This window comes from Etheostoma cragini, chromosome 12 (assembly GCF_013103735.1).
Source record: "Etheostoma cragini isolate CJK2018 chromosome 12, CSU_Ecrag_1.0, whole genome shotgun sequence".
NCBI classification, from domain to species: Eukaryota; Metazoa; Chordata; class Actinopteri; order Perciformes; family Percidae; genus Etheostoma; species Etheostoma cragini.
Window position 1 is genome coordinate 13,320,103 of NC_048418.1, and position 144,179 is coordinate 13,464,281.

Below are 144,179 nucleotides of genomic sequence, written 5' to 3' on the forward strand. Positions count from 1 at the left end.
TGTAATTGAATATTTATTTTGTTTAGACGTAGATCCATGCAGTATATAAATCAACATTGATAACTAATTAATAAATACATACCAACTTATATATAGAAACGATTTTACTCATGGCAAATGCATGTTGGTTTATTATTGATCATAATCAACAACTAGCTAAGTTGATGTTTTGTAATTTTTTCAGTGACACATCAAAACCCCACACAAATAGACAGATAGGATGCAGAAGCATTACTTAATGATGACTGTTTAAGTCCACTAATAAATACTCTAGGGATGTTACAATGCTTTAAGGCATGTTCCAGCCAGTCCATCCAAAGTCCAGAAGATGAGATAAACAAGGCAACTCCTCAAATCTGTAACATTTTATTAATCTTTTCCTCACAAAGCAGATGTTAACTTAATTTCACAGTTCCCTTAACAGACTCACCAATACTGCACACGATTTAATCTGTAAATACCAAAACAGGTTTATGGTAGACTACTTTTCAAATCAAACTACACAATCCTCTGGTGGGCTTGATTGTAATAGTCCAATATAAGGGCCCAGTAGTAAAAATGTGGGCTCCCATTGACTTTGTTTTTCCACTCTTTGTATTGTGTAAGTATTACGCAGAAATGTACCAGACCAGTTAAAATGCACAATATAAGCTCAATATGAATTAAAAAGGCCTTAATTATAGATTTTAACTCAGGGCCCTTCTCTACAAAATGGGGCTCCATGAAAATACAAGTATTGCCTTATGGCATATCATTTCAGTTTAAAATGTGCAAACCGGTGCATACAGTAATGAAGCATTAATTACTGTACTGTATTAAAGCAGTAATGAAGCTTGCGCGGCTGTAGTTCCAATGAGACAACCTGTAGATAGATAGATAGATAGATAGATAGATATTTATTGATCCCAAGAAAAATGGGAAATTACGTTGTTACAGCAGCACACGTACATCAGTCACACAACACAGAATATAAATATAAATGACATAGGCCTACTAGGAAAAATATACATACAAACAATTTACATGAAATAATATTAATAGAAATAAAATAAAATAACACATATTTGAAATGTGGTCCCTGTAGGAGGACCAAAGAGGGAAAGGCTACATAGTGTTGCTTGAACAAACACATTATCAGTTAATTAAATTACCACACATAATTGCCACATGGTTAACTTGAGTCCCCTCGGGCCTCTTGTGTGTCTAGCCCCCCGGGACAAATTCTGCTGTAAATCCGTGATCATTTTTCTTAAAGTAAAAGGGGTTTAATGATGCTCATGCTGTCTTTGCAAATATCTCTTTGATTGTCTTTTGGCTGAGTTATATCACACTGAAGGGAAGACCTCCAGGCTCATGCTGAATCTGCAGCCCCGCATGGTGCACATCCCCTCCTCTGGCTGCAGGGGGCTATTGACTGACTGGCTGGCTGCCTGACTGTGAGCGGCTCTTTTGAAAGCTGGTCAAAGAGCGCCCCCGCTCGCTGATATATATATATATATATTATATATGTAAGTTAAATCTCCTCTACATCAGGTCCCCTTGACTGTCTCCTTCACTGTGAGCTCGCAGGCAGACACAGCTGACTCCACCCGAGCTGGCCGCTGTCCTTGCAGTACGGGGGAAAACAGGGACCTTGCAATGATCTCGCTGGACTTCAATTTCAACATTTTGACAAGGGACCTGTGCGACCTGTCACATTATCTGGAAAATCAAGTCAAAGTCGGGCTGTTCGGGTCAGGAGTAGGACTGTCTCTGGTACTGGGCTTTAGCGCAGCGTACACTTGCTACTATTTGCTCTCAGTAGCGAAGGTAAGTAACGTTTACTTGTAGTTTATACTGACTGCTTTGCATGAGCCGTGTATCTTTTATTTAAAACTGACATGTGTGCTTTTCATGGTTGAGCATCACCACTTGCCAGGCGAGACGATGATACGGGAAAGAGAAAGGTTACATCTGTCCACCGGTGGGCTAACATTACATGCCTGCATATGTGGGATTGTTCTCAGCCATATAAAACACACGTTAATCATCATATTTACCGGGAATTATATCATTTACATCCATGTTCAGCGCTGCGACAAAGGAATCCTCGGCAAGACAATCCTGTTATGTCAGCACTAACTAAGCTAGGTTAACGGTACTGTAACGTTATGTTAGCTAGAAATGCCGGTTGAAGTTTTTTTTTTTTTTGCTTTCGTAATGCATTGTAACTTTCCATCATTCATTTGATGGTGGGCTCCGAGTGTTGACTTAATACAAAAACCTATTTTCAACAAATGTATCGTGTATGAGTTTAATAGAGTAGAACAAATATATACTTCTTCTTATCATTATTAGTATTGGTTTATGTTACACATGCTGCCTTTTAAAATTGTTTTCTTTTGTATATTTTTAGTATATCTTGTAGATTTTACATTGTTCGGCATTCTGTGGACAGCAAAGAAAGAATTTAATTGTACAGGGAAACATGTTCCCTTACTGTGCATAAATGACAATAAAACTGAACTTGAACTTGAGCTTAGAGCTAAAACATGTTTTATCACAGTGGTGGATCTGGTGCCAGGTTCAATAACATACCATTAATTCATACCTGAGACAAAAACAAAGAAGTCATTTTTTTCTTCTTCTAACTCTAACCTGTGCCACATATTCACCTGTCTTTTGCAGAAGCCCCAGCTCATCTCAGGGGGTAAGAAGTTCTACCACTTTCTGAGGGAGCAATGTCCGGTAGTGTCAGAGACCTACTACCCCACCTTTTGGTGCTGGGAGAGTCGCATCCAGACTCTACTAAGACCCTTTGTCACAGCAAAACCTGGGGTCGTCTACAAAAAGTAAGTCTTCACTGTGACAGATATAGCCTTCTAATTATCAATCACACTTTTTTTTTTATTTCCCCATAATGGGAATATGTTTCTCCTTGCATGTAGACACACTTTGACCTGGTTAATAGTTAACATGTGCATTTAAATTGCTAGAAAGTTCCCCCTTTGACACAGTACAGTACCGCACATGTCCATTTATAATGACAAGTTACTTGTTCTGGCATTCAAAAGTAGCCTAAGTAAATGCCATTGCAGAATTTTCCATGCCTACATTGGACAACTTTATTAAGAACTAGCTTGGTTGCTGAGAAACTGCCATTGTGTATTTATTTAGTTTTTTATTTGTTCTTACCAATTTCACAACTGGAAACAAATCCCAGTCTTGTTCTTAGCCAAGACTCAAAGGCTCAGAGTAGAGACAGAGATCTTTTGTGCCACAACACTGGCTCGGGCCACCCTGCCTGCCACTGTGTAATGTACATTCTGTTGAAGCTTAAATGCATTCCTTGCCCCCTGCGCACAAAAAGGAGATTAGAATTAATTAAGAGAGACTTATTTTTTCGTTATTCCTATGTATTATATCAGCTTTGATGTCTTTGTTTTTTGTCTAATTCTGTGTATGTACTTTGAGGACAACAAAAAGCCGGAGTCAAATTCCTTGTATGTGTTCACACTTACTTGGCCATCTGATATTACTTACATTGTGTAATGTATTTAGACATTCCCTAGGTTTATGTTTGTGTATACATTGCACAAATATTAGGTGATATGATCACAAGTTGTTTGTCAGCCCTTCACTAAGGTTTTTATTACATTTCCTCTGGGGACAATGGGGCATCCCCTTGATAATGACATTACCAAAACCTGACCCAAGGACGGACACAGTGAAAACTTTCCTATTTGTTATTGGCTGTCAGGGTAAAATTCCACTCATGTCACTGTCCCAGCGAAGGATCAGTCCCAGGTCCCATCCCACTTTGTGCGCTGGTCACTCTGAAATGCCTCCCCTCATTGACTTTAAAGTCTAGCTTCAGGTGCATATTTAATGGCGGTTCTGTAATTTCATGCTGATGTCTTTCCCCCTGGCCAACCAAGCTGGCTTTTGAGCTGCTGCTGTGTGTTTGCAGGATTTCATATGCGCTAGCACTGGGCATGAATGACCTCATCTGCCAGGTTGGGGTTGTATAGCCTTAAATTGATTGACCAAAAGAACCCACTGGTGCAATGCCCTCCTCCTTATCTTAACCTTGCTGTGTGGGTTGCAAAGTATACTGACAAGATAATCACAAGGGGAATGAGGCAGCTGTAAGTGAGTGTTCTAATCACATATCCAATTGCCCTTTGGGAGTGCTTGTGATGGACACAATGAAATAGTCATTTCACAAGGAACTAAAATGACTATTCAGTTCAATGTTGTCCTGTGCGTGTGCTTTAGTGTTTGCATGTGTTTTAATGTGACTTATTATAAGTTACACAGTGATTTGGTACATGAAGATTGATACATGGAAAATAATATGCAAAAAGATTGTCATTGCTGAGTTGCCTTTCCCACTTGTCTTTGGAGTGAGCTTATTAAGGCAGCAGATGGAGGACAGATCTCTTTGGATTGGTTTGACAACGATGACAGCCTCTCTCATCCTGACCCTGCCACCAGGCCCACAGTCCTCCTTCTCCCTGGTCTGACCGGCACCAGCCGAGAGTCCTACATCCTGCACATGGTCCAACAGAGCAGGGATCTGGGCTATAGGTGGGTGGTCTTGGCTGGACACCCTGGCTGAGGTCCAGCGCTGAGCACACATTCACTGCAATAAATCACACAACTGACACTCTCTGTGCCTCATGCATATTTTCATACAGATATGTTGTCCAATCACAATCAGAATACTTCAGCAGTCATACTAATATTGAATTAAAAGGTCTGGCACCCACTTTTGTGATGATTCCGTAACTTTTATATAATGTGTGCACAAGTGCCAGGGGCTTGGGGTTATTTCAGGTAAAGTGTACCAATAAAGCAGACAGCTAAGCTCTTTGTCAAGAGCTGCTTTTGTAAATAGCCAAACGTAGCACAAACTTGAAGAGTTGCAGAGGGAAGCAGGTTTTCCCCTTTTTTTCACTCTTCAATAGGCCGGAATCAGGTTTGGGAATGCATGGCAGACTCAGCATCTTCCACCCCTCACCCCTTTCTGTGTAGCTTAATGAATTACAGCTTATCCCAGTACAAGCTTTGCGGCTTAGCCCAGACCAGCTTCTGAGTCTATGCTGTAATGTGTGTTTACACACATACACACACGCACACACACACGCACACAAAAACAGCAGGTCTGATTCCAGATAATAAGTGAGAGGAGGGATGCTGATGCCTCTGCTCTACAGAAAGACTGCTCTTCACACAGCTGTGCCTCTCTGCACATCTCATCATTTTCCCAGCTGAGTTTTTTTGAAAGTAAGGAACATTTGTTCAAAGAAATTTGGGCCACTGTGTTCCTTTAAACATGGAAGAGGGTAACTTATAGTGACAACTGAAAAAAACAAGCATAAGCTTACTAGAGCTTTTGTTTTTCTTCCTAGGTACACATGATTTTGAGCAATCAATTGACCAATCCCTATATTTTCATCATTAATTAACCTGCCAATTATTTCCTTGATAAACTGATACTTATTTTTTTCGTCTATAAAATGAAAGACAATTGTGATAAATTCCCAACACAATTTCCCAAAGCCCCAAAGTGATATATTTAAATGTCTGACCATGAGTTGAAAACCTAAAGCTATTCAGTTTACATATAAACTTACATAACAACGCAAAGCAGAAAAATACTCACATTTAATTAGCTGGTACCAGAAAATAGTTGCTGATTAATTTTCTGTTGATTGACCAATTAATTAATGGACTAATCGTTTCAGTTTTACTTAAACTTGTTTCAGCTATAATCCATAGATATAGTTATACAATGAGTAATTAGGGAGCCTATCATAATTGCTAAGAGTATATGTTTGTGTATTTCAGATGTGTGGTATTCAACAACAGAGGGGTTTCAGGTGAAACGCTGCTGGTAAGAATCTAACATCTCTCTTAGTTTTCAACCTCTCGTTCTTTTTTATTTAATTTCATCATTTAACTTGACAAGATTCAGAAAGACAGACATGTATACTGGATAAAAAGGACTGTTAAGGACAATTTCATTTGTCAGTATGACAGCTTCCCAGTGGAGTTGTCCATTTTATCGCTTCAGCCAGCACAGAGCTTGTCTAGTCCACACGTGTCACAGAGCCCTCAGGGAGCCCTAAGCGGATGCTGCACAGACAATGTTGTTGCACAGCTGGGATTAAGTTGCAGGCAGATACTGTATTTTAATGCCGATTCACAGGAATACGACCTTGTCGTGCACGTGCTGTTCTGACACCTGGCCTAATCTGTCCTCATACATCCGAGTATATTTAGCCAACAAGATGGGGCCCGAGCTATGAAAGCTCATAGGATGCCCACTGTGTTTTATGTCTCCCCCTCTCTGTCTGTACATCTTTGGAACAGAGGCACATTCTTTATGGTCGACTGTATCACCCTGATCTAATCATATCATCACTACCATACAGAGATCTCATTCATAGCACATATAATAGTCTTTCATTACAGGCAGGGATTGCCTACAATCAATCTAATGTTCCTCTTAGTGGGTGTAAATCAGAATCAGTAGCTGATCTGTTGCCTGCTGTATTTGTCATATTCTGTCTCAACTGCAAATAAAGGGTAAAAGTGACACTAAAGCAATGTTTTTAGTGTCAGTTTAATGTAAACAAGTTTTTCAGGGCTTATCCAGAATTTAGTTGGCTCAGCTGTCCTTAGATTTAAAAAAAATAAAAGGTAATTTTTTTTAACTCTGTCACTTAGGACTGTACCAAGTGGTGATGGTAAGGTGTACTTTTCCCCCCTTATTTCAATGTGGGATTGTGCTATATTCTATACAAATGGTGTAGCATATGTATGCTCATGTTATTGTTTCCTCTGTGTCCAGTTAGTGTGTGTATTGTCCATTGTTTAAATAGGCCAGCGCTTTAGTTAACAATGACCCGCTGTGTAAAAGATGCCCCCTGCCTCAACTCTTCTGAGTAATAATGCCCAATTTCTAGGACTCGAAAAAGCCTATTACAACTTTCCTACTACTGGTAATATATTTTTCTATTAAATACCTTTTGTTAGAATTCAATTTGTAAGTTTAGCTGTTTCACTGCAGAGTTCAAAACTTGTGCAGGCCTACATGAGGAACCGTAAGAGAGTAGCCAAACAGGAATTTATTTTGCCTGTGTTTGTGCTTGAATCTTAATGAAGGGCCTTGTAGAGCCAAAGACTCAACAGCATCCAGAGAAATTTGCCTTGTTACATAGGCTCCTTCAAGTTCCAGCTTTTTTTTTTGTAACGTTAAATAACCTGCTCTGTCTGCCATCTTTTTCAAGTTGAAAATGATGTTACCCTTTTGCCCCAAAATCATAGAACAGTGTCCAGTGTTCAATTGTATCATACCCTAAAAAAATCATAACAACATAGTATTTTTCAAGATAAGTTATAGCTTTGCAACATTAACAAAGATTTCACCTTTTCTCGGCCTGCAAAAAAAAGAATTATATATAAAAATGAATCTGCTGTTCACAACTTTACTCATTTACAGTGAACTCACTAAACTCACTGGTGGACTCACTTCGCACCTATGGCCTATACAACAACTTGGAGAAAAACACAGCATAGGCATGATAACCGAAATGACCACTTACCTAACTACTGTTTGCATTTTAAAGGTGGTATAGGGAATTGTGTTGGCTGTTTAGGTCTTAGGACTGCAACTAACTATTATTTTTGTTATCCTAAGGGGAAGTCTTCAAATGTCTTGTTTTGTCCAACTAACAGTCCAAAGATATTTAGTTTCTTTGTAAAACTGCTGACATATCAGAGGATGGACACTCCTGATGGGATCTAAACCCACAATTCCTGGTTTAAGAGGCCACGGTTGCAGTTGCTGGGGAGCCAATCTGCACTAGGCGGTGTTCAGTGGTAGTAACATTCATGCGGTAATCCTTTTAAATGTCCTTTTCTGTGGACAGGGTTTGGCAACCTTTGAGGAAAGTAAAATCAGGGAATCGTTAAAAGAGGTTAGTCCCTGCCTGATGTTGTCCTTTGTTGCATACACTACAGACTAATTGCTTAATCTATAAAACATCTGTTAAAAATTGTCCATTACCGAAGAGCCCCAAACCCAAAGATAATCAGTTTACTATTGCAGAAGACAGAAAAACATCTGTCATTAATACAACTAATCATTTCAGCTTTAGTTTGATTTGCCTTATATAGCATATTGATTAACTTAAAGGAGAATCTTGCGTTACTGTACAGTACCTGCACATAAAAATAGAGAGCCAAAGTCAATGATGTGGAGCAGAGCTAAGCTAGCTAGCTAGCGAACAAGTTGAGCATCAAGTGTGAGACGAGAGATGTAGTTCACCGATCGGTTTCACACAAAACGTGGTACTATGACAAACCTACGGCTAACTGAGACTTCCTTTGGTTGAAAAATTATCTTTTTAAATTGATAAACATTATAAGTGCAATCCACGGCAACGGGATCAAAAAATAATTTGCCTCTTCCCGAATTAAGGTTCCATGAGGTCCACCGGAACTTTAAATCTCTATAATTGATTTTCCCTTAAAAAAGGAAATATATTATATAAATTATTCAGAACAGGTACCGATCCTAACACATGACCTCATACCGATTCCAAAATGATACTTTTTTCAATACCAATTTTATAAACTTTATTTTTCACCTCCCACTATGTGAGCCCAGTCTCTTTGCGTAACTTAGAGTTTTTCATGCCTGCCTCTAATACCTGTAAAGTTAAACAGCCAATCTCAAGCATTATTAGTGCTTGGTAGAAGCATGCTGAATGCTTATTGGCTCGCTGACACTGATGAGATTTACTCCTTGGGTAGTGAAATTGGGTTTTGAATGACGAGGCATTTATCAATACTTTATAGTCAATTCGGTCAGTGCCTTAAAGGTATTGAATGTGGTACCCTGCCCTAACTGTGAGCTGCAGCAGCCTAGCACTGAGGTCCACTTCCATTTGCTCCTATCTCTCCCTGTAAATAACAAAAGTCCTGATGTTGCCCTGAGAAATTGTGTCTGCTACATATGAATCTGTAAGCTCTATGTGTGCATGTCTGTCTTTACTGTATGTGTCATGTCTATGTCCCACACATGTCTACTGTATATTATGTGGTATCTGCAAAAGATTTTTTTTACCGCAGCAGAAGTATACTGCTGCAGATTATTTCAAAATCAGCATTTGTAACTATTAACAGCTTAGATGAAGAAGAGAAACAGTAAAGGCTGACTCTATTGTCTCACCCAGACCCCCAGGACCTACTGTGCAGCCAACACAGAGGATCTGGAGACTGTTATTGAACACATCCAGAAGACTAATGAAGCTGCTCCAATCATGGCTGCTGGAGTATCAATGGGCGGGTAATGAAGCCACTCACTACCAGCTGGCTGGAAATTTCAGTACTGGCGGCACTGCTAACAAACCTGAGAATATGACTTAAAATTGTACAAGACAACTTGGTTGGTGACTTGGTGGAAACTCGCAACTAAATAAAATAAACTGCAATACCCATAAATCACCAGACATAATGTAATCCATAATTAATGAACTACACAGAGCCCATTCTCAATTACTGATTCAGTTAGTCTGTGACTGGTTTGTGCCAAATGTTACCAGTAGACCAAAAGAAGAGGAATAAGATGTCCTGCTAGTAAGTCTAAATTTCTCTCTGTGCAGCAGACTGTGTTTTGCTTTAAATATTGAGCTCTTACAGTTATTAGCGGTTAATAAAAAGGAAAATACCTGGGATTATAATTTACACTATCGGACTCAAAAATCCAGTATCAGTCAGGCTAAAGTCATTGCTTTATTATGGTCCCAGTGGTTCAGTGCAGCCAGCATGCCCAAGAAGGTGTTTTTTTCATGGCACAGCACTCATCTCATGAAGTGATGGATTGGTCAGAAATGGAACATGTTCCCCAATATTTGTTTTTTGACCCTTCTGAACCTTCCTCTCACCCTCTCTCCATATTCAGAATGATGCTGGCCAACTACTTAGGGCGCAAGGGGCGGGAAACCTGTCTGAAAGGGGTTGTCGTCTTCTCAGCAGGCTGGGATGTATTTAAGTGCACCGCTTCCCTGGAAAAACCACTGGACCGCTTCCTCTTCAACTCTTACCTCACCAGCTGCCTACAAGCCTCTGTCCACAGGTCAGCTGGGCCCAAAGCGGGATTACTGCAGCTGCTAACTCACTGCTAGTGCTAAGGGCTGGATTTTCACTACAGCTCATTACTGTCACATAGAAATAAATTAGCAGCATTTTTATGCGTTACAGTTACAGCCAAAACACTTTATGAACAAATCATATTACAACATATGTTTTTATACTGCTTATTATAATACCTACAATAAATTTTAATTTGTGTATTGGCATGGGCATGATATAGTTATTTATACTTTTGTAATACTATTTTAAGAGTGGAGCTTGATTCTTGTTTCATTATGCTGTTACAACCATGTCAGCATTTCTGAAGGATTTTCCAGCTGCAAATCATTTTATCTAACAGTTTTAATCTCCCCTGTAGACACAGACCAGTGCTCGAAAAGTGTTACGACATCGATCATATCATGAAGGTCAGAATTATTTTTAGTGACAATTAGTCATAAATGCTATTATATTTAAGTGAAGTAGCCAACATTTTACCAATTGACCTGTTCTCTACAGGCAAAGACCCTTCGAGAGTTTGATGAGCGGTTCACCTCCATAATGTTTGGTTATCCTACGAATGATGACTACTACCATGATGCCAGTCCTGTCCACAAGCTGAAATCTGTGCAGGTGCCAATGCTGTGCCTCAATGCTGCTGATGATGTCTTTTCCCCGTCTCATGGTGTGTCCCAGATTTTCTGTACAATGCTACTATACCAACACTACTAATATGGTGTCATGGGGAAGAAGAATCTAGTCAACGGACAAGAAAAAATGACCTGAATCCCTTGTTTCTTTGCAGCCATTCCAGTGGAGGCAGTGAAGCAGAATCCCAACCTGGCGCTTCTCATAACCTGTCACGGCGGCCATATTGGTTTCCTTGAAGGCCTGTGGCCTCGAAGGAGCACTTACATGGACCGAGTCTTCAAGCAGTTTGCTAAGGCGGTCATCGAACAAGGCAGCGTACTCCAAGACCTCTCCCAATAAGAGAACTTAACAAAATGTTCTTCTAGAATCCCTTTCTTCTTCTTTAGTTCCTTCCTTTAATCTTTTCGTTCATCTTTGCCATCCTTCTTTCATTGCTGTATTCCATCCACGTTATTTTTTAGTTTTCAGTCCATTTTTATTCTATTCTTTCTTTCTTTCTTTCTTTCTTTGTTCTTTCCTTTGACCCTTTTCCCTCTTTCACCCTTGATGTTCATCCCTATTTTCTGCTTTCTATTCATTCTTTATACCTTTGCTCTCTACCTAAACCTATTCTACCTATTTCCTTTTTTTCATTGGCTTACCTTTGTCCTTGGCCTCTATCCTTTTTTCCCATTCTTCCTCCTGCCGCAAGCAAAACAAAAAATTTCTCATTTGAAGGGCACATCTTATTGAATGTCGCCATTGTGTTGCATTCAACATTCATTTATTTATTCCATACAGTTAACAATGCATTGTGTGTAATCACACTCTTAGTGGTATGGTCCTTTAAAAAAACAACAATAGCTGTTCATGTCCCTGTTGTCGTTCTTTTGCAATAGCTAGCTAACAAATTCTGAGATTACATTGTGTAATCATTTGCTCTTGAAAGTAACACAAGTACTGTACATGGAAATCCAATCATCGTGGTTCATGAACCTTTAATACTTACATCAGTAGGATTTTAGCCCTCAGGGATTTTATTTATTTATTCATACTTCCTGTGTAAATTTGTTTTGTTAATCATTATCATTGAATCTGTATTTTCCTTGTTTAAAGGTAGATGTAATTTACCAGTTGACATACTTCTTTTGGTTAAAGTAATAGTTCTATATTTTGCAAAATAATATTACTTGCTTTCTTGCAAAGTTAAATGAGAAGACTGACACCACCTTCATGCCAGTTCCTTAAATACAAAGCTAAAGCTAACAGCTAATTAGCTTAGCTTAGCATAAAGACTGTAAGCAAGGAGCAAGATTCAGGATTCAAGATTCCTTTTATTGTCATTTAGGAAAATACAGAAATGTAAAGCATGAACAAAATAAAGAGCATGTCTCCTTTTTTAAAACATAGGTATAAAGAGGTTAATAAAACTATAAAATATCCGCCTAAGAGCACTGGCAGGCAGATTTCTTTTTACCTTTTAACCTAGCCAAGCTAGCTATTTCCCACTGCTACCCGTCTTTATGCCAAGCTTAGTTAAACTTGAGAGTACTATCAATATCCTCATCTTCCTCTTAGCAAGAAAGTGAATAAGCGTATTGCCACAAATGTCAATCTTTTCCTTTCATTAATCTTCTGCATGCACTTTTATTTTCACACATTCTACCTTTATGCACACCAAATCATTCTACAACTGTATAAAATGAGGAATAAGTCATTAATGAAAAGGAATGTGAAATTGCACTATTTTAGTTGATATTACCATGCCTCTAATTCCTTAATGCAAGGCACTTAATACATGAAAGTATGGGCGAACAGAGCAGTATATGAATTCCATGAGGCTTTCTTTGTGAAAATGTTGGTGGTTAGTTCCGTAAGCAAGTCTGAGGGGACTAGATGCAGTGAAGTGAATGACGTTAGGCACATAAGAAGACTGAGAGTGTACGTATTGGCTCATTGAAGTGATGGCTGTTCCTTTATAAGATGCATAGTATCGTTAATGGAACCTGGTTGTCAGTCATTTATTGGTTTCCTTTCGCCAACAATGATCAAAGGGCTGGCTCCGTGTATGAGTTGGCATCGCTGAAACAATCAGATCTGACTGGCGGCCAGACGCTCAGCAATGCACTGCATGAGGGAGTTTGACTTTTCTGTTCCTGTGGAATTTTGATGTCCATTGAGTAGCATGTCTTATCAGTGTCAGCATGTCCTGAACCTTAACATCACTTCTGTAGCACAAAGGACATGTTTTTTTCATAGGACGCTGCAATTAATTTGCACACATAGTACATAAAAAGAAGAAAAAAAACATTCTGTCTATAGTATAATTACCAGTATATGCACATGTTCACCATGATTGTAATATGCTGTATTTAATAAATTATTAAACAGTCTATAGGTCCATGTGTCTGCTGTCTCAAGTGATTCTGCTTGTAAGGCATTTTCTACAACAAGTATATTGGACTGCTACACTGACCGTGTACCGCAGGTTAGAATAATTGAATGCAATTGCCTTTTGAAGAAAGAAAGAAAAGTATATTTATTTATTTCTCTGTCTGCTTATAACAATGGGGCTTAATACTGATAATAGCCAGACTGCTCTGTTAGAAGCTCATCAGTCACCTGAGGTGTAATGTTCACACAGGACTTCACCTCCGGTCACAGACTCGTCCCCTGAAGTCAAAGTATTTGACAGTCTACCACATGAGCCGGCTTACTGGATGACACTACAGCGTCACACTCTCTTACCTTCTTGCATCCCAGTATAGGGTTTTGCTTCCTGGAATTGACTCACTCTTCACTCACATGCTTAGCTGCTAGTAGGATATGCACAGCTGCAGTAGTGGATGTGATCCACTAAAGGCAAACTGTAATCCTCGGCACACCACTCACCTTCACAGCAACCCCCCAATAAGCCCACAGACAGATGAGCTTTGACTTTAGCTAGATGGTTCATGGAAACCTGAAAGTAATTAGAGTAGACTGCCAAGAGGGATGAGCAATTTACTGTTGGTAACCATCTAAACAGCTATGTGGCAGAAATCTGTTTATCATAAATGTTGATATTGCTGCTCATGTGAGAATGTACCCTGCAGGATTCTGTGGTGATATAACAATAAACAAGCAATGTTTTTTTATGTTACAAGGGAATAAAAGGACAATTCACAGTAGAATGGTGCAGTGATATTTTAAATCAGGGTCAGTGTTTGAAAGTAGTTTAATAATAATTACTGTGTTGGCTGAGGACTCAATAATTGAAAGAATAATTGTCAGAATTATCAAGAGACATTTTCTCTTTTTCCTTCAAAGGATGTATTTAAATATCAGCTAAAACACAAAATCAACCTTAACATAATCAAGAGAAGGTGAAGAAAGCTAATATTAATGTATATATCTGTAGTAAAAAAAAAAAATTACCCTTTGCCTTCTCTTTAGGCATGGGCATTTTCCAGTTTGCCTCTTATGCATCACTTTGGGACATCAAACATGTCTTTGGCTTTCTTAAGAGAAAAATTATGAGGTTCAAAAATCTGCATGCCAGCAACTCTTTCTTACCCACTCTTCCTTATCCTACACTGACTGCAGCTGGCTGAAAATAGCCCTGTGTTATATCACACAGGGGTTGTAGGTTGATGGAGAATGTGCTCTAATATTACTTCACATGAGCTGAAATAGAACTGTCCCCGGACCAACAATGCCCCTGTGCCCTTAAACTGAAGTCAGAGAAGATTCTGTAGCATCCATGACAAAGCCATTTCTGCTCTTGGACAGAATATAATATATTCTGGGATTGAATGGATGTAGAGAAGTGTGGGAGGATTATTAATCACAGGCTAAAAACAGGGCTGCAAATGGACTTCAACAACAACACTGTTTACGATTTCTAGTCATGCACTTGCAGAACACTTTAGAATACTCAGCAGTTACATGGGAGGCACACCAATATAACACGGAAATCAACAAAATAAATGGAAATCAGAGCTTAACAGGGACACCCGACAATTTTACACATGCTTTTCAGTTTCGTAATCACAAGGAGTATTATTCAGTCCGTAAAAACAGTTGAATAATAGCATATATGGCTATGGAGAGAAATTTCCAAAGTAAAACATAACCCTGATGAGGTTATTGGGGTCATAGCCATATCCATTTTTCCTGGAGTTGTACCTAAAGACATTACGGGATATGCCTTAAAAAATCGCAAATTATTTTAGAAGTCATTTTTAATACATTAATAATTTTTCAACAACAATAACATGGCTCTAATGTCATTATGTTCACTGCCCACAAGCACAAAAATGAGGTAGATCACGCAGACACAAGGCTACCACTGGCTGCACATGGTTAACAAACACATTTCAGTAAAGATTGTGAGAGCAAGTTGCATATTAAGTGTAAAACACATTCTGTGGACCACTGGAGTTTAAGTTAAAGTTTTGGTGCCCAGTTTTATATTTGGACTCATTTTGGAATTAATTCAATAATGGGAAACATTTCTTATCGATCTTAACTTGTATAGTGCAAGTTCATATTTTCTACCCTTAATGACATTCAGTAGATCTAATAATCATTCGTTTAGGTCTGGTGCAAAGCCTTCATGGATGGTTGTGAAGAGGAGACAACACACTCCCTTGGTTTAGGCAAGCTTAGAATGCAATCGAATATCACGCTTCAATATGATTATCAGTCCAAAACGCGTGTCAAATAAATAACAATCCCTTATGGACCTGATTTTCCTTTTCAATAAAAATCCAACACAAGAACAGGTAGGGATACAGACATGTGGTTAAGGACACATCTAGGTAGATTTTTTTCTAGCCTTTGCAATGTAACATAGAATGCTATAAGACATCATGACCAAAATATACTGGCAAAAGTTACACAAGACTAAAAAAAACATCAGTAACCCTCAGTGGTTAAGGGGATGATATAATATATTAATAATGTAAACAACGTTTTAAACAGCACAGTAGTCCGAAATCCAATTATTTCATTTTGCTTCACTCAGACAAACAACATTTCTTGGCCTCACAGTTAATGGTTTCTTCATTCTCATTGGTCCAAAAAACATTTGTGACTTGAGCAGTGACTCTATGAAACGTCACTTAAGGCATATTCTTTGGACAACCCTGTGCAGAAACATATAAAAAAATTCCACTTTCAAGTATAGGGAATAAGCTGGTCAGCTGCTTTGACAGTGTGTTACCTTTTCTTTGATTATCCTTTTGGTTTGGGGGCAAGAGATGGCAGATTGAGTGAGTTTAATGTGTGGAGGGTAGCCAATACCATCAATGTAGTGTACATTCAGCCTCAGAACATTGAACCAGGAGGTGAAAGCCCAGGCACAGTCAGCGGCAGGATTTGCAGTGAAGAGGCTTTCTTATTACACAGCATTTAGTGACGTATGTGATTATGCTTAAAATACCCAGTATTCAAGTCTGTATATGCCTAAATACTAAACATAAGTAATTAATGTTGCTCTGTCTGATTGGCATTAAACATTAACAGGTGAGTTGAACAATGAAACCCTGTGGCAAGTCACATAGGTGTGTTCTGGATAACAGACCTGCTTCATAGTTATATATTTCAGACATCATAGAACATCCTTTCAAGAACTACATTCTTGAAAGGACAGCTTGTACTTTTCTTTAGTTGTGAATAAAGTCTTTGGATAAATTAATGGGTCAGTCATTTAGAGACTAAAACCATACTCATACAGCTCCCAATCAGAAGGATTATCAATGCCACATAAATATCTTCAGAGGCACAACAGAGAGAGAGAGGGAGAGAGAGAGTCCCCATTTGCAGTTGAAATCATCGATGATGAAAATCCAATACAGGCCAACCTCTTTGTTAATATTTCTTCTATGTAGAGAGTTGTCTTGTCAATGAGCTTTGTGGAGTTTGAGAGGCATAGCAGGCAATGAGGGACAAGGAAAGGGAAAGGAAAAGGCAAGGGGCAGCTGAGCATGCCTTTGGTGGCAACATAAGTTAATGCCAAAAATACACGGTGAACTTGGAGAATAGCTTTGTCCCTTCAAGCAACCTTTAAAACCCTGAGATAAACCTGTATGTCCAGAATGGGACATACTATAGTCAAAGTACATATGTATGAATAGCTACAATCTTCAAATGGTCACATCCTTGATCTGAGAGCGTCCATTTCGGTGAACATCAAAACTAATAAAGTTTCAGCTAGGCTTTTTTTTTCCACAGCAAATACTTTTTCAGTAGAACATAAGTTGAAGTGGAGAGAAGCCCAGCTACAATCAAGCGTTAAAACAAGCATTGACCCAGGCGTAGTGCACTGTGGCTGTACAAATCAAAGGAAAGCCATATTAGGTGGCCATGTGTCCACTCGTGGGGCACTTTGGATCTTGTGCTCCAGCATATCCATTCTGACCTTCCATTGGAATGAATTGTAAATGCTGGTTGGTTTGGAATTAAATCTATCCTCATTTTGGATTTTGTTTCTGCAGAAGAGCAGTTAATCCATGTTATGTCAGGTTCAAACATGGCGGCCAGTCAGGAAGTAGAGGGGCCGGTCCTCACTGCAGTTGGCCGTCTGAAACTCGTCCCGCAGGCGGAACTGCCACTCGTCCTCCAGCTCTAATCTGATGACGGTCTGACGCAGGGAACTTCGGTCCTGGCAGATTACGCAGAGAGTGGCACCTGTGGAAACAATCAGGGTAAAAAACAAAATCTGAAAGCCCCCGCTAGTATCCCTTAGAGGCTGTACTGCTTTCTAAATCTACACAGACTAATGATTGTTTCTAATTGACTAATATATCTGGTCATATGCAATAACTCATTGGTATAAGAAGAATGTGTTAACATGCACAGAAAGACACAGGAATGTATATTGACGTGCCCCAGACAGTAGTGTCACATACCCCGTGAATCAATCTGGTGTAAAATCACTTGAGGCACAGTACATGATATAACAACAGAGACAATAACAGAAGCAGTGGCAATAACTAGGACTGCATTGACGTGTCACCTTTCAGGAAGCGGAATTTCTTGAGGAGTCCAGATACGACGAAAGAGTCACAAAGGTAAAGCAGGAGGCCGCTGAACAGCAGGCCCTGATGGTTCAAGTTGGTGGAGTGTGGACGAGAGTTGATGTAGCACACAGAAATCTGGGACAGAAGATATGACAAGATACACCTCATTAATTCCACCTAAGTGGACTAAAGGAAACAAGCTAAGCCAATTTATAAGTTGCATTTTGTGCATCATAATTTATTTTCCATGTCAGGAGAAAACACCAGAAATGTGTCTAGGCATGCAAAGAATTGAAGCTGTGCATAGTGTGTCCTCTCATATGCACAAATGTACGGTACAAATATACACAGTTAGCATTCAGTGTATGCACATGTGCGTGTATGCAGGTCAGAACAGATGGTGGAATTGTGCAACATGTTTCTTTGGCAAGTTCTACAAACTTTAGGCTTATAAAAACAATTGAGATAAACTAAGTCAGCAGGTGTTTGTTAGTTTGTTCATGGTCAATACATTAAGATTCCCCTGAAACAGTTGCACGGTATTTACAATGGTTTTCACATAATTTGTCCCTTAGGTCTTCTTCTAGGGTTAAGTTAAAGGAATGATGCTAATAGCCTTCTCTCTTGCTTTCAACTGCAACCCCCTGGGAGCGCTCACCTCCGGGCTGATGTTGAGGTAGCTGTCGATGGCCAAAACTGGGTTGTTCCTGTTCTGAACCGCTTTCGGAAACAGTCTGTGGCTACAGCTTTGCAGGAACCTTTCAAGCAAGTACTGGGCCGGCGCGTCAAGCAGGGTCTGCTCACTGTCTGGGGCGCAAACATACTGCGACGGACTGATTGCGGCGGCGTTTTCTATTTCCTGGGGATAGAAGAAAATAGTTTAATGTTAGATGGTGTCTCATACTAATGCATTCACTAGAAACCAACTGAAAACTAGGCATACACCCACCATGAGTTTAGGTTTGACCACGAAGTCATGGTTTCCCCCAACTGGAATGTGTTTCTTCAATAGGCTAAAGCAGTTAAAGCGACACAGCAGCAGCCCACTGCTGTTCACCCTTAGATTAAAGTCCACTTCCTCACAGCTATACCTACACATAAGACCAAAGTAGAAAGATCAGGAGATTGAGACACAGCACAAATCACCAAATGTGTGACTAATTCACACAATCCTCTACAAACGTACCGATTGAGGTCATATTGAACATTCTGTGTCAGGTCCACATTAAGCATGACAAAGTCATGGAGGTGACACCGGCTGAAGGGTTGGCTGGGAGATTTGCCAGCCAGGCTGCTGCTCCACCTGCGTGTGCCGCACATTGCATACAGGGAGATCTTCGGTGTGTTTTCCATATGCTGCAGCACTGTCTTCAGGGACACATTAGTTCCATCTGATGTCTCACTAAGAAAGAAAAAGGAGGACAGGGCACACATGAGAAGCTTTTTTTGGGGCAACACAATTTAAAAGTCACATCTTTTTTGCCCTTTCCTTCAGGGTCTCTAGACATATAATAACATGTTTTAATCGCGGTTATAGCAAAAACTAAAAGTTTGCTTGAAGGGGGAAAAAATAATAATAGAATAATAATAACTCTTAAAACTCCTCTCTCTGCAAATTTTACAAATCAAAAAGAAAAACAATTCAACCTGCTGTCTGCTGTCTGGTGGGTGTTCCACAGCACGCAGGAGTCGTCCATCATGACAATGAAAGGCCAGACATCTTGCCTATGGACACCTTGCTCCTCGAGTCTATTTCTCTCCAACTCCAGGTTATGATATGACAGCTCTTTGATCATGAAGCGAGCAGCACCTTGAACAGACAGGAGCACATGTGTCAATATTTTGCGTTTATACTTTATCAAAACTACAGTGCACGTCATCACAGTACTGCAGGAGGTAATAAGTGCAAATAAGAGTGCAAAAAAACACTTGCAGTTCAGAAAATTCATGTTCTATAAAAAGCAAAGAGTTCCGTGTTGTATCAGTTTATCCTGAACAGAACAGTTGGCATGCAGGCATTGGGACATGGCTTTGACTTCAGTTAAGTTACACCCATTTCAGACAGGCCACGCACCTGATTGGCTGATTTACAAATCAGATTATTGTGCTGCAGAAAAAACTCGACTGCCTGTAATAAATATGTGACCAGGGTGGCTCTCTCACTGAAATAAAACCCCTAATTATCAGCAGGGAGATAAGTTGAAAGGTGACGTAGACTTAAAGGTACCCTGTAAAGTCTTTGAGCACTAGTAGTGCTATAAAGCAATGTTTTTATGAGTGGATGTTTGGTTTGTATCGTGCACACACAAGGATGTGTGGTCCTGCATTTTGGTGGGAAACACCTGAACAAAACTCCACAGGGCACATTTAAACTTATTTATGTTTTTTTCTTGTTTGGTGTTTTGAATCAGTGACACATTGGGGGAAATTTTATAAAGTTAATGCATCCATATATTGAAAAATGACATTCTTAAAAATACATTTTAGTTTAGTTAGGCCAGTAAGCTGCTCACCAACTCCTGCGCTGTTGAACATAGCTGGCAGGACAAGCAGGATGTGGTTGGGCCAGTACTTTCTGTATTGGGGCATCTCAAATTGCTTGACCACCAGAATATGCAGATGAACGGCGCCCTCCATGGCATGGAAAATGTTGAGCAGGCCGTGCTCTTGGCGTCCTGTAGTCGGGGTGAAGATTGGACTCTTGAACACATCAGGGTTCTAGAGACAAACACAGAGAGAAGAAAGTAGAGCAAAAACAAAAGCGTAGTTGTGTAGTAGAAGTTGTGAGCAAAATACAAATATTTAATACATTGATTTGTGAAGCCTCATTTCAAGCTTTAGCGGAAATAACTAAACATCCCCCCCCCCCACCTCCCCTCTCCAGACATATAGGTGTACCAACACACAGACACACATAATCCTACATGTATCTAGTAAACTAACCTTGGTGGAGACCAGAGGTAGGCGCATGCTCTCCAAGTGGCTGCCCTGCTGACTGAAGACAAAGTGCTGCTCCTTGGCTTTGGGAATGACAAACTGGAGCTGGACTTCCTCCCCCAGCATGGACGAGCAGAAGGTGAAGGCATGGAAGGTGCACTCCGACAGCTATGACACACACATGCAGTATTAAGACCGAGAGATCACCTTTAAGCATGGCTACAGATGGCAAAAAAGCTCTCAAGCTTTCAAGTGTCAATGTATTGAGACATGTTAGGATATTTATATGTGCATCTACTGTATAAGTCAGCAATGTTTGGAGTTAGTCAAGTCCAAAGAAGGCAGCAGACAAGTGCATTAGATGTGTGATGTGAGCCTGTGCACTCACCTGTGTGGCAGGGCCTGCTTCACAGTAGTGGTGACACTGTTCACAGTGATGAAAGGCATTGTGGGCCGCAAACCTGCTTAGACGTATGGACTTGGTCACTCGTTTGGCTGGTGTTTGGCTCTCGCCTTCTTGCTTAAAATCTGCACACAAAAAAAAACATGTTCACATTCCTACTTTGAGATAAGCTTGTTTAACTTAATATGAAAGTAACACCCATGTTATATTTACACTGGCAGATTAAATGTGACTGACGCTGCTGAGTGTTTGCATATTTCTGCTGACCTTTTAAGCATGTTGGCATCTTGTCAGTGTAAACAGGGCTTGCCATCCTGAATTTAGGGTCCCGGGGGTAGGGGTCAAAGGGCAGCTTTTGCACTTCCTCAATGTCAGGCAACTGGGTATAAACTAGAGTTGTGACCTCTGATGTTTCTGGGGATGAAAAGAACATGAAAAGATGAGGAAAAAGACAATCTGACATTTGGTTCCTTATTATGTCTATGGTGTGTTTAAAACCATGAGCTCAGAATAAATTAGTCAGTAAAGTCCCAATGAGCTTTACCTTGTTCCTCCTCTTCTTCCTCATCATACACATCTACCTCCAACAATCTGATGAGCATTCGAAACAGGATACGAAGAAACTGCAGATAGGCACCAGTTTTTCCCACCTAACAAAGAACATGAAATAAATCCCTGAATTGTTACAAAGACCCTTAAACGCACATGCATAATTAATATAATACACATATTAGTATTTATAGGCACCTGTGGGGGTCCACTGAGTAGCAGGCGTCGTGGATGTGGCACAGATGGAGCTTCATAATCGGCGTGATGTTGCCTGGCGATGGTCCACTGGCGGTAGTAGATGCTCTGCTCCGCCCCCTGCAGGTTGTGAGTGATGAGGGGCCTCAAGGGGCTACTCCAGGCTACATCTGCATGAGGCAGCAGGGAGAAGGAGCTCAGCTGACTCCCAGACTCCCCCGCCAGCAGGTTGTAAGCTGCCCGTGACAAAATAACTGTCCGCGGTGACACCCGAGCAGGCTTAGAGTCTCGACTACACTGTGTGGACTGGCTGGGTCTCTGGGTGGAGGAGGAAGATGGGGAGGGCGAGGAAGAGGAGGAACTAGAGTAAAGAGATGGAGGGGCTTTGGAGGGATTGGAGGAGAGTTGGCTTGCAGGGGAATCGCACTCCTGCTTGAAGCCTTGTGTTAATGTTACTGTGCTTATGTCGGAGGTGATGGCACCTTCGGGTGGGCAGGTGGAGGTGGAGGGCTTCTGGCAAGAGTCGGCAACGTCAGATGAACTGACACCATTCTCTGGGAAAGAGCCTGAGTGGAGACATGAAGAGAGCACAAGGATACCTTTTGAAGAAAATTACTTAAAGTCAAATTCTGGAGTTTGCAACTTGAATCCTACGACTCAGTATGTCAATGAGGTCAGGGGCTCACCAGAGGTTCTGGTCGCAGCGCTGCCGTTGCTCTGAGGCCTTTCAAGCTCTTCTCCATCATTCAAGCTGGTAGTGGTCTTTTCTCCTTCGGATTCCCGAGGGGCCATGGCATTTTTGGGCTCCTGGACCACGCCCATGGAAACGTAGGTGCAGGCCAGCCCCACCTCCTGCTCCAGAGCTGTCCGACTCAGGTAGCTGGAGTCTATCAGACGCAGGTCGCAGTATTTCAGAGACCTAGAAAGGTAAAAGTGCAAAAGATTGTTTCATAGAAGGATTATAGCCTATATCTATATTCTCATCTACATTTCTTTAATTTAGAAAAAAACACATTTTAGGCCAAAATGTACTTATTTGTTAATTGTACATAATCAAGGAACTAATATAAATGGGCCTCTCTTGTAGAGAAGACAACCCACACAATGTGAATGTAGACGTGTAAGCTAACACTTGGAGGGTAAAAAAAAGGTCACAGTAACTGCAAACCAAGAGGAATTATAGATGAGCTTAAAGGCAACATACTCCACTGGGGGAGCTTACCTGGGAAAGGTTTCTCCAAGAGGGTCCTTTCCTGTGAGGATGACGATGCAGGGCAGCCCTTCCAGATCCTCATAAGTGTGCGGTACCCAGTCCCCATTCTCACAGCCTCTCCAGGTCTACAGCATAACACAAGTATTGCATAATGTTTATTGTTCAGTTACTTAAGCATCATTTAGAACTAGACCAATACAGCCTTCCAGGCTGACGCAGGACAAATTTAATTTAAAAATGAATTAAAAGTGAATTCTGAGAATTGAGTCACATCCCAGATGATCACTCCAGATTTCTCTGTAAAAGTGAATTTCATTTAAATCCTGATACCTTTTCAAACAATACTGAACTTGAATGTTTCACTCATGGATCTGATTTCCTTAACACATCTTGCTTGAATAAACCACAGTCACTTTATATAAATATTTAAAACGTTTGGTAAAATTACACAATAAAAAGACTCATGTGACTCTGGTTGCATGGCATTCTCACCTTGAGGCGGCTGGTGAAGTTTCTGTGCAGGTTGAGTTCCGAGGCCGGGCTTCCTAGCAGCACGGCAAAGCACAACTGGAGGCCCAGTTTGTCCCTAACATCCTCTAGTCGTTCCCGGGCCAGCATTGCCAGCTGTAGTGAGGGGACTCGAACCAACAGCATGTGGCCACGGCCCTGGGAGCCCTCTCTGCTTGGTGCGTTGATTAGGTCCTCCACCATGGCCAGGGTCTCTGGGGTTATGTGGTCTCTAAGCGACGGAGAGGAGGTCAGGGCCATCATGGCCTCAGTGTACTGCTGAATCAGCAGGTAACTGCGGATCACCATGCTGTGAAGGTGAGGATGTCTGGGACACAAATCGGGACTTTGTAAGTTCGAGCTTTATAGCTGAATATGATGTATTTTTTCAACAGGCAAAATATGTATACAGGTTTGTTATCTTTAACTACTCACTGCCTGTAATTGCCATTTGAAAATACACATCTGTAAGATTTGGATTGACAATATTTCTCACAATTATTAGTAACACCATAATCACCTTTCCAGCAGTGTGTGGACCATCTTCTCAAAGGCGTCATCGCAACGCAGAATGGGGCTGGCAACACCCCACTGCAGGGAGCTGCTGTAGTCCCTCAGGCCAAAGTAGAGCAACTCATTAGGAGACTGTTCCCCCTGCTGGATGAAAGTTACAATATAGTGAAAAAATGGCATTATTTTTTAAATGTCAATACTTTTCGATTTTTTCCAATTTATACAATGACTATACTGCATCTAATTTAGTGATGAAAAGCAGAACTAGTCTACTAAGCATATAACTAGTCTCTTCTCATTGCATTATGCTTAATCTGAAAGCTTAGTGAGTGCTTTCACTTCATTGTTATATTACACGGCTCTCTTGAATGACCACTTCATATCTTTTTTCACATGTATCGCCTTCAAATGAAGTAATGTCTACCTGCCATCTATCATCAACAGTTGCATGTGTCTATGGAACAAAAAGTAAGGATTTGAGTAAACTTTTTTACGCTGCCTGAATATTATGCAGTGATTCAAATTAAATTATTCAAGGAATGTCCAAAAGAATTTACCTAGTTTTGTGGAGCTCTTTTTTCTCCTGTTCGACCTGTCTCAGTTTATCTATCTCAGTTATCGGTTTGTTTGTCTGTAAATAATACCATCCAGCTGATACTTCAATATTATGTGCTATTCAAATTCACCTCAAATAATAATGAGAATAACTAGCACAACATGACTTAATACCCTTCTGGTCTGAGACTCTAAATTCTGTTCATGTATTTAAATAATAATATGATACAAGCTTAAATGTAATTAGGAGGGACCTAAACCCCAATTATGAAATACGTGTTAACAGAATTAGAACAAAACACACAATGACCTGAAACCAGAATAAATATTTGAAGATATTTGAACAGCACCATACTGGTATAGTGTAGCATTAGCAAAAATCAGTTTGTTTAATTTTAAACATTATATCTTGGGGTGCCCCAGTAACCATGAACTACTATAAATACTATTTCTAGGCATAGTTCTATTATCTTTACTGTGACTATTATTGCCATTGCTCATCACACCACATCAGACACCCCCTACCATGAGCCTGGGTCTGTCTGAGGTTTCATCCTAAAAGGAGTTTTTCTTCACCATTGTCGCACTAAATGCTTGCTCTTTGGGGAATTACTGGAATTGTTAGGTCTTGGTAAATTATCGACCTACTCTATCTGTAAAGTAAAATCTGTCTTGAGATAACTCTTGTTATTTGATACTATAAATAAAAAGAAATTGAAGATATCTCATTTATTATCTCAAAAGTCATCATTGAGTTGCCTCTTTTTTTAGTGTAAGTGCACTTTATGTCCACCAGGTAGAGTAGCTACCCCACAGCTGTTACACACTCGCCTCTGCATGCTGCCATAACAAAATTCAGACATGAAATAGCTTTAATGCTACAATATCAATAATATGTGTGACTTTCACTGAACTATGCCCCTTTACAAGAATAAAGTATTAGACAGCCGTTAATAACGACTTGCTGAGGACGTTTGGGATGTTAAAATAATACTCACCAGACTTTCATTGGAGGGCCAGTGAACTTCGTTGTGGATGCTGATGCGGGACTGGCGGGTCTGCAGCGTGTGCGGGAAGCAGCTGACCTGCAGGACCAGGAGATTCATGGCATCCAGGACTTCCTGGCAGTTCACCACCCGGTCAGCCAAACCCTGCAGCTCGCCGTGGCACACGGAGCCTGACAGAGCACTGGAGAAGAAGTGTTTAAAACATGTGAGGGGCATTCAAGATTCCAGTTCAAATCATGCCATAGCTATTAATAACATTAAACATTTATGCAAGTAACAACTCCATTGGTGACTTGGATAGTGAAGGTTTTAATATTTGCTTTGCAAACAGTGTGTAATTTCCAAGAAAAACTCTCTGGAAAACAGGAAGTGATGTCTGTTATGTTTCAGGCGGTAACAGCAGTTTGCTTGGAATAAGATCTTGGAGGCTGGCAGCAGTAGCAACCATATCTGAACAGAAAATTAAAATACCTAAAAATGTCAAACTGCATCAACACCAAATCCAGCAAACACTGTGGACCAAATATCCATTTGAACCACATACTGAATGTCTAAAAAAGACTAGAAAACAAACAAACAAACATAGATCTCAAATTATGTATATTTAACCCAAATAAAAAGGTTGGAGATACATGGTGTTTGTTTTCACTTGCTTGCAGCTGTTCTCCTCTCTCCACTTTAATCAGTGCATGAAAAGGCTAGATTTGCAGCCATAACAACAGCCTGAATCACACAGCTTTAGATTATACACAGAACAAAATAACGTCAGTGGAGTTGTCTTACCTTGTGAGGTCGACGTGCGAGTTGTCGTGAATGAGGACATACAGGGTGTAGGGGTTCTGCTTGACTTTTCTCATGAAAGCTTCCATCTTGGCGTGAACTTCCCCATCCAGACGCACCACATACTTGTCTGATTTCTGGTGGGCTGTGCAGACGTCCTCGATTCCCAGGTCGACAAGAACTCCTGAGCAAAACAAACGAACCCCTAGTCTTTAATAGATCTTGTTGTAATAACTTAGTGAAATCCCATTGCTAGAACATTAAGTCTCTTGCATGGGAAGTTTTGTTGAAGTTTCGAGATCTAAGTAGGTGGAAAAGTCATCCTTGAATCTTTATTATGTTGTTATTTATGACGTTGCCTCTGGCCACAGACCTGATTGTCGGATGCGCTGTGCTGTCTGGTGTACCAGAATGTGAGATGGAGGGACCAGAACAAGAAAGTCCACTTTACAAAAACGCCCCAAGTCCAGGTTCTGGGTTCCTGAGTCAGCGATGGAGCAGACTTGAGAGAGGAGACTCCGGGCCACGCTGAGCTGCGTCGGATAGATCTGGAAGACCTTACATAACAGCTCGGCTACAGGAAAACGCAGGAGAGTGTGTCAATATAGTATAAAATCATGTGGAACAAAATAATAATTACCTTGTTTTACCTTACCTTTTACCTTACCTAAAACAGACATTTGCGGAGAATATTGCTACTAATGGAAAAATGTTATTTGCTGCAGATATACATATATATTTCTCACTATGTATATGAGTCTATGTGAAAAATGTGTTGATTGTTTTGTCTGGTAAAAAAAAACAGCCAAGCATTTGAGTGAGTGAGTACGATAGAGAGCAGGCTAACCTCTGTCTGAGGGCGGTGACATGCTGGCAGCCTCCTGGGAGTGGATGTGGTAAGTGACATCGCTGTGGAAGGGCTGGATGACCTGTCCCTTCCGTCTGCGCTGATATCGCACAAGCTGCTTGTCCAAATTGTCCCCTAAAAATAACCAGTCACCATAGTCACACAAAGACACAGAGCCTGGCATAGCCTGCTGCCACAACACAAATCCCGTTCTAGTTCACTCCTTGATTTTCAGACAACATCACAATGTCAAACTTGCCTTGTGATATATTTAGTTAGAGGATGATGACAAAAAAAATAGCCACAGTCATTGTTAGTTCTTAGGTGTAACGTTGGGGGTTCAAATCATTGAATCTCTGCATCGCAAAGGGGGCGTGGGTGATTCTGCATCAATGCAGTGACACACCATATCTGATTATTGCCTGCTATTGCTTGTTACTTTTCTTTGGCTGTTATGTTTTTGCCTCTTGTCTGTTGTCTGCTATGTTCAGACTACATTCGGGAAGTGCCTTTTAAGAGCACACAACAATGGGAGTATATATACACATCTGACTGCTTGAATTTGTTGATGAAAATCCTGTGAAGCAATGTCTAATACATTTGAGGAGGTGGCACATCATGACGCATCATGATCTAATCAGGATGTCGAATCGTATCAAATCGCTGACAGGTTTGTAATCAAAATGAATTGTGAGACCAGTGATTATTCAAACTTGTAGTCATTATAGAGTATTGGCTTTAAGTGTAATGTTTTGTTTCACATGTAATCAGGAAATATTTAATTCATCTAGTTTCTTCTCCTAATATGCACTCACCAAGTGACGTGGTTTTGAAGTGAGACGCCAAGATGCTGACTTTCCCTGTGATGAGTTCGTAACTGATTTCCTTCAGAAACTCATTGGTTGTGAGCATCCCCTCAGCTAAGGCCCTTGCTTGGTACTTTCCTGTGTCCAACACATAAATTAGGATTAGATCATAACTTTACTATACATAATGTGCACAGATCGGTCAAAGTAATAAAGTCACAACCAAGTTAAATGGTTTCTACTAGATGGTAACACTCACCCAGAACTAGCACACAGAACTCGCTGCCACTCATTTTAGAGGCACATATAATGACAACATAGGTTGGCAGGCACTTCTGGTTGTGAGGACCTTCACTGAGAGAACGCAGTGACTCAGCGATGCCTTCTCCCAAAGAGTTATGGGTAACCATGACTTGGACACTACCCCCTGAGACACTGGATTCCAGCCGAGCTAACCAGGGCAGCTGGGTCGGGGAGATGGCCGGACCCCTAGGACAGCACAGCATGGCCTTCAAAACAATCTGCTCCAGCTCCTCCCTTAGAGGAATCTGCACCGAACCTGCAAAATCAATGAAAATATGAAAAGTCAAAACCACAGATATAAAAGTCACAGGTAGTAATATGTATGACAAACTTAGATATTTGTTTTGACAGACATGTTTCTGTTCAAATAAGACATCCGCACCTCCCGGTCAGCCACCCCACTACACTGTGCGTTTGATAACTGCAAACAGGCAACATGTCAGAAAAAAAACACTAGTGACAGCGACGCTGCTTTGTGCGTGTGAGTTTGTTGCTTACCTAAACGTGCAAGATACTGTAAAGTGAGCAGAATCATTGTCTCCACACAGAGAAGCTGGCTGCTGTTGAGGCCCAACGTCTCCAGGGTTTTCTCTGTCAATTGGCTGTTATTGTAGCAGCTGACCAGGAGGGGGCTCACCACTATGTCCCCAACATTCCCATAAAAATAAGGTAAAGTGCCGTGCCCTGAAAAGAGAAGTTACTATTAGACAAAACAAATAGCAGCCAGAAATATGGGACAACAAGTAACAACAACTTTGATATTTGTTCGGCAGAATTGAAAAACGTTCAAAGTTTAAAAGTACAGTTAAACAGTTATAAGTATAAGCTTGATATTTAGACACTTAATATTTCAAAACAGGTACAAAAGGCAGCTAGCTGCGAGACAGGAAATGGCTTACTAATAAAAATCAGATGAACATTTTGTCATTTGAAAAAGTTGACTACTCATGCCTTTCTGAAAAGACTGTGTTGGTTTTGTTGACATTGCCATTTAGAAATTCATTTTATTCTACTTAGTGGTAAAACAGCCTCTGATTCAGTTTTTTTTTTGACATTCATAAACATTGTTTTGTTATGCAATGCAGAATAATATTTAATCTGCAGCTTAAGGACGGAGCAGTTCTTTAAAATAAAGCTTGTACCGATGAGGATGACAGGGCGAACTCCTGAAGAGCTGAGCAGGTTGTCGGGGACGATGACAGTCTCTCCAGCGCTGACAGGTTGGGGCTGAATGACTCCTGTTACTGGTGGCTGAGGAGAGGACACTCCTAATACAGAACCTGGAGGGTAATAAAATAATATATGTCAAAACTAGGATTAATCACCATCAGCTAAATAGGGACATTGGTTACGTTTGAACATATTTGTATTTTACTACTATTTAAATCATGAAACACTGCAGTAATATTTGTAGCAGTGGTATTGTGATCACAGAAATGTTATAAATATAATAAAAGAAATCAGGACAATTTATCTGAAATTGTGCTATTACTTAATAACCACAATTACATGATGTGGAAAAAAACCTCCCTCAATCATGCTGTTTTTGTTAACCAATTGAGCAACAAACTCTCCAGCTCTATCTCCATGGTGATACTGAGTGAATTATCCCTAACAACCAGAGAACATCAGGGATGTGGCCTACTCAGCCCCAACCCAAAAGGAGAGAGGGGTAGGGGGGGGGGTTATAAATAACAAAGCTTCTGCTCCTAATGGCCCAGAAAATAAACATCGGCACACACATTCTTATTGCATCTCACGCTGACTCGCGTAAAATACATCACAGCTCATAGAGAGACGCCCTGATTGGGTTCAGGCACTGACCTGGAGAACAAGCCATCGGCCGGATGGCTGGCACAGGGACGGCTGTTGGTGGGACGGGTACCAACGAGTTGGGATGCCAGCTCCGGTGGCGCTTCTTTGGTGGACCCGAATTCATGGCAGTGGATACTGAACATCCAAAACAGACACAGATAACAACAATAATGATAATGACTGTTTAGCATATAGCTTCTAAAGATACTGTATGTGACTTCATTTACTATTAAAACCGTTTTACTTTACTACATTTTATTGTTTATTTACTCTTCAGAAAGGAAGGACTTACCAGGACTGTCTCCTAAGTCAGCATTGCGATACACGTGACCTGGTGGCCCTAAAGAGACCACAGAGGGGCTCAGTAAGGGAGGACGCCCATCAACACCCAGGCTATTTGTTGGCCCATTCATCCTCAGAGCTGTGGGCACTAGAAACAAACATGCATGCAGATGAATACACACATAACCGGTAATACACTAGAGAGAGTTCAAGGTTCTGTAATCAACATTCAGAACATTAACAAACATTCTTTATATTTCACAATATTGAGATTTAATGGTTGTGGAAACAAGACTTAGAGTCCACAGCCATAATAGCAGCTCTGTGACGCTGTGCGTAAGCACAGCAGAGCTTTAAACTAAATGCTAACCTCCGCATGCTAACATGCACTTCGTGACAATGCTAATATGCTGATGTTTAGCATGGTCACCATCTTAGTGTAAAGTGTTAGCATGCTAACATTCCCTAATTAGTACAACCAAAAGTACAGTTGAGGCTGACGAGAATTGTAAATCGTTTTGCAGGTTGTAGTCAAAAACCACAGTTTTTAAGTTGTAACTGAGGATGGCACGAAAAGGAAAGCCATTAGATCAGCAACGTAAATAGGATTCATCCTCTTGTCACCGTGCTTTTCTGTAAAAAAAATAATATTGCAATCCATCCAGTAGTTGTTGAGATATAAACATAAAATGTTTTCACAACTGTAACTATCTGCTGAGCAACACATAAAAATGAGTCAGTACTAAAGGTGACTTATTGATTTCCTATACAATAACGTGTATTGCCAATGATGGGATTGGACATTTTGCAACCTCATATTCAATGTGTTTGCAATATACAAAAAAATTGATTGGTGTGGACAGCCTTTGCTTGTCAATATCACAACCTTGTAAAGGAGCTACTAGATAGCAAAGCCTTAAAAAGTCATTACAGCATTCCTTCCTTCAGTATTGATTGGTGTGTAAATACAAGTGCACACACATGCATCAGTTTGTGTGTAAATGTTACGTGTGTGTGGGTGTGTGTGTGGGTGTGTGCGTGTGTGTGTGTGTGTAAGCAGGCCATAGCATAGGTTAATCTTGTCTCCATGGTTAGCCACGGCATCATCTGCCTTATGCTAAACCACGTAGCTAAGCAACCCTTTCCAGCATGAGTGAAAGGCCATTTAAGTGACTCACATGAAAGCTTATCAGCATCTAAATCCTTGCAAATGTCACAGTCAAAGCCTGGATGCAGCTAGTACTGCGGGAGTGCGACCAAAAAACTACATGGTTTATGTTATCTTGGGTGTCTCTTACTCAAGAATAATGCAGAGGGTGTACTAAAAAAGGAGCTTCACCTATTGGTAGAGTCTTGTTTCCAGATGGGGATGAAAGAGGTTTGGGGAAACTGCAGTCTCTGCCAAGGTCCTGACTTCCGAAAAAGATTGAGGATACTTGCATTGTCCTGGTGTCTGGAGAATCTGGAGGTTAAAAAAAAAGATGATACATGTTACATTATAATATATATATACCCTGCAACCTTAACACCCACTGTCATGCTGATTGGTCATTTGGTTACCTTTGGCCTTTATTCTACTGATCAAACACTAGCAGACGCTTCTGTGTCTACATCCAATGTCCACTGCACAACGCAAACAAATCATAGCTCTCCTTTTCATTAATCATTCAAGGATAAACATGCATTTGGAGCAGAGGTGGAAAAGTGCATGGTACAATGTTTAACCTCTTGGCTTGCTATTTGGGAGCAGAATGTACCTGAAGGTTGCAGTCAAGAGATATCAGACAAGGGTTATGCCAACAACGAGCCCCACAGCTCAGTTTTCGAACACATTAATGTGTGAGATCTCTGCTGACAGGCAGCTTCCAGGCTCAGAACAAATCAATACCACAAGCCCGGGAGCTTATTTTCAATCAAATAGGGAACGGGCGCTCTTGTTGTAAGAGGTCAGAGAAGAAAGAAAGGAAGAATCTGTCTTACAGTCATTTAGTTGTTGGTTTACCTGAAAGGATTCAGGCCTTTATTTCATTACACTGTTACATTTTTACTTTTGTAGCATGACCTTATATGTCAAACAGTGACAGAAGGAAATTGTGTTCTGTAAATAAGTATTCTACTCAAATGAATAACATTTTTTTTTTGACCTAAGAATATTGAGATATGAAACAGGCACTGCTCATAACCAATAATAAAAAATATACTGAAATGTACTACTGATTCAATATCAGTATGCAACTGGAATATACACTAAAGTATCACAGCAACAAAATGAAATGAAACACAACCATCAAAGCCTCCGCTTTGTCACAAACTCACTCATGTACAGCAAAATGCAGTGCAGCAGTCCAAAATTTAAGGGCTTAGCCACCAGCATCAGTTTCTATGGCAACAACATAAACCTATCAGCATAAACAAACCAATGCAATAACTCTTTCTGGTGAAATATATATACATTTCGGATTGCCATTTGAAGGAGAATGTACGCAACAATACATTTTACGTAACTTTTAAGTCAACCAACTGTTTAAATGTTAGGATAATCATCTTGCAGAGAAGTTTTTTTATGGATACATAAAGGGAATCGCTAAATCTTGCGATGCATGTTATCTGTGCTGAATGCACCCTCACCTGAGAGGGAGAAGGGAGACGAGCTGTGTCCACTGGCGCCTCCATTTTCTTTGCTGCTGAGAGAGGAGGACGAGCTGGGTTTGGATGTTGATGCACTGCTAGAGAACTGGCGGGTTTTACAGTCTGAGAAGGGACGGAGAGGAATGACAAAAACTGTGACTAACAGTACGTGACAGCACGTCGTCAGAGAATAAATCCTAGCACTGCAAGACTGAATTGTAATAGGAATGCAGAAATGGGATTTTACCTTTCCAGCAGATGAGGGGTCCTTTGCACAGAGCACCCTGAGAATTCTTTACCAGGTAGTATTTTAAGTGCTTCTGCTTCTTGGGCTGGGTGGATAACTTCAGGTTGATGTGGTTTGAAAACTCAGTGAAGTATCTGAAACCCTTTTCCCCACAGCCGACACAGTTTCCTGAAAAGCCTGAATGTGACGTCACAAAAATGGAATTATTCTATTATTTGCCAACCTTATTCACAGTACAAAGATATAAGTTCAGACTGGACTTTCACGAGCAAAAGCTAACAACAGGGCGTAATTATTCTAACAGGAATGTAAAGTGATGCTGATAGTTGTCTGTCTCCTTTACTCTGACCTCAGACCAGGGGAACAAACTGACCTAAAAGTGCATTTTTCCCATTCTCGTCAGGCAAAAACCGGCGATCCACGGCACACACCAGGATGTGTTCGGGGACGCTGGGGGACTTTGCACCGACCAGCTCGAAGCCTGCTGGGACTTCGATGGACTCCGTTGCTGTGGAGACTAGGCGGAGGTCCTTGCCAGCCTGACAGAACCCTGAGAAAAGAGGATGAGACCGATGTGACAGTTAAAGAAATATCAAAGGACTTTAAGGTCAATTGGACAGTTTATATAATAAGTGAATCATGTCTACTATAATTCTAGCATCTATAACAACGAGCTTAATTATTGTATTTCATCCTAGGTAAAAGTTTTTGTGTTTCAATATTAATGTGTTAAGTTTATTCTGTCCAAATCATGGCCTTTTTGTTTACCATCCAATGTGCAGCAGTCGTCCGGAGCAGCGGTCTGCAGGTAGGGAAGTGGAGGGCTGCTGCTGTCTGAGTCATCATCGTCCTCCAGCTCCTCCTGATCGTTGGAAGAGTGGCCGTTCATAAGCTCCTGGCCTGCCGGCTCCCCAACATGGAGGTCAGCTTTTGACTTTGTGTCTGATGGACAATTTAAATCTAATTATTTCACTAGAGCTGAATTAGAGTTCAAGTAACACTGTATTTTACAGGCAAATTCCTAATCATTTTCTAGTTCGTTTTCTTGAAAGAACAGCGATTTTATACTAATTATAGGACAGTATAGTGAATTTGGGAACAGTGACCTAAGAAGTCTTTTATTCAATGCACAGAAAGTCAGCTGAAAGGTAAGGTTAAGGTAGGCAACAAATTAAACATAAATGAAAAATAAAGTACTAATAATAAATGAATTGATATTTATGTGTATTAAAATGGTGCTGTTCTTTGAAGGATTTTATTTTGTAATTAGTACAAAATAACATATATCTTTCTAAGAAATGATTAGGAAATACAGACCCGTAACATAAAGAAACATATTGAAAACAACAATATGACCACATCATTGACTTATCTCAATATTGATAATTGTCAGTACTTAGAGTGGAAAAATTCACACTTTCATATGTCTGTGCATGTATTTTCATATATATAGACCAGAAGCGCATGACGAGGAAATCATAAGTATTGTCAACATGTCATAAGTAATGTTGACATGTGCGTTTCCTACCTTCCATGTTACCAGGAAACGACTCCGGCTCAAGGTAGAGCTGTGTGAAGATGGGCTGTGGATCTCCACTGCTAGAGCGCAGTGATGCCTCAATAGAGTTGTGGAGAGCCTCTTCAAATCGAGCAGATTTCAGTTGCCCGGCGTATGAATTCCCCATTATCTGTGAGAGCAAAGAGAGGATGATGAGCAAAGATGCAGTCAATTATCTTATTTATGCACTCTTTATCTCTTTCGATTAGTTCCTTATATAAGACTAGCGATCTCTGTGGCAGACAGGCAGCAGGCGTCTCACACAAATGCATTCATGTTTTTAAATGAACACAGCTGTGTCTTTCTGAGTTACATGAGTATATCTCAATTGGGTTTTTAATCGTGGGTATTTTTCTGCCTTACATTTTATAGACCAAATTATTAATCGGTCAATCAAGAAAATAATCATCAAATTAATCAATGGGGAAAATAATCTTTAGTTGCAGCCATATATGTGGATGATTTTCTCATCTATTATGCTCATACATTTATCATCCATCTTGAGATAAATGTGTCTGCTTTACCAAACATAATGGCCAAGGCCAATGGCCTTTTTTTGGTTCTTTCTCCTTCTGTCTGTTGTGTCACTCTGCCTGCTCCCCCCCCGTGCCCCCTCCACCCGAATGTCCACTCTGGGACATCTGCCAGGGTCGGCTGCATGGGCCTGAGGTTGGCCAACGCTCTGGTGGCAGGTGGCAGCTGGACACAGGGCTAAGCATAGTATTAAAGAGAGCACAAGAAAGAGACAGAAGGAGCGACAGAAAGCACTCAAAATGTGGTGACACAGCAGAACTCACCCATGGCTGTGCTACATTGTGGTGTCCTTTCATTACAGAGTGGAGCTTCCTAGTCAATACTCCCACTTTTCAGTTTGCCATAACATTTCACTAAATCTGTTTTTAATACCAAGCCGGTAATCAAGAGCGTTTAAACTGTGTGTTGAAAAAGAAAATAAAGGGAGTGTTGGCCATGAACTACTCACTGGTCCAGACTAGCTTATCAACACTAGAGCAGCCAAGTGAAGGCCCAGGTTGAAGACTTCAACTGTTTGGGAAAAGCTCAAACTCCTCATTCAGGCCTCACAAAGAATCTTTGCAGCACTTTAATGTCAAGGTTATGTGTTGCACCTTTAGTTTTGACGATAGTGACCTAAACTTGAGCTTAGAGTTTAGCAATGATTTAACTAACCTTGCCTTTCAGAACTGTGTTTTTTCAATCCAACAATGGCCTTGGATTGTAGATCTTTGATTGTAGAGAGTTTATTTTTATGTGTTGGTATGAAGCAGCTCTCACATAAAACACTAAAATAAACTCTTCATTTAAGCTATTTCACATTAACGTAGGCCATAGATTAGTAGATTTATTAATGACAGTTATTTTTTTACAACCCATTAGGGCAGCAACAAACAAGTTCTTCTTATTTTTGATTCATCTGATTATCTGATATATTCTCCTTAAAATGTCAAAATTACAGACAAAAGTACATTTTAGACCCCAAAGTGAGGTCTTTCAAAGTATTGTTTTGTGTAGAAAAAACAGTCCAAAGCCCTAACAAAATACAGTTCACTTTCCTTGCAATGAAATCAATGTTCTATGTTAAGTTTTACTATTCACCTGTACCACACACTGAATATCTTAGTCAGTGAATCCATTTTTTCTTGATACACAGTTTTTTAGCCAGACAGACACCCTGAACCTTTTTATTTTTTATTAAATAATGGGCAGGCTAAGAATCAAGTTGGAGCTGCTTTTCTCCTCCCAGGTCTCATTTTGCCCATGCCTGGACAAGTTCCAGACCCTGTGTTTACCTTTAACAACCTTCCTGGGGAGGAATCTGACCAACCCAGACAAAAGACAAGATTAACAGTGCCTGACTGTGCTGTCAAAGAGATAAGCAGCTTAACAGAATAAAGCTACAGTATTTCTTGCTTAACTGATGGAGGAAGGTGGCTGCAGAGAGAAAACAAAGACAGATGGGGTAAAAAAAAAGAAAAAAAAAAAAAAAAAAAAAAAAAGAAAAGAAATGAGTGCCTGAGGGCGTTTTTAAGCAGCCGCTGCCTGCCTGTTTGAATGTGAAGTCAAAAGAAGTCTCAGGAGGTCTCTTTGGCAAGCCTCAGCAGACAGATTTGTCATTAACCTCACGCAGGCCGGAGGTGAACACAGAGAATGACCTTTTATCACCTGTGCAATTTAAAACAAAGCCAGACTGTTGCAGAGGTTGTTTTGGATTCAGGTGGTTGCTAAGGTCAGCTGAAGTGGCAGGTGAGTCAGCGGCTGCAGTCCACTTGATGGATGGTCAAACATAATGTGTGGACTCCACTGGGGAGAAGCCGGTTAATGTCCAAAGACTAATGGCTTAAAAAGGGGCATTCATGTCACAGAGTGGTGAGTTTAAAACTGCCTGTCAGTGGGTCAGACGGTCAGTCAAGGCCATTCCTCAGCTGCTGGGTGGTATCAACAGATTGCATGAATGTGACCCCAGGTCGAAGTAAGATCTAATCTTCACTCAGTGGATTCGAGAGAACCAAGACAGAGAAAATATGAGAACACAGACACTGAAATTAATTTCTAATAGCAGTGCATTAAAAACAGGGTGACTTACATTGTTGGATTGTTCCCAGGCGTGAAGGGACTTGGTCACCTCTGCTACATGCTGGATCACTACCACTCAATGGAAACTTTCAGCAAGGACATTTTCCCAGAGTGCTTTGAGACCTGGGGGAGAGCAGGGAGATCGCTGTTTTTGATACAATTAAGCACAAATGAAAAAATGTATATCTCCAAAAAAGATACAGAGTACCCTACTGTGTTTATGTTTTCTCTAAGTAGCCAATATTATACTTGTATTCTGTTATTATCATTTTATTAAAGCATTTTTTGGGAACACATTTAAGGCAAAAATCCTAAAAAACATTCATCATAACCCGATCAGTTAGCGTCTTACTTATTTTACCTCAAACGTGAAAAATATCAGAAGCTTAATAGTAAAATTCTACTTATTCCCACTGCATTTTACTATTACAGTAATTTTCAAGAACTCAGCCTTTTTGAGACAATGTGGCACACGAGACGCAAATCAACAAGTAAAGAAAGATTGCTGCTGTATATCTTGAGAAAATTCCAATTTTAAAAATATAAATTTTTTGACGAACAGCTGAAAACATTGTAATAAAATGCTTTTTCTGAAAGATGAAACCAATGTTCAGGTAACTTGCCACTGTATGGTAAGGCAAAAAACCTTAACTATTTTCTGAAACGTGCATGCTACAGTAAGTCTGGTTTAGGTCACCACGGTCCAACAAACATGTGTTTCCACAATATGAATGGGTGCACTTATGGCCAATCAGACATTACCAGGGGCTCAAACCATGACATATGTAGCTGCACTCCCTTCACACAGTCACTCTAGTCTAAATGGATTTTGCCAGTTACCTGGGATCTTTGACAACGTATTGTTTAGCCACTCAGGCTCTGATATAGCAAAGTTCATTTCAAGCCACTGACTGTCACAATCTACCCCTGTCATCACTTCTGACTGTGTGTGGCTTTTCAATAAGAGGGACGTTGGTCTGGGGTCTAAGTCCTTCAAAAGGCAAATGTGAAAAAAGCTGGTTCAACTTGCATTTACTGACCCCAAAGTAACTTATTTTGTAAATGATTAGCCAGCTTGATACAGCTAATCAAGGTGGGCAACTGAATTGCTTTACAGATTCAATGTAGCATTGCTCATGTGAAATTTACTACTTTGGTAGAAAACATCACAACACAAGTTCATGCTTTAACCTCCACTAGGTGTTCCCACAAAGGTCTCACGCTCTGCTAATTAGCCAGGGTCTTGAAATATCTTGATGCTTATCTAGTTGTGAAAGGTATACGACACAGAAGGAGATGCAGATGGCTCCGAGATGAAGTTGGAGCCATAAATCTAGTCACGCACACGGGCCCAGCCCGAGGTGCTTAATAAGGATCTGTTTTTCCAGAGTGACATTTGAGGGAATGTTCAGGTTGACGCGCTGGTTTAGTTTCTTACTTAGAGCAAGACTTGATTCAAGGCAATGGTTGAACACACACAGTTCTAACAAACACTTTGTAATGCAAGTAGGACTGCATGTGCATACACACCCAGCTTATGTAAATCATACTGTCATATGTGTAATCTACACTGTGCAAACATGTGTATTTATTTATTATTTATACATTTTTCCCTTTGTTGAAACACTTTTTTGCACAAATGAAACCATGCAATTGCATAACCAGTCAACCCCCATCTGTGCAATCTGTTCTGGTATTTTTGCTTATTTTGGATTAAAGAATGTTATGTGAGCCTAATGTTTTCTCTGTACATCGTCTCTTTTAGTAAAAAAGGGACTTGGGTTAGTTTGCAATTACTGAAGATTGGACAGAAAGAATGAAGCATTTGTGTGAATACTGCAGATAAAAATAGATTTGTATCACTGCTTGTGATAAATTTGAAGTATAAACATTCTTCAAATATAACATATGGCAGTAAGACAACATAAATAATAATAATTTAATTATCATATTCTTCAATCTAGAACTGAAATGGTTTCTTTAAATGCAAAGGGTCAGAATCTTGGCTCTGGTAAGGTGATCCTTACCTTAAACTCACTATCTCGCAGATGTTAGCTCTATTTGGCGTCACCTATGGCGATAAGCGGTAATTGCAGGTGTGTTTTTGGATCTCACTTTCACTTGTTTGTTTCATCATCAGTAGTCATCTCTCTTTTCTTTGTCTATTCGCCTATACCGTTTAACAACGCTAGCAGAGACCAGAAAAAACAACACGCCGCTTCTCACACACACACACACACACACGCACACGCACACACACACACAAGTGAGTGGAAGAGCGAGTCTGTTGCGTTAGTTGCTCTGTCTAACCTTTCTGGCAGACCAATCACGGCGGTAGGATGGAAAACGCGCCACTAACTGCTCCCCGCTTGTAATATTCCCACAAGTGTAGCAACAGACACTCAGTTCGTAGTTCGCAAATGCAAGGGCTTTCATCAGTGGAAATTAGGCTCAATCACCATTGTGTTACCTCATTCAGCAATAGAAAGTAACTTAACAGACATCCACTTAACTGAAAATACGCTAGATTATTACTTTAAATCACAATAAACCTCAAAACAGGCACTTATCCATAACCTTGGATTAGTGCATAACCTTTTTTTATATATATATCTAACTGTATCTAATTGAGTCGATCTTACTGTTAACCCTCCCTTTTCCTTTTTTCCAGTTCCTCTTTTGTTTCTCCCTCAACTGCATAATTACATTACAGTATTTATAAAGGGGAGAAGGCAGAATTATTAATTAATAACTCGTACTTAGCAGATTCCTCAAGTCAAAGCCAACACATTTCTAAATTAATATGAAATCCTTCTACTGTTTGTTTTTTTTACTTTCCATTTAAATATCTGAGGAATAGAGGTAGGAAGATGTTGATACTGTCCATACAGTTAAACTTGACACTTACTTGGCCAGTGTGTAGAATATCATATTTTAAACTACTGAAACAGCACATTTCAATTAGCCTTAAATTAGACACAGCAGCTAACTAGAAATGAGTTGTTAAAGATGTACTAAAATTAAAAGTACAAATTGACAAAAAATAATCTTTTTCAGGTCAATCATGAAAATAACTGTGAATACAATGTTAAGGAAAATCGGATTAATATGTAAATAGATTTAACCTCATTGTTATGCATTAACATGTAAAGTTCATACCAATAGCTGAAATGTAGGAAAGAGGTCAGCACACTGTTTACATTAGAAAAGCTGTGGTGAAAACACACTGCCCATCAGACATGAGAGCAAGGGGGATGGTGTAAGAACAGAAAAGGCAAACATCTCATCATGCTCTCAAATTAGGTGCTAAAAGCCTGTCTCGTTAATGCTACATCAAGGCCACATGTGACACACGGCAAGCAGTTAAAAACAGCTTTTCCTGTACCTTCCATGACTGCTGGGCCGGTGGATGAGCCCTTAAAATCCAAATCAAATGCAGTAAATCCCAAATGTGAAGGCAGTGTTTTTTTCAGATATAGTCCATTTTAGATAAATAAATCCTTGTTGAAAGACAGTGTTGATATCCACGCAGCATATGGAGTTTCACTCTTCTCTGGCATGTCTCAATTCACCTTTGTCATGATACAGAGAGAAATGGGAATCCCACTCTTTCCCTCAGAACAGCAGGAACCCTCCCTCTCTCTCTCGTTCTCTCTCTCGCCCTCTCTCTCACTCACATGCAAACACACACACACACACACACACACACACACACACACACACGCACACACACCCCTCCCCCTAGTCCCCCTGTGCCCTCCTCTGTCCTGTACCATTTGCCAAGGAGGGAGGGAATCCACCGGGGACTCATTCATCTTGGCCCTGCTGACCCCACGTCGTGACAGATGCTCTTGGAGGCCTGCAGAGCTGTGGGTGGAAACAAAGGGGAAGACCCAGCGTTTCCCCACTGCCACACGGCCGCGGCGCCCTGCCACGTGTGACCCCCAGCACGCCAAGACACTGACACCATGTCAGGTGGACGTTTTCATTTTCCAGAAAAAGAGGAGGGGGTGGATTTCAAAATCAAACTTTCACTTTCACACTCAAGCTCAGTCTCAGTCTCTTGATGACTTTTTTTTATTGGGGGTCAATTCAGGAGACAGGAGAATCCTTCCCCAGCTAAATGGGGACAAGAATGTCAGGTCAGCTTGAGCATTTTGTCTTCGTAGCCTTGCCCGGGATTGACCCCACACTGGGCTTTTACTCCTGCTATAAATACCAGGGGCTCATCTGGTCAAAATAAATAAACGGAAATGCATCACAAATCAACAGGCACTGGCAGATGTAAGGGATTCTGTGTCATTAAAGGATCCGAGCTAGTACCTTATCACGACTTTGCTCATTTCCAAATAATAACTAAGGGGCTCGAGAGTGATCACACTGTATTTAAGCTAGGCATGTGTCACATTAATGCTAAAACATATCAACATCGGAGGAAAAAGGCCAAACTTATTTCAATAATCAATCACTTTCCCCTTGAGTCTTATAATGCACTACATTTTAACTCAATACAAAACGATCTATAATCCAATATCAACTATTCCATTTTAAATCTTCAACCATTTCAAGAATGTATGTCACACATTTAACTTTGAAACAGAGCTGAGCAATATATCAATATTATATCAATATTGTGATGTGAGACTAGATATCGTCTTAAATCTTTGGTTTTGTAATATCGTAATATGGCATAAGTGTTGTCTTAAGCTGTGTCATTTTTTGAACTTACCAAACTGGTGTAACTGTTCTATTATTTGCCTTTACCCACTTAGTTATTATATCCACATTTCTGATGATTATTTATCAGAAATCTCATTGTGTAAATATTTTGTGAAAGCACCAATAGTCAAGACTACAATATCGTTGCGGTATCGATATCGAGGAATTTGGTCAAAATAATTGTGATATTTGATTTTCTTCATATCGCCCAGCCCTATGGCCTCACACATGTACAGTTACAGTAGTAGAAACTAAGGCTCCTGTGTCTATTTTCCTGCCGACTAATTAATGCCAAGTAAAGTCAGCAAGAATTTGTCAGGTAAATAGTAGGTTTGAGTAAACTCACATGTACTTGATGGCAGGAAAGATCCACTCACCACTTACCATGACACAGCCTTTTTTGCCCTCAGATTAATGGATTTAATTGATAAAGAATTCAAATTGCTTTAGAGATGAGATTAGGGTCTAGAAATAGGGTTTTTGTGTGACTTTTAATGAAAAAAAACTACTCAAAACACAAAATAATAATAGCAATTAATGATTACACTAAACCCTGGTTAAGTTCCTGTTGTCATACATATTTACAGTATCAACATCTACCTTTACTGGTGCAGGTTTCTTTCTTCACTGAGCCGTGTGACTGGTGTTCCAGTTCATTACCACAGACACAGTCAACAGTTGTTTTAATCAAGTTGTGTGCAGCTCTTCTCACCTCATCTCCAATGGTTATATTAGGGCACAGTAAGTGCGTTGGCGGCTGTAAACCACCACGCGAGCCAATCAGAGCCTCCATTAGGCCTTATGGGGGCTTTCATGCCCTCATTTCTCTCAATCAGCAACATATGTCTAAACATTGGGCTTGAGTTTGACTGTGAAATTTGTCCGGCTACTGCTGATTAAGACCACACATGGGAACATACCAGGGATTCTCACGCAGTGCTTTGGATTATATTTTACATTTTTAAGTGATAGAAATATTTCAAATTAACTGTAGTTATCAAGTCAAATTTACCAGCGTAGCCACAAGTTCAACTGTGGGAAAAGAGCTGTCAGTGTGATTTATATCTCATCCCCTGACTTTGACATGGCCTGTCTTTTATAGCCCATTTAGAATGGAGATAATGAGTATCCCCAGCATTATCTTTGGCCTCAAAAGACACTGTGCAAAAAAAACAAAAGAGTGTGGATTGAATGCATTCCTGCCCCCATCCTTCATCGCTGAATTGAGCTCCTGCTAAAGTCTCTGACAAAGGAAGCATCCCTGCCACCGCCACCTGAGGAAAGACAAGTCATCCGATCAGCTGTGGGCGGTTTTGGAAGATCTTGGGCTTTATGCTCTTAAATGTGGAGGGGGTAGGATAGAATGGTTCTTCCTCTCTTAGGATTCCCAGCAGAGTGCCACAGCTTTGAGTTAGCTCACTCAGCAAGTTTGAAGTTATTTATGGTCATGTGCACAACAGTTACAGAAAAGCAGTGGCTGTCTGTCAATAAAAAACTTGGATCTTACGCCCTTTCCAACAATGCTAATTAAATATGTATTAAGAAAAAAATGCAAGAAAAAAAAAATCCAAAATAGTGCAGTCGTTACAACACAAGGATAAAATATACCTATGTACAATAAAATGATATACATTCATGGTGGACATGTGAACAGTAAGTTTATGCATAATGATAGAGAGCAGCATGATGCAACCAATGGCAGTTGTTGTGAGTACTGTAGGTAACCTACCTGTCCAACCTGGCACAGCATGGCTTCTATAGATTACATAACATCTAATACTGTAGAAGAAGAAGAAAGATCTCTGTCGATGGGGTTCAGCCGACAAATCAAGAGATGAGAGATGATTATCAGGTGGGGAGGAAGTACAGCAACCAAGGTGATAATTAGCACGTCTGACTACTACACCGAGAAAACAATCCTGCAGCTCAATTGTCAAAAAACAAATCAAGAAAACAAAACTGCCACCATGTGAAAATTCCCGCAACAGAATTCTCTTTTCCACCCGCTCTACGTGGGCCACCTGACGCCGAACGTGTGAGGACTCGCACTGTTGTTTACTATCCGGGTGGCAGTCCATGGCTGTAATTTACTTATAAAAGCCCCACAACCTTCTTGGAAACCCCCTCCTCCCGCTCCTCGGGACTACCTGCTGGGCCCTGAAGTGCAAAGTGGTGCTAGTGAGGATAGCAGATGAGCTAAGGTCATTCATGGCTTTCCAGTGAGCCACACCAACAAAGGCAAACATTCCAGCTGAATGCCATTGCTGAAGTCGGCAGCAACAGAGAGAGAGAGAGAGGGGGAGAGTGAGACAGAGCAGGGCTCAGTGGAGATAATGGCCTGAGGGTGTATGGGTGCATGTGCATGTGTGTATGTGTGTGTGTGTGTGTTCTGGGGATTATCTGTGGATCTATAAAGTGGGGTGAACTAGGGTTTAAGGCCTGGTGTGACCAGAGGGAACGGGGGCAGGGTACAGGGTCTGAGGAGGGGCGGACAAAAGGAGCATTTGGGCAGATGAAGAAGTCATCATCATTAAACCACTGGAAGTTTACTGTCCAGTTATAAAACTCATTTCAAAATTAGGGGCTGGGGGATGCGTGTGAAATGGCAGCAGGGTTGGGAAGGCCTGCAAGGGGCTGTTGGGCGGTGTAGGGACTCTCTGAGGAACTGTAGCGCTAATTCATTATGGGACAAGCGCCCTTTGTGTTAACACTAGGTTGAATGGAGTGGTGACCTTGCCACACACTCTGGCCCAGCGGATGAGTTTAAGGGCAAGGTATTTAACCTAAATTAAATCTCAGCCACAGACAAAAACCAGCATCATTTAATGGCAGAGGTCCACCAAACAGCTAACTGATGCAGCACAAACGGAAAACAAGCCTTGTTGAAAGAAGTCAATTTATGTACCACTTTAGACTTGTTTACAGTAAAATTATAGCATGTATATATATTTATATCCACACACACACACACACACACACACACACACACACACACACACACACACACACACACACACACACACACACACACACACACACACACACACACACACACACACACTTTAACTTGAACCACAGGTGCAGTCAAAGTTTTAGGTGTTTGAATCATGACCGACACAACCGGAAAACCCTAAAACTTGTTCTTGGGCTCGAGAATTGGGCTGCAATTAATGATATTTTTCATTATTATTTGTATCGATACATTTGTTAATTATTTTATCTTTTGAAGAATCACAAAAAAAGTGAAAAGCAGCAAATTTTAGGAGAACAGGAGAATGTTTGGCATTTTTGATAAAACGACTAATCAATTAGCCAAATAGAGAATTTTGACTCTTGACCCATCAATTAATCAAATAATTGTTTCAGCTCAACTTAGAATTATGCCTTCGCAATTGTTTTCACTTGACACAACCAACCAAAACAATGCAATTCAACAATTGATTTTAAATACTGTACATTTTTAGTAATGAACAAGTTAATAAATCTCTCGCCAGGTGTGATTATATTTTAAAACCTGAGCACCTATCTTCTTTCCACAAGGTAATAAAATAAAGCCACATCTAAACAAATGGGTTTTTTGGGGGCACCTCGTCCCCCTCATGTTTTCACCTTTTACACATTTTACAGAATGTAATAACATGTAAAAAGTTAAAATTCCACCATGTCTTGTCAGTTCTTTGATACCGTGAGCAGTAAGCAGAGGTCAGTTCTCATGGCCGCTATTGCTGATAGAATAATTGAATAAAAGTGAAGGATGAGTGACAGTTTACAACGCTGTTCATGACCGTGTAATAAAATGGAAGGCCTGTCAGTGAACCCAATCTGCATTTTACAATGCTGCCGGGTTGAACGTCAGTTCAGCTAAATCAGAACAACAGGGAGAGACACAGGACACTAATGCATTTATGGACTTATTCAGCAAAGCCATATTGAATAAGACAACAATGAGATCTCATACAGTAAAGCTGTCACAAACAGTGGTCAAACACCGGTCAATGGTAAAGGGCAAGAGGAGGGAAGGAGAAAAAAAAGATACATTCTCTAAAGATTTACATTTTATTCCAAGACTGGCAAAATAATCCCTAACCTTTTTGGGCTTAAATTAAAAAAAACTAAAATGACGTTCATTATACATGAATTCACTTATTCTTATCCATAGCCTGTATATTATCCTATAATGAAATATGAAAATTGATCATCCACCATTGCCACTGCTTCTTTTAACATCTGGTCCACACCTAATGGCTCATCCCAGAGTAGATCTTTGATGATAGTTGACCAGGCCTTGTCCTGGCCATAAACTGTTGTTTAGACAGCCCTGTTTGTTATGGGGTGTAAAAAGGAGAGCCATGGATCACGTTGAGAAGGCCAACACTATCAAAACACTAGCTCTTATCAGATGACATAACGAGCGAAGGGGTCAGGTTTTGTTTCCAAGGGGCTGTCTTGAGCTGCACTACACCCTGCCTCCCCATCACATCAGACAGACGCAGGCACTGACGTGATGACGATGTTGGATTTTAGAAATGATCACTGTGTCAGCTAACTTTGCAAAAAACAAATACTAGTTAGAAGATAATTAGAAGTGTTTTTTATTTCATATATTTTGGGATTTCCGCTCTGCTTTCTTTATTGAATCCCCAAGGGGAACAGACAACATAAAGTAACAGAGATTAGAGCCTTTTATTTAAGCCCACCCAACTTTGAAGTGTTTAACCTCTGTTTTAATATCAAAACCAAAACATCTGTCTCAAAATAATCTTAACTGAACCACATTTTACAATCTTCACTTTATTTCATTGTTATGTAATTTCTGAATATTTTCCTTATCATTTCCAAGAAAGGTTATTGTGAAAGAACCATGTCATTTAGTACTTATTGCAGGAAAAAGTATTATTGTGACTGTAAACTTTGTTTATTATTATTTATCTGTTGAATTGGATGCATGCCTGTTTACCAAACAGGTAGGAGAATGGAGAAAAAAATCTTTAAATATCTAAATAAGTAAATATCTGTTTATCCATAATACTGTAGAAGACAATATAGATGGCAGCTTTGAGCTTTAAGCTGAAACAATTAGTAGATGAATCAGTTGAGTGAGCAACTCAAAGTTCAGTCAAAGTTCTTTCCTGTAAAGTTCACAAAACTGACACACTAACTCAATTAAGCCACGCAGGAGCACTGAGCACTAATGGAGAAGACATAAGAAAGGGGTCTGTTGTGTTTATCAGGCGTCCAAAGAGAGACCAACCTTTCACAGCAGGACCTCTCTTTTCTCTTCCTTCCTGAAAAAAAGCCTCAGCCACCTTGAATCCATTTGAGTGACGCCGTGACAAAGAGGCTTCTCAATGTCCCGACGAAAGAGCCTCCTTCAAAACTTCCTTACCGGGCGATCAGCTGTATCCATCATGTCCCTCTTCCTGACCCCAGGCAGCATTGCTGCATCAGCAGCACCCCACCCCCGTTACCACCCTTACTCTCTTTGCCACATCCCCTCCATTGCCGCCCACTCTTTAGATTAATAAGCACCAGGTTGCCCTTGGTGACAGGACCCACACTTAAATCCTATCAGTCCTCCTAACTGCAGCAAGAGCCAGGGCATCAGCAGGACTCTTTTCTTGTCTTAATGGGACAATGGAAGCAGATCAATCCTTTGTTGAGAGCTTGACCCCACACACAAACCTTGCTGATGAGAAAAAGTGACAGTAAACCTATTCAGGATTGGTGCAATGATCCCTCTGAGAGATGAGATACTTTACCAACTGGCAGATGTGTCAGTTAAGACAGGGCATCTTTGAAAATGTTGTGTACCAGGCAGACAAAAAGGAGAAACCAGGTGCAAAGTGATTGACATTTTAAATATACACGTTTAAATGTCTTCCTTCTTTTTTTGGGCCATATTTCTTAAAACAGCCAGGTTGCTGAAGTGCTGATAAGTGGCCCATAACAAAGTGCATTTTAAAATGTTCCTACTTATCAGTCTTATCAGTCAGGCTCCTTCACATTTTAAATTTTATTTATCATACCTAAGCACAGAGCAAGTTCAAACAAACTAGTTATTTTTCCAACTCTAATCTCATGATGCGTAGCATTCTCCGATTAGTCCTGGCTGTGAGTAATACACTTGGACTTCAGTTTCTCTTTTAATAATCTTCTTTTAATCAACACCAGCACAGCAAGACACAAGAGCTACCCAACGTAACATCACTCTCAGCTCTACTGTTTCACCCTCTGCAACAGTCTAATATTCTAATATTTCCAACGTAAATATTACTATAATTAGTATTATGTTGGGAGGAATGAGTCAGGTCAATTTACAGGAATAGTTTACAATTGCCATTTATTGCATAGGAACAGACAAGAAGATCAATCCCTTCATGTCTTCATATATTTAAGAAAAATAAAACAGCCAGCAGCATATTAGCTTAATTTAGCAAAAAGACTTGAAACATGGGAAAACAGCTAACCTGGCTCTGTTAAAAATGCTCGCTTCTCCTTACAGTGACCAAGGTTGCATCTGTACAGGTAAGTCCAGACTTACCAAAGGCATAAACACAGACTAAATTGATAACCATACTACCAGCATTCCCAATTATAGTTTACGCATTCATATCTTGGCCCTGTTGTTCTTTTTATCTGGGAAAAACACAGAGAGAGAGAGAGAGAGAAAGAAATTTTGAAAAAGGTAAATATGTACTGTATTCTGAACGTTTCTTATCAAATCATGAAGCTGAGATGTTTTGTGGACAGATAAGATACAGAGAGGTGACGAATTAAAGGGAAAACTGACAATGAGTGTCTGATTAATGTATTAGAGATCAAAACTCCACCAACACTTGTAGTAGAAATGTATCATTGTCAGACCAACACTCCCTGACCCTGCATTCACACGGTGCAGTGAGAATGCAGGTCTGCCAATTCCTTCTGAACAGGGGTAGTGTGTCAGGAGCCAGAACAGAAAGAAACGTTGAAACCGATTCAACTTTTGGCGAAACACCTCTACGTCACGCTGCATTGACCGTTCCTGTAATTGGCAATCAGACGTTGCTGTCTGTTTTGAGGCATTGTGAGAGTACTGTACAGTAAACGGGAAATATCATGACCTCTATCACTGCCACAAGAAAGTTTTGCAGTAAAAAATGAAACACAAGCACTGAACTACCTGGGAGTTTGTGTAACAGCTGACCGTTTCCTGCAACAACAAAGCACGGCCCCTATGTCTTTCCTTTCTCTCTTTTCTTCGTGGCTTTCAAGTGCAGTCAGAAATGTCGCGATCTATAAAAAAATCCTTAGTAAAACAGTAATTGTGAAATTTAAAGCCTACCCCTGAGAAAAGCTGCAATGTTGCTTAGCACAGTCTCTGGAAATCAGCTGAAGGGATGAACACCAATCTCCCAAAATATATTCTTTTTTTGGCGTTTTAATGATGGGGGAGAGTACTGCCTAACGCACTGCTCCAAAATCTCCTAACAGTTGTTCAACTGGGCTGAGATCAGCTAATTACAAAGTTAATTGTTATTCATTGCATTTACTCATGTGTTTGTTGTATTTTGTCACCTGTCTGTGTACTGTTTTAAGAAAAGGACTGAAAGCAAAAAAATGACTGTGACATGAGCCACATATGTCAACAGCTCTCTCTAACTCGCACACACACACACACACACACACACACACACACACACACACACACACACACACACACACACACACACACACACACAAACACAAACACACAAAACACTCTGTCTTTTTTTTAGCCAAGGCTTCAACTGACATGAAGTAAATGTCATATGTTTCATTTCACACACACCTCGTTTCACTGGATACGATGAAAAATGCTAATCTGTGTTTTAATGCTACTGATTTTTATCAGCAAGGCATCATACAGATCTACAGAGGAAACTAATAAAGTCATAATTTTCAGTACTGTTTCATGTATGTTTTTCCTAGTTGGGCTTGAGTAGCAAATGTGCACACAAAAAATAAGAGAGAGAAAGACAGAGAGAGAAAGACAGAGAGAGAGAGAGAGAGAGAGAGAGAGAGAGAGAGAATGACCGGTCTTGGTCACCGTAGCCTTAGACAGCCAGAGACAGCCTATGGAAAAGCCTTCTGCTACAGACAGCCATCTCCCCCACGAATCCTGGCAGCATCAACACACGCTGACCTTGTGTTTCAATAAGAAGAGGGAGGGAGACAGAGAAGGTGAATAGCCTGTTTTTGAACAGTGTTTGTGCATCTGTGTGTGTGTGTGTGTGTGTGTGTGTGTGTGTGTGTGTGTGTGTGTGTGCGCGCAGGGAGATTTTGGGACAGTGCATGTGGGCAAAGGCAGTGATGCTGCTGTGGTGATGTGGGAAATCTGGCTACAAGCCTGAGTGTTTCCAGCTGTTGTTTGCACACATCCTGCCACTACCAAACAACAATTCCAAGATCCACAACACTGCAGGATGTTTCACTATGTGTAACTTATTTAATACAGTTAATTTAATCATTGTATGGGACAGGTCTAAAATTCAAGGCTGACATTAGACCTTTGCTCATGAAAACAGTTCAAAACAACTCAAAAGGAGCGTGAAAGAAAGGCAAGGGTATTACACATGCATCTGTCCAATCTCAGAATACCTCAGCCATCTAATTTATATTAGTTATGACATGTAATGAAAAACAAAGCCTTTCTGAAAATGTTTCAGATGGCATAGGATTAAAAGCACAATACAGGAAAAATAACAAATGCGGAGGATGATCACTGATGTGTCTCACTGCCACGTTAATCAACAGACAGAAACCCAATATTGTGATGAATTATTCAAGCGTTGTATTGCTTTGCAAAATAATCTGACACTTGTAGCAAAGGCCAAAACAATGAAATTCAACCTAAAAAAATTAACTTCCTATCTTCACTTTGATCAAGTCTGTGGCACACATTGTACTCTTTAAAAGGAACATGTAAGCTTCGAGCAGCCATTTTTGGCCGCAGGTACTGTTCCACTGGGATTGGCATCTGAGCACAGGAGGGGGCGGAGGGAATACAGCAGTACACCCTGTAAGAACACACTGTTCTACAACAGTACTGTGCAATAATGGATTCTCAGCTGGAGGCTTTCCAGGTTTCAATGGAAAGATTGAGGATATATTATTACAAAGAGCTCTCCATGGAGACACATGCACACTTTGCTCTTCATCATGAGACATTGATATGGTGGAGTCAGCAAAAATCCAAGAGATTGATGGCAAAAAAACAAAAAACACTGTAGACATGAGATAAGCACTTCATGCCACAATCCGGCTGTGATTTGATGCAAGGACTCAAGTGTCTGGGTTATTACCTCATATGTTTATTATGGCTGCAAATGAAAGACTTCCACTCAAGGAACAAAAGACTGAAATTGTTCCTTCAACTTGAAATATCATCACTCCCGTGCAAACACACACACACACATACGCACACACACAGACATACACACACACACACACACAAACACACACGCACAGAGGCACACACACACAAACAAACCTGGGCTTAATGGCAACCCTTTGACTTTTCTCCGGACACGCTTCCCATCGAATGACTTGGGGGCACGTCCAGATATGTTCCATTCATTTCTGTCAGGGTGCTATTTCACCTTTGATCTAGGACTGGGAGTACAGATTGAATGACCCCAATGAAGGTACAAATTTGGAGCTTACATCTATTTAAGCTTTGTATTTAGATAACTTTACAAATACTTTGTAACAGTGCTATTAAAAGAGTTGTGTGAATAGGAATAAGTTATATTAATGTCATAGAAAAGAGGGCTTACCAGTAAATAAACTAGGGGATGGATGAATGGGTTAATTGAGTCATTCACTTAGTCAACCAGGAGATCCAGCGGTGACAGATAAGAACCTGATAAGAGACAACTAACAGGACAACAGGAAGTGCCATCTACTGGGGTCATGTTCCACTCATGCATAAATACACATACACACACACACACACACACACACACACACACACACACACACACACACACACACAACATCGCAAGCCTATCTTGCAACAAAGAGCAGGATGTTCAGGCCAGTCTTTTTGGCTGTACTCCTACATATTGCATGTCCAACCTTCCTGACTCTAAGTTCCAAACATCCATCACTAAAAGCCACATTCTAAGGCTGTGAGAGCTTAGAGGAATTTCATCCTCACAGGTTTCCCTTTCCTTTTCTGAGTAGGCCATTAAAGCATTGGCGCGAAGTAGACTCACACCCAGAGCAAAAAATCATGGGCAGACATATATGGAGAGGTAATGACTGACGGATAGTGTGTTTAATTCAAAAACACGTCATGGTTAATGTATATAGCACTTTTCTACCTTTATGGACAAAATGATTTTCCTCTCATTCACCCAGTCACACACACTCATGCACCAGCGGTGGCGGAGCTACCATGCAACGCGCGTACCTGCCCATCAGGAGCAACTTGTGTGTCTCTCTCAATGATCCATCGACCAGCTGACAGGAGGTGCAGGGGTCACTCTACCTCCTCAGCGGCCCATATTTGTCCCAGAGGGTCAATTTGATTACCTTGACCAGCAACTGGATTCTTGCAATATCACAAGATCACGTGAGAATCGTGGGCCCGCATATCAGCCATATCACACGATAGACAGATGATCTATCCAATCACTTGCCGGCTATTTTTTGAAAGTGCCTGCTCTTTTCCAAATGAAACTGTCCTTCCCTCCAATAAAACGCTCCCATAGGTTGTTTGTTCAAAAAGAAATTACAACTCATATCAATGTTTATAGAGGCAGCGGCCTCTAGTGTCCAACCAACAAACGGAACCAACAGAGCAACATCAAGTTCAGTGTCACATGCATAACTGTAACGTCTGACTATAACCCACATCACTAAAACTGTGACCATTTCACAACAATAACGATCCGTTAACACTGTGGCTTTTACGTCCTCTGGTTTAGATATGAGAATGGAAAACGCTCTTGTGGGTCGGGTCAGAATAAAGAATCTACAGTATATGGTTTGGGGGACTTGTTCCAAACAGTGTCCAATGAAGGCTTTTCTGATGGTCCTGTGCAAACAAACCATCTGGCGTGTCAGATTGGTAATTTGAAGCACGTAGAGTAGTAACTTATCAGTAATACAATTCAAATACAAGGGAATGTTGCTCATCCGAGCTGTGAAGTTTAGGAGTGTGAGGTAATATTTTTTTGTACTATGGCAATCTCACTTTACTTTAGAATACTTTTTATATAATGCCATTCATTCAGTACTTTTTGCCCATTTTCTGTTGTTTGCCTGTTGTTTTTATGTTGTTTTATTTTTATTGTGGAAAGATTGCTGCTGTAACAAGTGCATTTACCCATTGTGGGTGAATAAAGTCTTATCTAATCTAATCTAATATAACAAGAGCAAGGAGCGATGAGACTGTGGATTAAATGTGTAGTAGCTTTTAAAGTAAATTACATTCAACTCCATCTCATGTTTAAATGTGCTTTATTTTTTTCACTATGCTATCTGTTGATTTTTTATTTTTTTTACTTTATTGAAATGCCCAATTGTATTGCTTAACAGCTATACAGCTAAACGATAAAACAAGAATGAAGTAAATAAAACAATTAAGGGAAATAAAATAATTGTCCCGCTTCCTGCAGGTGAAACTAAGATATAACAGCTGATAGTGGAGGGCTTTGAGGAGGAAGCCCCACCCCCACCAGGGGGATCAATGTACATAAATGGAAGAGGTCACAGACCTTTGACATCTCCTTTCAGCCGGGGGAGGGGCGAAGGCCTTTGTCAGACTGGCTTCAATGATCCAATTGTTGACTGTCATGCAACTTCATACAGTACTTACAGTTTGTGTTACATTGTCCTCCACCCTGCGTACACTCCAGCCTTACTGTGTGTCCATCCACTAAGCTGTCCAGTTACAAGTGTGAGGGTGAATTAAAAAAAAATCTTGCTCTGTATGTCACTTTCTGTCTGCATCCAGCTGCCTTGTTTCACTCGTCATCACCCCCACATCTGTTTTAACCTCTTCTCCCATCTCTTCCCCTCCTCAGCCTCCCTATGCTCCTCTACAGACCTTATCTGCGCTTTCCCCTCCCTCCTCTTTTATGCTGCATTTCTGAAGAGCGATTTGATCACTTTAAAAGGCCAAAGCAAGAGAAGGTGACCACTTTCTAAGATACCTTGATGCATTTTGCTCCATGGAATCCATATTGGATAAGACGCAAAACATTACATGAATCTTATTTTTTTCTGAGTTTGGAAAAATGATTTTACATTATACACCATTACAGCAAACTGTTTAAATGAGTAATATAACTTACATGAAGATCTGACTCCCCGCTACAGACAGAAAAACAAAACCCTGGCACTACCATTACAGTCTGTGAACATTTGTCTCTCTTTAACACACACTATCAGTGAACACGGCGTTACTGACTTTCTTGACGCTCAATAAAATAAAATAGAAATTATCTTTCTTTTACACACACTATCAGTGAACACGATGTTCCTGCCATTCTTGACCCTCAATAAAAAAAGGACAGGTTAAAAGTTTACTGACATCCATGTGGAACACATTTGGCTCTGCTGATCAGCAAGGAGAGTTTATTTTCATTAAACAGTTCAGTTGATATCTAATATACAATGTCCTTGCTCTTATAATAACCTAATTCTGTCTATTCTGTTTAAATTTTGAACAGCCTGCATAACTTAACGGAATGATTCTGACTTATTTAAGACACTGTTACTGCTATGTCAATACAGATATCTTGCTAACTTGATATCTAACTGGGATGTATATACAGTATATATATATATATAAACATACTGTACATATACTGTATTTATATAGAATATAATAAATTCTTACATATCATAGACAACACTATATAAAGCAGTTATAGTTAGCAACATGACATTACATTATTTACATAATAAATACATTTATATTTAGCCGTTAACACTTAATGCTGATGCACTTCATTAACAGAATTTTGAATAGAGGCCTTAAACTGTAATGGAGTATTTTCACGCTGTTGTATTGCTACTTTTAAAAGAATATGTCTTCCATTGATATTAGTATCATTATTATTTTTTATGTGGTTATCTACTTTGACATCAAAGTGTGTTATTTCTCCATGGCAATATAAGCATGTGGCAAAAAGGGAAAGTTTGATGGTCTGCCCTCTGTCTCAGTAGTTTGATGAATGACGGCTATTTTGAGGACCACCTGGTTCGTGGGTCGTGTCACATCCCGCTTAGAAAAGTGTGACACAATAGCGTTGATCTCTCTAGTTGGGATTTAGTCGCTTGTACCATCTGTACTCAGCCCACAATCACTCAGAAGTACCTCTGAAAAGATCAAGAGAAGCATCTGTCTGCATCCCTGACTAGTCCCAGTGGTGTTTGTGTGATTAAATTTGTATTGTGAATAATATGTGAGGGTGCCCCATTGATCAATAATTAAAATCATATGTTTCTGGAGCTGACTGAAGCCACGGCAGAAGCTGAAACCTCTTGAACACTAACTGGATTGATAATCAATTGTCTCGTGTGGCTTTTTGTTATGACAGCAAACACAAATCCCACTGACTAATCACACACTAGTTTGTCATAACAGAGAGGGAATAGTGTGAATGAAAAGTGTTGGGTTTCAAATGAACACGCATCTTCTCTTTCCTCCCAGAAAACAAACAGAAACGTTGTGGGCCAACTGAGCAAACACATGGCACAAAGAGAAAAAGAGTAGATGTGCTCAAAATGAAGGTGAAGGATTAATTAGAGAACATAGATCTATCTAGTGACAAATTGCCTTATGTACAAATGTAAGAAGTGAGAAATGACACTGTGAAGGATGCAAAAGCCTGGAGAGCTATTATCTTTTTTGACACAAAAAAAGATAATAGGTTCACAGAACAGCATGCTAAAAATATGATTAATTGTTTTAATGAGGGCATCTTTTGAGGGATGATCCATAACTAGATTTTTTATTTTGTTTGTAGGTAGGTTATATCGAAAAAGTGTACTTTTTTCCAGAAAAAGGAGTGAACCTGCATGGGTTTTTCTCATCAGTGACATGATATGAGTATATTAAAAAAATCTCCTGTGAGAAGGGAAATAATGAGGGTCAGACAGATTTTAGGAACAAATTTCTGTTTTCAAAACTATATCCTGCTGACCGCTGTACTACTCATGTTTGAGAAATAAAAGGTTAAGATGCCACGATCACAAAGAAAACGCCCACCGCCAGACCTCAAAGACTCATGGCCTTCACAAAGCAACAAGGAAGAAGATGTCTCCTTCAAGCCTAAAGAGAGAAACCTTTTCGAGCGCAGGAGTGGTGTCACAGGGACCTTACTTATCTCCTCCCAGATTAACTCCCAATTGTTCCCAGGGAACAAAGACAGCCAGGGAGGAAACCAGCCCCCCAAGGGCCAGATGGTCAGCGTTCAGAGCCCACTGACCCCTCCAGCCCTCGCCCTCTCTGACAGGGATGTGTGTGCTCTAGGCGAGACAGGCCACCCAGCGAATACTCAATCCACGCTTCTCGTACAGAGCCTGTACTCACATGGCACTGTACCTGTCTGATGTAAATTACGTTTCCCTTCAGTAGATTTTCACAGGAGTAAAAAATGTCAAATTAATGTCGAAAAATGACAAATCTGCAGTTAATGGCAACAATCAGGCATTATATATATATATATATACATATTTATAATCATGGATATAAATATATAAAGATCAAAAATGGGAATTCCTGCTCCCTGCCTTGAAACGGTTTGAAAATAAAATGCAGCTTTAATATGAAAAGTGTCTGTTCAGTACTTATTTATACAGTTGCAGTATCATCAGTAAGCTCACTGCATGCAGTAACATGAACCACTCTGCTGTAGTTTGTGTGATCTTGTAATGTGCATGTTAATTATCATGAGGTCTAATAACGTTTTGAAAGCAAAGAATTGGGGAACTGCAGACAGGAGGAATGCAACCTTTGGGACATAAAACTTGAGGAATGGCAGATTGGGTAGTTAAGACGGACTGGTCTGCCTGTAATTACAATGACAAACCACCAAAAACATCTCCTGGTCCTGGTTATCTGATTGGACTATCTAAGCTGCTGAAGCCTGTTTCAACACTGAGCCTTAGGCAACTGTAACAGTATTCAACAGACAAACATGTAAATGAGTGGTCTGGATCCAGATATAGCCAACTTGACATGACTTTGTTAACAACTATAAATCAGCAGCAGTGACATTTTTTAAAAACTCAATATTATGATACAATCTCATTTTAGCAGCACGGACATCATTGATCTACATTTCTTTAAAATGGGCTACCCATAAGATACATTATTTGACTGCTGATCCAAAATAAGGTTTCAATAGACTTGTTTTCTGTTCAAAAAGTTAAAAGTGCCACAGCTGTCGTTCAAATTACACTGCAAGACATGTTAATTACTAAACGTCAATCGGCGATGTGGGTCGGTTACACTCCCCAGTAAGCACACATACGTCGGCACGACGTCTGTGTGCTAACTGGGTCGGTTACACACATTTGGGCATTGACAGTCAAGACATTAGCCCATGCTTGCTAAATGTGTGCGGATATAATGCAGCAAATAATTAAGAAAAAACAGCAATACAAATGTATATAACTGCAGTATTCCGAGCATGCAAACTTCCTATACTTTGCTTATGATTTAATTATACATAAGTGCCTATTGTTAAGCATTGTAATGACCTCTTTCCTATAAAACACCCTAGAGTTTCTTCATGACTGCTGAAACTAACTTTAAGCCGTTTAAGCTGTTTCAGCCTCCGTGACTCGAGCCCATGCTTCAGGGCGACCATCCCCCGGAGAGCGTTACCAGTCTGATCCTTTTAGTGATCACTAACGTGCTTTTCTTGTGACATGTGATTTTTTTTTTTTAAGCAAGTGTGACTACGCAGAAAAGCAGCACCATGCACGCCTGCCTACCTTTATCCGCACGGAAACGCGTTACACGGCCATGTCCACGTAGAGTCGGGTCTGAGGGTTGCGTTCCTGGCTCGAACACTGGAACACCGCCACCACTCCACCGCTGCTCTGGTCGCTCTGCCACAGCTGATCTGCGGGAGCCACAAAGTGACGTCACGAAATCAAATTACTGTACGCAGCCTGCCGTTTGGCTCAGTTCAGCTTGTTGCTCCCAGGAACCACAAAACACAAAATGAATGGTTTACGTCACAAACGGAACTAGCAAACAAAGCAAGGCTAAATTAAGTTTAAATGTGGAGAAAGGAGAAGGTCGCAGAGTCAGGCGTTATAGTTATTAATATTATAGTGTTTGGCTTCATTATAACCTATCTGAAATAATCCGCTGAACTTTAGGCTACTGCGATTTTAAAGCAACTAGTCCACCTAACGAAGTCATGGACAGACAGTAAAAATGACTGAATTAGGAAATAAATTAAATAAAGAAATAGGCCTGGACGAAATAAATAAATCAAACATGCAAAAAAAGTTAAAAAACAAAACAAAAGAAAAAAGTATCAAGTATCATTAATCATTAATTTAATGATACATATAGGGTATGGGATACCAGCATACATAGGCTCAACACATAGCCTATAGGCCTACATACATACACACACACATACATAGGCTACATACATACCTACATACATACATACATACACACATACATGTACATATATACATACATACATACATACATACATACATACATGCACACATACATACATACAGTACATACGTACACGTGTGGTCTCTCAGGTTAAAACGTCTCCCTCTGCTGACAGAAATACAGAACTGACACATTGAGTCTAAATTACAGCCTCTCAAGTTCCTGAACACAAGTACAATACCGCCCTCTGTTGGGTGACATGCAGAATAAACACAAAAGATGATGACTGCTGAAAAGAAGTAAAGAAGAAAGAAATATCTAATATCTCTTTTTAAAGTATGCTTGACATTTGATTCGATATATATATATATATATATATATATATATATATATATATATATATGTGTGTGTGTGTGTGTGTGTGTGTGTGTGTTATGCATATATAACCAAGAGCATTAGTGATATTTTTATTCACTGAATACAATAGAACATTTAAACTTTTGAAAAGCTTATAACTATTAATTACCGTATATTATGTTAATTTCTCCCTGTGATGTTTTTACGTTTACATTGTAACATTTATGAACGGCAACATGTTGTCAAAAGTCTGTAAACTCTTTGAATGCGCCTCAACAGAACGCATGCGCAATACTTGACATTTTGAAGTTGCTTCTCCGGGGTGTTTGAACAGGAAGGCGGACATGTTGGTCAGGCTGTGGGAGAAAATCGGGCATCGTCTGCTGTTTTTTTCCGAGAACTAACACACTTTTAAATCCGATTTATATGCCTTCGATTTGAAAGATAAAGCAGTGTGGACGGGGTAAATTAGTCAACAATCAATGACAATGCACGGGATGCAGCGGAAGGACCGCCGTTAAACGTTGTAACGACTCCGTATTTAAACGGTTTGATATTTGGAAGAAGCAGAAGTTTTTTTTTTCCCACCACTTCTACTTTTGAGCTGTCAGAATATATTGTCGTTTTCTGCAAAGGCCTGGCACAGTATGGCAACGGACATGGACTAACCTTTCGAAGAACTGTGCTTTTCGAATTGACATTACATGTAACTTTTAATTGCCTTTTGTTCGGATGCACCAACATTTTAAGCTCTTATCCTCAGTGGCATCCTGCGGAGGCTGACTAATCTGTCGCCGCATTTATCTTTTGCCACTGAGGTTGTTTGCCACTCATACAGGGAAAAACATCTTTCGACTCTGAAAATGTGGCTTTTGTACATTCAACGCAATCTTAAACGTTTCATCGTCTGTGAAAGCTCAAGGAGAACGATGTATTTTCTTTGAAGTGCTGCGGTGTAAAGTTCACACGAAGAAAGGAACATTTGGCTAGCTAGCTACCGCTGGCTGCTAAAGCTAGCTAGCCAGCCTCGCCAGTGAGCTGTTTTTGTTCACAAGCCGACATCGGGGCTGAGTTTAACAGCAAAAATGTCTGCTGGGGAAAGTGTGGCGGCTCGATTTGACAAAATCGATGCCATGTTGAAGGACCCAAAGTCAGAAATAAACACGGATTGTCTCCTGGTAAGTTTGTAGCGTGCTAGTTGGCTCGGCAGCTAGCGAGTCAACCATTCGGGGTCAGTTAACGTTACTCCTCGGAGTAGAAATTCTTTCCGAGACCAAAAAGTCGTCTCGATTGTCACTGAAGGAATGTGCTGATATCGACGCAGACAGGCCAGTTTATCCTCACACTTGAATCGTATTCAAACACCTGTTTGTGATCGTATATATTAATTATTTTGTTGTTTTAACGAAAAGACAACAATCAGCATTGTGAAACTGTGGTATCCTGCATTCATAAACTCAGCTAAACATAATGTGGTGTTTGTGTGTGTTGGTGATGTAGCCTGCTGTCAGTAATGGATAAATTAGCTTCAATAACGTATTAAAAAACAATGGCAACTGAAATATGACAACCTTTCTGTTCTCCACAATGCAGACACACTTTGTCAGATTATTTATTGGCCAGTTAAAACAGATCATGTTATTAGATCTGATCAACTTTATTGGTTCCATTGCCATCCTTTACAAACTGATAATGCTTTGTGATGTGACCAGTGTGCTTTTCTTAGATCACAAGGATGGGTGGTGGTTAGGTGTGCTATTTTGTCTAGATTTACTTATCTAAGCTTCATTTGAAGTGATAGGCTGCGTGCAAGCCTGTTGTGACCTGCAGGCCCCCAGCTGCATCAGCAGGCTACACCTGCTTGCTATTGCTTCCTGTCTATGGGCGACAACTTATGATGCGACTCCTTTCTGAAGAAGGCGGCTGCTGCCACGTGCTAAACCCTAAATCAACACCTTTTTTTATAGGTTTTTATTACATGCAGGCAATCCCAGGAACTGACTCACCATGGAGTGGATTCCAAGAGGTTGTCGTTGTGTCAAGTAATTGTTGATATCGGGATCCTTTCAGCTTGGCTGACAGTCGCACTGAGCGTTTTCGCAGGGATTTGGTTCTGAATGACTCATGACAGCAATTGTGCTGTTTTATTGGGATTATACAAAAATCCATGTGGGTAATTTGCCTGAATTGTCAGGGATTGGCCTCTGCAGCAACATTTTCTGTTAGCAGGTATGAATGGGGTTTCACCTAGGGTTCACAGCTCGAATTAAGAGTGAGTGGGAGCTCTGAGCATGCATGTACAGTGGTTTCATTGTAACGCATTCAGGTGTTCACATTTGATAATTACTTGCTGATTAATGACTCCTGTGTTTTAATTGTATGAAATGGGATTTATTAGCATACAGACTGACTTGCAAAGGAAAGAAACATCAGGCAGTGTGTTTTGGGAACGGGCTTGTCCTAATACCCCACCCACTTGAAGTGTTTGTGTATAGGGTGCTATAGCTTTCTTTTAAAAAGAAAACTTGCTTAGTCTCTGTGACCTTCCATCCTGTTGCAAAAAGAGGCAATTAAACTCACCTAAAAGTGCACACGCTCTGCATTTTTAATGGCAAAAAGCTGTGGGGACTGTTCCTGCTGGCAGCTATACACACAAGGGTGTTGTTTCTCTTTTTTCCCCCTTTCTGCAATCTTGCCTGATCAATGAATGGAGGCCTTTTTTTGCTGAGGCTCTCACTGCCACCATGCAACTCCACCCACAGCTTAATAAAATTCCATGGTAATCAAATAACCTCTTGTCTTTGACGGGCCTGGAGTTCCCAGTGTGTCCCAAAGCCATTCTGCACGTCTGGAGAGTTGAGACCAGGCTGAGGTAGCTGGGTGTGGGCTCTTCTTTTTACCCATAAACCAAAATGATGTGGACTGAAGACTCATGTTTCTGAAGGCTGTGAACCAGGGCATTTAACTCATAAAGCAGCCAGCATGCTTGGCTATGAGTAATAGGTTCCATCAGAATGTACAATGCAAGCCTTTTACTGGCCATGTTTCTGTACCTGGGTCTTTGAGCTGGCATTGCTTTGCGTCTGAAGTGTAACACTGTTGGACTTCTACATTTTTCCCATAGAAGCCTGGTCTGTGTTGCGTGATGGTGACATTTGGCCCACAACTCGGCTCTGCGCTGGCCTGTTGAGCACAGTATTTCTACTCTGTAGCTCTTATCTTCAGCCCCTAAATAAATCCAGCTTGGATAGAAGAGCGCCTTATCTGGATGGGCTGCTCCCTGCCTAACCATTGTACTCTAGGCAGGCCTCTTGAGCCAATCTGAACAGACACAATCCCTGACATTATGATGTGACAGCTTACTGACGTTAAAGGGTCTGTCTCAGCATTGTCCCTATGTGTTTTTCAGTGGGCAGCAATAAGTGTTTTTTATCAAATCGTTTTATCAAATAATATGGATTGAACACGTTCACCTTAGTTGGATTCTCTAAAAGTTTGCATAAGTGACATCTGTATTTTGATCCCTTTTTCATCTGCTATTTGGATTCTAAATCTGTAATAAGAGTAATTACAGGAAACTGCAAGGCTAGTAAACCAGATTTGTAGACCGTGATTGACTGTGTGAATGCTGCATCTATTTGTTAGGGTGGATGCTAGTCTCACATTGCCAGACCTGTTTCCACAGCGCTGTGGAGGAAGGTCTGGCTACACCACAGATTCATTCTGGGATAGCAGGAGAACAAAGTCTGGGTTGTTGACATTTCTTTAAACCAATCAGTCATCTTGGGTGGCGCTAAGTTCCGAACACAGCAACGGTGGCTCTGCAAAAAAGTCTTGGGAACGAACCTGTTTTGGTGGAACATATGTACCCCAATAAAAGAAAACCGCTCATAAAGAATGTAGACTATGATGAAGTTTACTGTTCACACAATACAGTAACATGAACCATTTAAATAAGCTGAATACATGGTTAAAAGTAATTTGCTCTTACCAGTATATTGTCAGTACTTCTTCCAGGGCAAGTCTGCCAATCGGCCCCAAAACGTCCCAGTTATATAGTATGCCATAAACCCATTCTTTGTAAATCTTAATAATCATTCACCAATAGAACCAAGCAGGCCTGTCTTGTTGCACGATAAGGAATTTTCTTCAAAACTTGTCATTTTCCATAGAGCTTCCTAGCTTGAAGTTTGTTATTTCCTGTAGCAAATGGATTTCGAGATTGGCAACACAGAGAGAGCAAAGCCTGACATTTCACCCGGCTTTATCCTGGAAATGTCCTTTGGTTGATCCAGACTAGGGCGACGGCTGTTCATTTAAGGCATTTAGAATATTGTTTATAATAAGCTGATATTGATATTTAACAAAACTGTAAGTGTTACAGTTCATGTCGTAGGCTGTTGTGATACAAAAAGGCAAAATTAGCTCAAATGCTACATGAGATGATATAATTAATGTGCTAAAAATCATATTTGCCGGTTAAGACCTGCCAGTATTTGCCACTCAAATTAAATTTTACCCCAATATTTATGTTGACTAATTGAAGGAGATGTTATTACTAATAACACCATTGTAATTATATGGTGCTGTTTGTCAAATAAGCTCTGGAGTAAAAATTGCTAGTGTGAAAGATTTTAATTCTTTATGTTCATTTTTTGTTCTTTCACCTCCGTTTACTGTCCCGTTGCCACAGTCAGAACGTGGCATGGTTTCCGATTTCAAATGAAATTTTAGGCATTACAAGGGAACTATCATATAGTAAACCCTGGACCTACAGATGGTGGCTGTGGCAATGAAGAACTTTTGGACAGGCATAGGGACAGTTTTCAGTCACAAACTGCCTTAGAGAGCCTTGAGAAGGATTTGTAGAACCATTTTACTGGCATGCCTCCTAATTGCCTTGCATAGTCAATCTGCCATGGCCTAACTTGACTAACAGCCAGTAAGAGTACAGTCACTCCTTGTCTTGCCTATGTAGAGTGCCTGCCCTTGTTCTCGCGACCTTTGCCTTTAATGGACAATGCTTACCTGCAAGGTGTTGTCGGAACTGATAGTGCAGGTCTGTATTCAGTTCTAGACTTGAAGACCAATCTGCACAGTTTGGTCCTGAAGAAGAAGAAGAAGACCGTCATTAATACACTTATATAATTTCTGTTTTACAAGGTGAACGGAGTACTTTTTTACTTGACATACAGTATAACCTGGAGATTTAGTCAAATCAAATTACTGAACCTATTTTCTGAAACTTATTCATTTGCAGCAATGCATGAGATCCCCCATTATTATTTAAAGGACCATCTGGTGGTTTCTATTTTTAAGCTGGTTAAAGGAGAATTCCGGTGGATTACAACATGTAGTGCTGTTGTTTGTAAATTTGGAGTTAGAAGAATCGGTGCTGCCTACACCGTGTTATCCTCCTGCTAGAGTTAGCACCAGGCTTAAACAGGGCAAGTTTTAAACATGTTTTTAGCCTCCTAAACATGTTCAAAATGTCATTACAAGTGCCTACCCGTGTGAGTTGATTCCTTCAGAGGGAACACAGTGAATCTGACTGCGGTAGATGTGAAAGAAAAGCATGAATGTTGTGTTAATTCAGCTGTGTTTTGTTCCTGTCTTGAGACGGCAGTTAGAGTGCTTAGGGACCGTCTACAAACTACAACACCGAAAAGAGAAAACAAACATTTAGGCTATCAATTTTAATGATGTAAATAAGCTAGCGTCTCCAAACTTACCTCAATTATATATTCTCCTTTTAAGTTGCGTAAAGTTAAATTTTGATTGTGGTAGAGTACTGATTTCAGCTACGTTATAACTTGCATAGCTTAAATATAGAAAACAAATAGCTTGGCCAATTTCATGATAACTTAATAGTCCTGAGTTGAAAAACATGTATTTGTGGTAATGGTTGTCATCATTTGATCCATCCCTATTGTCAGAAAGATTCAGTGCTGTCAGTTGTAAACTGCTCTCCTCAGCTATTCAGCTACGGGAACAACAATTTGCTGAGCTATTTGTAGCTCTGCAATCCCTCAACTGACTGATTGTGTGCAGGAATGCATACTAAAATGATCCAGTATTTTAATAATGGAACACTCTCCTTTGATTTACCCTCGATCTTTACAGCCTCCTGATTTTCTTTCATCTTATTTCTTAAGGGCTACAGCCCCAGTTACTTGTGAAGAACTCTGTGACCCCTGTCCAGTGAAGGTTGTCGAAATAAACTGTGGTGCTGTTTAATAAGATGGTTATTTGTTGGGGCGAGGTCAGAAATCCTGGGCAGATCAGGCGGGACAGTAGAGTTTTGCTTGAGAATCCAGAGCCCAGTCAGTGGAAACACGTGAGTGTTCTCCACTGTTGGAATAACTCAATTATATTTTGACATGAAAGCATTTGTGACAGCAATTCTCGGTCACTGGGACCTCGTAAGGAAATGGAATGCCCCTGTTTTGCCACCCCTGGGTTCACTGTCAGTGCTATTTAGCCCATACAGTTGTTAGATATGTAGTCTTTGTAGGTAAATGGGATTTACTGTCAGTAGATGTTACAATACAGAAAGCGTGTGTAAAAAGAGTTTGGACCAGAAACTTTACCAAAAAAATGAAATTAGTGTCTTAGTGATACCAAATTGATACATCCCAAATCAGATGAATATTCCATTTCTATCTGATGGCCTGTAGCTGAAACTTAGCTGTGAGGAAGCAATGTGGTGCCGCATGTTATGAACGGCATCATTGGTTTGTACAATCATCATTGTGTTGACACGGGCACAGCCTGCAATGGAACTGCCTTTATTTGCATGGCAAGTTGAATAGCTGTCTGCACAATTACTCGCATGTGGAAAGCATATTGTCTTGAAGAGGTGGCAGAAAAGGAAGTGAGAAGTAGGCTTTGACTTAGGCCAGTCCACATGCCTTGTGCTGGCATGCAGAAAGGGATGATGTGGCTGAGTCTCCATGGAAATTTTAACTCAGACTTTAATGTCTGGAAAAGAGCTTGTGTGTGGATTTCTCTCCCCTAAAGCTTAAAGAAATAATTGCCATATGTAATGTCAACCACGGGCTTGTGCGTTTTGGATAGGCCCAAACTATTTATACATGTTTACATAATTGCCGCTTTTCATTATTAGGGTGATAAAATGGGTTTTTTAAACATTATTATTTAGTAATGCCAGGGATGTGTCGCCCTCTGGCTGAAGCACCATCAGCAGATATAGGATAGCATAGAGTCCTGCAAGCTCTGGTTGGGTTTCCCAGCAATTTTCCCAAGACTACCTAGTGGACTGGTATCACCCAATGCGGTTTTTCACTTGATTGACTTATTTATGGTTTTGCTTAGCTTCTAAAAAGGTAGATTGTTAGGATTATGTAAATTTATTGTCCGTACACATTCTCACAAACTTTTTTAGATTGGATTAATATTGTTTTATTCTCTCGGGCTTTCCTCACAGTAATTGAGGATGTCTCCGAGGCTAAAGGCTCGATCCATGACCACAGGTCCACATACATTTCATATTTAGATTGTTATAAATATTACTGATTGTAGTGATTGATTGTATTACTATTTATCTGCACAAGTGCAGCATCTTCTTTTCCAATTTGTGCTACATGTTTTTTTTCATCATCGATGCCAATTTTCTTATATGTTTCCTTTTTGTCCTCCTATCAAAAATGATACTGGAATTGTATTGGATCTTAAATTGCAAAACATGAACGTTTTGCAATTTCTTAACGCCAGGAGGCCATAAGGTCAAATTTAAATTATTTAAATTGCAATAATATTTTTCATCAGTTATTTGCTGTTAAACGACAAAAAGAAGAGACTTGATGGCAGAGTGGTATTTTACACCAACATTGAGTGCAACACAAGCTTACATGGCTGGACTTGTGTAGCATAAAGTCTCGTCTCTGTTGTTTACAGTGGCGGTGGCCATGCTGTCTCAAAGTGCAGCTAGTCTGTGTCTTTAGCTGCAGACTTTTGAACGTCCCGGTGTCAAAATTGTTCGTCAGCATTTTAACCCGTTTTAAGCTAGCTAACGTTACTAATGGTACTTGCTGTGTAATGCTAGCAAGCGTCACGCTCGTCTTTTAAAATGGCATCACAGTTCATTTTTTATATCAGCCGTTTGTAATCTTTATACAATTTGATTGATTTGTTGCCGAATCACGATGCATTGCTGCATCCCTATATTTAAGTAAAATGCTTCAAGACGTCTTGCCTCCCCTTCTGTCCTTTTTCACTCTGCCTCTTTTCTCTTTCTCTTGTCCTCCTCTCAACCCTCTTCCCATACATCCCTGTCTCACCAGTACTACATGTTTCTGTCTAACAATAGAATACATTAAGTGAAGTACCTCCAATAAAGAAATCAGATAATTCATGCCAGGCCTTTTACAGTAACAAAATACCTGCCTCCCTTCCTTGTTTATCATGACTATCATCAGCCTTTCTTTTCTTACCGACCAGTTTACCAAATTCATCTGAAAATTCAAAAATACGCACCAACTGCCCTTTTGAACGACCAATGGCCAATAACGGACCAAATAGTGGCAATGTCTAGGAGTGTTTCGATCTACAATCCTCACTTGCCCCCGACTCTGGCTGCTTAAAGTGTAGATGGCGCGTTTATTGCATTTGGGGAGATTTTTATAAAGTAGGGGTGATCATCATTTAGCAGCGGCGCTTAATTCATAAATAGGTTTAATTGATTTACCAGAAAATCTTCTGTATCACTATATATTTATATTTTTTAAAAAGAACTGCTTCTATATTTCCATGAAGATAGCTGACACCTCAGCAGAGATGCAAATGCTGTGATTCAAACCTGGAATAATTGCTCTCACACACCCAGAGCTACACACTCTTGATGCTTCAGATTGCCAATTTGATGTTGTACAGTAGCTTTTGTTCTGCATTGTTTCACTGACTAAACCTGGGTCTTTTATCACACTGGTGTTTCAGCAGGGGACTCTTGGCTCATGGCTTTCTTTCAATTTTTCTTCGTCCCCCCCCCCCCCCCCCCCCCCCCTTTATTTGTTCTACTATTGGACAAGCCAGCCCCACATGCAGCAGCCCTCCACTCCCTCCTCTTTTCCGTCATAGCGTTAGGCACTGGTGCTGATTGGAAAAAGGCTCACTGTGTGACTCTTTACTTGGGATGGATTTTTATTTTTTTCTCCCTCCCTTCCTTCACTTTTTGTTGAGAACTTGTTTGGCCACATACCTAAAATAGCTCTCTGACGTGTACAGTCCTGTTAAGGAATGTTACTGTGGCTGTCCAGAGTTCTCTGCGGCAGGAAGTTATGCAAACGTGCATTGCTGAGCCCAGAGCCTTGTGATTAGGGTCCTGAAGAACTCGGCTCTTCAGCTTTTTTTTTTCTAAGTGCAGGCTGGTTGGATACTGTATGGCCAACAAGACCTCCTTTTCCCCCAGCATATGGTCTGTCTTGTGAAAATTGTCCTTCCTGATTTATGCAGGTAATGGCTCTCGGCTCAACTAGTATGCTGATCACAAGTTAAACTCTCATTAATTTCCCACATTCTGCCTATGTTGCTTTTTGTCATTCCACCCAGTCATTCTTCACCTCCCATTTCTCCTTTAACCCCTCCATCAGCCTTCTTCCCTGCTTCCACCCATCCTGCAGGGCTCTCGCTTGTTTTGTCTCACAGAGTGACTTAAGAGGATACCTTGCCTTGTCTGAGCTGCTGATTCACCATGTGTCATCATTGTTTTGCTCAGCGATGCAAAAAGGAATCCTCTGACTATTTTAACAGGACATAATTCACATCACAAGACTGACCAGATTCTTGCTATGATAGTGAGTTCAGGGATCAATTCAAGCTCTACTAATTCAAAGTTGATTCATAGAATTCCAAAAAATTCATATTTTTTTATTTATTTTTTTATTGTATGTCTACTGCAATCACATGATAGATACTTTGTTGATCCCCAAGGGGAAATTCAATGTCCCAGTATCTTACAGATATCACACACAATATACACATACATCATACAGGATGTTAAAATAACAAACAAATCCTCAAGGAATAAGGATACATACATACGTACATGTGAAAAGTAACTACATTTACATACCGTAAATCGTTTATTTAATCGAGAATCATTTTTTAATTAAATTTATATTAAATTGAATTGCAAGCCTAAACATTAGAAATGAATCGTGACCTGATTCAAACATCCCTAGCAGATCAGCTGCAATATGTATCTCCGGCCCTTTTGAAGAAAGAAACTGTAGGCTAGGTGACCCAATGGGAAAGTGTCAGAAGATACTCGGTATGAGCATCTGGCTCACACCTGCTAGAGGGAATGCATAACTGTATGTGGTGTTCGAGTGCATGTCTTCTCTCTCTCAGCCATTCTGGATTATAAAAGATTAGATAAAATCCTGCCAGTAGCATTTATGCTCCTGCCTAGCTAGAGACCATGTAGCTTGAGATGTATGTTTGTAGCTCTTGGAATTACAATATTGTAGCTACTGCATCATTATTTTTAATTTGATGCAGCACTGTATTATGAAGTCAAAGTTTTTGTCACTGCACATTTATTGTTATTCACCAACAAGTTTGCAGTAGTCATCAAAAGGTACTTAAGTTCTTCAGTTGCTTTTACTAAAAACTTTGTTACAAGGGTGAGAAATTATGCTTCTGGTTATCCAGTGGAAATCTACTAGGAATTCCCTTTTGAACACCGGCCAGGCAAATACCATTACCGGTATGTGTGTTTACTTAAACATGAGTATTTCGGTTATGAGGCATGTCACGGTTTGATCATATTCGGGATATCATGTGTACATGGAACACAGAGAAATGTGTGATAAATGCTAGTATCCAGGTTACTGACTACTGCATATTATTTGTGAAGATGTTTACATTAACAAAATGGCAATAGGAAAGGGGAGCAACAGGAAACATTTTGTTAACCATTACTGCTTCAGCTTCCACACCTTGGTCAGAAAGTACGAGAGACTTTGTCTTGCCTCCAGGGCCAAAGTCGATACTATGCCTCTTTTCACTACCAAAAGACTCAAGAAAAATCAGTGTATTTGTCGCTCCAGAAATGAGATGCTTTCTCCATCGCCATTGTTTGTGTTTCCGTTCACTTGACCTGCACAGGCAGTTGGCAGAGCTCAGAAACCAGGATAACATGTACACGTGCAACATATCCAGGTTTCCTTCTGAGTACTCCAGCAAGCACAATCAGGTTTCTCATAAATGTATAAGGGCTTATCCAGGTTACTGAAATAGGGATATAATGATTACATACTCTAACCCAAAAATGGGATACTTAAAAACCCTATCATAACCAGGATACTGTCCATGTAAACACACTGATTGTAGAAAAGCTGTAGAACGGCAAAACATTCATTTTAACAATATCCATGTTTGCTAACTGGCTTTAGGGTTTTCCAGCGGCATGGACTGCAACGTCAAAATCAAAAACAAAACCTCACAAAAGAACTCTTTCACTGTTAGTAGGGAATCCAATCTGCAGGGAAGTTCACACAGTTCCCCGATAAACCAGAGAAATATACAGTAACTAACACTGGGCTCCATGATCTACTTGCAAGCTCCCGCTGTCACTCATCCATATGCTCACCCTCTCTCTTTTCTTCCAGGGAAGTAACCCCACACCCACTTTCAACTGTATGACTATCAGTAACATAACCTTGACGGCACTCGAACAGACATGTTTTTTTTTGTTCTTTTGGCAATTGGCTTTGTTTTAGTACGTGATGCTGCAGCCTCTTGTAGAAACCCAAAGGAGTGTTTGCGATACCAGTTTGGCCCATTCAAACAGCGTCATTGTTGTTTAAAATGTCTGAATTTCTTTCTTAATTCCTCAAATGCATTTATAGATGCACACTGCACTGTACATTTGAAATATGTTGTGCCAGTGCTACAACAATGATTTAGTGAATTTAAATGGACGTTTGGACTGTCCATGGCAGACAACATGCAAGACTTGTTGTGCGGCCCCATTTAACTGCTCTTTGAGATCCTTCAGTAGATCACAGTGGATTTTTAATCACTTTAAGAAACTTTTGACGGTTTACAGTAGCCATTAAATCCAGACATTTGTAGTATGCTAAATTCCTCCTAGACATTATGATTGTAATCCTGGCTGGAGGCCTTCTTCTAACTACATGCAGACGTTTGTTTAAAGCTTTGCTTCAGACACCAACATTCTAGGACACAGTTTGCTTTTTACTTGTGTAACGTGTGTTTGCGTGAGTCAATGTAGCTTGGTTTGCCTGCTTGTTAACCCTTCTCCTCTCTCTGCAGGATGGCTTGGACGCACTGGTGTATGACCTGGACTTCCCTGCCCTGAGGAAAAACAAGAGCATTGACAACTTTTTGAGTAGATGTAAGTAGCTCGTGTCATGCCTTTCCCCTCAATGTCCTCCTTTAACGCTGGACTCTCCACGTCTTCCACTTGAACCATTTTTGTTGGCGGACCTTGCCACAAATGGGTATACGCCTAGGCTCAGAAAAGAAGGCTGTTTGTGGGTCACCGCCTCTATGTAGGCTTGGACACAATAGGTGTCTGCTGCTTAGTGTCCCCAACAAAGGGGCTTTCATAAATGGCTGGTGACCCACATGATGCTGATCGAGATGGCTTCTCTTTTTCACAGTGCCCTCAGACTGGGAACCTCTTAACTGAAATACCAAATCAAAGGCAGATAGTGAGGTTAAATCTATCTTTTCTTGACAGATGTAGTATAACTGACCAATTTATTTGCATTCTCATTTCTTGGGAATGGAAACTATCACTAACTATGTTAGTGTTCACCCCAGAGTTTTCCAGCCATGTCGATTTGGCAGAGCATCAGTGTTATCTCTTAGAGATATGTCTTTAATTTACTGAATTTCATATAGGGAAACATATAATTTAACCAACAAAAAAAACCACTACCTAACTAAACAATACATGTGTACTTCCACTGCCCTTGTTATAACTCACGATAATCTCCCTCCTTTTTGTGGCATGTTTTGTAGCCTTCACTTTTTATTTTCCTTGGTTTCTCAAGAACTATTCTCTAGTAAATAAACGTTTCACTTCTATATATCTAAGATTCATGTGCTGTATTGATCGGGTAGTGACGGCTTCCATGGGGAAATGATTGCCGCTGTGTTTGTGAACCCTGTAGAAGTGAGACTTCTCTTGCAGTCCTAATGGGATTTTTTATCAGTTTGAGTAAAACTAAAATTCTGTGCTTCATATTTGATAATCAACCTAACGTATTGGAACCCCCTGGGCTAAAACCGCCATTAGTCATCGCCTCAATTACTCTTGGTACATTACTCTTGGTTATAGCAGCCAAGTATTGCAAATGTATTGATGGATGTCAACTAATGGACTAGCTGTCTTGTGAGACACTGGTCCTCAGTAGTAGCATGCATCGCCTGAAGGGCTCTTTACTCTCATTTTTCTCTTCCATGCTTTGCACCCGATCACATCAGCATGTACTGTATGCAGGAACCTACTGAAAATAATCCTCCTCCGCCCCCCCCCACACACATGCAAATACACACAGTATATCTCTACAGCACCAGCAACGTTAATCCTATTTGTACCATTTATAAAAATAGTTTATGTATTTTGGGTCCTCCGGGATTTTTCATGATCCCGGGAACCTATGCTCACAGTGGAAATGACTCACTCTTTATGTTCCTATTCAAATAACTCGGGCCTTGTTTTTTTATCTTTAGATCAATTTAATTTGCGTGCCCCCGCATCCCCATTTTCTGTGTTTCAGTGCCAGTTGTCACCTATGTGAATTGGAAAATTTACCTCACCCTTGAACAGTAAATACAATCACCCCTAGGAGAGCTTGCATTGTTGCGTCATGGAGAAACCAGCTCTCTGTAAGCAACAAACTGTCCCTGACCAGCAGCTCTCAGCTGTGCGGAGAAGAGCTGTCACCATTTTGCTGATAGGCTGGCTGTTGCTATGACAGTCGACCTCTACTATGTGAGACATAAAGTGACACCTAAATGATGTTAGGTAATTAAAAAAAGAAAACAGGGTAGCTGATCTCCCAGACAAAATCTAACTCTAGGCAACTATAATTATAATAACAAAACCCATACTCTGCAAGCTCTCTCATGGACCTTATACCACTAACCATATTCACTTGAAGGATAAGATGCAACCACATCAGCTTGTAAAGCTTCTATTTTCTATTAACATTAGTCTTTACCTGTAATTTTTTTTTCTTATTTTCTTCCCAGATAAGGAAACCATTAGTAAAATTCGGGATCTACGAATGAAAGCGGTGGACTATGAGGTGGTTAAAGTTATTGGGAGGGGGGCATTTGGAGAGGTGCAATTGGTAAGAATGCCTTCTTTTTATTCATAAAACTCTTTAAACCTTAAAGTTGCAGTGATAACTTTTTTATCAATAATATAAAATGTGTTATGTTACACGAACACCTAACTGATTGTCACCTCTTCCATCTTTTCCAGGTAAGACACAAAGCCACAAGCAAAGTATACGCCATGAAGCTGCTAAGCAAGTTTGAGATGATCAAGAGGTCGGACTCTGCTTTCTTTTGGGAGGAGAGGGACATCATGGCTTTTGCCAACAGCTCATGGGTGGTGCAGGTATGATGTGGTAGATCTAAAGCATTATGATATTATTATTATCTGCAGGCCACAGTACTTAAATGCAGCCTTATGCGTGAGTCAGAAATTAATTGGTAAAAGATTTGTTCGGTTTGGACTGACCCTTTTCTTTTCGATCATTGTTTTAACTTAAATTTTTTCTTTTCTGCAGCTCTTTTTTGCATTCCAAGATGACCGCTACCTCTACATGGTGATGGAATACATGCCGGGTGGCGACTTGGTAAACTTGATGAGCAACTATGACGTCCCAGAGAAGTGGGCCCGCTTCTACACAGCTGAAGTGGTGCTGGCGTTGGACGGAATCCACTCCATGGGCTTCATTCACAGGTAACAACAAAACTCCTCCATGTTTCCTTGGTGTTTGTTGGTTCGGTTTTCAAATTGTCTGCAGTCCAACACATGGATGGGATTCAGTTCTGATAAAAAGTGCCATTTCTTACATCTCTGAAGCAGTGCTTAAGTTGTCATAGTCTCATTTCATTGCCTGTGAAACCTCATCTAATGTGAATGTGCAAAATCATTTATTTTTGTGGTTCTTTTTGTTGTTCTTGACAACAGTGAGATACACAGTAGGGTATAAAAGGTGTGGAGGCAACATATGATCTAAGGGGATTTTATAATAAACAGGAAGTCCATGGTCAGAGGCACGGTTTTTAGCATAAATGCTAGTTACTTGCTAGTGTTCTAACTATAGGTTTTTTTCAAAACTTATGCTTTCCTAACATTACAGTGCCATATGTCCGCTATAATATCTATCTTCTTTACCTGTATCTCAAACTGGTTATGGGTTTTTAAATGAGTTGTGATTGCTTTTTTTTATTGTTTGTAATCTTTCAGCTCTTGATTTATTTATGATCATGATTTTTTATGAGATTTAAATGGTCTATTATTAGAGTTGCTTATCTTCAGTTCTTTTCTCGGATCTGTAAAAGATATCGGAGTAGTTTGATAATTCATCAATCTATTTATTGATAAAATTACTGTACACAACATCCCTGAAATATTTTTTTTCCTTTTAAATAGTAGCTGATTATTGTATGCACTAAGCTCTGTGCACAGCTGCGATGGTGGAACATTTACTCTGAGACATTTGGATTAAATAGCTCTCTGCCATTTTCCCGTTAGCTTGCTGGAAGTTGTAGTGAAAAGAAATTTCAAGAAAACGTAAATTCCTCCCCCTCAGTTCCCAGCCTCCTTCATACCTCATTACATCTGACCTATCACTGCAGAGCACTGCAGCACCCTCAGACACTGCTGATTAGGAGAGCTATTTTTCCAGGTTTCACCCTTGATCAGCTCTAGCCGTAACTGTCCACAAATGCACAAGAACTTCTTTAGTCTTCTTGTTATATGCTTGCGTTGGACATATTGTTTGTGTGTGTTTATGTGTTTGATATCACTGTATTTTTTTGCCTTCTCAGGGACGTGAAGCCTGATAACATGTTGCTAGACAAAGCAGGCCACTTAAAACTGGCAGACTTTGGGACCTGCATGAAAATGAACAAGGTATTACATTTAGTTTCACTGATTATTCAGGTCTCTGAAAAGCATTCTACATTTTTGACAGACAATTCTTAAGGGATGTATCCTTACAGGAAAAAAGTATTGAAATTGTCATTATTGTTCAGGATGGTATGGTACGATGCGACACAGCAGTGGGAACTCCAGACTACATTTCGCCTGAGGTACTGAAATCTCAAGGAGGAGATGGCTATTACGGCCGAGAGTGTGACTGGTGGTCAGTGGGAGTGTTCCTGTACGAAATGCTAGTTGGTGAGTTTTTGATTTGAATCATTTCTTGTGATGGACAGGGTTGATTTTATTCCTTTTATAATTCTTATTGATAATATGAAGTTTGTTAAACAACAAATGTCAAACATAAAGATGAGCTTCCCCTGTGTATTTTTTTTCTTGTCTAGTGTGTGTATCAAACAACAGTTTGTTCTTACTCTGGGAACATCAGTAACCCATGGCTCTTGTTTGTCTCGTGTTGTGCACAGGCGACACTCCTTTCTATGCCGACTCCCTGGTCGGGACCTACAGCAAAATTATGAACCACAAGAATGCCCTGACCTTCCCTGACGACAGTGACATCTCCAATGACGCCAAGAATCTCATTTGTGCTTTCCTGACGGACAGGTTAGATATTGACATACTAAGCACTGAAAGTGCCACTTGAAGTGGGTTATCTTTAGACCCTCTTCTTGTTTAGGCATTGATTGTTTCTCATGTAAGAGGACCCTCAGTGGAAAGAATCTTAATTGACACATACTTAATAACATACGCATGCGCTTCAATGCATAGTTATTGAACTAGGGTTATTGAACTGCTTCTATATTGAAAATCATGCGCATACCGGTTGACATGATCTTGTGGTATGTCCTCCCTGACCCCCTCAGGGAAGTTCGACTTGGCCGTAACGGCGTAGATGAGATCAAGAGGCATCCTTTCTTCAAGAATGACCAGTGGACGTGGGAGAACATCAGAGAGAGTAAGAACACTTTAACCGTTAAGGTTACTGATCACTTTCCCACCTCCCCATTTCATTACACAGTGACAGTCTGTACACTGTCACTGCAATCATGTAGCCAGCGATTGTGTTTTCCATTTGACCTACTACAGACAGTTGCAGGAAATTCTTGTACACAAGCTATTCATTCAGTATCCTTTCCAAGACTAAACGTGATTCCTGCTCAGAGGAATAATTGGCAGCACAGCGCTTTTCGAGGCCAACAACGGGTAAGCAGTCCATCGCAAATGCTAATGCGCCAGGATTGACACTGGAGCACAGAGAGATTAGAAATGTAGGGCTAAATCCAGGAGCTATAGTCAGTTCTCTAGTGGCTTTATATTTAATACTTTACTAGGCTGAAGTCAGCACTTTGGTTTGGGCCACCCCTGTCGTTCCACTGGCTGACCAGCTCTGCTAGCTGGCTGCTTCCCCTTGTGTTTCATAAGAGATCTCTGATCCAGAAAAACTGCAGAGAAAAGGGAAACACTTGTTTCTGTGTCTCTATCTAGAAGGTAATCTACTTCAAAATACAGTAATGACCAATTTATTAAAAAAAAGGAGTTATTGAAAATAATAGAGGCAGAAGATCTAAAAAAGTAAACGAGTAAAAAGTTTGTGTTAATATGAATTAACATATATATTTGCAAATATTGTTTAGGATGCATTACTTTTTGGTTCAAAATGATCATTCTTATTCTTTTACTACTGTATTTAATAATAACAAAACTTTAACTGCGTTAGAGAACATTATGAACATGGATTGATGAGATTTCATGTTGGTCCCTGTTTTCAAAGACTTGCCTTTCATTTCGGGAGTTTCTTCTTTAACGTGTGTTTTACGTTTTGCTTGTGTCGTGGACTGTGCCTTTAACACACAGTGGACTTACTATATGTACTGACCTGTGGTGGCCCTGGTTATCTTCTATCATGATGAACCCTTCACCTTTTTCTGGCCCGTGTAGCTGCTGCCCCAGTAGTGCCTGAACTGAGCAGTGATGTTGACACCAGTAACTTTGATGACATTGAAGAGGATCGGGGAGAGGAGGAGACCTTCCCCGTGCCAAAGGCCTTTGTTGGCAACCAGCTCCCCTTCGTAGGCTTCACTTATTACAGCAGTCAGCAGTAAGTTTGCCAGACATGTTTATAATGTAATTAATAATTAAATAAATCAATGTAATTAAATTATTTATAATTTCCAGAATTGTTGTTTTGTTTTCTTGTCGCACTAAATTGCCCACATATTTGCACATACGTGAAAATCTAGGTTTTACAGTAATGCGATGTTCAGTCACTATGCAGAGTCTTAAAATGTGATGTGACTTCAGAGTGCACTGTTTGCTTGTAAATGCTCCTGTACACCATTCTTATATATATATATATATATATTTATTTTTTTGTGACTAAGTAGCAGTAAAATCCTTTTCACGTTGAGGAGGGGTTTTTATATAACTGTTGTTGTGTTTAAATAATAAAATGTGTTCCGTTTCCAGCCTAATGCGCAGCTCCACCGCTGCAAAGACCTGCGACAAACGGAGCAGCTCCACAAAAGAAGACAAGAGTCATGTAAGTAGAAGACTGCATTGTTTTTTTGTAGTTTAGAGATGTAGAATATGTTCTTCATTTTCCCTTAATGCAGGTATGCTTAATATCTGTATCTTTATAGATCTAAAAGTGTTTGTGTGTGTGTGTGTGTGTGTAGCTGGAGAACCTGCAGAAGAGGATCTACCAGCTGGAGGAGCAGCTCCATAGTGAGATGCAGCTTAAGGATGAGTTGGAGCAGAAATGCAGGTACTGAACAGGACTCTTACTCCTCTAAGAAAAGGTAGCCTCTTACATAGTCAAAACACAGATGAAATGCCAATTATTTGGTCTCATTGACGGCTCACAATACAGACAGCAGCATTATAGAGGGAGGAGACCTTCATATTACTTCCCAAAAAAAGTAAAATTGTAATTGTTTCTAGTTAAATGGTAATATTTGTTAATGCAAAACAGGCTATAGATAAGTGATTGTGACATGGTGCTGATGTGTTATTTGCCCTCTGGTTGCATATGTATTCTATAGAATAAACCAGACTTTTGTACAGCAATGTAAATGCAATGTTTTATTTATGAGACATGCAATAAAGTGTTTTTCTCCAATTCTGTTCTCCCCAGGACATCAAACACCAAGATCGACAAGATCATGAAAGAACTGGATGAAGAGGTTAAATGCTGCCCCCCCCCCCTCAACATTCTTCTTATGGACTAATTAAACATTTTTGTTGGCTGCAATTATAGTTATTAAAAAAAAATTGCATTTACAGCTTTTGTATTGGTAACATCTATAAAAAATAAAAAGTGCTAATGGAATCAAACAATTAAGTTTATTAAATTGTTGTTCAGGGTCTTGATTAAGGATTGGGTTCTTCTTGCCACATCACCACTGCTCTGTTGTTCCTTGCCACAGGCCAACCTGAGGAAGAGTGCAGAGGCCAGCACATCTCTGCTGGAGAAGGACAAGATCATGCTCCAGCACAGATTCACAGAGTACCAAAGAAAAGCTGACCAGGATGCAGAGAAGAGACGCAATTTGGAGAATGAGGGTAAAGATGATGAGGTGCTGCTGACGTATGATTTCAGAAACTGCAATTAAAGTATAATCGCAGAGTGAACCACGGAAGCAGTCGGTATTTGAACATAGTTTTGTTGCATGTAATTGCCTTTTCCTCTCAGTATCACTTGATTTGGTCAAGACATATGTCCCCAAATGGATTAGCTGGCATCCTGGAGTGACCTTCATCAGACACGCTGTTAACTACGGATCTAGTTAGCTTTTAAACCAAGCACGTTTGTCTAACTTTTCCTGGGATTTTGTTTGGGTTTGAAATAGGAGCTTAAATAAGAGCTTGTCTAATTAATTTCCCATCTGCTTTTTTTTCTTTTTTAGTGTCAACTTTAAAGGAGCAGCTTGAAGATTTGAGGAAGATTAGCCAGAACTCTCAGGCCTCAAATGATAAGATTGTCCAGCTGCAGAATCAGGTATACAGTACACACACACACACACACACACACACACCAACTCTGGACTGGTGTGAAGATCAATGTATTAAACTTAATTTCCCCTCGTGGTCCCCTCTGTTTTGATTGACAGATGGAAGAGGCCAATGACCTCCTGCGTGCAGAGTCGGACACAGCAGCGAGATTGAGGAAGAGCCACACAGAGATGGCCAAGTCAATGAGCCAGTTGGAGAGCTTGAACCGCGAACTGCAGGAGAGGAGCCGCGCAGCGGACGAGGAGAAGGCCCAGCTGGAGAAGGAGCTCCTGCTTCTTCAGAGCAGCTTGGACTCAGAGAGGAGGAACTACAGCCTGGGCTCCGAGGAGATCATGGAGCTGCAAGGTGAACCACTGACACACAAATGATGGCAAATGCAAAACTAGCATTAAAATCTATATTAATTCATAACCGTGGTTTGAGATATATCACATCAGATTTAAAAACTTACTTTAAAGACAAAGACGGGTGTATAAAGTGGGAAAGTTTGAGTATACTAAACTGTTTCAGTGTGGTTCTCTATAAGACTCACTCTCATTCAGACATTTGAGACAGCTGCAGAGATCATATGTAATAGAAGCCATCCCTCACTCTCCCACTGATGTGTGGGACATGTCCATGCACTGACAGCGCCCACAGCAGTCAAATCAATCCCTAAACCTGTTACCTGTCAGCCAGTTATCTTTTAAAGGGAACACGCTTCTGAAAGTCAGAGGGACTGTGATGAAGGGATGTTGATGTCACTTTCTAAAGTTCAGAACAGTATATCAAACAAGTACTGGTGTTGTTGTTTTTTCTGTGGTGAACGTTGACATTGAAATTTATAAATATCTAAATGGTTGTAATAAAAGGGTTTTGCAGTGAAAATGTCCAATTCCCATGATCAACTCCATGAGAGTGATGATTTGTCTTCATTGTCCGTTCTCAGCAAGGATGGCAGGCCTACAAGAGGACAACAAAAACTTGAAGCATGGCCTCTCCAAAGTGGAGGCGGAACGCAAACAGGCCCAGGAGAGGAGCAATACCCTGGAGAAGGTATACAGTAGTAGTAGTAGTAGTAGCTCTGCAAATATTGGGGGAACAAAAAAAAAACATTTAGAAATTGCTGTGTATTTTTGACGAGATGGTAGGACCATTTGTCAGACAAGTGTGTTCAGCTTTCCTTCATGTTGTTTTCCTGGGCATGACCCCTCCCCACAGGAAAAGAACAACCTGGAGATAGACCTGAACTACAAACTGAAGACCTTGCAGCAGCGTCTGGAGCAGGAACAGACTGAGCACAGGGGGACGCGGGCACAGCTCACTGACAAATATGAGTCTATTGAAGAAGCCAAATCAGCTGCCATGAATGGTATGCCAGTCCTATGCCGGAGCATGCCCGGCTGCTTTTGCTATTCATTCCGTTCTTTTTCCGGACTCCTGCTTGAACTCCTCTGTCTATTTTATTGCATCTCCATCTTTTATTTTAATTAACCTCTTTCTAAACTCATCCTCCCCTTCCTGTTTCATTCTTGTCTTCTTTCTTGTCCACTATCTTATCAGACTCACCTGCAGGGAATGTTTGGGTGGGAGGAATTCAAGGAGTGTTAGCCAGTCAGCATGTCAGGACAGTGTCTCATTGCATATTAAAACAGGACTCTAAAGCCATTTTTGCAAAAGAATTATGATCCGCCCGGGTGATTTCTTGCCTTTCACCTTGTACATGCTTTCTTGTCTTTCATGACAGCTCGCTTGCTGGCTTGTTATTGTTATTTTACAGACTTGATCACATGGTTCTGATTTTATCAAAACGTTTGAAGACAAACATTTCATCTGGATTCTATGCAATACACTAACATGTTGTGTTTCTAGTTCCAAAGACGCAGTGTAGTTTACATAAACCAGTTTTGTCACATTTGATATTCTTATTCTAAGCCATTAATACTTGATCTCAAAACGTTCCTCCAATTAGTTATTGATTTGTGGAAGGAGGTTTTAGAATAGTTACACATCTCAAAGATGGATTGTTCAATGTGAGTTCAAGGTTCCAAAGTTGATATTCTATCATTTTGGCAGTAGAACAAAATATCTGTCAAATTTGAAACTAAATAAATCGCCAAGAAGGAATTGATTGTTTTCCTGTCACTGTTCTATTTCAGCTGTTCAGCAGAAGATGTCAGAGGAGAGCGGTGCGAGGATGCGAGCGGAGAGCCGGGTAGTGGAGGTGGAGAAGCAGTGCTCAATGTTAGAGTTTGACCTCAAGCAGTCCGTGCAGAAGATGGAGCAGTTGATGAAGCAAAAGGAAAGGCTGGAAGATGAGGTGAGTGATCCCTTTTGGCAGTGCATGTAATTTTCAGCGGTTTCAAATAAAGATGCATTTGTCTGCCTCGTACTGTTGATAACTCACCTCTCTGATGTCACCCTTCCCCAGGTGAAGAATCTGCGGATACAGGGGGAACAGGAGTCGAGCAAGCGTGTCCAGTGTCAGAATGACCTGAAGAGCCGCACGCAGGAGGTGGACCGCCTTAGGTGTTCAGAGAAGCAGCTCAAACAGGAGATGAACACAGCACTAGAGAGTAAACGCTCGCTGGAGTTCCAACTGGCACAGCTGACCAAGTGAGGGGCCTTCCTGCACTATAATTCTAAAATCCATTGTAACTGGAAACATGGATTACTTTCCTTTTGTCATGAAAGGTTGCATATATTGTCCATCCACTTATTACATTACATTGGACTTTGGCTCCATGTAATGTGCATAAATTAAATAGAATAGAAATTTTATTAAACAGAATAAACACTTTTATAATGTTACTTGGTAAATAGGAAAAGTTGAGGTTGCTTATTGTAAATGGACCATTTATATATCACTTTTCATTCACATTCATACTCTGGTGACCATGCAAGGTGCCACCCGCTCATTAGATAAACATTCACACTCATTTACACTCCGATGGCGTAGCATTGGCAGAAATTTGGGGTTTCAGTATCTTGCCCAAGGACACGGACAGTCAGGGCCAGGGATTGAACCACCAACCTTCCGATTGCTCTTACCACCTAAGCCGCTGCCGCCCGTGGGCCAGTTGAACTCTAAAGTGAACTGGCGGCCGGTCCAGCCAGCAGCTTTAATTGTCTGCTATTGGCCAGTAATGCTCTTTGGAAGTCAAGGCGTAAATTGCCCTACAATTGCCTGCTATTTTCAAATAAGTGCTATTATTCCAGCTTATGGTGACTATGCCAAAGCTGTTCTGCAGCGGTGTTTACATCAAAGGATTAGGGTTTAGAGTCCAGCTTCATCAACTCTATTGCTAATCCCCTGGCTAGTGCTGCAGCTAGTGCCGCTGGTTGTGGTGCTAGTTACATTTGACCACAGGTGCAGACCTGGAGGCTTGCTCTGTTTGCCTTGCTAATGAGTGTGGTTGGAAAGTGCTCAAACTTGTGAGCGTGTAAAATTAGCTACATACATAGAATTAATGAAGAAATGAGTACTTAATGTATTTTATTGGTGTGTTAACAGACAATACAGAGGCAACGAGGGCCAGATGAGGGAACTTCAGGACCAGCTTGAGGCCGAACAGTATTTTTCTGTAAGTATAAGTCTCAGTTCCACAATGTCTCTGTCCTCTTTAGAAAATGTGAATGTCACTGGCTAAACCGTCTGTCTGTTCTCCCTCAGACGCTTTACAAAACTCAGGTTAAGGAACTAAAAGAGGAGATTGAGGAAAGGAACCGGCAGGTACAAGAGGCTCATAAAAAGGTGCAGGAGTTATGCAGTGAAAGGTAAGAGACTCGTATCTGTTCACAGGTATCACCTCATTGATGTAACCCCCCAAATATGAGCTTATAACAAAATGCTGATGAGGTTACGTATGTGGGATTTTTTTTTTTTTTTTTTTAACTTATCAAATTTGTTTTATCCTGGACAAAGGGACTCCCTGTCTGCCCAGCTGGATCTGACAGTGACCAAGGCGGAGTCAGAGCAGCTCGCCCGGGCACTGCAGGAGGAACAGTACTTTGAGCTCAGCCAGGAGAACAAAAAGGCAACGAGTAGACATAAGCATGACATTGCGGAGAAGGAGTCTACTATTGCACGGGTGAGTAAATCCAACACTGTTGTATTATTAACTTCCACAATGTATATTGTGTTGCACATTAATTAAGATCCATTTAATTTATTGTCTCCCTTTTGAGTGGGGGGGGAAATGATGATATTGAGCTTTCTGTGCAGCTCGAGGAATCCAATAGAACTCTGACCAAAGATGTGGAGAACCTCAGTAAAGAGAAGGCTGAGTTAACAGAAAAACTCAGTACTCAGGAAGAAGGTACTGTCCCTTCATTGACCTCCTTGTCTCTTTGCTGCATTCAAATTGCGTTGTTGCACAAGCTGAGTCTCTTTTTCTCAACAGAGTATGTAGCTCAGAAGGAAGAGATTTTGAATTCAATCAAGGCCAACTACGACAAGATCCTCAACACAGAGCGAACGTTGAAGACTCAGGTAAAGATGTTTTTGGTCGGAAGGTATTTGCAAACACCAGCAATGCAAAGTAGTGAATGGTGACTGATGCTTTCCAACTATTCACCTACTTGATTGTATCAGGCGGTAAACAAGTTGGCAGAAATCATGAACCGCAAGGACATGAAGCTGGACCAGAAGAAGAAGGGCAGTACTGCCGACCTGCGGAAGAAGGAGAAGGAGAACCGGAAGCTTCAGCTGGAACTTAACCAGGAGAAGGAGAAGTTTAACCACATGGCCATCAAGTACCAGAAGGAGTTGAGCGAGATGCAGGCGGTACGTTGACCAAGTCTTAGGAAATTAGAGCCCAGTCAAATAAAAATGTGTTTTTAACCCAAATCTCCTGGCTTTACCACCAACAGCAACTGGCCGAGGAATGCACATATCGCAATGAGCTGCAAATGCAGCTGGATAGCAAGGAGAGCGACATCGAGCAGCTCCGGGAGAAACTGAATGACCTGCAGCAGCGCATGGATAGCTCTAGTCTCACCAGCTTGCAGACAGATGAGACGGACGGCAACATCGCAGGTAGGGTCACCAGAGGGCCTAAGTGGACACTGCTGCTGCTACTTTTACTACGCTTAAGAATCTCAAGTCCCAAATGCACAATTCCTCCGTTATTCTGCCACAATTAAGCGATAATCAAATTTAAGAGCATAAAAATAGTCTAGAAATTGCATAGAAAGACAAAGTATTTGTCTTGTTGAAGCCAATGAAAATGGTCTTCAAAGTGTCTGTTTCTTTACTGTTTTTGTATATTTTGATTATTTGATTAATTATGATACAAATGAAGATAAGATGTGTTGGGTTGATGATGTACATCCACTATACACTCATTTACACACCATTCTTTACCCTCCGCCTCCTTGCATGAGTTTGAATGTTTGTATTGAATGAGCTCAAGGTTAGACCTTTCAAACCTATCTTATGACCAAAAGGTAGTTCTTTCTTTGGGGAATGTTGTATTTTTGTTGCTTTTGACATTTAAATGTTTATTGCAGACCACATCTTTTGTCCATGCGGATATCAATCTGTTTCAGTCGTTAATTTGGGTGTAGAGTGTTTAACCCATGCTTTCATGGTGGGTAAGGAATGTGTGTTAGGAACATTGTGTATAGTTAAGACATAACAGCAGGTGTTTATTGAACAGGCCGTTCAACAAGCGACTGTTTTAGGTTCAGTACATTAGGGTAAGAAATCTGAGGCAGTCTCCCAGTTTTTTAAATCCACGCTGCCACACAGCTGTACAATGATCAGCATCAGTGCAAAATTAATTTACGATGGTAAACACCTAGCTTTTATCCCTATTTACAAATGTCATTGTGTTATAGGTATGTTTTCATAAATGCTTGTGTCTGTGGTTAAATCATTCTCTCTTTATTTCCCTCATGTCCAGTCGGTTCTCTTCTTATCTTTGTAACGTCTATTCCTTTCCCTCTGTGAGTAACTGAGTGGACGAGCCCCTCTTGCCTGGTCTGTGCTGCAGCTGTCGTGTTTGTGTCTTTTTGCCGCGGAGTATTCTTTTACCAGAGGCGAGAAAGCCATCTCTTTAGGGGAATTCAGCAACACTTTTGAAAGAAGCCTGACAGAGTGGAGAGAAAACGATCAGTCCAAATTGTCAAAACCGTCTGACCAACAAAAGACTAACTTTTGAATGGGATGTTAAGCAAAAGATGCTGGCAGAGAACTTGCTTAATGTCACAAGGTCAGCCCCAACGGTAACGTAACCACATCAGATCAGAGGTAACCGTCATACTAGACTACGCCCTGTGAGGTTTACCGCCTCACTCTCAGCACCTTTCAAAACGTGTCTTGAAACTGAAAGCTGTTTTTTTTTTATTCATGGCAGTTTGAGTTTCAAACACCTACACTTTTTATAATTTTTTTTTTTTTGTGCCGGCATGATCACCTAAAAGTAGCCCTCTGCTCGTTAGTACACAAAGCCCTCCCTCCCAATGTCACATTTAGTAGACAAGCCCCTATTAATTCACTGTTCCCATTTAACTTGTGTTGTTTCAGCTGCATGCACTTGGAATTATAATTTTAGCCCCAAATAATATACATAATCTGCCACGCACATGGTTGCTTCTATTAAGGAGTGAGTGATCCATCTAATTTACAGAAAATAAATACTAATTCCTGCTGCAAAACTCTTATTAAAGAGACATTATTTGAAATGATAAATTCTGACATGCTTTGCTAACATGCCTTAAGAAGGACTTAACCCATGTCAAATATGTTCCTCCTGCATGGGGATGTCTAAACCCCTCTCTAATCACCTACTCAAGTGCAGTTACCTTAATTCTGGCAGAGCTCCTTTAGGGGCACCCGCTGTATCGGAACAATTGAGACCTTTGTCACTTAACTTTTTATTTTTTTCTCCCCAGTTGAGTTTGGATTTAAACACTGCATGGCCTTTTTGGTTTTGCATTTAATTCACTGCATAGATTTGTAAGTTTTGTTGCGTCTGGGCTGCTTTTCAGAATCCAGACTGGAGGGTTGGCTGTCCATTCCTAACCGTGCTAATATCAAGCGATATGGATGGAAGAAGCAGGTATGGTGTTTTATTTGGTGGTTCCTCTGCACCTGCATTGTGTGGAAGTACGTCATGGTTTGTAGAGAATGCTGCCAACACCTCAAGGGTAATATCTGTCTTCCTCTCATTGCCCTTTTTAATATTTGCAGTATGTGGTAGTGAGCAGCAAGAAGATTCTGTTCTACAATGATGAGCAGGATAAGGAACAATCCAACCCCTCGATGGTACTAGATATCGAGTAAGTCTTTTTTTCTCCTCCCCTTTTTTACAGCCACAGTTGTGCTGAAAAATGTCTGCTCCAAGTAATATTGTATTGATATGTAATTGCTAATTTTGTGCCGTCTTGTGCAGCAAACTGTTTCACGTAAGACCAGTCACACAAGGAGACGTGTACCGAGCTGAGACAGAAGAGATTCCAAGGATATTCCAGGTGGGAGGCTTCTTGCTGTGTTGGAGATTGCACTAGATTTTAATGTTTGCATTCGGCTTGGAGTCAAGTCCGATTATGTAAAGAAATGCTTATTTTAGTGCAGATGTTTTTGACAGTATTTTTTTTCTCTCTCCTCTCTCTCTCTCTCTCTCTCTCTCTCTCTCTCTGTATTCAGATTCTGTATGCCAATGAGGGAGAATGCAGGAAGGACGTGGACATTGAGACGGTCCCTCAGGGCGACAAGACCAACTGTCTCCCACACAAAGGCCACGAGTTCATCCCTACGCTATATCACTTCCCTTCCAACTGCGAGGCCTGCTCCAAGCCTCTGTGGCACGTCTTCAAGCCGCCTCCGGCCCTAGAGTGTCGCCGCTGCCACGTCAAGTGCCACAAGGACCACCTCGACAAAAAGGAGGACGTTATTGCGCCTTGCAAAGGTAAAGTCCTGTCCTTGGCGCTCTAAGCTGTTAGGACAAACATCATTTTTTATTTTAGTTTTATTTTACAATGAAATGAGCTACCATTAATTAGAAATATTTTAAGGTGCTTAAATTGAGTTGAATGTGGCACATGGGTTACTCGCAGCTTTTGTAACTTAAAGGTCCCCTAGGGAATTTTTCCTGTAAACGGACAAAAGTTATGTTTACTTTTGATGTTACTCAGCAACACTCACATTCTTTTGTTGTAATTCTAGCTGTCTTCTTCTTCTTCCCTGTCTGTGCTGGTGGATTGCAGCATAACTTGGTGTGCTACTGCCACCTGTTCACCGATCAGTGCATCCTAGCGTTTGCATACTCGTAGAAAATGAGCTCCATAGGGCCACTAGCATTCAAAAACTCCACAAGGAACCTTTAATATTACACTTCCACAAAGTAAAATTGAAAAACATTTAAAACTGATATATAAATGTAATGTATGTATGACACGTTGAGCTGCCACTTCTTAATTGTGCATACAATTCTGTCCATTCATTTGGTTTTGAGTAGCAGTATATTGAGTGAGTCCATACAGTAAATACAGACACACCCATTACATAAATTTCCCATGAAGTTGCCTACAGCTTAAACAATTTGGCAATTCATCTTTTATAGTATATAGTATAGTATAGTGTGTTTGGATTTTGGAATATTGTTTGGGCAAAACGATCTATTTCTTATTTTTGTGGGGCCAACCTCGACATGTGGAGTAGTAGGGCTGCACGATTATGGCCAAAATGATAATCATGATTATTTTGATCAATATTGAGATCTTGATTAATTATCAAAATTGTTTGTTGATTTTATTCAAAAGAAATTTTATAGGCACATAGGCTATTTATAACTGATTTCACATCCATATTGTGCTACATTTCTATTATGTTGAAGTTGTATGTTGTACACACATACAGCTGCAACACATGTAAATGAAAATTACCTGAAATAAATAGCCTAGGATATATTTAAAAAAAAAAAACATGTATCTCTTTGAAAGCTCCTTCACTTGTTTTCAACAATAACTGATTAAAAGAGCTAGGGAGAGAGGGGGAGTACGATGGACGTACTCACAGAGAGACAGCTGACTCATTATGAATGTGTACAGCAGGCTCCGTCTCACGCTATTACTCTACGAACTGAAGTCGCATTCAATAACTTCTTCTGTGTTTTTCGCCGTGGCCGCCGCGATAGCAGAGTTACCAGAGGAAACACTGGTACAAATACAGGTTTGCCCCTCATGGTTAACAATATACAGCTGTGTTAACAACAACTAAAACTGTGGACAAATGTCAGAAGTGTGGACCGGTGTTTTGATGGAACACTGGCGCTGTTGCTGAGGAGCCTGTGTGAGTTACCGGAGGCGGGGCTGCGTGTAGAGTAAGGCTTTACAGAAGAAACGCAAAATTAAACTTTATCGATATAAACAACATTGTTTTGTGTGTTGAGAGGCAGCTGATGCAACATAGAGGAAAACATTTTTAGTAGCACCCTAGGGCCCTGCGAGCTAACAAACACTAACCAGCACGACCAGCACTGGTCACTGCTGTTGTCCAAAAAACAACCCAAGCGGGACAAAATGTTGTGTTTACTAGTAAACTGGTAAACCATGTGACCGACGTATAACTGACTGCTATCTGTTGGATTTCCTCATGTCACTCTGTCCTCTGTGACTGTGTACATCTAGAAACTAAGCTGCACGATGGAGGCAACAACTCTGACCGGCTGTACTCGCAGCGTTCTATGAACTGAATGACACTTCTTTTTTTTTATCGATTACGAAAATTTGATCGTGGGAAGCTAAAATCGTCATCGTGATTAAAATTTGATTAATTGTGCAGCCTTTTGGGGTCGTATTTTGGTCATATTTGTCAGAACTGATTCTTGACTGGCAACATCTTGTGCCCTTTGTTTTTTTGTTTTGTTTATTAACCCTCCCCTACAGTAAACTACGATGTGACCTCTGCCCGGGACATGCTCCTGCTGGCCCTGACCCAGGATGAGCAGAAGAAATGGATTGGCCACCTTGGAAAGAAGATTCCCAAGACCCCGCCATCCACATTTTCTAGAGCCTCACCTCGTTCCATGTCCACTCGCTCTGGACCAAACCAGTCCTTCCGCAAAAACCTTAAAAGCAATACAGCAAAGCTGAGGTAACTTGACAATTTGTGACTGCTGTCTAGGCTTTTGAGATAATTTCATGACATACAATAAGGCACTGTACTATTGTTTTAGGCACTAAGTTAGGGTGTGCTGCAGTCAGAAGTCTTATTATATCCCATATGGTGAGCTGAGATGTGGTCAAGTCAGTCGCGTGACCTGCTGTTTGTCTCCTGTGTTGTAGCAGAGCGCAGTCCAGCCTCCAAGCAGACACAACATCCAGCACTTGTTGACAGCAACTTCTTCAGAAAGTGTTTTTTTTTAGATATTTTTCTACCGCTATAAACCTTTCTATTTATTAATTGTGTTACTGGGTGTTCCTAACATGAGACACTTGGTTGCTTGGTTGCTTGGTTGGTTGGTTGCTTGGTTGACTTCTGGGCACTTTCCAGTTGACACTTTGGGTTTTTCTTAATTGGCACTAATGTGTTGTTGGGTTCAGTGAATAACTTATAGACTTACTATACAACTCTTCATTTAAAATGGTCCAAATAAAGGATTTTAACATTACCTGTCAAACATGATGCAAAGGTGTTGACGGTGTTAACATTGCAGTGTCTTTAAACCAGCTTTTCTGTTGTATATTGACTTAGATTGGGTTACTAACAAAGTTTAAGATATTGTGTGTCTCTTTTACTGGACACCTGTCTCTGTTTTTTGTTTCAGCTAACCATCTGAATCGCTGGGATTTTTTTCTGGACTCTAAACTTTCCCTCCTTCCTCATCCTCAAAAACAAAGAAACCTGTAATGCATAAAGAAAATTCATTAAACAAAGAAAGAATATATCAATAAATATCCAGCGCTGGAAAATTGCAACACATGTCAAACACAAGGCACCATGGACATTAAGAGGCCTGATACCCCCTCCATCACCTCTCCACATTCAAGAGATAACCTTCATTCAACTCAACAAACTTACAGCGCTCCATTTCTACCAGAAGATGGCTCGTCTCGAACTAAAGATGGACAGTGGAGTGATTGAGGGACTTATGTCATGGAGACCTCCTGTGTTTCATATTATATGACAGTTATACTAAAAAATGGGAAGGTTAAAGGGGGTTTTGCTGGGACTTCTGTTGTATGTGTTCAGTTTACGGTACTGTCATACAGGGATTGCAGACCTGCAGTGAGTGGTTGTGTCTCAGGGGTGGAAAATTTATATTTAGTAATTTATTTTCCCCCAGCTGACAGATACTCAAGCTAATTGCAAGCATACCAGCTAACAAAAGAAAGCAAAAGACTGATGCCTTCATTTAATATATCTGGCCTTTTGCCTTCATTCTTATCACTCTGCAAGTCACTTATCAGGTTTGGGAAAGAGTATTGGGACATAAGTATTAGATGTATTGAGCGAGGAGCATGCAAGAGCATCATTTAAATCTATGCATTATTTTTATTATAATTATTTTTATTACTCCAAGCCATAAGGAATATTCCATTGTAATGGCATATAGGAGTCCTAAAACTTAATTGACTTGTCTTTCTGTTTATTTGGTACATTGTCTTTGTAATATTTTTTTCTTGTATTGTTTTTTTTTTATGTATTGCCTTACATTGATTCATAGATACATGGTTAAAAAGGAAAACATTAAGTTAACAAATGTAAAACTGCACTGTTTGAATTGTAAATTATTTGTAGACTAAACAGGTGTAGCATTTGGCCCACCTAGTGCCTTAACGTTTGGATATTGATTTTACTGCCATATCTGTTTTTTCTTTTTCTTCTCCAAAACAAGACAAATCTTAACTCTTCCATCATTTATTTTTTAAGAAAATCACAAAACGTTTTATCAGAACTTTTTTTTTTACTCTGGTTATATATTATAAAAACTCTTGATGGACGCATTGCAATACAGTTAATGTGTCAAAACAAAGTCCCTAGTCTCGGTTCATTTAAGACAAATTTCGGGTTGGTGTACCTAAAGTGAACCTACCTATATAAATAATTGTCCTAGTTAACAATTACGAGTTGTTCCTCTAACAAGGTCTTGTCCCGTTAATGCAAAACCCCCACAGTGTATATAATGAAAGAGACATAAGGATTATGGAATACCTCCGCAATCTTTTTATCTGTAACTTTTTGTTCAGTTAAAAAAAAAAAAAGCACTGGAACTATGATCTACTCTTGTCTTGGATAATTTGCATGGTAAATTGCATTGGAATCCGCACTGATGGATATGTCAATAAACATATCTGTATCATTCACTCTATATTAGTTTTCACTACAGATATCCATCCTGGGTTTCCCTGTTTTTAATATCAGTCCATACATTGGTCCATCCCAAAACTGGACTAACCAGGCAAAGTGGGCAACATCCCAGGAGGCTCCAGACCTATTACTGTGTGAAGTGATATGTGTTCATTTATTTGAGAATTTGTTTGGGAATATGTAGCTCTGTCAGCTGTTTTTTTTTTTTTTTTTTTTAATTTTTATCCTGAAGCCCCGTTGGAAGAGGTTCCATGTTTGTGTCGAAACCAAAAATGTAGTTTTGCGTACATTATTCAGTTTTGTGCTTACAGGTTGCATATTCAAGAATTAGTGTTCAATAAATTAATGTTGGGCCAGATAATGGTGGAGAAAAACTGTTCACACTACACACGGAATGTGAGGGATAGGGGACTTAATCATGGACTTAATGATGACCCAGCAGGTTAATCCATCAATGGTGCATCAGTAACAGGGGGGGATGTTTAGGCCTAGATGCGTTTTATATATTGGGGGATTACCTGCTGTTGGACTAAACCTCACTAACAACCCTCATAGCACTGAAATTATATGTGTGTGTGTGCGCATCTCTATGAAAGAATGATGTGGGCAGGGCAAAGATGATCTGGGTGTGTGTAGTCTGGGTACATGTCATGCGGTAGGATGGCTAGCAGATGTCAGCGCGCATCGATAAGTTCCCATAGTGTTGTTGCAGCGTCATTCTGTTTGAATGAAGTTCAGTCTGAGAACTAGCTAGCTAACTCTTTATTCGCGCCCCGGTGGATTGAAACAGGAAAAATAAAGAGTTGAAGAAGTAAAAGGTTGCCAAATATGCCGGTGTTTACAGGTATGATTTTATTTTAATACACCGTATTCATTGATATTAAAATACTGTAAAACATGAACTCTTACACGTGTTTAGTGCATTACGTAAAATGCATTTAGCCTGCTAACGTTAGCTTTAGCATAAAATGCAGTTAGCATGTTGACGGTAGTGGGCAGTCTGTTAGTGTTGTTAGCTAGGCCACTCGTGGGGTTATTATAAAAAAAAAAAAACTTTCGAGACAGGGGACCATAACAAAAACGTTGCACTATTGTCACTGGTTGTTAGTGGAGTTAGCAGAATGTGTTTGGTGGAGTCAGCTACGCTGTCAACTGACACAAACCAAGATGCAGCTTGCTAGCGTTACTGCAGCGAAGCGCCAGCTAACCCTAGCTAGGTTAGCCAGGTAACAGTTAAGTAAGGTGTTTTAAATAGTTAGCTAGCTATTTAAAGACGGTGTTTTCTCAGCACAGCCAATCGGGTTTTATTATTGTTAGTTTAAGACACCTAGCGTTACTTGTCTAATTTTGTACCAGTTTGAAATGTAAAGAATCACGCCTTTAATTAGCACAGGTAGCCTTGCTAACCAAGCTATCAAAATCATGAGTGTACACTTCACAAACCCTTTAACGTTACTGCAGTTGCGGCTTCTTGGAGACCAACATTGAAGAAACGTTTCCTGTTTTGACATGATAGTAAACTTAACATGGCTAATCACCTTTTTCATCTTATTACATTGGCATTCAAATAGATGTTTATGTAACTATGCTTTCACTTTGTGCTGGACTAACGTTAATTGTTAGCTAGCTAGCTGTGTGATTCCATGGAGCACTCAACTGTTGCTAACAAGCTAGCTAGATGCTGTGTCATACAGTACTTTGACAACGTGTTGGTGTTTCCCAAAACAAGTTCTGGAGGCTAATGTGTGGGTATGTACTAATTCCCTAGTCTTTTTTTCCAGTAAATGTGAAATGGGGCAAGGAGAAGTTCGATGCAGTGGAGTTGAACACTGAGGAACCACCCATGGTTTTCAAGGCTCAGCTCTTTGCCCTGACAGGAGTTCAGCCAGACAGACAGAAGGTCATGGTGAAGGGAGGCACTCTGAAGGTATTGATATGTCAAGCATCTGATTCTGAGATGCATGTGAAAAAAAATACTGTGTTGCAGGTCTTCTTTTTGGTTAAAGGAATAGGCGGTGTTGTGTATAATTATCTTGTCAACAAATCCCGTGAAAAGACCAAACTAACAACTAATTGATCCTACTTACACTTATGGCCTGTATACTTTAGCCTAAGTGAATTATAGCATTATAATCTTACATTGTTGTCCGAAAACTATTAACTTCAATGCTCAGCTATGGTAGGAAAGTTATTGAGCTTTTTTTTTTTTACAGAATGTTGGTTTTGTTTTTTTCATGGGATTTTTTTGACAATAAGAAAAAACTAACCACAGCCTTTATCCTTTTAAACAGTTTTTAAAAAGCTAACCAATGTCTTGTCCTTTAACCTAGGATGACGAATGGGGGAACATTAAGCTGAAAAATGTGAGTGTTTAAGCTATGTTTGGATGCATATAGCAGGCATTTCTTAGTTCAAAGAACTATACTCCCAAATGCATTTTCACAAGTAAATTGATTGTTGTGCATTTCTTTCTTTTTCTGTAGGGAATGACTCTGCTGATGATGGGCTCAGCAGAAGCCTTGCCTGAGGAGCCTGCTGTCCGGCCCATGTTTGTTGAGGACATGACTGAGGAGCAGCTTGCCTCAGCGGTGAGTAAGCCTGAAATTTACCAGTACACATAAAACAAATATGGTGAGTGCTGTTCTCTGCACTGACTTAACATGTTTTCCACAATGTGAAGTTTACCAAGTAGATAACATAATAAATTAAATATCCTTTAGATGCCCCTGTTTTTTTTTAAATTTACTCCCAGGACAATAGACTCTGCAGTAGGCACGGTTATTTATTGGCTCCAGTCGGCAGTGAGAGCAACAAGACACTCAGGGACACACAGTTTTGGCATTTTTTTGGCATGTAACTTCTATAGCCTCGGCCCAATCAGCATTCAAACATAAAATAAGTTGGCACCAAGTTTGAAAAAGAGACTGAATAAATGACCTATGTATTATAATAATAATAATAATAATAATAATAATAATAATAATAAAAACAACACATGAGGTTTTCACTGGTATAATCCTGCTTTCTACTGATCAGCTTCTTAAAATACAATTTGTCTGGCCAGCATTTGTTAGATCTGAGAGCAATTTACCTCCCTAACAAATTATGCAGGATCAGCAAGGTGTTTTGTTATTTTCATGAATATATGTCACTTATTACAAAACATTTTACCAAAGAAAGAATTGTGCTCTGATCACTAAATGCATATGAATCTGCTTTGTCACTGGATACCTTGCTCCTGTTTAGTGTGCAGTCATATCTTGGTTAGGAAATTGTCAGTTCTTCATAGTTATTAACAAAAAGAGAGCTGATTTGATTTTCTGTGACTATGCAAGTTCTTCTTTGAAATCCACACAAATATAATAATTGTATTTGTTACCAAGTCCTCATAGCGGCACTAACAGCACTTAAACTTGGCACTAATCTAAACTCTGGGCTACAGCAATCAAGCCTGTACATTGAAGATTCCTTTTATTAATTAATTTTCATTTTGCACATGTTCTACATAACTGTTGTTGGAGTAACATCCATCTTATTGGGAGTGGATAACATGACTTGCCAACATTGAACATTTGAAGATAACAAATATAAACAAAGGGCCAAAAGTTTGGAACCACCTTCTCATCCAATGCATTTTCTTTAGTTTCATGCCTATTTACATTGTAGATTATCACTGAAGGCATCAAAACTATGAATGAACACGTGAAATTATGTACTTAACAAAAAAGTGTGAAATAACAATGTCTTCTATTCTAGTTTTTCAAAGTAGCTGCCCTTTGCTTTTTTTGATAGTGCTGCAAACCCTTGGTGTTCTCTCAAAGAGCTTCATGAGGTAGTCACCTGAAATGGTTTTCACTTCAAGTGTGGGCCTTGTCACGGTTAATTAGTGGAATTTCTTGCCTTATTAATGGATTTGGGACCGTCAGTTGTGTGTTGTGCAGAAGTCAAGTTGATACACAGCCGCCAGCCCTATTGGACAACTGTTAGAATTCATATTATGGCAAGAACCAATCAGCTAAGTAAAGAGAATCAAGTGGCCCTCATTACTTTAAGAAATGACGGTCAGTCAGTCTGGAAAATTGTGAAAACTCCAAGTGCAGTCGCAAAAACCATCAAGCGCTTCAACAAAACTGGCTCACATGAGGACCGCCCCAGGAAAGGAAGACCAAGTCAGCTGCTGAGGGGAAGTTCATCTGAGTCACCAGCCTCAGAAATCGCAAGGAATGGACATTAGACCAGTTAAAATCTGGGCTTTGGCCTTAGGAGTCCAAGTTTGAGATCTTTGGTTCCAACCGCCGTGTCTTTGCGGGACGGAGAAAAGGTAACCGGATGGATTCTACATGCCTGGTTCCCACCGTGAAGCATGGAGGAGGAAGTGTGGGGGTGCTTTGTTGGTGACATTGTTGGGGATTCATTCAAAATTGGCCTACTGAACCAGCATGGCTACCACAGCATCCTGCAGTTGCATGCATCCAGTTTGCGTTTAGTTGGACCACCATTTATTTCTCAACAGGTCAATGACCCCAAATACACCTCCAGGCTGTGTTAGATCTATTTGACCAAGAAGGACAGTGATGGAGTGCACACACAGTCACCGGACCTGAACCCAATCAAGATGGTTTGGGGAGACCTGGACCGCAGAGTGAAGGCCAAAAGGCCAACAAGTTCTGAGCCTCTCTGGGAACTCCTTCAAGACTGTTGGGAAACCAGTTCAGGTGACAACCTGTTGAAGCTTATCAAGAGAACGCCAGGAGTGTACAAAGCAGTAATCCGAGCAAAGGGCGGCTACTTTGAAGAAACTAGAATATAAGACACGTTTTTACTTATTTCAGTTATTTTTTAAGTACATAATTCCATATGTGTTCATTAATAGTTTTAATGCCTTCAGTGACAATGTAACTAGTCATGAAAATAAAGCAAACACATTGAATGAGAAGGTGGTTCCAAACTTTTGGCCTGTACTGTATATTAAATTGTTTTTTGTTTTTTATGAACTGTTTCACCCTTTATAATTTTAGAGGAACATATCCTTCTTTGTTATTTTCAGATGGAGCTGCCTTGTGGGCTGACAAACCTGGGCAACACGTGTTACATGAATGCCACAGTGCAGTGTCTGCGCTCTGTGCCAGAGCTCAAAGCTGCACTTAGAAGGTAGGTCTGCTATTATGGTTCCAAGAAGGTTAAGACACTACATACAGAGAGACATTGAAATGCACTTTTTTTTTTTTTCTTTCCCTGGTGGGTGTTGTTTTTGTGGCTTTTGCTAAAATGATCTCTCTCCCAAATAGGTATACAGGTGCTCTGCGATCTTCTGGGGCAAATGCACCATCACAATATATCACAGCAGGTACAAAACATGGTGAATTGTTAAACCTGTGAAATCATGGACCTATAATAACGTGAACGTACTAATGCATATACAAAATATGTATATACTTCTGCAACCTCAGCCCTTCGTGACTTGTATGAGACCATGGACAAGACCTCATCTAGCCTGCCACCCATCATTTTGCTGCAGTTCCTTCACATGGCCTTTCCACAGTTTGCTGAGAAGGGGGACCAGGGACAGTACCTCCAGCAGGTGAGCAGCTCTTCACCACAGTTACTTTCACTGAAATTTATACAGCAATGCCCAGTGTCTTGTAGCTGCATTCTTATGATGGTTTTAAGAAAATATCTTTTTCTTTTTTCGCTCTCTTAGGATGCCAACGAGTGCTGGCTGCAGATGATGAGAGTGCTTCAGCAAAAATTGGAGCCACTAGAGCCAGAGACTTCCATGGAGGTACAGTCTTTTGTTTTTTGTTTACCATGTGTTTCATGACGAAATAATAACTTAGTTGTGTAATTGTTAAGTTAGTTAAAGACAAATAACAAGTTTCATTTTTGCTTTTTGCCTTTTAGACTGAGTCTGAGAGTGGAGCTGCCTCTGCCTCTACAAAGAAGAACTTGATTGACCAGTATTTTGGCGTAGAATTTGAAACTACGTATCCTTTTGTTGAGCTCATCTTTCTACACGTTGTGTCTATCATGAAGAGTGGCGTGTAGTGTCATAGTTGTGTGGAAGTAAGACACGGCGAAGTTAATCCACTAGGCTTTTCCTTAACTCACCTGTTCAGTATGAAATGCACAGAGTCTGAAGAGGAGGAGCCGATAAAAGGCAAGGAAAGCCAGCTCCAGCTCAGTTGCTTCATCAACCAAGAAGTCAAATACCTTGCAACAGGACTAAGACTGGTATGGATTACTCCAAAACAAACACTTTAAAATATATTGAAAAAGAGGAGTATGTTTTCTTCATGAGTTTTTACTTGAAGATGCCACTGTAGCAAGACATGCACCTTGCGTACCTTAAAATTGAAAAACTACTTTGATGTTTTATGTTTGTCTAGAGTGAAAGAAATAACTGCAACATACATATATTGTTGAACATAATTTGTCTCCAGGGTAACAAGGATTAAATCATGTTTTCTTCTTCAGAGACTGCAGGAAGAAATCACAAAAATGTCTCCATCCTTGGAAAGGAATGCCCTGTATATAAAATCTGTAAGTTTTTCTTTGTCCGGTAATTTCTCTCAAGTGTTCTTGTCTACTGCTATATTTAAAAACTTAAGTTTGAAATTTATTTACATTGTGAAATTTGTTTTTCTACCTCTCCCTCTAGTCAAAACTCAGCCGTCTGCCTGCCTACTTGACTGTTCAAATGGTTAGATTTTTCTACAAAGAGAAGGAGTCTGTCAATGCAAAAGTCCTTAAGGTTGGTCTCAAGCCTTCACAATTTCTAATGTATAACAGAGCTCATCATAACTGGTAATGCAATGCAAAGTCTAATATTGTCTGTTTTTGGAAGGATGTCAAGTTCCCTCTCATGCTGGATGTCTATGAGCTGTGCACTGCAGAGGTCCAGGAAAAAATGCTGCCTATCAGGTCCAAGTTCAAGGAGGTTGAGGACAAGAAGCTAGAGGAACAGCAGAAAAAGGTAAGGCCTAGCTAGCTTGATAGCAGAAAAGCTCCCACTTTAACCCTTTAAACCCTTTCCCACTGACCAAAATCCCACTTACCACAACTAACATTTGGCTTTTGTCTGAAGTGGGAAAGGTTTTCATAGGCATTTACTCCCAGAACAATAGACTCTGCAGTAGGCACGGTTCTTTATTGGCTCCAGCTCCGATCGGCAGTGATAGAACCAAGACACCCAGTCCAAGACACACACTCTGTGATTAACTTCTGTAATCTCAGCCACAAATCCCACCCGAACATCAAATTTAGTTGGCACCGAGTTTGAAAAAGAGACTGAATAAGTTACATTTATAAAAAGATGTAACCACCTTAACATTTTCACTGGTACGATGATGCTTTCTACTGTTTCCAAACATTATGTTGCAAGAGGAGGAGGAGGAGGAGGAGGAGTAGTAGTAGTAGTAGTAGTAGTAGTAGAGGCAGCGTGTCTCTTTTGGAGAATAGCAGAGCTAACCTGTTTCAGGCGCGTTTGACACACCAGAGACAGCTATGCTTGTCCCTTAGCAATGGGAATGGAGTCCATTGGCTATTTTTAGCAGGTTTGCCCATGTATAAAAACAAAAGGCATATACACGCTAATTTCGGTGGGAAAGGGGTAAAACAGTGTAATTAGGAGTTCTGTACAGTGTCTCACACTTTTTTGTTTTTTTGCATAAGGTGGTGAAGACGCCAAGTGCAGCAAAAGTGAAATATGAGCCTTTCTCCTTCTCTGATGGTATGTTGAGACATGACATCCTCTGTACACTTTCAAGTTCAGTTACTATGACCGTAGACTGAATGTCTTTGAGTGAAAATAGGACATTTAAGGATGTCCTTTTTTTTAGAAAACACTGAGACATTCCCACCATTTTGACATTTTCATAGACCAAACAGCTAATGAAAACAATAATCGACAATGAAATTGTTAGTTGCAGCCATACACATAACTCCAAATACATCTTACCATTTTCCCTGTAATGTATTTATCACAATACATATTTGGGGACAATTGTATAATATAAGAGGAAGAGTATGCCTTCATCCTTCAATAAATGTGATCTATTCTAAAAAAATAAAACTGTCTAAAACATCAGGTATTGTCACAAGAATCTGAGAAAAGGCTTTCAAATTTGTAACATTAATCGATGAATCTATTGTTGACGAGGAAGACAGCGGATTTCTTCTACCAGTACTATTGCTGATGTACTTACAAAAGTAAAGGTTACATGTAAAATGTCTAAATGTTGCCAAGTACCTGCAAAATGTCATTGTTCCACCATGCCAAGCACCACATGTGGGTATCTAGAATTGTAGGGACACTTGAGTAGATGTCCTATTTTTAAGGTCTATTTCTTTATTATTATTTCAGCCAAAATTGAAGGAAGTGTGACAAATGTCTACTGCTTTCCCCCCCGCAGACCTCGGTTCCAACAACAGCGGCTACTACGACCTGCAGGCTGTGCTGACACACCAAGGCCGCTCTAGCTCATCTGGCCACTATGTGGGGTGGGTCAAGAGGAAAGAAGGTAAGCACAGTTGTTTCTCTCAAGGGCTAAAGGTGGCCGGAATGATCCGGAAAGTTGTTTTGGTACTTTTTTAATTATCTGTTAATCTAATTGGCAGTTAAATTGATCAGTGTTTCCTGTTTAAAATAAGGCCGAATATGCATTCCAGTGTCCCCCATCTGCCAGATCCCACTTCACCCCCCCGGGGTTTGATCAGTCACAAATCATAGAAGAACGTAATCCCAAGTGTACACAGATATTCAGGAACTTAAATGTTTTCTCTGGTCTTTGCCTCAGATGAGTGGGTCAAGTTTGACGATGACAAGGTGAGTCTGGTGTCTCCAGAGGACATCCTGCGACTGTCCGGTGGCGGCGACTGGCATATAGCATACGTTCTACTGTACGGCCCCCGGCGGCTCGAAATACTTGAAGAGGAACAGTAGCTGTGGAAGATTTCCTAGGAGACTGACAACATCCGACACACATACAAATGCCATTTCCAAGCACTGTCTGCATAGATGTGCAATAAAACTGGTGTCTTTAAAGATTTGATGACCTTAATTTTGTTTATTTTGTAACCAACACAGATGCTTGTTAAACGGTAAATATTCAACTATGATGGGCTTTGAAAAAGGAGATCTTTGGACTGGATTCTTAAGGATTTTAAGTCGAGCTCTGCAGTTTAAATGTTTTATACACATTGTATATTTTTTAAAGCCTTTGATAAGGTGCTCATATCATAAAAGCAAAATATTTCTCTTTAGTCATTTAATCAATGCCTAGCCAAGCTCTTGTCCTTGACATTCTGGCTTGTATCTTCTCACAACACTGTCACACTTGCCCTTGTTCCCCCGTTGGCTCGCTGGGAAACTTGGGTTCAATCTCAGTGCTTGGCTCGCATCATCTCCTGGGATTGTTTTCCAATGTATTGACAGATGAAGTTTCTTATGCCAAATCTTCACTAATGTGTTTTTGGGGGAAGTGTGTGTGGGAAACTGGTTTAGAACAGTTTGCCCTTGTGATGAACTGTGTGTGGTTAAATACAGACTTGAGATTCAACCTTGGTAACTCAACAAGCCTTGACCATGGTTCTCGCAGACTGACGTCTATGTTTCACTGGTTTTCTTGCAGATCTCTTAAACACTCTGCCACAATGTGTTAAGACGTCACTATCAACACTCTGTAATAAGTTATTGACTGATTGCTTTTCATAGGTGGTGAAAATAAACTGTTATATCAAAATATGATTCTTTAATGTGAGCATGGGTTCATTATGAGTGGTCTAACAAGTTAATGGCAAAAAACATTTATTGGATTTTCTTACAGTGAAAAAAAAGGTTTCAACCAATACTACATACAAATAAAAGTCCAGTTTTTGGTATGGAAAGGACGTTGCAACAATGTAACGGAGGTACTCCTAACGAATTATCAACCTTAAGCCTCATTGAGGTTGTCTGCAATCTGGGAAAATCCTGCAGCATTAAGAGCTGTGACCAGGCTCTCCACAGTGGCTTGTGTTCCCTCTCTATCCTGCCAGGCTACAAGCAGCAGCTTGGCCTGCATGTCAACATCTTCGCTGTCGGTTTCAATCTCTCGCAACTCTGCTGCCTTCATCTCCAAATGAGATGCCAGCATCTTCCACTGCGCGCCCAGTTTGGCTGCTATGTCATCCATCTGCTGGTTAGTCACCATCTTGTTCTGTATGCTCGGACCTGGAAGAAAGACATACTTTTATTAAAAAAAAAAAATTGGAAATGAATGATTAATGGAGGATGGGGTGATTTAACCCCCACGGATTAAACAATGGTATATTACATTTTAATTGAATTTGATCCGTTAGGATGTAAATATTCCTTAAGAAAAGCTTAAATTTGAGACTATCAATTCCTCTCCTAAATTAATTTCTTTGTTAAAAACCGGTGATATGGTGGATATTACCTAAAACAATGCAACTATTCAAACTTACTGTCATTGCTGTCTTTGAGAAGATTGTCTCCATTATCGTCGTCATCGTCTTCTCCTGTCTTGATCTCTTCGGAGGGAATATCCTTCTGCATGTAATTAATGAAAGTCATATTAGTGTATATTAGGGTTGGCTACTGATAACTGTGCTTTTCCCCCAGCTACTACCCTTTGTTATGCCCCAAAAATTAAGTCTACGCACATTTTACACTCCACATAAAATGTTGATAAAATATTTTTATTTTTATGAATATAATTATATTGTGATACTGTTCGGTAAAACAAAATCCTCACCGGCAATTCTTTGGCCAGTTTGCTGACCATGCTGTCTAGGTAGTCTGCCAGGCTCTTGAACTTCTGGTTAGTTGGTTGAAAGAAGTGTGGACTTCTCCTGGACAGCAGCCTTAGAGCACGCCAGCCGTAGTTTGGGTTCCGCACAACCCTGCGTTACAGGAACAAACAGAAAGGTCACACAAAGGAAAACTGGGAATGAAGCCAGTAATGCTTTTTGGGGGGAAGCAAAACTTACTTGTACTCCTCCTCCACCATGTTAGCAGGGTCGGCCTGTTCAATGGCTTCTGCAAAGAATTCATCCAGCGATGGCATAAACTCCCTGAAGGAAAGACATCAGATGGAATACATTTTCTGATATATACAGAAAGGTGTGTGTGTGAGATTGTAGATGGGAACTGCTAGCTTGTTTTCCGAACCACTGACCTGCTGTCTGACTTGCAGGCCTCCATGTTGTCCTGGTTCAGGTTCCACAGTCGAGTCAACTCATCACTAACAAAACACAGAAGAGTGGGAATTATGGAAGTGTTCATTCCACTCTACAAACCGATTATTCACAAAAAGATCTTTCAATTTGTCCCCACATATATTGCAGACCAACACACGACCCCGCACAGAGTATTTTCTTTTGCAGTATGGACCATTACTATTACAAGTTTAAAAACCAGACTTAATATTAAAGACTACTCTGCTAGCCCACCCTTATAATAGATCACATACTTTCCCATGAATATCTTGCGGTCCGGCCCTTTTCCAAGGAAATCTTCTGGGGCTTGTCTTTTCCTGGTGGGTCTTTTGGGTTTGTCATCTACTGGCCTGTTAGGATCAAGTGAGACCAACTTATTTCGGCATGCTAGCCCAAGCGCACACACTACACTCTTTTGCTTTAATAATGGACTAATCATCGTATAACTCAAATCAAATAATAATAAATGATGTGCCCTGCTCACGTAGATAAGTCTTATAGATTAGGCTGCAGTACCTTTCTTTCACAAAGCTCGAGCATCCCTCATTTTTCCAGCTGTTCCAGCTCTCCTCTGTGTTGAGAATGTGCTGTCAACAGGAACATTTCTAGTGTCAGTGTACAGAGAAGTCAAACAAACTTAACCGAAATGTGTCCGGCCAAGCCTTAGTAAACATTTAATAACAGTGTTCCCAATGCACGGCTTACCTCAACCATGGTGGCAAACTGGTCTCCATCAGGGGGGATCTCTCTCAGCAGCTACAAGAGAGCAGTCACAGATTAATACAGGTTTACTTTACTCTCTCTGGATTCTATGCCAATAAAAAAAAAGAAAAAAGAAAACACTGTCTAAATGGCAGATAATTCAGAATCTTACCAAATCAAACCAAAGTTATTAGCATGGCTAGATATTGCTGGGGGTAAATGGAGAAATGGTTCTCTGAATTCGGAGGGTTGACCCTTCTAAGTGCCTACTGTACGTCTATCCAGGGGAATCTTAACTTCCAAACTGGGAAGACAGTGAGGCACATTTTATTTATAGTGTTGTATGCCAGCGTGGTTTAGGTCTGACCTGATAAACCAGTTTAGTTGTCTCTTCAATCCATGTAGTCTGGTCATCGTTCAGAACACAGTTAGAGCTGTACGGGGACAGAGACATAACAAAATATGAAGCCGCAACAAATGATGACGGTGTTTTATCACACAAGGTTTTTTTTTGTTTGACGTTCTGCAAGGACATCGAGACAGGCTTCACCTTTTGAACTTGACCTGACCCTTCAGGTACTGGAAGAGGATGAGGTACTGCAGTAAAATGTGCCGCCGGAAGTTGCTGTCGCTGAGCTGTAAGTCCATGAGCTGGAGAGCAAAGAAAAACAAGAGAGCATGAAGACAAATGTAAAGTATTAATACTATAGATAATAATATAGATGCATTTAGTGATATATATATTGTACAAAAATAAACTTAAGAACATATCTTATTTTAACATGCAAGTATTGATAAAGTCACACCAAAATAAAGTATCAGCAGTATTTTGTTGTTGTTTACCAAGTGTTACGTAATAACTCAGCCAGCCTTTCAAGCTGCAGCTGGTGACTAAACAAAGTAGATTTTGTCATATTTGCTGTAACTGTCACTACATCATGACAAAAGTACACAAGACAGATACTCTGTGGACATTTTCATATTCCTCTGCCTCCCTCCCATCCTCCTAGTGGCATTTGCGAGTTTCCACCGTACCCAAAGGAAAACAACCAATCAGAGCCCTGGCTCAATGACTCGGGAACAGCGATCAAATATGAACCAAGATTCTGTTACTGCATTACTCATTTCTCGCTTCCAACATCTTCAGCGATATATTTTAGTTATTGTTAAGCTGTAAAATTAGAACATTTGAGACTTGGCCACCATGTTGAAAACAGTCAAGCCAAATCCAAGCACCGGCAGGTGCAAACTTTCTTATTGTTAGCGTCTAATTACGGTTCATGTTTCAGTAGCCAGCTAGAGTCTCTTATCCCAGAATGTCGTCTCAGACGGCGTTGATCAGTCCCAATTGTTACCGTATAAAGCGGATGTCACGCCTGGACAGAGGGTAGAATTGCAGGAGGAGGGCTGTAATTTCATAATCTGACACAGGGCGAGGTTATTTATTAATATTATAGTGATATGGTGACATGAGTCTAGATATCGTCTTAGATTTTATATCTTGTGATATGACATAAGTGTATTCTTTCCTGCTTTAAAAGCTGCATTACAGTAAAGTGATGTCCTTTTCTGAATTTACCAGACTATTATTTGCCTTTACCCACTAACAGTAGGCATTGTATCCACATAAAATATGATTATTCATCTAAAAGCAAAGTGTGATAAAGTGTTAAAGCAAAAATTGTCAACCATGGAATTTTGCCGGAATATCGATATTGAGGTATTTGGTTAAGAATATTGTGATATCTGATTTTCTCCCTATCGCCCAGCTCTATTCTGACATTTATTTTTGCCTTTTTCAGCAAACTGCCTACCCCAGCTTTAGACAAAACAAAATACGTCAACGGTCAAGTATTCTCAGGCTAAAAAGATTTTTCTCACCTTCTCACTTGTTAGAAACTTGGCAAAGTAGACGTGCTCTCCTCCAGATGCTCTCATCTCCTCCAGCTTTCTCTTAGAGGCCTGCATGTCATCCAGTTTATAGCTCTTGAACACTGCCAGAGTCTCATCTGAGAACTGTGCAGGATAAAAACAAATTGACGCCGGCAGTGAGCCATTGCTTTCTAGAAATTACTTTGGTATTTGGTATGATCTGACAAAATGGAGAGCAAGGGAGCAGATGGTTCTCTGCTTTCGTGGTGAAGTCCTTTACCTTTAGGAATGTCATCCAACTGAATTTATCGTAACACTGCACAGGGTTCCTGAAGTAGTCCTGCAGTGTCCAGAACTTTCTGTACAAGTTGTAGTCAATCGGAATGGAACTGAAAGTAATAATTGACTCAGTTTAAAAAAAAAAAAATGTAATCGGTGACCAGCAAAAGTGTCATTTATAAAAGACATTTAGTTTCCCTCCTTGCTGCGTGTTTTAGAGCATGACTTACCACGGTGCGGGAGCATCATCCTCTCCCATCTCTCCTTCTTCCACCTCCATGCCCTCTTCCTTTTCTTCTGTGTGCTATGAACATGGAACCATGACATACGATTAACATCTTCAGATTCAAATTTTAAATTCTCACAGTTATTATCAGGTGTCAACACATTACCTTCTGGCCCAGAGTGCTTTCTTGTTCATTTTTGTTGAACACCGTTATATTCTCCAGATTAAATTGGCTCTGCAGATTGAGACCTGGAACAAACACAAGTGGCAGTACATTTAAAAAAAAAAAAAAAGGAAGACGGTGGCCACACATGATGAATTATCGGACATCACATCCATGAGAAGTGGATGTTGACTTATTTATTCAAAAGACAACATTCCCAAATGCTGCGTTTACCTGATTTTTCAGACAGAGGGAAGAGACGTGCCAGGAAAAGCTGGATTCGCCCACAGAATACAGTATTCTGGGATTTGGACAGTCTTCTTAAAAGATCTACACAGATTTAGAGGTGGGTTACAATCAGCTATACATTTTAAACATAAAAAGTCTTGTTCATCAACAAAAATGAAAAGCTATTCTTACCATTACACATCCTCAACAAGTAGTTCTTCCCAGCCGTGTAAAAAGAGTTCTAGGAAAGGGAGAATGCAGACAGTGAGTCAATTATCTACATTATGTTCTAGAAATTCTTTAACTGCATTTAATGAGAGGTTGTGGCCTATTTACCGATTTCCAGGTGGAGACATTCTCCTCGACAAATGAGAAGATTTTGTCACATTGGTCAAGAGGAAGACAGTCCAGTACATCTCCAAGCAGAAGGAAAGGAGTTGTAGCAGAACAAATACCTACATGAAGAGAGTTAAAAAAAGACAGCAAAAGCTTGACCGCAAGTCTTAAACGTTGTGCGAGGTAAGAAAACTTGCTCCAAAGACGTAAGGCCCAGTGCGATTGAGTTTGTGTGAGTCAAAAGAACACAGTCTGTACTCATGCACGTCATGACAACTTTAGTGGCAAGACATTATTTGCGGCAGTAGCAAATACATATAAAAGGCCCAATTGACACAATTTAAGCTCAACCTTGTGTCAGAACAACAGTACTATAATTAAATGAAGATGGGATCTAGGCAGATGAGAGCACTTTGATGAAGATACCATGAACAGAGGTAAAGATGTATTAAAACAGAGAGGACCTTATTTTTACTTAGGTTTAGGACTGAGAAAACACACTTGAAAATATAAGAAATCAAAAGGCCAAAAACATAAGATGGACCAGGTCAGGTACAGTTCTAACAGTAAGGGCTATGCTTTAATCTTTCAAATATTATGCAGCTTTTAATGTCTCAATTCTGTTTCATAGTATGGAGTCTTTCTATAAAGGTCAACTCTAAAGGTCTAGTATAATCAGTATGTGTCAGAGTGTCATGTAACCCCGTGTGGGTTGGGAAATCTGAAAGGAATGAGACAAAAACAAGTGTTCTTTCTTTCATGCATCCCGTCCCAGAAATGCCCGTTACTAACCTAGCTAGTAGTAGTAGTCCTTATGTTTTATTGACGCCCAGCATATTTCCTTGGATAAGGAGGCCACCGAGATCTTGTTTACAGCTGTCGCTGTGGTCCTGCTGGACTACACCCTGTTATGTCCAGCTATGCCCTGCTGTGCCTCCCAACATACTGTAATACTGCAGTACTAACTTACCACCCTGCAGCACACTGCTATGACATGAACTACCATTTTTTAGTCACTGTATCATTACTTTTATCGTGACTGTTATCGCCCCTGTGCATCACATCACATCCCAACCGGCACGGTCAGACACCTCCTACCAAGAGCCGGGGTCTAGCCGAGGTTTTCTTACTAAAAGAGAGTTTTTCCTCGCCATTGTCGCACTATGCTTGCTCTTGGGGGAAATACTGGAATTGTTGGGACTTTACAAATTATATGGTCTCGACCTACTCTATCTGTAAAGTGTCTCGAGCTATCTCGTTATGATTTTGATACTACAAATACAATATAATGTCCTATAAGTCAAACGGTACGGAGGAAACATACCTTCTGTAACTGCAGAAATACTCAGGTAGATGAGAGACAAGTATTCATCGCAGCTCGCCTTCTGCTCAACCTGCAGACACAAACGCGACAATGCCAGGCGTTCACATACAGCCTGGGTTGTTTAATGAGGTGTATTGAAATATTATTAGAGTAGATGGCCGCTTATTTACTCACAATCTGATCACCGAGAACACACCTCAGCGCCTGGTCAAGTGTGGTCTTCTTTTCTGCCTCACTGAAACACACGAGACAGTTAGTTAGGTCAAAAGACGTTTCGCAATTGTATTCATAACTTGGGACGCTACAGAGGCTAAATTAAGGTAACTTACTTCCCAGGGAACTGGTTGAAAGTATTTATCAAAGGTTTGCTGGTTTTTCCAACTAGGGCATGTCTGGCAGACGCCTGAGGAAAGGAGAAAACATTAGCATCATTATATCGCATCATAGATAGCGTTTTTGTTAGCTTAGCTACCGTTTGCTACCTTCTATAGGACCTCTAGCTAACAGAACAATAGCATGCAGCAACAAGCCAGCTATCGGGCTATAACGCCAATCACGAGATACAGTATATAATAACTTTTTTTTTAATAACGAAAGGCAATTCTGCGATTTCTCACCGTAAATTTGTCTTTAGCGTCGACAAAATTGAATAAGGGCGGCGACATCTTTACACTTTTTCAACCGGAAGTGTCGCTAAACGTATTCCGGTTTCCTTCGGCTATGCCATAGCCGAAGGAAACCGGAATATGTTTAGCGACTTTAGCCTTGAGTTTGACACATGTGGGCTATGGAGTCAACTGTCTGCGGCATAGAACGGTCTATGGTCTGCGGTCAAGGTTTGCCAAAGACAGTTAAAGAAGGGTATGCCGGTTCTCTTGTAAAATGTGTATTTTGCATAAAAAAATTGGTTTAATTCCTACTGTTACTTTATATAAGAAGAAATACATTTCTTCATCATAAACAAATATAATTTGCTGCAGAAATAACAAATTCACAGTTCCAGTGGCTTGTATAGCCTAGTAAGACCCCAAAACCGAGACTGCTTTCCAAAAACAGTGAATATTAAGTAGGCTGGGCCTAACATACTTAAAAAAAACAATTTACATTTTTTTTTTTTTGGTGAAACTATCTTGTCTTAGTGTGCCGGCAAAACATAATACTACTAAGCATGAATCAGCTAAGTGACATTCATTTTACTGTGTATGAATATCATTGAAACATAAGTGAAAATGGATGATATTGGGGTTAATTTGGCTCTGTCTGAGTGAAATGAAAGAGGATATAGGTTTTGAAGGTTAATTGTCATTCTCATATCATTGTTGTCTAATGTTCGTCAGCATGCAGCAGGACCAAATTCCACTTAAACCAGAGGGTGGCAGTGCTGCACACAAATTTTCTCCAATATTGTGTGTGTGTGTGTGTGTGTGTGTGTGTGTGTGTGTGTGTGTGTGTGTGTGTGTGTGTGTGCGTGCGTGCGTGCGCGCGCGCGCGCGGGTGAAGGTGGGGGGGAGGGGGGGCACGTTCTGTAGGCCTACCCATGGTAGGAAAACCTGAAATCCACCCTTTCCTGACGATAATCCCTATAGCATTTGACATTACATAAACATGCAGCCGCTGACATAACATCTCTGTCTGTTTAATTTTGCTCACTTTATAGATTCATTTTTTTAAACTTCACTAAAATGTTTTTCTTATTTATTGTTGGTCAGATGATGTGACATTGTATGTGTCCTTACAGGGTTTTGGTTAGTGACATGGCTAAAGTCATTCACAGAGGTCACAGCTGTCATAGTGTTTTTCATGCATGTGTGTCTGTGTTTGTGCGTGTACACTTCTGCGGGCATACAATTTAAATTACAACTACTAAACTGCAGGGCCTGTAATGTCACACAGCATATTAGGACCAGCACAGCATTACACTGTCATGTTAATCATTAAAGCCAACATCCACCATTTTAAAAATACGTACATTTACCGTGTATACATGTATACACATACATTAAATCACATGAATTTAATCAACTGATTTCATTATAGTTCTGTGGGTTTGGTTGAATTTATCTCCTTTTATTTTTTTCCAGAACCAGACTTTTTTTCACCAAGTAAATGAGTAGGCCACAATGACCTTTTACGCTGTTAACATTACACGTTATTGATGTAAACAACACCGTAAAACATCAATAATCTGGATTTAGCTGTCACTTTAAAACACCTGTTAACCAATTTGAGAGTGATAGCAGGTTTTAATCTCTTGCTTTGAATGTTGGTGGTGGGGCGCCTCTTTAGTTAGCCTATATATCACAGACTCCCCCTTTATTTTTGACAGAACCAATGTGAACACTGGCCTGTTTAATTGGTGTTTACCCAGCAGTGTTGCAGGTCAGTCCAAGGATCATTCACCTTTTGCACTCTCTGACAAGTGTTTATATAGGCTTGTCGTTACAAAGGCTGTTAATTGAAACTAAAGACTGATGAGAAATTGTCTTTTGGGGTCCATATTGAGAACCATTTAAACAAACTTTTTCATTTTAGATTAGTAGAAGAAGAGGAAGAAGAAGCAGAAGTGCTTTCACTATTCCGCAAGGATAAGGTTTGTGCAGAGCACATTCTTATCAGTGCTGGATTATGGGGACATAATTTATATGCACTCTATATAGTTCATCTTTATTAAAAAAAAAGAAAGAAAAGTCCTATACAACTCAGCCTTGTGGTACAGATGCAGCAGCTGGGACTCACTACTGCATTCTGCGTGAAACTGTACAATGGTCGTCCCTCTCCCTCAGAAGGAAATTCCATTTATTGATTTTCACTGCTAAAGCAATAATGGGTAAATTACCCCTCTAAATTTCAAATTTGCTCACTTACCATAGTGTTTGCAGGACAAGGTTGTGAACAATATTAGTATTAACTATTCCATTAACAAGAATAGAACTTGGTAAAATTGTATTTTCATCATGTGCACCAAATGTCTGGAATAAACTTGAAAGCACTTTAAATCTAGAATCACTTCCAGCTTTCAATACTTTAAAAAATCTTTTAAAGTCAACTAACTGCACAGTGTAATTGCTTTTAACTTGGTGCCCTTTAAGTTGTGTGTCTGTATCAGCTTAAGTTAAGTGTTATGTCTTGCTTGTGTTCTAGTCTGTATAGAGATTTGTGGTGTAGTTTGTAACATTTGTCCTGTCTTTTATGTATCTTGAAACCTTTTTTTTCCACCAGTCTTGGCCAGGACTCCCTGGGAGAAGAATTACTCTAACTCAATGGGACTTCTTCCTGATTAAACAAGTTAACTAAAAAAAGAAAATACAAAATGTTATGCTGATATTTTGAGAAAAACACTAAAGAATTGTCTGATGTAGACCAGTAGTGAGATCTAGAAAGCGGTGAGGGATCACAGTGGTTGTGAAAGGGGCAAGTGAGAGCTGTTTTAGTTTTGAATGGCACCTTGTTTCTCCTACGCAGAGTTCTGCACACAGTTCACCAGATACCTAATTGTGCCCCACAACCCCCTTTCTAACACGTAGTTTATTGAACCGTTGCCAAAAACTGATGAAAAGCAGATAGGGAGTGAGCATGGCAAGAAGCTCGCAGATAAGGGCCCAGCATTAGTCAGTATGTTGAAATGGAGTGACGTTTCGGGGGGGTGTTTAGAGATGTTTCTCTATATGTTCTGCTGAGGTCTAAGAAAAGCAGTGTATATATCTTTGAATGCAAGTGTTACTCTATATTATTCTTTTTGTTGCCAAATAATTTCTATGAAAAGACCAAAGTCAACAATGTGTTAGTCGGTCTTTCAGTTATTTCTGACTTCCCTACTCTGTCTATGGGACACTGCCCCCTATATTTCATCTAAAGATTCAACTCTTTGTGAACAGGTCACAGAGATGTAGTTTTGTTTTTAATGAGGCTCAGTAATTCCCCCAAATGGCTGTGCACTGTAGCGTTCACCAAATACAGCTCATACAAAAGTAAACAGAGCATTACTAGAGCATTTGTTTGGGACTATTTCCAGTCGTGGATTGATAAACCTTTGCAGAGCTATTTAGTACTTACTGCACCCATGTTCATTGTAATGAGTGTGGCGTATGAATGTGTTTTTGATAGTTTGAGGTATGTAAGATTAGATCACATACACTTTTTTTTTCCTCAGGGAAAATTTAGCTTGGGCAACAGTTCTGAACACAGCTGCAATCATCTTAAAACAATACGGGGACATAAGGCAGTGGTACACCAAATAAATTACATAAAACAAAAGATATTGGACAATATATGTGTAAAAGAATATCTGGCACAGAGAATGTTTTATTATGCCACCAGGATCAATTAATTGATGGATTTGGTCTTTTCACATGATTTTTTAACAGTAAAAATATACAGAATATTGCCATCTTTGTCCTTTACTGTTTACTAGTAATGTGTGAAGTTAAATTAAAGAGCACTGGTTTTCTATCACAGAAACCGTTAAGAATATTTTGGATGTGTGTTAGATAGGCCATATTGTTTGGTTGAATATTGTTTACTAGTCCCTGTGAAATCAGTTTAAATCAGGTTAAGCCTTAATTCCCAATTGTTTATTTTGCATAGATAAATAGGAGAGGACCGGAACTCTCTCTCATGCCAAGTTATGGAATAATCAAGCACTATGTGAGAGCCAAATAATTTGATGAAGGACGGTCTCAGAGAAGGGGCAACAAAAAAGCATTGTCCATGTTGTTGAGGACAAATTTCAAAACAGGAGTCTAAACACAATGCTCTGACCTCCGAGGTTAAGCACACAATGAAAGGAGATTGTAGATTGTCCGCCATCACCAACCAGCCTCTGAAATTCCACCATAAAAAAGGATGTGAACAAGTGTCGTGTCATATAAGCAAGATAAACCCATCAGCACAGTCATACTTCATTGATAAATTTGAATACACAGCACACGCTTTTTAATGAAAACCCAAACTGACAGAGTTGTAAAAACATCACCAGAGCAGAGAAATATTCCTCTTTGAAGGGAGGAAGGCCATGAAGAATGATGTATAAACTGAATGTAGATCTTTATTCTGATTCTTCAAGCCATTGCAATTAAATAGCCTAATGGTATGTTAATTTATGCAGGCTTTTCAGGTCCTTCCCCTTGTGTGGCTTTCTGTTGCATTTATGTATGCTTTCTGCTGCATGTGTGCTTAATGTTGCATTAAAGTTTGTGTTGTACTGTATTTCAGAGTGATTTTCGATCAGGGAGTGTGGCAATAAGTTGAATGACAATATAACAAAATGTACACCTTTGTACCCTCGCAGAGCGTTGTTAAATGTTTTGGGACGCAGGCATTTTGTTAACGATCATCTCACACAGAGTAGAATATGAATGCTCAAGGGAATGTGCATCCAACAAACAAACGGGATGTGAGAGGAGCCATGTGCGTAGGGAAAGGAAATTCTTGTAACACAGCCAAAACAGGAAATTTCCATGATGGCTACATCTTGTCTAATCATGCTTGTTCTTAATAAGGATCTAACGTGCAATTACCTGATCCACATCCTCATGTTGTTTCATTACAGAGAGATGTTTGGGACTGTCGCCAAACACTTTGAATAGAATAATGGAGTATGTGGGACATTCTAAAGAAACTAACGTCAAAGTCAAGCAGGTCTAAATAAACATTGCCGTATTGTTGTAACTTCATTATGTAAATGAAGATATGTTGACCTTACTTTGAGGAGATAATCTGAAAAATAGTTTAGTGAGAAATTTTTATAATATTATATTTATTGGTTATGAACACACACATGATATATGATATTTGAACAGCTGCAAAACATTGCAAAAATAAGAATATAGCTTTATTTAAAGCACATTGGTAAATCATATGTTGTTTATAGATGCGCTGACAGACAGAAAAGCTAATTGTTGTTCATTGTTTTAGCTACTGACTCAGGCTTGGGCTGTGGTTGACTTCTCCAGTTATTTCAACTGCATCGTTTTCACCTTCTGGACCATAATCTACAATGTTCCTGCACGCAATGAAGTTTTGTGTGTACACCTGGAATGAAAGAAGAGATCAGCTACATTTGTCTCTGGTTAAATAAAATGGGATTTTAGAGGGAAAGTGTCTGCTGATATTTCCCAGAGGTTTACCGTTTCACTGCGTATCAGCGCTGGTCCAAAGGAGCGAGCAGGAATGATACCACATGCAATGAAACTTATCTCAACACATTAGGTTAATGGAATTAAATAAATTATGTCAGTAGTTTGGGAATATGCAGCTTGTATAAATGAATTGTGCAGACGTTTTTCTTACAATCACAAGGTATTACAGTACTTTCAAATACAGTAAATCTTTTATGATCTGCTGAGATTTCTACATGTTTTGATTGACCATTAGAAACCTTGTTCATGTTTTATCTTAGTGACCACTGTTCCTGTTCCTCTTTGAAATGTACTTTTCCTGACGCAAAATGACGCAATAGGAGACAACCAAGCGTGTGTTATTGACGCTAGAGAGACCTTTAGCGTCAGTAACAACGACAAAGGCACCTGACCAAGCGTCCGTATTATACAAGATGGGAGCTGCTGCTGGCGAACGGTGGTGTCACTACCAGATGTGAGTCTAATGCAGATTTTAGTCGCGCATGCTCACACCCGATGAGAGTTGAGTCAGACCAGCTCTGGTCGAGTGCAGATGTGAGTTGTGCATGTTCATGTTTGAATGATTTACGGAATAATGTGTCATACTGAAATTTGTGAAATCCATAAAATAATTTTTCTCATTACAAGCAATAACAGAAGATGGAAATTGTTTCAAAAACATTTTAGCTATCTAATTGATTGCTAACGTTAGCTCAAAATTCCATTCAAGTGACAGGCTTTTTTGTGTTTGAATACTAACTTGTAGCCAGCAACAAACAAACTTTGTTAAGTGTGCCATTTTTACTGTATTAGCATTACAGACGTCACTCTCGTTAGCATCGGCCGTGACTCTGGAAGACTTTTAACTTAAGGAGTTAAGGAGTTAAGCACTGAAGTCATTCTTAATAAAGGAAGATATGTTTTGAGTTTTGCTGCCGGATACGGCAAAAGTTTAATTTATCATCTAGCGTTGCTCTGGATGGTTGTAGCTCTTTCGTATTGCGTGCAGAGGGAATTTGAAAGACAACCGTCTATCCCGGCCCTTGGATTGAGCCCTGCCAATGGTGAGTTCCTGTGCAAGCATCTGTGAAAGGATGTAGCAAACATGTGAGGGCACTGATCTGGCAACTGACCAGCAGGCCCGAAGTCAACGCAGGGTTTAAGTGCACTCCACTCGTCTTTCCTAAACTCTGAGCCAGTGTGTTGACATCTGTAGCTCCTGAGCAACCTTTAACCCCCTGGATCGCAAGTCCCATCTTTTCCAAAAATATGAAATACACCAAGGATAAAGAACAGTAAAGTTCCAACAAATTGTAATTTTGTATTGAAAAGGAAACAACAAGAGATAAAAAAGGAGGATAAAAGTGCGCTGCAGAAAACTTTCAGTCACCTTCAGGTGATCTGAGCGTTAGAAAGAAGATGAAACATCTTATTTTATAAAAAACATTTCTTTTGACACAAATTAGCAGTATACAGAAGTCTCATCTGAGTGAATTTCCTCTCAGATGCACTCCTTTGACCATTTCTTTAATATGCTTCAGAAGGGGCTCACAACCTGTATTTTCCTGTGTTGAGCACAGCAGAAGAAAACTCTTGTTTTTTTAATGACTAGCTCTTCTCCGGGTGCCAGCAGATAATTACACATAATACCTGGCACCACAATAGCACTCATTTGTTCTGCCAAGTAGACCTGAAAAATAGAAGAACAGCACAGACACATCCTCGTTTCAATAGGAATGACTCATTATTCCAACACTTGCAAAATAGACTTGCGATACATACCCAATGATTATCAAAGGACTCCTGTATAACTGCAGGCTCAAAGGATTGAGCTACTGCATCCTTTGATCTGTAAACCAGAGGAAAAAAACACTTGCCTCTCTGGCTGTACTCAGCAAGCCTGATTTAAAGCCAGTTCATCCTATGCCAATCCATTGCACCACGCCACAGCAAGACTGAGAAACCTCTACCAAATTGATGGATGGTAGAAATAGTTTTGCTTCTCAGCCCAGCAAGGTGGCCCAGCAGTGCAACAACAATCCTATTGCCAAAGGTACAAATCCGAAAGCAAATCTTCTGTCTGTGACAGCAAGCTCACACAGGACCAACTGGAGGGTGAGCATGAATTTCACACAGAAACCTTGGAGTGCGCCAATTCCATTTAGCGGCAGTAGAGGAGAAAACAGATTGGCTCTTTTGTTAATTGTCATTAGGGGATTCTTTTGCCTCCACTTCTGCAACTCTTGTCTCATGAAAAAAGCTTGAATGTAGCCTGAAGGCCTGCCTTTGTTGCATGACAAGTACAAACAGGGAGTGATGATTAAAATATGCCACCTAAATTTAAACACTTTTCACCAGCAGTTAGCAACTGTGTAGGTCTAGACATTATAACACAAAATATTTTACACAATGAGTTGCAAGAAAAATTTGGTCATTTTGGAGCAGTACATATCAGTCATTAAGAGGAGCACTGCTCTGGAAAAATTGAAACATTACCTTGTTATCACCAAGTACATCTATGTTTTTGGCCTGATACCATGCACAATGGCACTGCCAGCCATTGTTTCTGAAATCTGAGCTATCATGTAGAAAAAGGCTCTGAGCATACTCATCTTGCAGCTGGCCAGGAGTCCCAGGGTGGTGGCAGAATTCCGGTGGGCACCGCTTATGTGACCTATACACTGAGTTTATTTGGCAATGGACAAGCCAAAGGCAAATCCCTCTTTTATCTGTTGGTCAGGTTAAGAATTATTTAGGTCCCCTATTGTAGCTGAGAGGCTGATAAAGACAAAGATGATAATTCCAAGATACTCAGCCAAAACTGCCCATGCTTTAATTTCTGACATGGCTACTCAGATAACATCGACTTCATGCTATCAAAGATATTTTGGACAGTTTTTGAGAGATACGCCAAGATTGTGGCACAGGTAGATAATTTGGTTCCACCAGCAAGCCAAGTGAAAACATAATAAGTGGCGTTCACCAGCATCCGTCAAGTGAGTGACTTTAAAAATCAGGCCTGTGAGAGGCCGCCTAGGAAATAAATCATACTTCTGTCTAACACACTATCATGATCTTGCATATTCACCATTATGTTCATACCCACACAATATTATAATCCGTTTACATGTACAGTATGTATGTGTGTATGAGAGGCTGTAGTCGTGTATGTGAGACAGCAGTGAATGTGAGAGAGTACAGCACTGAATGTGAGAGAGTACAGTAGTGTATGTGAGAGAGCATAGCATTGAAGTGAGATTATCTGACTGGGTGACGATGTTCAGCCTATCTGTGTGAAAAGAATTTTGCCATTAAGATAAATTTGATGAGTTTCTCTCTTATTTATGCATCTTCATTCACAATATGTACAATTTCATTTCAGATTGAGTGGGTGATTTTAGAACATATTGCCATTTCTACAACTCTACCAATATGCTCAAATAAATAGTGAAGTCATGTTGGCTTTTGGATTACTTTGGCTTTTGGATTACTGAAGTAGTACACAGTATAAATATGACATAGAGATAAACTGGACAGTCTGTGGAGAAAATGGCACATTGCTGTGGTCTGTCGGTTAGTTCACTTTTCCTGACTTATTCACTAAACCGGGAAGGCTTCATTGCTTGTTTTTTATATTACAGTAAATTCTAATTCAACATGCCTGCAATGGATTATGTGTTATATATCAGTGAAGAAAATAATGTTGAGTTTGTTTGCTGTTATAAAATGAAGCGTTGTCAACTACAATTTGTTGATTTGTTTCTCCCATATTTTGATGAACTGCAACAGGTCGCAGAACCACGTACAGATTATCTGGCCAATGCTGGATGTCTAAGGCCCTGGAAATGCATAGAGGACAAAGATCTCTCGGTGGAGCACATCATGTTTCAGGTGGTTTATCGAATCAGTGGAGCATTTCAAAGGTTTCTGTAACTCTATTTTTTTGGAAAACATAATTAAGAGTAATTAAAGATTTCAACATGTATTTTTAAAAGCGTTTAAAGATGTTACACACACTGAGAATACAGGCCTGCATGTGTCCCATATAAAATAACTTAAAGAACATCATGTTTTAGATAGTTGTCAAAGACAAGGCCTTTTTGCATTATCAAAAACACTGAACTGTCTTGTAAGTCATCCCTTTCATGCGCTGTGTGATAATTCATCCAATTTGAAAACAGATCTTTTTATCGTCTCATGATACATTTTTACAGATTCAAGCAGGTGATGAAGACCCTTGGTGTTCTTGATGCAATAAGAATGCACCCAGATGCTTTCAGACCGCTGTTTCTGTCACAAGCCATCCCCACTCACAGCTGATGTCCTAGAAAAAGCTCTTTGAAATTCGACTTTCAGCAGTGGGCAGCAACAAAAGAAGGGCAGAGGAATGTGTGGTTGCATTTTGAAGGCACTGTCCACTAGATGTTGAGGTTAAGTATTACTGCTAGATATGGAATATGTGTTCACAAACTGCACTACTACACTCCTATGCCCAATCTGTTTTCTCTTGTTAAATTGCCTTTCTTCAGTGGTGGTTTCAGTTAAATTTACTTTCATCAGCTACCTTTGCACAGTAGTTTTGTTAACTTTGATCCCCCTGTGAAAAGTCACATTCTTTTCATATGCTCTTTGTCTTTCCCTCCTTTTTAAAACATTTTCAACATGCTAGGTTTAATTTATTTGTTGGTGTTCTTTGGTGTATTTCTTTTTCTGTCTTCATTCCTTTCAGACTAAAATGTTCTGCGTTGCCTCTGCACTGTTGAGAACACCTCTCAGCCCCAGTTGAAGAGGCGTATTGTGATCCTTGTATTGATAATCTGTGGTTGTTCCACTGATTCCTGAATACTGCAGTAACCTTTGGAACTCTTGGCAAGTACATAGTGTAGACAAAAGCGCAGTTCATTTGTAGAGTCCAGTATGCCCTTTTTTCTATGAAGGAGAAGAGATCACTGTGATAGAAAGAGACAACTCTGTTTAACTCTGGCCATGACCACTCAATCCTCTGGTTGTAAACACTGCGTCCAGTGATTATACTTCTAGTTAACCCTCTTCTTTCCAGCATATGCTGGGCAAAGCCGATGTTCTCCATGCCATGATCACAGTGTATTCTCAAGGAAAGGCCAACATTCTCTACACCTGCACGAAACATGAAAACTTGATGCTCTATTGTTATTCAGGTACTGCAAGTGCTACTAAGCTGTCAAGATATCCATTCTCCAGACCATTTGCCACCTGACCAGTTTATGGTTTACATCTGTATGCCTATTGAAAGATGATTTGATAATTAATTTTGCCATGTGATAAGGAGATCCTAACAGTTGGTTAAATGCAGTGTTTTTAAAAAAAGGAAAAAAGTGAGAAAGATAGCAATGTTTTCCCTCTCTTTCAATGTACTCATTCTATTCTGGGCATGCGTCATGCAGGCTTGGCTCCATTGAAGTTAAAATCTGGCATATGCCGCTGTTAAGGAAGTGGGAACTTTTCATTTCACAACAAGGAAACCACCCTCCAATTCTGCCTTTTTTGTGGAAACGGATAGACCTGAAAAAGGTCACACTGTTTCTTGTCTTCTTGTCAGTAGAAAGAAAGAGAAACCAGTCAAAGCCTGACCTATGACATGGGCAACACTGAGAAAAAAGAAAGTTCATCTCAATTTTCTTTTACAAAAGACATGTAGCTTTACTTTCAAATTTGCTTGATTTTCATTATTCAGTTAAATTCTTTCTATTCTCAAATCAAACCATCATTTCCATCTTTGTTTTTAAACATACTAAAGATATTTTAAAGTTGTGATATAGGATATGCAGAGAGGATACCTGAGATGAGTGATGATAACATCATTGAGATGATGATAGATGTATTACTTCAGAAGAGCAGGATGGAAGAGGTGTTTAGTGATACACTGCAGATGATAAAGTAAATGTGACAGGAGAGCGGAGAGATAATTGTGGCGATCTGACAGGCAGGATGAAGGTTATGCTTTCTAACCCCATGAGCGGGAGCAGCTGAATGGGCCTGCCAACTCTCCTGTCAACCGACATTTCATTTGTTGAAATATTTTTTTTCCTTTTGGTTTGTGCATATCTGATACTTTATTACGCTGCAGTTTCCTACCAGGGAGGGAAGAGGTCAGAGCCCAGACGCATAACATCTACTCATATTGCACACATTCCACGTTCACATGACAATCTAGTCCATAAGAGTTGGCTGACTGAACTTAAGCTAACTTAAATTTATTTGTCGCATCAGCCACCAAAACAATTCAAAGTAGCCGTTTCCCATCTCTCACCAGTAACTACCACAGCCTCAGCAACACATCCTTTTTTGTCATGCAATGTCAAAATAACGTAATGTTAAACAATATCACTAAAGCTAGCAAAATAATTTAAGGCTACCGATTCAACTAAAGTAGAAAAAGATATTAAGGCTGTTGACAAAAGCCAAATGTTTATTTGTTTAGGGCTATGATGTGATACAAATACATAATAATCACATGCAGATAACATTTGGACATTTGACCAGTTTGTCAATAATCCTGACCACCCACTTCAGATATTATTAGTTTTTATATTACAATACTTTCATTCCAGGGTTTCTGGTTAAAAAAGTCAGTTGAGAACGTGCTTTAAATGAATTTGCATAAAGTAGAATTATCATCACAACAACTGACACGGGCTGTGGTATAAATGTATTAATAAGAACCAACTTCATTCTGACCAGTTGGTTAGTCAGAGAGACGGATGGCTTTCAATTGACCAATGTCTTCTCTAGACTTCTTAGAGCCCCAAAACCTGTTTTGGTCTTGTGTCAGTGGGAATACCTCATCACGTGTGACTTCTTCTCATCCATGACGTTCACACTCCTGGCTTTCAGATGTAAAAAAACAACAAATATCACCTATCCCCCAAATCTAGTCTTCCAGAGGCATAAGTACAGTAACATAATCAGATGCAGGTGTTCCTGACAAACACTGAGAGGAATTATTATTGTAGTCTATCATGAGAGTTGGACCTCACCCTAAATCAGAGATTATAGAATGGACACAGAAGATTTAATCATGCAGAAATGGAAGCAAGTCAAGTATATAATCAATATGCATGCTGGTCTGTTAAGCAGAGTAAATGGTAGTTACAACTTCAAAGGTTTTCCCTCCCAGTTGCTAAAGATAAGTGGAAACGTAAAAGTGTAATCATGGTCAATATAAAAAAAGTTTTATTTTAATAGGACAACAGATGTCAGGGGAGAGAGAGGGTGAACAACACGCAGCAAAGGGCCGCGGGTCAGAGTCAAACCCTGACCCACTGCGTTGAGGACTAGACCTCTATAAATGGGCGCCCACTGTACCAACTGACCTATCTGCCCTAAAATGAATTGTTTTTCTCTAAAAACTGTTTGGTGTGGGTTGTTAACTGTTCAGTGAGTCCAGTTTGGATTTGTCAGTTAATCTCCAGCAGTTTATCTGGAGTTTGGGTCCAAAGCTTAAATTGAGATCCCAGTCCCAGGTGCAGTTGTACATCAAGTCTGTTGGGAAAAAGACTCCTACTGAGCCCTGGAGGTTTTGCTTGAATAAGAATTTTATTTACATACTATTTCTTCTCTATCCCACATCACCCACTCGCCATAAAGTTGTTTGGTAAATCTTGCATATCATGGTGCTCTTTTTCATCTGCATCTGACAGCCACTCCAGCCTTCCTCTTGCCCATCTAAAGGAGGTTTTGGCTTAATATCTGAAAGTAAGGCCCATCTCCTTTGGGCCTTTATGTCATAGATGGACCTCATGAGTCCTTATGACGTGCCCTTCCAGTAGAGAAAACGTAATAAAATGCCATTTAGGCACTCTGCTTGCCAGTAAAGAAAACATGCTGCAGTGCCATAATGGTTGTCCAACAAGTTAATACACTTTCTGCGTGCTGGTGCCCTTTTTTATTTGTTTCTGCCCTGCCCCTCAGAGTCCGCCACTGACCACGTATTTGATCAGCCACAGCAGCACCTTGCCGGTTGAAGTCTTGTTGCAGTCCACCAGGTTCAACTCTTTTAGAGAAATGGAAACTAAGAGAATTCTTCTGTATGTGCTGTTTTTTGGCTGCTGAGCAGAAGCTCTCACCACCCTGGCAACCTGCCATCAGATCTATTGAAAACATGAGTGAGAGAAGCTATCCAGCAATCAGCAACAACTCACTTGTCTGACTTTCCTGTGAGGAAGTCTGCTCTCTCACTTTTCTCTCTGTTGTAGACCTTAAGGTCAACTGTCCTTGGGTCATTTAATGCATCATGTATCATATGATTAGCACATATCTTTCCTAGCATCCACATAATAAGACCCTTTATTGATTACAACTTTTCTTCCATTATTTTGTTGAAATGTCCTGGTACTGACAAATACAAAAGCTGAAACATGTTGGCCAATGAATAAAACATTTGATGATGTGGCTTAAATTCTTGTAAGATAAATCACAAACTGGATTATCAACTGAGCATACCTCAGGGGCCTCAGACCTCTAGGGGGTCCAACAACCCCAGGTTCACAGGAAGAGGCCCAACAGCAAATGTCTGCCCTGGGGCCCCTAAAAGGTTGCTCTAATCTGGCTATGGATGAATGGTTTTCATCTGGAAATATTTTGAAAAAACACTAACAAATATCTGAATTCCAATATGTTGTACTCTGATTACATTTATGATGTAATAAGATTTTTCTCTTTTTAACAAGATAATACTTATACAATACATAAGAATGATTTTTTTGTTCTCTGTGTTCAACAATTTAAGGCCTGATTGGTTAGTGCTGCAGAGAGACAGAAAAATGGCATCTTTAACATCACATACCAGTTTTATTGATATATGGTGTCTTTATAACATATATGGTATCGGTATAACATAACATAACTTTATAACAAGAACACGTGTTTTATTTAATTAAAAAAAAGTGAGATACATTTCAAGAGTGTACAGGCAATACATTATCCATCAGAAATAAAAAGTAATACACACACATAGAGTTCAAAAAATGGCTCATTGTAGAACACTGATATGGGAAAACATTTCAGCACACTGCTCTGTCAAGATTGTCAAAACCTCGACTTGTATGTTTTTATGTGGGGTCAAACAAAGGAGTGAATTCGAAAGAGACTAAGTGACCCGTTACCACAACGTTCCTCATTGGTATTGCAAAAATAGCACAAAAACACTGAAATCCTATACTAAATTCAATTTACAGGAGCATAAACATGTACAATAAAACTAAGTGGCTGTGATTGAGTGGAACTATTTTGACGTCATCTCCACAGTTGCAGCGTCGTTGCCTCCGTTCATGTCATAGTCACCGACCGGGCCGCTGACCAGGACCTTCATGCGGTCCGGAAAGTCATCAAATTTGGGGGACAGCAGAAAATCGTACATGAGAGCTGCTGCTACTCCACCGCACATTGGCCCCACCCAGTACACCTGCAGTGGATAACTCTGATCAATCTCTGGATCGGCATTGGTTAACACCTGTCATGAGTAATGGTGCTATCATCACAGAAAGATGTAACACAAACATTCCAGTCAAGTTCAAAGATTTACTTCTGTCGATATCTCAGCCGGAAAATTGTAAAACAATAGGAACGCTGTAACTGATTAACACGTGTAACAAAGTGGAGGATTTACCTATTCATCTGTCTGTTCTGGAGTTATTGAATTATTTAAGCTTGATATGTACTATGCATGCAGAAAAACTTGAGGCACTTCTGAAGAGCATGTGTGCTTCCGTCTCTGACATACCCAGTGGTTCGTGAAGTCGTTTAGGATCAAAGCCGGACCAAAGGAGCGAGCAGGATTGATTCCACAGCCTGTGTAGCTGATCTGCAAACAATAACAAAGAAACAGCATAACAGGATATCTTCAGCTACACGGTCTGGTGGTATGATAGATTAAGGGGTGATTGGTATTGAACAAACAATAAGAATGCATGAATTATTATACTCACATTTATTATATCACATTTGTTGCTTGTTTACGTTCCTCAAATGCACTGTGCCGAATCCTAAATAAACATTTTACAGCTTTAGAGATAGTCAAAGGTTGCCACCAACTTACAGCTGCTAAGTGTCCCAGGCAGACTGAGAGGCCAATGGCCAGTGGTGCAGAGCCGCTGACATCACGCCGTCTTTTATCAGTGACTGCAATGACACACAGCACCAGCTGGAAGGTTGCCAAGAGCTCTATGCCTACGCCTTGGCTGGGAGTGACACCGTTGAGCTGCAAGAGTTACAGAGAAATCCAAAACAACAACAGTTTGTCGGTCTGACTCAGTTATTATGTAGGGTTTCTCATCAAGACCACTTCCCATTTAGCAGCTGCTGGCATGGCCCCTGCTAGTCAGACAGCAATTTGGCAGCGGTTCCAAAGTGCCACACAGCACATTTATTTGTTGAAAACCTGAGCATGGTTATTCAGTGTAATTTAGCTGTTGTACATCAAGAATTGGGGTATTACAGTTTCTGCACAGTGAGCAGATATCCTGCTTTGACTCCAACACACTTTTTGGGAAGAAGGCAGCTGATGTTACACTTTACAGATAGGTCAAAGAGAAGTGTAGCATTTAATTACTTTTCTGTTCAAAACCCCACATTTACCAAAAATGCTGGGGAGAAATGTCAAAGAGTTGACATTGCATATTTTCCTTTGCAGATTATTTGAGCTGTTGCTGTGGGGTGTGCTTTAATCATGTGTCATCACTCTTCAATAAGAAGCAATGACAGAATGTTCATAGAACAACACTAACAGTCCCAAATTAAGGACCTACATCCTTATTATTGTTGCAGTTTTCACTGGGAGGTCAACTTTCTACTTCAAAGGCACATTAAAGGCACACTGTTGCATCAGTGCATCCCACTTGTTAGTGGTGTGTGGGATGTTTAAGAGCTCCCAATTTTAAATCACATGTTTTATGTTCTGTCAACAGAAGTAATATGAAATTTACTTACAGAGTTAAGGCCCAGTGCATCATTGGTACTTGGCCGTGCTCCATATACAATGCCACTAGCCAGGGCTGAACCCAGCATCTGGGCAAAAATGTACATGACCGCCTTGAACACGCTGATCTGGCAGCTGGCAAGCATCCCGAGAGTAACTGCAGGATTGAGGTGGGCTCCACTGATGTGGCCTAAACTCTGGGCCAGCGTGGCGATCGCAAGTCCGAAGGCTAGCGACACCTTCACCTCCTGGTCTGGGTTGGCATTGTTCTTGTTTCCAATAGCTGTGGAGATGCTGAGGAAAATAAAAAGGGTCATGCCAACCAGTTCAGCCAGAACAGCCCTCCAGAAGTCCTTGCTCTTGAACTCTCTCATGGTGGTTGCAGTGTGGCTGTCCGGCTGTGGGTTTGAGCTCTGTAAAGCGTATGTACTCAGAAACAACAGCACCAGCCTGCATATATAAGGCCTGATAATGGTCAGTAGGCGGGCTCAAAAAACCTGAAAGAGAGGGCCACACTGAATTAATGAGAAATCCAAAAGACTGGTCATTCCCTTCCCTCCCTCTGCTCCCTCACCCTCCCTCCTATTCTCCCTGTCCTCCAGCCCCTGTCCCAGTTCCTCCCTGTGCACCACTTTCTGGTCTTTGGACTTCTGTGAGTAATATAACTGGGTCCTGAAATATTTGTAACCAAAAGGAAAACATATAAGTTAAAGTTGTCCCGTTTCTGTTTGTGCTTTATCTTTAAAAAGTTAAAACGTTGAATACTTGTGTCATGGATTACTGACAGCACATAAGGGAGAGCCAGAGAAAGATCAGATAACTCACAAATAGTCATTTTAAGTTAAACCCTTCCCTCCACAGATAGGGTTTTCAACCTTTTACAAGACCATCCAAAGGACATCTCACATGAAAGTTCCCAGACAAGTTTAGAAAGAGAACCAATAGAAAAACAAATAAAATGAATGCCTCTGCTGTTGTTGTTGTTGTTGTTGTTGTTGTTGTTGTTTTTATGCTGTTCATGTACTGACAATGTCGCCATTGGGTGACACAAGTGTGACACGTTACCAATGTAATGTGTCCCCGCCTTAACAGGTGGCTGGTGGTGGTTCACATTTACGGTCATGAGAATGATATTAATCTTTTTTTTATCCAAAACTCCGCCATTACTATAAATAAATTTTTAGCTCAAATTGGAATATATTTGTATTTGTAACTCTTTAAAAGAGGTGAACTGATGGAGACAGATTTATTTTAGCAACCCAAGCAAAAAAACAAAAATGTGAAGTATGTCACTAAAAGCTTGTTAGCAAAAAAATTTTGAGATCCATTTAGAGGGGAGAATTGCGAGTGGAGTAAAACATCAACTTTGAGAAAAGACCTGCCAGTTGCACCTGGCCCCCAAAGGGGGGGGGGGGGGGGCAGGCACTACACTTACAGGCACTACACTGTGAAATCTGTCATGGAATTCACTTTGCTACTCTGTGTGTTTGCATTCTTCTGTCAGATGAGCAGAGCAGTATTCATGACAACTTGTGTCTTTACTTTTAATTGCCACAACGTGGCATTATGTGACAAAAATGCATGGATCTCTCACATTTTTGTATTTATGTAACACACACAATAATAATAATAAAAGGTTACTTTACCTGGGACACATTCAGTTCTAAAACATGCACTGTTTTGCAGTGGTTTCTGGGTTGAATGACATACTTCTTTGAAACAGTGTGAAACACAACGAGCTTTAGGGTATTCTTATTTTATCTCGTTTTGGTGGGTGTGTTGGAGGTGTAATCCTTACACTCATCAGCGCCGCTGATTCCTTCAACCCTTTTAATCCAGAATTAGATTTTTGGAATATAATTCATCATGAAGAAAAACTTTAACAAGCATTTTAATGCATCTGGACAAAGTGAAAGTGATTTATCTTATTTTATACACTTTTCTGATACCTTTTCACAAGCCAATCATATGATTGTGTGTAAAATGTTAAAAAAGAGATAAAGAAGCAGAAATGAACACAGTAGTTGAGTGCTACCATAATGTTTTAAGCTTTTTTTTTAGATGTAGTTTATCAGGCTGTACTTTGGAATAGTGTCAATATTACAGTTATGCAAGAAAGATTTGTGCTAACGGTAGCATGCTAATGATGGCACTGAGCCAACACAGCGTCAGGGTAGACCAGACTGCTCATGCAGTTTTTTTGGGTTCCCTTGTGACCGGAGTTGTCCTAGCTCTATGGTTTCATAATTGAGGTAATGAAGATTGTGTGGTAGCCAACAGGAAGTATTTTAGTACTGCAACAAAATAGAAATGTGAATATGGAATATGGAACTTTATTTTTGGCATTCCTCCATTGCCAAACCATTATGCAAAATGTAGTAAATGTCAAATAAACTGACTGTTGTTTGAGCTTACTGGAGAGTGCTCAGAATTAAAAGAATGTTAGAAATTAGATCAAGGTACTCAATCATTTAAAATATTGACAAATAATCCAGATGTTTGGTTATGATGATCCTGTTTTTGACTAACTAGACTCATTCATAAGTGAGGGCTGAGGACCAACTGCCTCTTATCTGTTATGTGCACTCAAAATGAAGACACCGTCATTAATCTTAAAGTGAAATCTTGAACTAAAGAGATTGATGTGGTTGGATAGAGGGACATTTCTCAGACCAGTTCTCAATCTGGATTGGTTCTTTGTGCCTGAGGAGTAGGTGGAGAGATTATTGTTATGATGTTATGATAGGTACGGTGGTGAAAACATTTTATATGTTGATGAGAGGGGTGTAGTGCACAAGCAGCACAGTCAAAATGAGATGGGATTTGCAGCCCTATCATATATTGTCAGGATGCACCGATTTAACATCTGTATTGACTGCCGTTGACCTATCTTACCTACAAAGATGGCGTTCCCCGATGGCAGTGGCCACTGTTTATGTGTTGTTTTTTGCAGTCGGACTCTTACAACAGTTCGCTATGCGATTTGATGCAGCTGCTGATCTGGAGAAGAAGCCAGGACGCTGGCATGTCATGTGATGTAAGAGGTCAAATGGTACTGTGTCCATGCATGGGTTGGTTATAGTCAAAGAAAATGTCGGCAGTGTGGGAGTATTACACTGTGTGGGAAAAAGATCAGTGACGTAAATCACCAGCAAAACGTAATCCTTGATAACCACAACATTTGAGAAAGGGAGAATTTTACCCACTGACAACACCCTAGCTGAGGGGATTACTAACAAGGAATGGAGTTCATCATATTAGTTGACCACATGTTCATGAGCTACTGGCTCGTGTGAGTATGCTTAGCCTCACGGTACAGTGGACTGACAAGTATTTTAAGTTGATTTAAGCAGTCTTTTACACTCCAAGGATACCATTTTCATATTTCATTGTTTTTGTTACATAAAACAGCTAGGTTATTTTTATAAAGACAATTTCTTGGTTTCAATGTACTCTGCTTCTGTAGCAACGAGTGACAGCAGGAGGTAAATAAACTTGATTGACATGTGAACCGGCTTTCTTGGTTGCCTAGGTAATATAACTCCACCCGCTGCTATAGCCTGTGCGGCCAACTAAAGGGAATCCAGTATATTGATTGCAATACATTGCAAGGGTAGTTTTATTTCTAACATTATTCCATCAATAGACATTTACACTGATGGTCTGGCGTTATAATTTATTTGCCTTTGGTGTACTGCTGAGTGGGTGAGACTGTTTTTAATGGCAGGCTAGCACACTGTCGACTTGCGCTAGGCTAGCACCAGTAAACTCTGCAATTGGAAGGACTGGATGAAAAGTGTTGAAAACTGTCTCCACTGATAAAAAACACATTGGCCAACTTGAAAATAAGGTCTTGTGTACAAAATTCTGAACCACACCTTTAAGGAAGTGCCAAACTTCCCTAAACCCCCCAGATATTTCTGTATCTTATCAGACTTTCGGAGCACTTAGCTTTGCCTGTGCTTACATCTTCTCCAAACCTCCGCTGGAGCTTGTGGAGGGATGTGATTGTGATATGCTAACACCATGAGAATAGGAATGTGGAGAATGCTTAAAGTACACAAATTATAAACACAGTGATAAGCTCTGTGTGAGAAATTTGTGTAAGAAGTGAAAGCACATGATGGATAAATTGTGGTTTGGGAAATGCTATTCCAAATATTGAATTTGCTTCACGCCATTTTTTAAGGGTTGCAATTGTCAGGCCAGAATGAATACCAATTTAGTAAATGCTCGACAGGAAAGAGTCATCATGGTTTGGCTCACTTTATCACTTTCAGACGTCAATCTCCCTTTCCTGCCACACTGTTTCTCCCAAAGCAGTATAAAGTGTTTCAATGCACTTAAAGAGTGGAAGATGAAACCAAACCATACCCAAGCTCTGAGTGTGTCTTGGGGTTAGTAGTTGAACAAACAGATCGACAGGTTAAAGGTTGAGGAGGATGGACAACACAGAAATCCAGTGAACCAAAATACAAATTTTGCTTGAATCTTTTGCTTGAGTTGTCCCCAACAACACCAATGCCGTGATGTAAGCTTTCGTCCAGCTATTATCAGATGATATATGACATCCCAGCAATTTCCTGCTTTTTATTTGTTTGTAAAATATCCAAGGTGTAATGTTTGGTGTGGTTGCTCAGGATAGGAAGCATTAGCAGGTCTAATGTCGCTTTAATGGTTTTTGGCTTATCTGACTTCCACAGTGGGACCGTAATTAGCAAGTTATAAGGTGACTGTTTATTTTTGCAACAACCATCATAGGATATCCTCTTATTCTGCATGTGTCTGTGACAGAAGAACAGCAGGACATTAGCATGCCCCTCCACACCATTGATCAGCGATTCTGGAAGGACGTCAGCATGTGAATTCATCTGGGCAAACTGTGGAGATCTGAAATATATACACATCAGCTACTTTATCTCTGTAAAAGTTGTTTTATACTCTTTAGTGCAACGCATTATTTTTTCATAATTGCAACAGCATCAAAGTGTCTAATCCATGGTGGGTTCATCATCTTTAAAATAATTAACCGTTTAACGGGGAATTGAGCTTCCTCGGGTCTTTACATGAGGCAACTGTGGTGAGTTGTCGAGATTTATTTCGGTTGTAACAAAACTCTTTTTGTTGGTTACAAGTTTCTTTAAGATCTTTAAGTGCTCCAACCACCCTCTGAATTTTGGTCCGATGCTTGTGTCTATCTCCGAGGAGAGGTTTATATTTCCATTCTGTTTGTTCTCTTGAGACCGGCAGACTCACAAACACATAGGGGGCCTTTTATTAGGGGGATCAGTTCTGCTCAAGTGTTGCGTGTGGCTCCTGGCTCTTTGCCTATTTATAACCATTGTAAAAGCCCCTTGCCTTTGTCTCCCCCCATCTCTACAGAACCCATACAAAAACATTTTTGTGAGGCTTAGTCAGGGGTCTGTGATGCCATGACAACAGCTCCAACATTATAGACTTCTTCCCGCTTCTGGGACCATATCATGTTTTACACATCTCTACAGCAAGATCACCAAGGAGACCTTTATGACAAATCACATTAGTTTCAATATTGATCGCTGTGAACAGGAAAACTGTTTTACAGTTTTAGAGGTTTACAGATTTGTAAAATGAAAGCTGTCATAATTAATGAGTTAATGGTACCAATGACACAGTAGTTGCTCTCACTTATAGATATACTACAAGATTATTTTACTATTGTTTTACACATATGTCCTGTCTAGTGTAACTGTTTCCCAATAAAACCTTAGACTTTATTAGGACTTAATGGCGAGCTGCCATCCTGGATGCTCTGGGATAACATTAACTTCTCTTGCATGTAAACCAGTTTGGGAAATAGTAAAATGTAGCCGTGCCAACTGACAAGGCTGGACTTCAAACTGTTGGTGAGCTCATCTCTGCCTTTGATTTAAAAGGCATAAAGCTAAAGTATTACCACTAAACTCCCTCAGGAGGTGAATTTGATTTGATGTGCTTTAAAATTCCTTGTTGAGTAACAGCTGGAACAGTTCTCAAAGAAAGAAAAAACTGTTGAAGGTACTGCATATCCGTCTGCACATCTCTGCAGTCCAAAGATACACATTACACAAGCATATTTCATTTAAATCAGTACTGATCACATTTTTCATAAAACTCATTACCAAATCGGGTTAATAAAATAAATGACTAAAGCAATTTCAAGAAAACTTAAAACAAAATTGAATGCAATTAATTTTACAGTAAATGATGACTGCCTGTTGATTGTTTTTGTGTGTGGCGCCTAATGGTTCGATCATGGATTTTTCTTTTGCATGCAATGCAAAGTTTTGAATGCAATGTACATAATTGATTGGTAAATTGTTTGATTTCTGTTTTCGGACTCACAAAGGCTAGCTGACAGCATGGCTTTCGATAATGGGGATCCTAGTAAACAAAACTATAATTATTTATGACAACCTGTGTATGTATTTATGTACTGTATATAGATAAATTGTGGAAAACCCTCCCTCTAGTAAACGTGGGATTCTCCATATACCATGTGCTGTAAGGCTCAGTGATATATCATTACGTAACACATTCTTTTTTTATTGAAGCCATCTCGACAACTCTAAAGGGATTGAGATAAGACACAGGAGTAGAACCAGTGGTACCAGTGTCTCGGCAGAGTTATTTCATGCTATTAAGGCAGAACTAATCAAATAAAAATAATGTTTTACACATTAGCATGAATTTTACAGGTACACACACTGAGATTAAAATGTCCTGTAAAAATTGAATATCCCGGCTGTGAGCTTTCTTATGAAATCTAAATGGAAATACACACTGAAAAACCAAATCTGAGAAAAATACAACAGGATTTAATCTATCTATCTATCTATCTATCTATCTATCTATCTATCTATCTATCTATCTATCGACAAAATGGGCTTTAACACAACACATTTCACCAAATGTCTAAGCAAGAAGTAAAATAACACTGTTACGCTAAACAAAGCAGCCAATGACGTAACAGAGGCACATCAGATACCAGAAACATCATCAGTATTATCTTATCTCTTATGCAAAGGAAAGGTGTCTAATCTTCAGTGCAATAATTTATTTTTTAAGCACCCTCAGATTGTTTGACAATCGTTGCAACAGCATTGAAGTGTCTTATCTGTGGTGGGTTTATATAACTTTAAACATTAACCGATTGGTCTGGCTTGCCTTGGTTGGTGCACTGACATCCGCCCCCCCCCCCCTTCAGTAGAGGAATGTGAAAACATCTCTCTAGAGACCGACTTTGCACAGACACAAGTCAGTATAGTCCATGTCAGACATTTCAGGGGACACAAACATAAGAAAAACCCAATTTTAGTGGAGGGGATGTTTAAGTATCCCACTGCTGTATGTTTTACCCATTAAAACATCATCACTCTCTCACTCATGGGGTCAACTTAAGGTTACTGACAACACACACTGTAATTTCCCTATTGGGAATTGATCTTTAACATTTGTGGTGCTGCATGGGTAATTTTTTCCATCTTTTTCTAGGTGTAGCCCATCTTACTGGTGTCCGTCTCAAAGGTTTCTTCTCCAGGTGTTTGTGGGTCTTCTCTCGCTTTTTCTCTTTTCTCTCTGAGCTCAATATTAAGGCCCGTCTGGTGATGTCGGTGGCTGATACTTCTTAAGTCTTTGTCCTTCACTATTTAAACTCCTATTCAGATTCCACTAAGTTCCTTGCCAAAGGTCAATATCTCTAATGATGCCTGGCAGATGGATATGTACAATTATTTAAAGGAGACTTTTAAAAAGTTTTAATTTTCTTAAAGGCCCGCTATCCCAAAGTCACGGCCTTGTATGCTCGGTCTGTTTATGCATGCACATGTATGTTTGATCAGTTTGCTTCTTGTTGATTTTACTAATTTGTATACATCAGTTAAACAAGGGTGATTGGACTGTATAATCATAAACAGTAAATGACTGCCCCAATGTAGAAAGCCAGGTACATCTTTGTTTGCGGCCTGATCTTATTGGACTTTCTAATGTTTTGACGTTTTGCATGCATGTCTGTATCAGTGTCTTGATTTGTTTTCAAAAACTCAAATCTGATAAATGTATGTCGTCTCTAACATGACTGGCTCCATACAGGCAGTTTTGACAGATTATCTGCATCTGTTGGTGTCTGTGAGAAACGGCAGACAAGTCATTATCATCTACACATAAATGCAGGTCATTGAACTGCATTCACAAGGTTGTCTGAATTCCTCTTCTCTTTTCTTTTGGTTAATGTCTACATTAGCCTAACTAGCCTGACTAAGAGTCAAAAACATTAATATAGAGAAGAATTGTACTCCAGTGACTGTTAAATGATAATGTGTAGGTGAAGAATCCAGTCTATGCAGGAGTGTCCTACAAAACCATGCCTGTTGGTCTCTCAGCTTCTGGAATCTTATCCTTCCAAAAAAATCCTGTGAATGACCTTACCTCGGACTGACAGTGGTAAGTCACCTTTTACTGATAAGACATATTGTCTTCAAATCCTCTGGTGTCTATTACTTCTCCACTACGCACACACATATAGAGGTAAGGGAAAAGTACAGCTTTGTACTGAAAGGTAAACATTTCACAACACATGGAAACCTGGGTTCACTCCACAACGGTGGAACACGTGGGATGCTGCTGAGGGTTCATGTACTGCCAGCATGTACAGCTCTCTGTGTTGTTGTTTCCACCATTGATAATGGGTAAATGTTTGATTAGTAAAATTTAACTGCAAGAAAGGGTACTACGTAAAAGGTACTAATGAGAAGATTTTGATTTGTATCTTTTTCTCTACACACATAGAGGGAACAGGGTGTAAGTCAAAGGCCCATTGGCTGCTGCATTCTAAATTAATAAGAGGAAAATCTGGAAAAACTGGAAGCAAAATACAAATTCTACAGTTCAGTCCAGGATTCTTGGACAATCTCATATATAGTGTACCTGAGCCATCCCCACGTGTATCTACTGACATATACAGATGGGGAACCAGAATTTGGTAATGATTCAAAAAGATCTTTGGATACCATGAGCATGTTAAAAACAACAACAAAAACAAGGACTGAACTCAATCATTGAAATATGCACTTTTCCAGGTTTCCTGGATCAGTTTACAGAGAACCAGATTGAGTATTTTTGAATGTCCAAGATCTCAATAGGATGTGCATATAAAGACAGGGATGGATGCTGGAACATATCACAATCTACTAACTGCACACGATGCATTAAACAGTGAGAAAACTTCCCAATAAAGTATAACAAAAGGCAGAAGTGTAATTTATAGCTCCTAAAAGACCCAGAGATCCAGACAGATTACAGGTTGGCACTCAGCCTCATGTTCCAACTACATCAAGAGCTATATGACAAGGAGAACCACCCTGATACCCTCTGGCAGGATGTAAAGCAGGTTTCACCTATCAACAAGTGCTGGGCACAAGGAAACAACAACAGAAGGAAAGGCTATCAGCAGTGACCACACAGAAGATCGAGATACGACAAAAGAAAAAGGAAACAGTGAAAAAACGTCTGCGCAAGATCAGTGACAGAGTCAGCACAGGGCAGTATTTGCAAGCCCACGGGGAGGCAGAAATCTGAAAACACGTCACGGAGAGTTTGGAACCGAAAGCAGAGGAGGCTACAGTTTATGGAAACATGACCAGAGCGCTTGCAGGAAGTAATTGCAAACCAGGGAGAGGGTCAAAGATTGATACATCCAGATCATTACACTGATAGAGCAGCAACTAGCCAGATAGTGGTACACAATATACAGAATTTAATTAATAACACATCTTCATGACAATACCGTCAACATGCCTCAGTAAATGACACAGTTGAATTCCCCTGTCCAAATCGGTGGCTTTCTCTATGTGATAAAAAGGTTCTAAAATTACAGTGTATACATTTTTGTTTACATTCCCATTGGTGTAAGGCTTCTGGTGGGACACACATTTCACATGCATCTACTGTACCATGATCTAAAGTGATATTCCACCCAAAATCATTTTAGTTTTAAAACACGGATTCCCTGAACGACTCATCCACAAAACGGTTTCCAACTGCTCCTGCAAGTCTATCCACTTTTCCACTTGCAATCTGCACATGTTGATTCAAACTACAAATCTTTTACGGTGAATGTTTCATATTCAAACGTTGGAGAGCATCCTTATATGGCAGGGGTGTCCACACTTTTTTAAAGAGTGCCAGATTAGACAATGTGAAGATGCCCGGGGGGGTAATGGTCCCAACAGTTTTTTAGCAATATAAGTGACATAGAAATGCACTGATCTATAACAATCTTTATTTTTATTGTCGCAATACTCTTTTTTTTTTTAAATGTAACCAAATTAAACACAACTCAAGCTTGAACAAATTCAAAAAACAACAATTCTTCTTTACTTTTACATCTGTAGTCAGATGACCAAACATACTGCATGGAATACCTTAAACTTATAGTTGATAAAAAATCTTGACCTCATGTTAATTTTAAACATGACTCTTAATGCGTAATGCAAAGTTTGTTAACATTTAAGCTTACCACATATGACTCTTGCTCATCTTTCACAACCCGAGGCTTTGGCGTGTATGAACACTGACCGCGGGCCGTGATTGACCCCTGAGCCAGACTTTAGATATGCTTGTTATATAATATATTTGTATAGGTCTTTCAGGAAAATGTTATCTGATATTAAAGTAAACCAACAGGCACTTGCTGTAACAATAGCTGCTACTTAGTGATGCTTTCTTGCTTGTTTTCATTTTGTTCATTGTGTGATGTGCGTGTTTAGATGGTGTTTATTTGTTAGGTAGTAATACAAAACTGATACATTTGTCATTTTTCTCATAAACGCAACATGCCATGTGTCTGCTTTTATGGAGAGAAAGTACTCAGGGAAACATTCATGTCTGAATCCTAATGCTTTTTTTGCGCCAGAAGAGGAAGTTGAAACAGGCAGCTTTAAGTTCTCTTACCCTTACTGACTTCAGCCTTCAGACTAAAAGACAATACAAGGAATTGGGATGCAGATGTTCACAATCTGCCAGAACATCTTTGTAGCAGCAAGAGATCAGATAATACAATAGAAAGTTACGTCAGAAGTCTATCCCATGATCGGTTTCTCTTTTTCCTATGAGTGGAAATGAATCCAAATTTTCCTCTTTTGTTAAAGGAAAGAGTTGGAAGAGACTATTTGTCTCGGGTGAGGCTGAACAAGACAAAAGAATGCTATTTGGAGGAAAGAGGAATTGAAAAGTCAGCCAGGATGCAGATTAAATTTAGCTGACTGCTGATGTTTGGACAGGGCTGCGGTTTCCCTTTGGACTTACAAATGTGTCAGTCACTTCTAGAAAATGTTCAATGACTATGATGATTTATGGTAACGTCTGAGGAGTAATGACTGCCAATAAAACACTGAGGCTGCCCACAGATTTACATTTGTGGCTGCTGGTTTCACATCTTCAAGAACATAATGTATTTTGTGCTTCATGATAAAGAATGAGTGGTTTTAGAATATGCATTTTTGTATTATTTAAATAAGGTTGTACATTTTTCATATCCACGCTAAATGTCATAAAAAATCCTTTGTCTGCATGCCTCTACTCACTTCTTCCTACACAGAGACAATTCTGCCTGCTGGGAAGTGTGAAAGCACCCCTCTTTCCCTTCCCATGTCTACCAGCTCCTCCAAGAAATCCTGTCTCTGTGAGAGTCGTTGGTGATGCACGTCAAGGTCTTTGATGTGGTAAAAACCCGTGGTCAGAACAATGTGGGGGGATGCTAGGCGACTGGTGTCTTGGACACTGTTCCATCCTGTGTGCCAGTTTTGTGGTAATGATCCACGACAGTATTGTGAGTTTAAGCTCATGGGAGAGGAAGAGCGTCACGTTAGGGATTCAGGTTCCTCTCACTGGCCTTGAGGTCCGAGAAGCTGTCCTTGAACTACATGGGGAAAGTGGCGGGAGCATGTCTGTTAATAAGCTCAAGTGGCTTTAAACAAGGCACCACATCCCTGCCAGCTGCTGGCCTGACGCAAGTGCAAACAAAAGTTCCCTATAGGGATTGAAAAATATCACTAGCTATTATAAGCAGTGACTCTATTGTATTTTTTGATTGTAAAAACACTAGCACGTGTTGAGTCGTACTCCTTCCTGCTGCGCTTATAATCCGCCGGAAGAATCATATTTAGCTGTATTTTCTGTGTAGGTGCATGCAACAACAGAAGTGTTTTGAGAAGATTGTATGGACCTCTGTCAAAGAGAAAATGTTTTAGATTTTAGGTGCAGCATCTCTTTAGATTCACACTGAGTAATTTTTGAAGTATCTTTGAGGATGGATGTGTTCCCGGCTTTATTAAAAAATTATGAAACATGTGGACCAGTCTTTCTTTAAAAAAGTGGGACAAGCTTAACAAGGCTTATTTATTTATTTTTTCATTATGAAACCTGGGTGCGTGCCAAATGACCATTCTTGGTGGAGTAAACAAAACGTCAAGCTATTATGTACTCTGTGCACTCAAACCAAAACCAGACAGACAATAAATTACATCGCAGGCATTTCCTAGAGGCCTGAGTGTCCGCGGTAAATCTTACATGGAAACGTTGTGTGGAAGTGAGCTGATTATGTGTTGGTAATCCGTGGGAGGTCAGCTGGGAACTGAAACATGGGTGGCAACAGGACAGGTGTTGGCTCCAAAGGCACAGGATCTTCTCACACAGTGCTAGTCCCTAGGGTGCAAAATTGACTCTCCTGTCTCCTGTAGTAGCCACTGCCTTGTTAAGGGAAGGAAACAATCTGGGAGCTGCTTCCCTGCATTGTATGTCATTGTTTCCCCTAGTGAGAGAAAGCTGCATTAGTCAGCAGGAGGAAGATGATGTTTAGGGTGGCTCAAGGTAAGTTTGTTTGTGCTTTCGAGGAATATCATTGTTTTTACTGATGGGAAACAAACAGAGGAACCTCAGAGATCATAATGTAGCTTATATTGACGTATAAACCATAGGTGAAAACAGTAATTATGAATACACAAGAGAGCACCATTAGGAAATGCATCAGAAGCTCAGTCCTTTTGTCTCCCTTTCAATTTAATTCATAATAATTCATTTGTGTTTGAAGTAGATCATAACAAGAGTTATCTCAAGACATTTTACAGACACATTCATCAAAACAATCTTGCCACATATATTGCTCTTAGAAATCCCTGGGTGAATGTTTATCCTCTCACTATAAGTTACTGTCCCTCCGCCTGATATCCATTTAACAGTTGAGGTGTGCAGCTGCATAGTAAGAGGCCTTCCATTCACTTCCATTGGCAAACCACCCTGCCAAAAAGCACACTTTGCCAACTCGGCAGAAAAACAGAGGATGTCCTTTTTTCATTTCTTGGACACATAGTTGCAACCATACTCATCCACAGCGTTCACAACGTTGACACTTTTAACCAACACGTATCTCTCAAGATATCCACCAAGCTCCACCTTGCTGCTCTGTCCCCCAATTCATTTCTAAAAGCAAGAGTGAGAACAGATTAGAGACTCAGTATCCAATCATACAGAGGAATACTTGGAGCTTAGCACTTTACTTTGCTAAGATGTTAGGAGGGCCATTGACAGGATGAACAGTAAAAGCATCATTACTCTTCTCTGTTTAAGGGCTTTAGGGACTCCTCTCTTGGGTGAACTTTCTGTTGAAGGCTCCAGCTAGTGGTATGTGTTCTTCAGGTGGAAGCTACCTTCTCGTCCCATCGCAATCATTCCACGCACCTGTGACTGTTGACGTTAAAACAGCACACAACCACTACCTCTCATATTACATCAGTCTGACCCTGCCCACTACCAAGACCAGTATTAATATTAATATCAAAACACAAGATATTAAAACGGTGTGCATGGGACTGTAGTAAAAGCAATAATATGTGCATAGCTAAAGACTTTGGAGGGTGGTTAATTAGCTCAAAATGAGTAGCCTGTTTTTGTTTAGTCAAAGTGTAATTTAGGACCCGTCTTTTCAAATTATATTATTTTTGTTAGCTGTCCCACCAAATAATTGGCAAACATGTCAGCAAGACCACCTCATGCCATACAGAGACACAAAATACAATCACAGCTTTGTCTCTGCCCACCTGCTTAATGGGGTTAAAGGTATACGGTTTTTAAGCCATTACTTTGGGTGTCATATCATTAGACGCAGATCAACCTCCTCAGATGTAAAGCCTCTCATGTAATCACAACACTACTAATTTAAGAAATGATGTTTGCTAATTTCAAGATGCAACGAACGATATTACGAAACTGCAATTTGCATGGACCTGAAGACTGCTTTGTTTCAGACCACCTTTGCACCTTACCTCTTAGGATGAGTGCAGGTCAGAATATTAATTTCTCAAGTGTAATTACAAAATCCCTGGTATTTAAAAAGGTCACTCCTATTGTTTTATTGAACTCACTAATGGGATGCTGTTTCTTTCTCTTGAGCTACACAACATTGAACGGATCTGCCATTTTTAATGCTGTACCCCCCCCCCCCACACACACACACACACACACACACACCTCCCAACCCCATGGTGAGGAATAAAAAGCTATTGAGGCGAGTCGGGTGTTAAAAAGGGATCACAATGTGTGAGCAGCAGGCTGTTTCAGACCTATATGTTAATGAGAGAGCATTGCCAAGAGGCTGTCCTTGCAGCCGCTCCAACTCAGGATGAGAACCAAACTGAAGACTAAACCGAGCACATAAACATTTCTCACTAAGCTCAGAGAAAAAGACAGCAGTTGTTTTGTCCATTCCTGGATTGCAGCTTCACACGGCACATGAATGGGTAGAGCAGTATGGCTGAAAGAAATGATGATTAGCTGTTGAGTTGAAGTCCTATTAGTCACCAGACATGAAAAGCTCGGAAAAGACCCTGGGCCGTTAAATTATTTTGTAATTTCCTTGTCGTGTTTCAACGATGAGCTTCTCTGCCAAAATGAAAAGTTGCCAAGAAGAAAACATTAGCATTTACCCTATGTACACAGAATAAATTAAACAGCTTTGATTAGAACAACCTCCTAGTCAATCAGTTCACCAAAGGGTGGCTCGGCTTACTTCCTGTTACACAAAAGGCCATTAGATTACAAAGTAGGCTCTTAGAATTTTGCCATATGACAAAACTTGACTCCACAAATCTCCTGATAAAATATACAAACCTTTTAAAGGTGTGTACTTGCATGTGCAGTGGTATTCTTAAACATGTTATTTTCCATGGAGCATTTTGGGCAATGGATTAAGGCAGCAACAGAGCGGACGTTGTCTATAAATCCCGGCCCATCAGGCATAGGGCCAGTCATTGTGACAGACCTTTGCCAAGCTGAAAACATGCCTTCCAAGCTGGACTGGTTGGAGTTTCTTTTGTAAAGTTTGACATGTTTGATGCATCTTGTCTCAGTGGGTAGCTGATGAGCTCCATCCGCTAGCACACATGTTTATTTATAACTTGCATATCATCCACAAATTGCATTTAGCCATTTCTGCAAGAAACAGACTCGCTGGCTACCCACAATGCTTGGTCCTGACTACTCTGCTACAGGGTTAATTTTAGGCGACAAAAAACGTTTTTATTGTCTTTAATCAAGTGCTTTAAACTGCTGCTCAATGAATCCACACCCTTCCTTGTCTCCTATGCTGTACTGTCCCTCTTTACCAGTTTTCCTTCCTCCTTCCCTAATTAAAATGCTTCCCTCAGAGTGACTCTGAATGGAACAGTGTGGTTCAGATTTGGATAAAAGTTTCTCATGATGAAGATTATTTAGGGAGAGTAAAATGGGAGGATAGAAACATCATTATTTATAAAGCACTCGTACAAATATTAGGTTAACACTCGGTTGAACTCAAAATAAGGACGGTATGGGCTGCATGTTATTTCAACTCAGTGTCCGGCCATTGTGAGACAGGAAAGGATGGTAAATAATCTTGATTCAATCCCTCTCTGATTCAATAATACTTTATTTCTCTCTATTAGATCAGAAAAACTGTGGTTTTGCAAAGTTTGATAAACCTGTGATCATTTGTGGGGGAAAAAAAATGATTGTGATGATTGAGAGCTTCATATAGATCTGGGCTTTAGCCCCCAGTATCAGCTGCAGTGATCTCTATAGTCATTATGTGTAAATGTATACCATTACACATCCACTATGACATTCTGCAGAGCATTTACGGGTTGCCTCAAAGGTCAGGAGAACCGTATAGATATTACTTTATCTTTGCTGGTATCAGGGCATACCTTGCATTCACCTGAGGCCCATCAGGCCACACGTGATGTTTAACATGAATGGAATTTTGTGGTTTGTCAATGCGCAAGATGTTGTATCGCATGAATGATGTTTTCTATTTACCATCTGCATAAGGTGAAATGGGATTCATCAATCATCACCTTCTTGTTATTTTCCATCTACGATAAGCTTGGACGTTGCATCTATTAGGAGAGACCAGGTTCAGTGTTTAAAAAGAAAAAAAAAAACTAAGAGGATGTTGTGTTATGGATCCACTTCTGTTTGTTAAATGACAAGGCTTTTAACTTTTTTTCAGGCAGATGGAATATAGTATGTCAGCTGAAAACAGATGAAAACAGCCAACCCCTTTTATCATCCCAAGTGCAGATAAAATTTAGACCTCTCTGAAAAATATTGGGAAATAAAAAATCACTAACAGTTAAACAGAAAAGGATTATGCAAGAAAATTTGAAATTGCAAGCTTGCACAACACATTCAGAATTATTGTAACACGTGATTGAATGAATGCGGTTTTAAGAATTTACAATGTTGTTAAAACTTAAGACCTCCTAAATTCCACACATTGCTGGGCGTGGTCTATCAAACACGACTTGACAGGTCTATTGGTAGTTGGCCAGTGTTCAATCACACACTAATGAAACAAATCTATGTTGGTAATGTATGTCCCCTTGTAGTCAAACATGAAATTAGTTTTCCCAATTCTGAATAGCCTATCTCTCTATAGTCGTCAGACCAACCTTACAAAACGGTCTGGTTTCTAAATACAGCTTGGGAAATGTTTAATTCATACCTGGTGGTGTGAATTGCTTAAGCTGACATGTTGATACAAAAGACCTTTCTCATGCTTTGAGTTGGCAGTGTCATCATCATCATCTGCTAAAAGCAAGAGAAAAAAGACGTGAGAAAGACTCACTCTGTGCTGTACTGTAATTTTGTGGGATCCACTGTGGGCTGTATATTCCATCCTGACTTTCATCTCCCTCTGCCCACATATCTGTCCTTGGTTTTATGAAAAACAAAAGTGCAAACTCCGTCAAATTATTAGGGAGTGATGCTTAAAATACTTTGATTTGTTTCTTTTTTTAGCCAAAGGGAAACGCACAGTTCCTTCACATACTGAAATGCTACGTCGGGGAATAAGCGGTTACCCCCACACCAGATGGTGTAGCCATTGATGTGCTTGAAAGCATTTGTAGCAACAAGGTGCGGTCCAACATGCGGCCGAGGCGGGAGAGTGTTCAGATACAATACTCAAGTCACATACTTTCTCCACGTGACACAGGTCGGACTTACTCACATCACTACTGAAATCAACAATATGCCCCAAACAATCCTTTGAATAGATCTCATTGTTTACTGTGGTGCAAATACTTTAAATAGCAGAGTGCTTGAACTTCCTCTGCTCTATGTTTTGTGATTACAGCCGACTTCAAAACACGTCCAGGGATAATTCCCAATAGGCTTTTCTTCAATGTAGACAACATAGCAATCCAAAGACTCCTTGATTTCCATCTGAATTCCACTCATACACAACTGGAAGAAGAAGAGAAGAACGAGAAGAACACTTGTAATTTCAGGTCAAAACTGTGGGGCGTTTGGTTTTCTTGTTTTTTTCTTTTTTAATTTAAAATAGACTAAATCCATCAGGAAACAAGCAAAACACTTTAGCTGGTTAAATTGATTTTATAAAATCTAAAACAGCCAGTGTTGCTGTGTAAATCCCAATTCCAACATTTCAAACAACAATGTATTCACCTGTTTCGTTTCTTAGCATCAATGCCTAATGACATGACGACCATAGTTGTGCATGCAACTTAAAGCTGCAATCCGAGTATAATCCTAATATAACTTTTGAAAGAAAAAAAAACACATAGGCCTACTTCCTCTTACAAATGGAAAGCTAAATTTGTAAGCAATAAAACACACACACACACACACACACACACACAAACACACACACACAGCAGTAGCAATTATTGTACCAATAAAGATGATATAACTATGAGAGAGAAATAATAGAAGAATCAGTGCAGAGTGTTGCAGGGCATCAAGCAAGACCATGGAAGCAGCTGCAAAAGCAATTTAGGTGCCACTCCAATCCAACAAAAACTGTGAGGTGAGAAAACGTAAGGACTCCAGGGAAAACGTTCCTTGGAGCTAAGTTAGAAACAAGCATTACTGCAACATGGACGTACACAGATGGAAAGAGAGAGACAAGCTCAGTGTGTCAAAGGAAGTCCCCCGGCAGTCTAAGACTATAGCACTTACAAACAAAGTATGAGTGCTGCTAAATGTGGCTTAATTGTCAGCCATTGCGGTACTGTGCACTGAGCTGATGTGGCAATACATCAACCACAGATATTACCCATTAAGCTTGTGTGGCTAATGTTGGCTAATAATGTGCAACACGAATGGTTTGTCCAACAAATAATGCTAACTCAACTGTAAACAAGCCAGCTTCCAATGACTTCACTGCTAACATGCCCAGCACTTGAATCCCTTGTCTGTGCACTTCCTCTCCTATAATGCAGTTTGCACCACTTCTACTGGTGACACTGGCGATGGTTGAACACATGAGGTCCTAAAATTACTAATGTTTTTTTTTCTGGCGAGTCTATACAAATATGCACACAGTTCCAGCTCACCTCATCCCTGGTATATTTACTTATTCAGTTGAATGCAACTGCTGTTGTGTTTTAGGCATGTGCTGTACGTTTAATGTATAAGACATTGTTCTAAAAAATACCATAAATAACCAGAGCAGCAGGGGAACATTGATAATCTATTCACTCATTTCTCCACAGCACTCTTTTTGAG

General features: G+C 40.1%; 7 protein-coding genes and 1 long non-coding RNA gene across 11 annotated transcripts; 3 read left to right on the plus strand and 5 right to left on the minus strand.

Annotated features, from left to right (window-relative positions):
* The first annotated feature begins 1,484 nt into the window (after nt 1–1,484).
* Nucleotides 1,485–12,165, plus strand: abhd3 (abhydrolase domain containing 3, phospholipase). The gene is made up of 9 exons (XM_034887492.1): nt 1,485–1,809; nt 2,668–2,831; nt 4,387–4,569; nt 5,833–5,878; nt 9,228–9,340; nt 9,956–10,129; nt 10,505–10,553; nt 10,645–10,810; nt 10,931–12,165. Exons 1-9 carry the CDS (start codon nt 1,639–1,641, stop codon nt 11,113–11,115), a joined length of 1,251 nt encoding a protein of 416 aa, XP_034743383.1. The 5' UTR covers nt 1,485–1,638; the 3' UTR covers nt 11,116–12,165.
* Nucleotides 12,166–14,960: 2,795 nt separating this feature from the next.
* Nucleotides 14,961–58,339, minus strand: greb1l (GREB1 like retinoic acid receptor coactivator). 3 transcript variants are annotated; one of them, XM_034887491.1, is made up of 34 exons: nt 58,194–58,339; nt 37,507–37,619; nt 34,875–35,034; nt 34,115–34,288; nt 33,720–33,896; nt 33,347–33,523; nt 33,100–33,222; nt 31,811–31,933; nt 30,482–30,619; nt 30,199–30,324; nt 29,517–29,654; nt 28,873–29,058; nt 28,331–28,630; nt 28,081–28,209; nt 27,266–27,400; nt 26,792–26,992; nt 26,422–26,602; nt 25,630–25,819; nt 24,084–24,217; nt 23,549–23,891; nt 23,066–23,181; nt 22,530–22,762; nt 21,847–22,409; nt 21,644–21,749; nt 21,367–21,513; nt 21,085–21,224; nt 20,703–20,864; nt 20,273–20,477; nt 19,407–19,569; nt 18,946–19,161; nt 18,709–18,850; nt 18,418–18,618; nt 17,756–17,894; nt 14,961–17,427 (listed from the first exon to the last, which is right to left on the minus strand). In XM_034887491.1, the coding sequence occupies exons 3-34, from the start codon at nt 35,029–35,031 to the stop codon at nt 17,264–17,266; spliced, it is 5,829 nt and encodes a 1,942-aa protein (XP_034743382.1). In that variant the 5' UTR covers nt 35,032–35,034; nt 37,507–37,619; nt 58,194–58,339; the 3' UTR covers nt 14,961–17,263. The 3 variants fall into 3 exon arrangements, with proteins under 3 accessions (XP_034743382.1, XP_034743380.1, XP_034743381.1); XM_034887489.1 differs by having other exon boundaries at nt 24,084–24,220; XM_034887490.1 differs by lacking the exon at nt 58,194–58,339 and adding an exon at nt 40,882–41,086 and having other exon boundaries at nt 24,084–24,220.
* Nucleotides 58,340–59,497: 1,158 nt separating this feature from the next.
* Nucleotides 59,498–91,678, plus strand: rock1 (Rho-associated, coiled-coil containing protein kinase 1). 2 transcript variants are annotated; one of them, XM_034886990.1, is made up of 33 exons: nt 59,498–60,377; nt 71,497–71,578; nt 73,447–73,547; nt 73,682–73,819; nt 73,992–74,167; nt 75,262–75,346; nt 75,469–75,613; nt 75,841–75,979; nt 76,240–76,331; nt 77,315–77,474; nt 77,843–77,915; nt 78,052–78,140; nt 78,510–78,558; nt 78,802–78,937; nt 79,282–79,373; nt 79,486–79,732; nt 80,316–80,422; nt 80,588–80,738; nt 81,526–81,686; nt 81,798–81,982; nt 82,881–82,950; nt 83,040–83,143; nt 83,292–83,457; nt 83,592–83,685; nt 83,770–83,858; nt 83,961–84,152; nt 84,239–84,404; nt 86,360–86,430; nt 86,562–86,650; nt 86,764–86,842; nt 87,018–87,279; nt 89,258–89,465; nt 89,657–91,678. In XM_034886990.1, the coding sequence occupies exons 1-33, from the start codon at nt 60,285–60,287 to the stop codon at nt 89,703–89,705; spliced, it is 4,140 nt and encodes a 1,379-aa protein (XP_034742881.1). In that variant the 5' UTR covers nt 59,498–60,284; the 3' UTR covers nt 89,706–91,678. The 2 variants fall into 2 exon arrangements, with proteins under 2 accessions (XP_034742881.1, XP_034742882.1); XM_034886991.1 differs by having other exon boundaries at nt 59,499–60,377; nt 90,139–91,678.
* A 572-nt stretch (nt 91,679–92,250) lies between these two features.
* usp14 (ubiquitin specific peptidase 14 (tRNA-guanine transglycosylase)) lies at nt 92,251–101,261 on the plus strand. Its single transcript, XM_034886993.1, has 16 exons — nt 92,251–92,526; nt 93,464–93,609; nt 94,013–94,045; nt 94,166–94,270; nt 96,730–96,833; nt 96,971–97,029; nt 97,133–97,263; nt 97,384–97,464; nt 97,584–97,666; nt 97,799–97,913; nt 98,157–98,222; nt 98,341–98,433; nt 98,527–98,655; nt 99,354–99,411; nt 100,094–100,201; nt 100,478–101,261. Exons 1-16 carry the CDS (start codon nt 92,511–92,513, stop codon nt 100,621–100,623), a joined length of 1,473 nt encoding a protein of 490 aa, XP_034742884.1. The 5' UTR covers nt 92,251–92,510; the 3' UTR covers nt 100,624–101,261.
* Nucleotides 101,262–101,469: 208 nt separating this feature from the next.
* thoc1 (THO complex 1) lies at nt 101,470–108,748 on the minus strand. The gene is made up of 21 exons (XM_034886992.1): nt 108,647–108,748; nt 108,359–108,432; nt 108,204–108,264; nt 108,030–108,099; nt 106,706–106,824; nt 106,562–106,610; nt 106,376–106,471; nt 106,145–106,227; nt 105,983–106,056; nt 105,754–105,862; nt 105,483–105,617; nt 104,152–104,252; nt 103,969–104,035; nt 103,605–103,655; nt 103,416–103,486; nt 103,154–103,249; nt 102,860–102,925; nt 102,672–102,755; nt 102,437–102,584; nt 102,147–102,231; nt 101,470–101,892 (listed from the first exon to the last, which is right to left on the minus strand). Exons 1-21 carry the CDS (start codon nt 108,692–108,694, stop codon nt 101,615–101,617), a joined length of 1,965 nt encoding a protein of 654 aa, XP_034742883.1. The 5' UTR covers nt 108,695–108,748; the 3' UTR covers nt 101,470–101,614.
* A 6,428-nt stretch (nt 108,749–115,176) lies between these two features.
* Nucleotides 115,177–116,991, minus strand: LOC117954021 (aquaporin-2-like). The gene is given in 4 exon segments (XM_034887470.1): nt 115,177–115,229; nt 116,116–116,170; nt 116,173–116,338; nt 116,660–116,991. Coding segments are annotated over 4 exon segments (606 nt in total).
* A 6,362-nt stretch (nt 116,992–123,353) lies between these two features.
* Nucleotides 123,354–125,546, minus strand: LOC117954565 (aquaporin-1-like). The gene is made up of 4 exons (XM_034888459.1): nt 125,111–125,546; nt 124,221–124,382; nt 123,906–123,986; nt 123,354–123,587 (listed from the first exon to the last, which is right to left on the minus strand). Exons 1-4 carry the CDS (start codon nt 125,471–125,473, stop codon nt 123,408–123,410), a joined length of 786 nt encoding a protein of 261 aa, XP_034744350.1. The 5' UTR covers nt 125,474–125,546; the 3' UTR covers nt 123,354–123,407.
* A 1,904-nt stretch (nt 125,547–127,450) lies between these two features.
* Nucleotides 127,451–144,005, minus strand: LOC117954859. The gene is made up of 3 exons (XR_004658909.1): nt 143,995–144,005; nt 139,830–139,833; nt 127,451–127,802 (listed from the first exon to the last, which is right to left on the minus strand). It is a non-coding gene; the product is annotated as an uncharacterized LOC117954859 (long non-coding RNA).
* Between the last annotated feature and the right edge of the window lie 174 nt (nt 144,006–144,179).

Excerpts from the sequence above, each read along its gene's own strand:
- thoc1 (XM_034886992.1), bottom strand. The coding sequence starts at position 108,694 with ATGTCGCCGCCCTTATTCAATTTTGTCGACGCTAAAGACAAATTTACG. Across the intron at positions 108,265-108,358 it reads TTCAACCAGTTCCCTGGGAA|TGAGGCAGAAAAGAAGACCA; the intron begins GTAAGTTACCTT and ends CGTGTGTTTCAG. Across the intron at positions 106,825-108,029 it reads TATTTCTGCAGTTACAGAAG|GTATTTGTTCTGCTACAACT; the intron begins GTATGTTTCCTC and ends CTCTTCATGTAG.
- rock1 (XM_034886990.1), top strand. The coding sequence starts at position 60,285 with ATGTCTGCTGGGGAAAGTGTGGCGGCTCGATTTGACAAAATCGATGCC. Across the intron at positions 75,347-75,468 it reads CCTGCATGAAAATGAACAAG|GATGGTATGGTACGATGCGA; the intron begins GTATTACATTTA and ends ATTATTGTTCAG. Across the intron at positions 75,980-76,239 it reads TGTGCTTTCCTGACGGACAG|GGAAGTTCGACTTGGCCGTA; the intron begins GTTAGATATTGA and ends TGACCCCCTCAG.
- greb1l (XM_034887489.1), bottom strand. The coding sequence starts at position 35,031 with ATGGGGAATTCATACGCCGGGCAACTGAAATCTGCTCGATTTGAAGAG. Across the intron at positions 33,897-34,114 it reads CGACTGCTGCACATTGGATG|GGTTCTGTCAGGCTGGCAAG; the intron begins GTAAACAAAAAG and ends CTCTTTTCTCAG. Across the intron at positions 33,223-33,346 it reads ACCCCTCATCTGCTGGAAAG|ACTGTAAAACCCGCCAGTTC; the intron begins GTAAAATCCCAT and ends GTCCCTTCTCAG.
- LOC117954565 (XM_034888459.1), bottom strand. The coding sequence starts at position 125,473 with ATGAGAGAGTTCAAGAGCAAGGACTTCTGGAGGGCTGTTCTGGCTGAA. Across the intron at positions 124,383-125,110 it reads ATGCACTGGGCCTTAACTCT|CTCAACGGTGTCACTCCCAG; the intron begins GTAAGTAAATTT and ends TAACTCTTGCAG. Across the intron at positions 123,987-124,220 it reads GCCTGGGACACTTAGCAGCT|ATCAGCTACACAGGCTGTGG; the intron begins GTAAGTTGGTGG and ends TATTGTTTGCAG.
- abhd3 (XM_034887492.1), top strand. The coding sequence starts at position 1,639 with ATGATCTCGCTGGACTTCAATTTCAACATTTTGACAAGGGACCTGTGC. Across the intron at positions 2,832-4,386 it reads CCTGGGGTCGTCTACAAAAA|TGAGCTTATTAAGGCAGCAG; the intron begins GTAAGTCTTCAC and ends TTGTCTTTGGAG. Across the intron at positions 9,341-9,955 it reads GCTGGAGTATCAATGGGCGG|AATGATGCTGGCCAACTACT; the intron begins GTAATGAAGCCA and ends CTCCATATTCAG.
- usp14 (XM_034886993.1), top strand. Across the intron at positions 97,030-97,132 it reads ATCACAATATATCACAGCAG|CCCTTCGTGACTTGTATGAG; the intron begins GTACAAAACATG and ends CTGCAACCTCAG. Across the intron at positions 97,914-98,156 it reads TTGCAACAGGACTAAGACTG|AGACTGCAGGAAGAAATCAC; the intron begins GTATGGATTACT and ends TTTCTTCTTCAG.